General features: G+C 28.6%; 4 protein-coding genes across 5 annotated transcripts in view; all 4 read left to right on the top strand.

Moving 5' to 3' along the window:
- The first annotated feature begins 11,141 nt into the window (after window positions 1–11,141).
- LOC119674942 (ras-interacting protein RIP3-like) lies at window positions 11,142–17,082 on the top strand. Its single transcript, XM_038086099.1, has 3 exons — window positions 11,142–11,256; window positions 15,925–17,021; window positions 17,068–17,082. Exons 1-3 carry the CDS (start codon window positions 11,142–11,144, stop codon window positions 17,080–17,082), a joined length of 1,227 nt encoding a protein of 408 aa, XP_037942027.1.
- On the top strand, window positions 16,719–82,286 carry LOC119683146 (probable nuclear hormone receptor HR3). Of its 2 annotated transcripts, none has more exons than XM_038096759.1 (9): window positions 16,719–17,196; window positions 74,904–75,131; window positions 76,681–76,846; window positions 76,921–77,084; window positions 79,181–79,284; window positions 80,813–80,959; window positions 81,167–81,410; window positions 81,538–81,688; window positions 81,762–81,882. In XM_038096759.1, exons 1-9 carry the CDS (start codon window positions 17,100–17,102, stop codon window positions 81,880–81,882), a joined length of 1,422 nt encoding a protein of 473 aa, XP_037952687.1. In that variant the 5' UTR covers window positions 16,719–17,099. The 2 variants fall into 2 exon arrangements, with proteins under 2 accessions (XP_037952687.1, XP_037952685.1); XM_038096757.1 differs by lacking the exon at window positions 16,719–17,196 and adding an exon at window positions 40,592–40,718 and having other exon boundaries at window positions 81,762–82,286.
- A 33,318-nt stretch (window positions 82,287–115,604) lies between these two features.
- On the top strand, window positions 115,605–116,044 carry LOC119678061. The gene is made up of 2 exons (XM_038089709.1): window positions 115,605–115,672; window positions 115,740–116,044. Exons 1-2 carry the CDS (start codon window positions 115,629–115,631, stop codon window positions 115,936–115,938), a joined length of 243 nt encoding a protein of 80 aa, XP_037945637.1. The 5' UTR covers window positions 115,605–115,628; the 3' UTR covers window positions 115,939–116,044.
- Window positions 116,045–123,146: 7,102 nt separating this feature from the next.
- LOC119678136 (potassium voltage-gated channel subfamily KQT member 1) overlaps window positions 123,147–132,663 on the top strand; it is a 250,014-nt gene continuing 240,497 nt past the window's right edge. The window contains exon 1 of the mRNA XM_038089810.1: window positions 123,147–123,394. The gene's annotated coding sequence lies outside the window, so the exon portion shown is untranslated. The remainder of the gene's footprint in view (window positions 123,395–132,663) is intronic.

The following is a 132,663-nucleotide window of genomic DNA, read 5'->3' as shown; positions in this document are numbered from 1 at the left end:
GTCTAAAAGCAATAAGATTTCCTATCTTCAAACTAACTGGGCTAGTGCAAAACAAATAATCAAGCAGAGGGAGAATCGTTTGCGACTGGTGTACTGGGAAAATTTTTCAGAACTTAGACAAAACGAAACACTGATCAAACAGTATTCCTAGGTTTTAACTATGGGTCATTATGGCTTGAAATTTCACCTACATAAACTTCGATTATCGTCTAATTCAGAATGCAGATTATGACTTGAAGATGAGGAAATGCATACTATGCATATTTTTTGTGGGTGTTCAGCTTTAACAATACATAGAAAAAACTTATTTCATATTGAGTTTCTGTCACCGGAACAGATTAAGAGCTCTTCTGCAGATTTAGTTATGGACTTTGTTCACAAAGCTTTAAAGGGGTTAGTGTAATTAAAAGTGTATTTGGTACAATAGGACTCTTCTGGCCGCATTAGCGGCTATTGGGTGATTTCACAACATTAGTTTTCATAATAATAATAATCCATGATGATCCTTGTCCTCTGTAAATTGTAGATTTTGTAGACTACTTTGGTATTCTATACATGTCTTTCATATATTATACATTATTGTTTAGAATGAATCTTAAAGTAAGGTAGGTGTACGTACGTTCCAGTGGAAACCAAACATTGCGGAGTTGTGATAAAATAATATCTGAAATGAAAACTGTTAAAACAGTTTATATATATATATATATATAAAATAGTGACAAAAAAACCCCAGACAATTAGTAATAATACTAGTTTTAACAATAAAAAAAAATGTTTATTAAATATTTTTAGTGTTAATATTAATAAATGACTAACATATGTGGATTAAAAATTGCTGAAAGGTTAAAGGTTTTCTTTCTTTCTGAATTTTAAAAAGAAACAGAAACAGAAACAGTTTTTCACATTAATTAATTGGTTTTCACCATTTGATAAATTACTTTTTATTAAAATTTAAAGTTTTTTTGACTTTATGCATTTCGTAGTGCGACAAAAAAATTTCGTAAAAAGTGCGCATCTCACATGCAAGATTCATATCGGCCAGTCCGATGAAACAGGAATCTTCACGGTTGTATCTTGTTTTGGTTTTGTTTAAAACTGCTACCAAATACGTACAAGACTCTCTTCTCTCCGGAGAAACTGACTGGTTGCCTGCTTCTTCTTCGGTTATTCCAAAGACGCTGACAGGCTGTAAAGCGTAAGAAGGAGTTTGCGTTAGCACGGCACTTAGCCGTGATGACGACTCTGTGGTTCTGAAGAATGCTGCTTACTTTCAAGCATTTCCTCCGCTTCTTATTATTTTGTGCACAAACGTATTTTCTTTTTTATATAATTTTGCAAAGATTCTATAGCCGCGACAACAAATGAAAGGTAAATTTTAGTGTGTAACTGATTGTCCACTTGGCGAGAGGTCAGATACAATTTCGTTTAAGCCGAAGTGCCGTTCGTTCTACATAATTCCGCTGACAAAACGGAGTTTGTATCGACATATCGGTAAAAATTATAATTATTGTGCCTCGCAAATGATGAATTAATTGCATAAAAAGCACGAAAAGCACAAAAAATTGTAATTTGTTAATAAACAAATTTTGTAAATTGTTTGTGAAGATACCTTGGAGTGAAGTTCAGTCTCGCCCATTGGTACATTGACGTTGTGATCTTTTGTCGAGATCTAGCATTGAAAATGCTGACACACAGTGATCGTTTCCGAAATGTTCTGTGCTTATTAAGTTTATTATTACGTTATGAAGTCTATAAACCGTAACCAAGCCAGCAAATAGCTTTGGCCGAAATTATTTGTTAATTAATGGTAATAGCAAATACGCCAAGAATTTAGTCTCCATGCGAATTTGCTGAAGAATTTTATTGTTGAACTAACTGAAAGATACACTTACCGTTTCTGATCCATACATGCGCCAAATCGAACTCAATATCATGCCCAGCACCATACGAGGTAAGTCGGATTCTTTTACGAAAAGCTATAGCGGATTCAATTATTGATATTAAATGTTAGTGTGATTGGGAGTGTATATATTACTATGTGATAGTAATTTCTTTTAAAAAAAATTTTATTAAAATAATATTTGTAATGAAATGTGAATGATATAGCAAAAATATATAATATATATAAAAATAAAAAATATATATACAAAATATTTATTTAAAAATAATGTAAAAATAAATATTAAAAAAAAAAAATAAAAGTCATATAAAAATTAAAAATAAACAAAAAATTTTAATATTAAAAAAAAATACAAAATATGTGATAGAGAATTACAATAAAATATATTAATTTTTTTCATCAAAATAAGCAAACCATTTCAGTTATAATAATGAAATAAAAACTATCTTCCCCTACAAGTTTACTATTTAAAAATAACATACCTGTTAACTGCTGTACATATCAAGATAGATTTTGGTCTAATTTAATTAACTAATTAGTAATTAAAAAATTTAATGAAATAAATAAATAAATTTAAATTTTTTATATAAACAGTATTTTGTTAATAATGAATTTCTTATAATTTTTGATGAAATATTAGTTATAGCAAAGCTAGTCAATTACAGGCATAGTAGAGTGGATTAATTTGCTCAATGGGCCTTCCCTCCGGTTACACCGATGCCATAATAAGTAGCAATTAATTAGAGTGGTTTCGATAAATTATGTAAATAAAAATGTAAATAATCTAAAACAAATAAAAGATAAATAAAATAAATAAATAAAAATAAATGAGTAAATAAATAATAAAATAAATATATCAATAGGGAGTAATAAAAAACAACAATCTATAATTAATTATATTGAAAATATAAACGAATTCAAATACAAAGTGTAATGAATATTAGAATATTCAAATAAACATTTTCTCTTTTTCATTATCATTATTATTAAAGCGGTTAGAGATCGGAATACATCGTTGGTTGCAGAAGAATTACGTTCTAGACGTTACAGCAGTTTGCGTTACTTCATCTAACTGATTGAAATCCGTAGGATAATGAGGTTGCAAATTTGTTTATTTTATAAATGAGAGAAATGCTATATTACTTAAGTATAGAATCTCCGAAAAATGTAAATGTTTTCACTTTTTGAAATACATGGCGTCCGTCTCTTTTAAGTCATTGCGTAGGGTAATGTTCTGCAATATAAATACAGTCAAACTTCCATAACTCGAAATATCGTTTCCCAAAGAATAGGTTTGACTTCTGGAAGCTTCAAGTTAAAGAATTTTTTTTGTAATTGTATGTCATTTGCTCTCTAAACCTTGTTGCATTCTATTTAGTTCGAGTTATAGAAGTTTGAATTATAGAAGTTTGACTGTATATATAATTCGCTCAATAAAGAAAAAACGTAGCTCAATAACGTTTTTTTTGAGACTCAACACATGAAAACTACGGGGAGGTTTCTTATGATGATAACATTGTCGTTCTTTCTGTAATTAAATGTAATTAAAAAATATAATTTTAATAAATTTTTATACACGTAAAGCATTTAGTAAAAATATCTTGAGTGTTTTCTGTAGTCAAGAACGTTTTGATAAGATTGTTTCCTTAATTTAAAATTATGTTGCGATAATTAATACGAGTTACACAAATCTAAACTAACAATATTGGCAATTCTGAATAATAGATTTCAGTAATATTCTGTTATAAATGAGATAATGTGCTTTTAAGTTTTATGTAAAATACCATAGTCCAACAACAGATGAAGGTGAGCGGATAGTCAATGTTCTATTCTAATAGGTTTCATAAAGTAGATTCAAAATTGATATATGTCAGATCTGTTGATTGACCTGTTCTAAACTGAACAAAAAACGTATCAGTCAGCTACTGCAACTAAGGTGTAATCTGCTCATCACTACGATACCGTTGATAACGGGTCACTTTACAATAGGAGGAAAGGCTTTGAAACTGGGTCTATCCTATAATGACTCTTGTCCTGATTGTAGCTCTGAGGATTAGAAGGAAAGTGTGGTTCACCAGCTTGGAGGAGATTTAAAATCTTTGATTCTTAACCAAGTCCCAAAAACAAAATTATGGACTTAAGCAAGTTTATCAGGTTGGTTCAACTTCAACTATTGGAGGAGTCGTGGTTTTCAGCGTTGCTCGTACGCTAACCTTTGGTCCATATATGAACAAACACAAATTCTGTGACCACAATGAGCGATTATTTAAGTTAAAGTGGGTTTTGGGCACATGCGGCCCAAGGCTCACTCCAACTTACCTAACTAAACGTAAAAGGTTAGCTTCCCACCTAAGTGGGTTAAAGTGGGTTTTGGGCATGTGTGGCCCAAAGCTCACTCCAACTTACCTAACTAAACCTAAAAGGTTAGCCTCCAACTTAACCCAATCTGGTGTTGCTCATACGTAAATTATGAGCGACATATCACAGACTTTGGATACATTAGTTTATAAATTAATTCATTCGCAGATTTTGAATAATTACAAACTTTTGATATATTACTTCAGCTAATATTATGAAGAAAAGATTGTTCATTTTAGACCGACAATTTATTTTCTTCTAGAATTAATAGAATAAAACATAATAGTTGCGTATATACTTGGACTATGTTCATTTCATGGGACCTTCTGATTACCGGTGTTTCGAAGTAATCACAAGCAATTTACTTCTAATTTCAATAAACCCCAATATAGGGCGTGCGCTTTAAGGCAAACTACCGATTAGTATTTCAGTATGCCTATAAATCAAGCATCGGAAATGAAAAATTTTTTTTTTTCGTCATATTTTTTCGAGATTTTTCTTTCATTTTTTCTTTTCTTTCTTCCCTGAAATCAATTATCCTATAAATATTTATTTTATGTTTAAAGTAATAAAAAATTCTATTTAAAGATATAGGAATATCAAAAGTTCACTTCTTTATACACTTCATATCTGTTTCCTTATGAAAATGTGCAAAGATATCAGGATTTCTCTGTATATATAATCTATAGCATAATAGCCAATTTTAGAATTGTCGATTCCGATTTATTTGATTCATGAAAGTACCATATTTTTCTTAAATTAGTGTTTTTTATTTTTTATCAGACTGATCCTGTTTGTGGTTCTATTTATTTGTACGAATCATCAAATTAATGCGAGTGCTACCATATCCATATTAGTGACATACATAAAAGCTAGTACTGTTCTCTTAAAAAGATTTTCCGATTAGGCAATCTCTGTGATAGCTTAGTGCACCTTCAAGTTAAGTGTTGTTGTATTGTTGTGATCGCATTCTCTTGTTAGCTCCAGCCTTTACATAAAAGATTTAGAGACTATCTTTTATATCATATAATGGCTTGATATCATATAATGGCTAGAGACTATCTTTTATATCATATAATGGCTTTTGTTTTGTATACTAGAGAGCTAATATTGATGACTTTTTGGCTGATGTGTAGGTTTATAAATGCAGTTTCTATTTCACTATAGTTGATGTTGTGGATATAATAGAACTGATACTTTTCTGACCACTTTTATATAAAAGCTGATCACTCTTTAGCTGTTGAATAGGTTCATAATTCGGTTATAATGAAAATTATTGCTGTTCTCTTAAATATAGTTTCTGATATTTCAAGGGCTTTTTTAAATTGACAAAGATTATTAGAGTGTCAAGCTCGTGTTTGACACTCAAGCATATATTAAATACTACTATACTCAATATTTTAGATTAAAAGTGGGTTGCCTTTTGAATTGGAGAGAAATTATTCTTAGAATTTATTTTGGTTTGATTGTTGAATGCTCTCCAAAAAGGGTGAGTAATATTTTGTGGTATATACCATATTAAGCAAACTTTTTGGATATATGTATTAAAATTTTTTTTGTCATTTTCTATTAGTTTCCTGACATTTCATATACATATATAATATATTAATACATATAATATTAAATAATATATATAAGTGCCAGGAGTACTTGGCACTTGCAGTCCACGTACTATAAACTACTTAATAATTCTTAAGATCATTGATGATGAGTACTTGGCAATACCCAAAACAGTGTTGTATATGTGGTCACCCAAATTTCAATAAATCAACTAAAATTTTTGTTGTTGTCTTTCCATTTCTAACTTTTAAATAGTTTCTTTTCGTTAACATTAACATTAATATATATTATATATTAATAATAATAAACTTATAAATAATAACTTATAATTCACTGTATAAATATTATGGAATATATATATATATTTTTTTTTTTTGTTATTATAACATAATGATTAAATTTTCCACAATATCAGATAGTAAGATATCAAAATTAAAATCTCAAAATGATTTATTTTCTGTATTATTCATTTTAATAACTATTAGTTATACATATATGTTAGTTAATTACAAATGTTATATATATGAAATATGTTTATTATTTTTTTTTAAGCATACTATACTATACTTTAAGCACTATACTTCAATTGTATTATTATGGCTCATCATGATCTAAAATATTAAGAAAAATATTTTTAAATAATTACGATTAATTTTCATGTAATTGTGTACTGTGTGTTGATATAAGGCCATGCATCTTCTTCATTAAGATGCTACTCTTGTGTTTTTCTTATTCTAACGTTACTTCTCTTTTTCCGCGCGTTACTGGGCAGAGTCTTCTTGCTTCAGGCATGTACCCGTACATTTCAATTCTTCAAGAATGGTAGCTGTAGCGGCTTTGTTGCAATAAACCGGTCGCAACTAATCTTGCAACACAGTTGCGCAACAAAGAATCGAAAAGCAACGGTACTCCGCAGACTACACTTCGGCATAACAGGTTTCAGCCACGAATAACTGGGGCTTTATTACGGGACTTTTACTATGTTTAAACTAACAGGTTTCAGTTCAGAACACAAACAAGCGAACAAGCGAACAAGCAAAGAGACAAACAGACAAACCGACAAACAAAACTTCAGCAAACAAGTACGAAAAAAGAATTTATAATTCTTCTACGCTGGAACACGCCAATTCGACGAAAGAGCCCCAGAACAAGCCTAACTTAGAACCAAAGACGACTTGGAAGCGCAAACGAAGAAGAATTGTGAAAAATACATGATTTATGTTTGTATCGCATGTGTGTTGTTGGGTTTTTATCAGATACGAGACGAGTGTTGTAATCGACGTACTCATAATGTAATTTGAAAATTGATGAGAGTTGCACGCGAATGTTGAGCTGTAGACTGTGAGTTGTGAGCTGGTGCAGTAGCTGCGGCTGTAACTACAACAGCAACAACTGTTGTTGCAAGTTGTTGCAACTGCAGTTCGCGACGAGAAATTAGGACAAGTACACAGAACTTTTCAGTTAGAGCGACTGTTAGTACCCGTACTAAGAATGCTTCTTATTTATGTGCCTATGGGCTGCTGTGAGGGGCAGCAAATCAGTGTTCTAAGTTGGTCATGTCTACAGCATAGAACAGAACGGCCTGTCATGCTGTTCTTGCAGTCAAGAGTTCACTAAATATTTGATAAGGCGTGGTATGTTGTTCAAGTACATGCACGAGTATTTCTTGTTTTGCATTTAGAAAAACTTCATTTGAATATATTATACATATTTTTCTTAATTGCTTGAAAATATTTCGTTATAATAACCAATAATAAAACTTAAGTATGATTTTCAATTTGAAGTTGGTACTAACAAAAATAGAAAAATAAAGCAAACCACAGAATTTTTCAGAAAAAAAAGCTAAAATGAACATATATATATGAAAAAATTATTTACATATGTATGGTATATTTAATTTGTTAGAGTATTGTATTAATACATATATTTTTACTCAGAAGTCCAATATTATTAATTTATTTAAATTTTTTCGCATTGGTTGACTTCTACCATGTCAATATTTAACAAGATCTACTATGCAGTTTGGAACTGATCCAAGAATGTGATCCTTAGGACTTATTTTACAGTCGTAACTTAAGTCGCAATGCTAACTTAAGAATGATAAAAGTTAAAACCTTGGTCCAAAACTTAAAGTCAACAAAATTGATCATTTGGTCATAACCTGGCATCAGTCGTAAGTGTGTTTTTCGATTACCCTGATGCTGTTTGTCTATAATTATTGGGTAAAATACTTTTTGGATATCATCTCATAGTATAAGTATGGGCCATTATGTATAATACCGGATGGAAGGCAGGGAATAGCTGCCTATAGTAATAACTTTAAAGTCTCTAGCATCAGCCGTAAGAGTGTTTTTCGATTACACTAGTGAGCAGCTACTTCCAGCCTAGTAAACTCTTTATAGCTTACGTCAAGGTCAGACAATTACAAAATATGTGTCTAGAGATCTTAATCTCAAAATACTGAACTATTCCCAGCCCAGCCCAATTTCAAATTATATCTAGTAGTTCCCTTAATGACAAAATCACACCTAATCAATTACAAAATGTGTGATGAGAGATCATTTTGCATCTCCATACTCAAGCCTTGGAAAAAGCGCTTTGTAATGATTTAGATGATTATATCGAACTTGCAGATAGGGTTAACAGCTTTACTCATGTAAAAAGTTAGGGAGATTTTATTAAAGGTGTGCATATACGATTATTTATATCTCAGAATGTAGATTATATACAGACGGAGAAAATAAATATTTGAAAATAATAATCATTCAAGTTTCAAGTTTTATTTATATTATTCTGTGTGCTTTTTAAACAAATCCTGGATTGTAACAATACATCATTTAACATTTTGATATATTCCAGTATTGCCAAATGCTTATTATCAGTGGTTTTTGGGAACACTTCTTAAAGTTAAAGCAAAATTTTAAGCGAATTAAACCAATATTTAATAGTATTAACATAGTGTGTAGTTTTCTGCAGGTTCTCCATCTTACAACCTACCATAATTATTTCATAAATGTTGCCGCACTAACAATTTTTTTAAACCAGTCTAATCGGATGTGGTATAAAGTTTTACTTAATCATAAATATGTTAGCTGAGATTAGAAATAAATAATAAGAAAAAAAATATGAATAAATGTTCAAGCTAAACAGAAGAAGAAGTCATGTCCTTCAAATGGGAGATAAAATGTTAGCTAACTTATTGTCAGTGAACTCAGTATTCCCCTCGTATTGTAGATTAAAGCTAAAAAATCACAAAGAATGTGACTATAGATCTCATCCGCATCGAAGTCGAGACAACTTCATATTTTCCAAAATATCCATTCTGTTAGCATGATATTTTACGTCCATAATAATTGAATAAGCTGTTAACAATATTAATTCTGTTCTACTGAGTAGTGATGCTCCATTCTTCTACAACTCTATATCTTCGCGGTTACCTGGAGTGTCTCGCCAATAACTATTCTTTCCAATATATTCTAGACTAAGTGACTATTCTGTACACCAACTCATCCAAAAATAGATTTCAGTTCACAAAATTGAATGGCTAATCTAGTCACTGCTAGATTAAAGCATCCCAATCCCAAAGAATATGAATAAAAGTCTCAACCAATTTGAATATTCTATCTTAAAAGATATTAACCTGTTAGGATGCTAGCTTAGATCTACAATAATTTGAAAGATCAGCTGTGAACAAGATTAACTCTGTTATACTGAGTAATAATGGCCTATCGTAATTGAAGGGGCGAAACAATGGACTTACTTGGAATTTCACCACCTTATTTGATAAATATTTTAAGATTACAGAATCGAATAGCTGATCTAATTGTTATGGGATTGTTCGCCTACTTATTGCAATTATTTACTGTGTGAATAGTAAACAGTAAAGTCATACCACGTATATGTTTGACTTTTGTTGCAAACTTGAAAAGATAAATATAGAAAACGAATAAATATATAAGAACATTTACTAGGTTGTAGTTCTCGATCATAGATATATTTATTTTGTGGTGATCTTGACAATTTTAATAGTAAGTGATAAAGTAAGTCTATGTTGTAAGTGTGATTATTTGCAATAACATATTGTTAATATATATATATATATAATTACACAATTAAAAACTCACGTATTTGTCTTGGAATATAAGACGATCTGACAATAATTAAGATTACTTCATTTAAAATATTCCAACTATTTTTTGTTGTGAATCATTCTTGCTCTCTTTTTTCTTATAGGTTTCAATTTTTGTACTTACAAAGTATATGTTCTATTGATATTGTGGACCGACTTTCTTTCTAATATTCTCTGAAGTTCTTGATTATTTAAAGTGTTGAGCTAAAAGAATTTTCTTTTATATATCAAAGTTATATCAGTTAGGAAATTTTTCACATGTATGCATATATTACTTTTAGTTTCTTTAATGTATCAAAATAATATCAATTTTAGAATATATATATTGTAATATATGCGTTTATATATCCATATTTTCTTTTATATGGAGATATATCTCCGTATCTTTAATCGCTTGATTGCTACCAAACGGGACATCAACTTGTTTGACTGGAAAAGTCACATTTGGCTTTCGTAGCTCTCAGCTTTATAAGCGAAGCTCGTTGTCTTCTATCTTGGTTACTGAAATAAGCGTAATCGTTTGTTCTAATAATTTTATATATATTAGTATATGCCTTTACATATGCATATCTCTTTATATACCGATATCAATTTTGGACTGTATTTACATTAGCATATCTATCTTTACATATATGTGTATATATCTTTATACATCAATAGCAATTTTGGAATATATGTATACTAACATATCTATTTTCATATACTTATGTATATGACTTAGCTTGTCGATATAAATATATCTTAAGGAGCATAAGATTAACTTTTTCAGTTTATAAGATTAATTGCTTAAATTAATAAGATTTACTCATCAAGTTTATTGTGAAGAAAACCTAAGTTATCTGATTTCTGAAATTATATATATTTGTTTTCATTACTCCTAATTTCCGTAACTTATCCAATAATGTCGGTTGTAACATTATATATGTATACACTACTCTTAACTAGTGGAGTAATTAAAGCTTAATTTATTTAGACCTATAAAAAAGAAGTACGTATAGAGCTAATTAAATCTATAAAATTTTAGTTGCCATGAGGCACATAAAATAATAATAGACTAATTGTAGATTACTCAACACCAAAATTTCCTCTATCTGTAACTCTAACAATAATTCGTGCAAAAAGACATTAATTTGATGATCAATTTAATTTGATTTTAACTACGAAGCAATTAAATTCGTAGTTTTAAATTCATAAATGCCTCAACGAATTCCTAAAGTGCCACTACGAATTCCTAAAGTGCCACTACGAATTCCTAAAATACCTCTTAAAATCCGACATAAGTACATAAATTTTGAACACTTTACTGGCGGTAATTATTATCATCATCTATTAAAACGTACATATGGTATATGCCGTTGAATTTTAATTTGTTAAAGATCAATAAACCTGTGGTACGTACAGGTTCGTACTGCATCGATATAATCGCAGTGCAGTTTCATCTACCATTGTTTTCTGTTTTTTTTTTCCTGTTTTGAAACCCAAAGGAAATCCTTTTTATTGCAGAGAAGAATCCCAAAACAACTTTTTTGCTTCCTTTTTTTTATCCCTTTTTAATTGCGCTGCTTATGCGAAGAGTCCTTTAAGTCCTTTGTTAAGTGAAAAATACGTAATCAAAATTGTTAAATGAAAATAGAAGAAGAAGCAAAAAAAATATTCACATATTTTCTTATTGCATTGTGTGAGGATGTGGCACAACACCTGGTATTAAGGGTGGAAAATGTTGCCATTCCGGTTTCCAGTTTTCCCTGACTATGCACTTGGCATTATGCCTACTAACCCTATTTTCCAACGACGAGTCCTATTTTCTGTGTTTTGTAACGTATGCGCTGAAGTGCGATACATTTTCCCATTTCCAGTCACAGATTTTATGTGGAACAGCGCAGCAACACACGAAGGATTCACAACAAAAAAAAAGGAAGAAAAAAAAATAAATAGAATAAAATTAAATAAAACTGCATATGTGAAAGGATTAAGTTGTTAAATTCAAAAAAAATTTATATTCAAATAAATAATTTAAGTTTATTAAGAGAAAAACCAGATATGTGAAGTGTTGGAAAAATATAGAGAAAATATTTTCCGATTGGAAATTCGTTTGTGAAAGGAAATTCGTAGTGAAAAACTTTCACTAGGTTTTGTTGTGTTTGGGCTTTGAAAAGTTTTTTCGTTTTTCATTTTCCGTACATTTCGACGTACACATCCCCCGTTTTGCATTGCCGTCGTCTTATTGGAATGGAATATCCTGGAAGGGTGTCCTTGTTGGATGTGCTGTGTGCGCTGCCAGTGGTTGTAGAGTTTTGTTTATGTTCATTGTGTGCTTAAAGTGTCGACTAAAAACACTGATTTTTTTAAATAAAAATATATTTTATATATTTCGGTATGAATATTATTGATATAAAAATATTATTTGATCTGTTGTGACATTCTGAGATTGTGACGACCAGATGTGATTATAATTTTTAATGGATTTCAGTTCAAAGCAATCACTCGGAAAATGTAAAAATCGATTATTGTGTTTTTGTTGAAATTGTGAATAAGTAAAAGTTATATACTTCAAACAAAAAGCAAAAAAAAAAAATATAATTCAAAATAAAAGAAGTGGTGGAATATAATGCACTAGTGAGATGTTACGGAACATCGGCAACGGCTACGACCACGACCACGACCACGACTACGACAGCGACAACGACAACGGTAAAGGCAAAGACATCGGCTTCGACAGCGAAATCGGCACACTTCCAATTATTTTGACATTTCTACTCGTTCCATAGCCCACTCGCATGGAGCGCTGCGCATTTCATTGCATTTATGTGTACCAACAGATTCTTATGTTGCCAGTGTTAATCCACACAAACATGCAGCAGCAGGATACACAAAAGTAGTACTTGTGCAATACAGAAAACGTGTAGACTGCAATTCTGAACCACGAAAGATAGCACGGATGGAACTGCAACCATATACAGAAGACATTTATGAGAACAAAAAAAATTTTATCTTAAATACAACTCGAATATATACACATATATATATCAAAATACATGTATTGAACTCTATTGAAACGCAACACTAAGCATAAATAAAAAAACACGACTGATTTTTAAAAGTAATGTATTCATTTTCATTTCAAATGTAAAGCGATTAAACGAAAAATTCAATACGATTCGAAACGACTCATGTCCGAAACCGTTTTTCGAACACCCACGCAAGCAGCAATTTCGCCAAAGCAATTCTCGCGTTGAAATCGCTCTTAAGTGCACTTAAAAGGCTGATTTTTATTTTTTTAAATGTTGTGCTTCTACACTTATTAACAAAAAAAAAATTTAAATTGTTTACATAAAAAAAAATTATTGAAAATAAATAATTTGTTTTTAAAATAAAAAATTATACACACAAGTTTATATCCTTGTTTACAATTGGTGCAACTGATTCGACTAATCGGAGATTTAATTCTATAATTTCGTGTACAAATCGTGTTGTATGTTGCATGTTGCAGATTGCAGATTGCATATTGCATATTCGTAATTAATAAAAGTCACAAAAAAAAATCAAAAAAAAAAATATACCTAAAATGCAACTCTGTATTTTGCATTTACGAACACAAACAACATAAACAAAACAAAAAAGGAAAGAAAATAAAGACCCTAAGACATAATAAATACAACAACAAAGCGCAAGTACAAAATCATCTTGAATGAGAAGTTTAATCCAAAGAAAGGATTAACTGCAAGCAGACCCTAATTTTAAACCCTAACTTCAACACTTACAACAACAATAAAATCAGTTATCTTCATTGAATGCTAGTCCAATAGAGTAGACTAGAGTATCCTTCAAAACAATAGTTAATCCCGTAAACATAAATATCAATATTTAGATTTATGATGATGATGCGGAACTGTAAACCGAATCAATAAGATCAATATATAAAAAGAAGAAAAGAAAAGCAATCTATAAATAAGAGTTTAAAAGTCATAAGTATTACTCTAAGACAATGGACTCTACTATATATCTGCTAAAAATATAAAAAACTAAGTAAAAGATTAAAAGAAGACCCAAAGCACTTCAGTGAGGACAATAAATCTTTACCACACTTTAAAGGCAATCACTACTATAAAAAAACAATCAGACCTATCAATTGGAACATATATTGGAACTTAGTTCGCAAAATTAGACTCTATAAAGACATGATTGAAATTGACAAAATCTCATATATCTAACTAAAGAAGTGATGGGAAAGTAATACGGAAATTCAAGAAATTTATTAAAAACTACTGTTTTCGGAAATAAGACATTCAAGAAACTTTTTAAAAACGGCTATTATATCGGAAATATCATTAGTAGCTGAGTGATAAGACTAACTAATGGTGTGATAGAAAAGTAAATCGAAAATAAGACCCATAAGAAACTAGTAGAAGATACTAGCAGTGTAAAAATCGAAGACACTTAAGAAACGTATTGATAATCACTCCCATTTCGGAAACGTTATTGATAGTTGAGTCATAAAACTAATTAAAACGTTAATCAATATTGGTAGCTGATGCATGAAAATAATTAATTGTTGGGATGATGGGAAAGTAATTTGGTACTGAAATACATTGACAATTACTTAAAATATCGAAAAAGAAATTAACACCCGACTGATACTAATCACTAATCGAGTAATCAAAAAGTAATTCAGATATAATACATACAGAAAACCATTGGCAATACAAAATACATTATTGGTAGCTAAATCATAAAATTAATTAATGCTGTGATGGGAAAGTAATTCATAAATAAGACATTCACAGTCGATATTGGCAGATAGTTCATAAAACTATATAAACGATTCACTGATATTGACAGGTGATTGATAAAACTAACTTATGAGATGATGGAAAAATTATTAGAAAATACTATAAAAATAACCTATTAAAAACCACTGGCAATATCGTAATCAAAATTAAGGTTGTCTCATATAATAACCTAATAAGGTGATAGAAAAGTAGCTCCGATATCAAGAAACCTATTTGAAAACTATTGGGTTATATATAACCATATTGGCATTTATCTCATAAAACTCACTGAAAGTGTGATAACATAAGTGAAAAAAATTGTTATGGTCAACTATACATATGTCTCTCATAAGGCACTGAATTTGAAAGATAATATAAGTAGTAGAATGACAACATATGTCGGAGAGATTTCTATGCAAACATATATCTAGGAAAAATCAGCAGTAAATCATCATTTTAAAAAATGATTGTTCAGTAATACATCATATATGCAGTCTTCATAAAACAAGCTTTTAAGAATACAATCGTAAAGAAAGTAAAAAGTGGAAGACGATAATTATCAAAGAAATTTTAAGGATATTTATAATGATCGCCTCCTACTATATATATTAGTAGAATTGTCTTTACGTGAGAAATGAAACGATCATATTACCATCAAAATCGTTTAAGAAGGATTTTTAAAGTTACTTGAAAGGTGTTTAATTAGAACAAAAAAATAAACAATAGTGCTGTGATAGACAGCAAAAGATATTATTCTCTCTAAACAACTTATTCTAATAAATGTGAATACCTATGGGTTAGCTTATGCAGCCTATAAGGCAAAACAATTAATATATAAAATTAAATATAAATTTTATAATATAAAAAACGTTATAAAGAAAAAGAACAATAAAGAATCTCACTCAAACAAGCAATCTACAACACAACAAAGATTAAAATGAACTTAGTGATTTAATATAGAGTTCTTAAGTTATCTCAAGAAAGGTGTCTAATATATTAATATCTCAAACTACGCACAAATATGAAATATAAGACTTAAAGAAATAACAAAAAATCAAAAAAACAAAAATAAATTTTTGAATTTATATAAGTACTTCTGGACTTGAAGAATATAGTTTAATTATATATTATTCAAATATATCACAGTGATAAACAACATTTTTGATACTCTAATATATAGTATCAATTAAATTCTTATATTAAATAAGACAAAAAAAGCGTCACAACGGATAGGTCAAAAAATCAACAGGTGGTGCCACCTCAAGGTGTGGGCACAACCACGCCAACAACACAATCAACACTATCTGCCGCAGTCAGCAACATTATCAATAGCTCACTTGCCAACAGCAACAGTGAAAATTTTCGCAACAAACTACCATCCATATCAATCATACCGTTGCCGACATCAGCGCCAATAACAGCAACAACAACAGCCACAGCAGTATCGAGTGTTGCGACAGTAGCAGCGACAGCAACAACAATTGCCACCACAGCCAACATAGTGCGAACTATAACTACTTCTAACAAGGCTACATCGCCACCGCTGCTCTTTACCACCGCCGCCGCTGCAACAGCAACAACAAAACCATTATCAACCGCATTTCTACGTAACGTACAGAATTACGCACAGTTGCAACAGCGGCCACAATTGCAGCATCAATATCAGCAGACGGATAAGTGCACAATACTAAAGTTCGATGTGATACGTAAGACGGCAACCGGTGAAGAATTGCTGCTGGCAACAACATCGACCAACGCTGCTTCGCCTTCAACAAGCACTGAAGCAATATTAATTCCTGCCGGTGCAGTACAAATCGAACAGCAAATAAATAGCAATCAGGAACAGCTAACAGATATTGATGGCGTTGTACAAGCATTTCATGCAGGTGTACAACAGCAACAGCAGCAACAACAACAACAGCAGCAATCGCAGCAACAAATTATAAGTCATCAACCAATCATTGTGAAGATAGAACCTACACAGGCTTTCCATATTGTTGACGATAAAGACACGCGTGTGCTTAGTTTACCTTTAACCGAAGGTGATAAGATCGGTGCTAGCTGGATTGATATTAAAGATATTGCTGGCCTGCAAACAACACAAGCCACATTGGTCGATGTCTGTTTCGATGCCGTCACAACAGCACTGAGCAACTCAACAGGGACAGCAACAACAACAGCAACAAATACAACTTTAAGTGCAACTGATGTATGCAATACTGAAGACGCACCACCGACTAAGAAACGACTTACATTATCTAAGCAAAATTCATGTGAGACGAGGTCACCACCAGCGACAACAACAGTCACTACAACAGGTTCTTTAACTGCAACAACTCGTTCTTCAACAGCCGAACGTCAGATAACAGCACAAACATCGACAATGCAACAAAAAAACTCTGTTGCAACGATTGCTTCAGAAGCTTCAACCACCAGAGATACACACTTCAGTGGACCCAGCATTAGTGGTGCAATGACGGGTGAGTAGCCCCCCATATTTTATATTAATTATATATATGACATTTATACAAATGTATATAAGTCTTACAGTGGAAAAGTAACGTAGTATCTAAAAAATTTTAGAAGATGAATTCTATTCGTTTTATTAACTCCATTTCTATACTTATAGAAGATCAACATTATATTACATACACTCTTATATAAATGGAAAAATATTATCAATATTATTAATACATGATACATATATCAGAAATGTATACAAATTTTAGAACATGAAGTCCATTCATTTGAATGGAAGTCCATTCTCCATTTTGGTATTCATAATAGACCAATCCAATACAAATTTTAGAACATGAAGTCCATTAAGTGAAAGTGGCGGTAACTTGAAGCAGTTGACTATAATTCTATAATTTTATAAAACTTTTAATATTTATTCCTAACTTTTAATTTTTTATTTACAAAAAGTGATTTAACTTAATTTCAATTCTAACTATTGGTAATTATTATTATTTAACAATTCTAAAATCCTGAATGGATAATTATTACTTTTGATTGTTTTGTTATTATTGTTGTTGTTAGTTATTTTGTGTACATGTTTCTCTGTTTATACAATATCACAAATTATATTATAGATATAATTTCACATTGTGTTTTGAAATCATAATTATTAAATAAAAAATATTTTAGATACCCCTGAAGATGTTGGAAAATAACCAACGAAACGTCGGGTGAAAAATGAAATAAATTGAGTTTTATTTGCATCCTAATAATAAGACCAGAGTAGCCTAAAGAAAAAATTTTAACTAAGTCCATTCATTTGAATGGAAGTCCATTCTCCATTTTGGTATTCATAATAGACCAATCCTATTTTACATACCCGCTTATGTAAATGGAAGAACAATATGAATACTATATTATATATATACCTATATAGTAAAACTATAATTTTTATTTATGTTTTATTTAGATTTATATATCTATATATATATTTATTTCATATTTTCTTAATTACTTTTTTATTATAATCGATATTTATTAATATGGACGGAATACTCAGGCTTTAAATATTTCGTTAGTATTGTACCATGGATTTGGGGATTTGAGGAGGTTGTCTAAGTTAAAAAGCGAAAAATGTATATGAGATATACATTATGTTTCGCGATCAGCCTTTTTTGTAATTGCAGAAGATTTCATAGTCAATTAAAATAATTAATGTTAATCAGAAATTTTGTTATAACCGGTACAAATTTTTAATATGAAAAAGCAATTTTTATGCCGCATTGAAGATACAATATTGAAATATAGAGAACTGTAGCAAAAATTGATTTTAAAAAAATTAGAAGAATCAAACCCAAATTCATCTCATAATCATCAATATCAATTTGTACATCACTAACATTGACATCCACTAGGTACTACAATTTCACAACAAAGAAGATTGTAGCGTTACGCGCCTACAGAACTAACAAACATATGTTTGTCGATATAGCCTAAACACCTTAGCCAATACCTTGAACATTTAACTTCACGTAGTCTCAGATATTGATTTAATATAATTTATATTACCGGCTCTCTCGAGAACTCGACAAAAATACTTGGGGGTTTTCAGTTTTGCAGGACTGGAGTACATACCTGAGGTTTCTGTTGGAATCTTAATAAATTTTGCTAATGAAACGCGCATCCTAAGTGATGCATACAATCGGTAAAATAAGACTCTGATCTGGTATCGCAATTAACCTTAATGGTCTACGCGTGGCTTCTTTGGCCTGCCACCATAATCTAATCTAATCTACCGAATTGTTTAAAAAATTGCTTAGTGTCAATAAGTCAATAAGAAAGACGTAGTGTTTATAGATACATATAGTTAAGTGACTTTCGACTGATACAGTATACATTTGGAAAGTGATTCCGGGATATTGGGTATAAAACAGAACTGTAGCCAAAAAAGATATATAATCAAAGAACCGAAAGTGTCAACCAAATGCCTTAACTCTTCCATACATTTTTTATTTATTTATTAAATAAACATTTAGGATTTTATGTTTAAATATTTATCTAAATATTTATCTATATCTTACCGAAATCAATATTTACAACTACCTTGTAGATATTTTAATATACTTGAAGTAAAACCAAAGGATAAACTTTACTTATGTTATATTAAAAAATCTTATTTTTTGAAGGTGCCTTATGATTTCATTTATAGTAAAATAAAATATTAGTGCTATATTCAAGCATTTTTGTTAGTTTTGTTTTTAAAATATTTTATTATTATTTTCTTTAAAGTTTAATTCAGTTAGTTTATATGAAATGCAAATTTTAATGATCAGAAACTGTATTAGAACAATAAATAATTGAAGTGTATAAATTTTAATAGAAGTAAAAGAGTTATTGAGAATTCTCTAAAATTCACTATATTAAAATTACCGAATCGTTATATTTTTGAACAGTTATTTAACAATGAAGTTAAGTTAAATATTTAAATAAAATCGTCCAAATTTTGGTTATATATTCTAAAAAACTCTATGTGAAAAATCTAATAAGGTTAACACAGAAACTGAAATATATACTTCTGGAAGATAATTTATACAGACAGTTAAGGGGGCAGAGAGAACAATAGAGAGTGATAGAAAGAGCGAGAGAGAGAGAGAAAAAAATATAATCTCAAATCAATTCGGCTTGTTGAGCTCTTAGATGCATTCACTTTATAAGGTCTCGAAAGAATATAATAATTTATATAGTACATATATATTTTTCAAATAATGTGCTTTGGTATATGGGATAAGTAACATGTCACATTTATATATTTATTTTGGTTTTAAAACAAAATTTTTCTAATGATCTTTATCTTTGTTCTACAATCTTGTGTTCACAACATTTAAGAATTACTGAATACTGAATCAAACCATCTTTTTTAAGTGTATTAGATTGCTTTATCTGTTGAGTTTTCTGATGAAGTTTGTTTCAATGTTTTATCAACAAGCATACCTAATGTATGATTCAACTATATTATATATTGATTTTGTCATACCTACTAACAGACCCAACTTGATTTACATTCATTTTGTCATACTTACTATAATACCCAACTATATTATACATTGATTTTTTTCACTTGATTATTATCACCATAAACCGAAGTATTGGGTTTCGAAGAGAAATGTAGCTTAAAAAGACATGCAGTTCAAGAACCGTTAATGTTGTAATGCCGGGTAATTACTCATAAATGAAATGACTTAACTCTTTTATACATTTTTATTCATTACATATCCTTTAACTTTTTGTCTTGAAATAAATGGTTCGGACAGGATATTAAATGAAATGAAAGTGTTGTTCTTAAAAGTACATTTTTTTTCGAAAAATATTCCATAATTTTTAAGTAAAACCTCTTCTTTCAAAATATTTAAAAAACTATAGTCCCCAAATAAAAAGAATTCAATTAAGCACCTTTTTTATAATCGTTCTTTGAACAAATTTTAAATGCAAATTTCTTTATTAATACTGTTAAGCACTTGAAAAGTACTTATCGCGTTAACAGTTGTTTATGGGAACTCTACTCCAAAGAAACAAGCACTTTAAAAACCCGTTTATATCATTCAAATAACTAATAGCTAATATAGCTTGTTTGTATGACTATATCTCTAACTCTGTATATTCAGATCTACATATCTTGTTAATGTGATTAGTAAGTGTAACATATATTTTACGGAATACCTATTATGTCTATCACTACTTTACGAAAATGCTGAGAAATTTTAGATCGGTAGATCCATTTATCTCGTTAATGTGATCAGAAGGTACAACACATATTTTCTGGAAATCCTTGTGTGATACTGAAAATGTTATGTAGCGTTATAAAGCGTTATACGAAATATGCCAAACTTTATATTAATTTTTTATGCTATGTAATTATATGATGTATATTATTATGTGTACCAATTGTCGCCAATGTTTTCCGTGTAAGTCCACAACTGCCTTACGAACATTTCGCCAAACTAAATATACTCATTTTAATAATAGATCCAATGGGGTGACAAACTTCTCATTGATCTTAATATTTTCTTCTTACACTATATATATGAGTAATGTATATATATAATATGTATTATATATATGTAATACATATTATATATAAGTTATATATATAATATATAATATATAATATATATATTATATATGTAATATATATTATATACGCTTTCTATATATAATATATATTACATATATAACATATATTACATATATATTATATATAGAAAGCGTTGGGAACTATGTCACCACGTCACTGCCTCCTTTGAGGATTATTGTGACAAATATATTACACATACATATGTGTGTACTCAAATAAGGAATGTATAAAAAAATGGAGCAAAAATCGGCAATTAGTTCCATTAAAGTTGGTCTTATCAAAATAAATTGTATATTTTGGTGAATCTCTGCATTTAGGTTAAACTACACCTTCAGAGTAACCTTAACCCATTTTTTTTTAAATAGGTCAAGTCATGTAGTTCAAATATGTGTGTATGCTTTCATAAGCAGTATTTTGGGGTCACTAGAGATTTTGTAAATATTGGAGCGATTGTTTTGGTTTTGTAAATCTATTTCTAGTTTAGTATTGAACGAACTTTTCAAACCACCCTCGTAAAAACCGTTCTTATATTCGTACATAGAAAAAAAAAAACAAAATTTAATTACTAAAATTGATTTGTGTAATTAAAAATTTTTGCTTTAATCGACTGAGGTTTCTCAATCGAAACCTGCTTAGAATTATTCAAAACGTTGCTCTGCGCATGCGATGCCGTCAACTTGGATTTCTAATTATTCTAACTAGAATAATTATTCTTACGAAATAATGAAATAATGAAAATACAGTACGAATGTGAAGCGCATGAAGACAGAATACTAAAGATACGTCTTCACAAATTAATAATTCATTTGAAAAACGTTAGATCGGATTTTTGCAATTATTTTTAATTTTTGTTAGCTTCAAGTCTAAAATAATTAATGTTTTTCCAGCCGTACAAGTTGCAAGTACGATGATTTCTCTCCAATAGAATATGAGTACGGTTTAAAGTTGTTGTTGTGCATATTTTTTTTTTACTTTTTTACCAAAATCCCAAAGACTTTTGTGCGCCTATTTACTGGGTATTCACCTTTGCTAACAACGTTTTTAATCGCGTCCTACTTTTCAAGCAAATAAACTAATACAATCGAAACATGTACGAGTACTGACACACAAAATAGCAGTTCTGGTCTCTAGTCTCTGGTCTTGGCTAGTTCTTTCAAGTATCGGTTTGTTGTTGTTATTGTAGCAGTTGTTGTTGTTGTTTTTCGAGTATTGATGGCGTTCTTAGTGTTCTTAGTGTTTTTAGTGTTCTTTATCGTGAGGTTCTGTTATTTTGCAATTCTCACTTTTACACGATATTCGCTTTACTGCTGTTTGACTCACTTATGCTCGTTCATATTTTTTTCTGTTTTTTTTTATTTTTTTTTTGCTAAATGCGGTACTATAACTGCCAAGTCTTAGCCAAGTTAGTCAGTCAGTCAGGCTGGCTTTGGTTGAGTTGTGTATTCTTGTTCTTGTTTTTGTTTTTGTGTGTAGACTTGTTCTCTGGTTGCTTTATTGGCAACGTTAATGTGTTTACCGTATCACGAACCAATAGCGGTAAAAACGTCAACTACAAACTATACAGTTATTTCAACAAAGCTTCGAAAAGAACAGTACGAAACGCAAAAAAAAATTAAAAAAAAAAAAGATATGAAATAAATATAGAAAAATGCTAATAAACATGGCAGCATAATTTCACATACTCGAGCGCGAAGCAGAATTTCTGAGGTAATAAAAATCGTGGAAGACTGATTCTTCGTAACGCATAAATGGTTCCAACGGTTATGGATTGTGTAAATTTAGTACGTCTGTACACTTGAAAACTGTTAGAAACTTTGCAGTTTAGTAGAAGAATTAGTAGTTTTTTTATACTAGAAATTATTGTAAGATTGTTGTAGAAAAAGTTTGTAAGTAAAGTACTAATTGATTTAAGTTACTTTAGAGATACAAATAAATACCTATATTTCCACTACATTAGAATGGTTCTAGTTTTTCAAAAGTGGATCTTAAAATTCTTAAAATTTTTACTTCTAAATGTAAAAAAAACCATATAAATTTTTTATTTCTCATGGGGTCAAAATAAATTTCTCTTAAAGAAATAAGGGTAAGGATTATATACTCTCAAAGAAAACACACCAGAATACCTATTGTGTTTTATAGGTTCAAAAAAAAAAATTATCTTTAAGAAAAAAATAGCTCTGGGTAAGGAGTATATACCCTCGAAGAAAAGACATAAGAACACCTATTGTGTTTTATAGGGACAAAAAAAAAGTTCTCTTTAAGAAGAAAATTGTTCTGTGTAAGAAGCATATACCTACTCTTGAAGAAACGACATCAGAACATCTATTGTGTCTATGTCCAGGTCAGGCCAGAACTATGATTAGGGTAAGGAGTATATACTTTCAAAGCAAAGACACCAGAATAGCTGTTATGTCTATGTCCAGGCCTGGTCAGAAATTGTGCTTAAGTTTTTGGAGTGCCTCTTCTTTAATGCACTCAGCGATAAATAACTCCAGTATTAGGATTGTCCTGCCACTCGTCTTTATAAATGCTTCTGGCTGGTTCTAGTTTGACCTTCTTCTACCCACTATTACGAGGAATTATAAATTCTAAATGGCTTTATTAGTTAATTGAGAAGTATTCGTTCTTTCTGCCACTTAGCTAATTAAGGTGTATATAAAAAAACTTATTTATAGAAAGGTTTTTAAGAAGTAATTTAAAGTTTATATGGAAACTTTGAGTTTAACAAAAACAATCATACCTTAAGTAAAATAATCTTAAACATTTTTATGACCGACTTAACCTCCAAAAACAACCCTTATATAAACAGAGATTTATGGAAAGGTAAAAATTCATTATGTCTGAAGCAAAAGGATCCAAAATATTTTAGGGAGGACTTGAACCACAAAACTGTTCCTTCTTTATAGAGATTTATTTATGGAAAGATTTTTAAAACCTAATTTAAAATTCATACAAACACTTTTAATTGTAAAAAATATGAAAACCAATTGAATGTTTATATAAAACTATTTAAATGACCTAAAACATTTTAGAGAATAATTGAACCCTGAAATCCTCCATTGCATACAGGCACTTAGTTATGGAAGGGAATTATCTATTATAACTGAAGTAAAATGGTCTGAAACCTTTTAGAGAAGAGATCAACCCATAAACTTTTTCTTGTTGGCATATAGTAGACTTATTAATGGAAAGTTTTTTGAAAACTAATATAAATTTCATATGAAACATTTAAATGATCTAAAACATTTTAGGAAATATTTGACCCCTAAAATCCTTTCTTTTATTCAGAATGTTATTAATGGAAAGGTTTTTAAAACTAATATATAACTTTTAATTGAAAAAAGTCTTTAATAACTAGAGTAACCCTAAAGTAGTCATAAATATTTTAGGGAAGACTTTAAACTCAAAATCGTACCTTATATTCGCCACTATTATTGGTCCGAATTGGCATAATTTCTGAAAAGGATTTCGATTAGATATTAGACCTTTAATCAATGCAACAAAACTGATTTTAATATAAAAATGTATTTATACATTTTATAAGGAATGATCTTAAACTTTGATCTTAAATTCTATTTTTTATAAACAATTTGGGTTATGCAAAAAATTGATCCAATTAAAATCAATGCATAATCTCTTAGATATTTGCACAAAAATTACAATATTCCAAATTTCTTCAATTTTCAAATACACATTTCTGATTTCAAATGGGTATACTTCAAGCATATCATATTTTCCATACCTAAAGAATAAACGTGAGGGATGCCATATAAAGAAATCTAACATTAACAAATAAGAAACTCCCCATTTCAAAGATTATACAAACTATCTCTAGTTGCTTATAGGAATAAGTTATAAGTTAGGCCTCTAAGAAGTCATATCATAATAATGGTTAAACTTTATTTGTTATACCTTCGAAAAATATAAAACACGTATGAGTATGTTCCACTGTTCCTTCTCAGTACAACGCAATTGTGGAGTTGGTGGTGATATTAAAACTTATTACCTTAAAAGATGGATCTGTTTGAAGTAACCGAGAGTCATCCATGCTTGAAAGCAGATCTCTAGTCACCTTCATTATGAATAACTAGCTTTGAAGTAGTCCAGGAAATGATTACTAGACATGGAGTTCCTATCCTTGTCTAAAGTTAGGATGTTCTTTACAGCAGTTATTTTGACTTTTATTCAAGGAAGGGTTATCTGCTGTTCAATTATGGTCGGTAAGGAATACAAAAGATTAATTATAGTGACAATATTCTGCGTCTCGAAAGCCAGTACCCGTTGTTCTTCTATTCTCTTCTACTCTATGTTTTATTTTTATTTTCTATTTTCATTTACTTAAATATTTCAGTTTCATTTTTTAAAGTTAATTAAATTAAACTAAACTAGTTAAACTATGTGCTGAATCCAGTAATCCAATCTAAAATCTTCCTGTGACTTATTTGGATAAATGTTCATTCTAAGTATATTGAAAGAAGTTTAAAAAGTAATTAAAGCTGTATAGTATACTTTCAACACTCTTCACTGTATAAACTCTCCCAACAAATGTTTAACTGTACTGAGTATAAGTCAAGCGACGCAGTGTGGACTTATTGAAGTCCATACTGTCATACTAAATAAAAAACGGTTTCCGAACAAAATTGAGGTGGGGTGCCAAATTCTTCTGGTGCCTTTTAAATAAGGCGCACCTGAAGGAATACGTCAGAAATCTATTTATTGCCAACTTCATCAATGCAAAAATTCTTAATTTCCAAATTCACACTTGAAAATTTTATAAATTGGCCGATTGACTAGGAAATCCCTTAGGATTTTACAATTTCAAAATCAGGGTTCCTAACGTATATATATTATAATAGCAACTGGATATTAATAAAATATTATATTAGAAACATTTTAATAACTATATATGCCTTTTTTTATTATTTATCTTTTGCTTTTCTTTCCCATTTGTTATTAACAAAATACTATTTTAATATCTATTTATATGAATGAATTAATCTGTTGAAGTAAGATTGGCCCAAACTGTCGACCAACGGCATAGCCTATTGTCATATAGTAGAAATATATATTATGTTAACTATATCGTAGTTGTTTACAAATATTTAATTAGTTTATAACATATTTTTGTAATGACTTAGTTAAACAATTTAATAAAGAGATTTATGTTTCTTAAAAAAGATAGTGAAGACAATATTTTCATATTAAATTATGGAAAAAACAAAAAGCGCTTCAACACAGCACTAAAGTTCTTTTTCAATAATTTTTTTTCTGTAGGAGTTTTTCGGTATGTAAAAAGAGTTTAAAAACTTTAAAAAATACTTAAAAAGAAAATTTAATATAAAAACGATGAGTTAGTGGATTTGATGCTTTTTTCCATTTTGCAAACGAATATGAAATGGGAAATCGATGAAATTTATTCCAAATTCTTATATATAACATCAATATAATAGATAGGCGCTTAAATAATGATATTACTCTTAAGGAAACTACATTGTTCAATTAAGGCGAGTTTTTTATGGGTATTTGAACGTTTCACAATGCAAAAAGCATTATTTTATTAAAACACAAACCCAATTTAGAGATATAATTAGCAACTTATTCGAGTTTATATCGAACTCTTTACCTTACGAAGTCTTAGGAAATATTTTCTTTATCAACAATTTTTTTTTTTTTGGGTCAAAAGATTAAATATGGAAGTGCATGCTTTTATACATCATACATCATAACCCAACAATCCTAATCTAGTTCTTTTAAATAGTCGTATATCAAATATAGGTACAAGTATTATAGGATATATAAATATTACATAGGTAATATTATAACCAATATAGCTATTATTTAGCACATGTACAAAATTTGGATATAGCAAATATTATGAGAAATATGGCGATTATATGGCTTATATATAGCAGATGTAACAAATACCTTCTGTTCCGGATTTTGTTGTTTGTTAACTACTCCTTAAGTAATAGATCTTATGTGAGACTGCCTCAAGTACATATAGCGATTTTCACTATGGAAAATTCTTGTTGTACGCAAATTTTTGACCAAACACGGCACCATTGTCATCGCTCAGGCACCATATTCGCCAGATCTGGCGCCGTGCGACTTTTTCTTGTTCCCGAAACTCAAATTGCGACTTCGTGGTAAGCGTTTTGAGTCAATTGAATCGGTAAAAGAGAATTCGCTGAAGGAACTAAAGCCATACCTTCACGGGCCTACGAAAAGTGTATGGAAGATTGGGTTAAGCGTTGGCATATGTGTATCACTTCAGAAGGAGCATATTTTGAAGGAGATAAAATAAATTTGGAATAAAATTTAAATGTGTCTTTTATTTGCAAAATCCGAGTACTTTTTGAGCAGAAGGTATAATTTTAATATATCAAATATTATAGCAAATATATCTATATTATTAAATATTTTATTGGAAATATTTTTATTGGAAATAAAATGATTATATGACAAATAAAATTATTTTGTAGCAAATATAGCTATTATAGCAAATATTGTATCAAATTTAGCTACAATATAGCAAATATTATTGCAAATATAGCGATTATTTGAAATTAGCAGATATTGTACCAAATATAGTTTTTATGTGTATCAAATATTATAGCAAATATATCTATTTTATAGCAAATATTATAGCAAATATATATTTTATAGCAAATATTATAGCAAATAAAGATATACATCGAATATATATAGCAAATATTGTAATCACATTCTATTGATTCGTAATCGATAAAGTTTAGTGAGATCACTAAAATGCCATTCTAGAAGTGCTACTTCTACCCGAAACTAAAGGTAAACTACGACACTGACTTGAATAAAATTTAGAAATCGTTCAATGTGTGTATGTATGTGTACGTGTGTGAGCTGCGCTTGCGCAATTTCCTAATAATAATCTATTTGGTAATCTTTATCTCTTGAGAATGTTTATTATGTACCCATAAACAATAGAGTACACTTCACTTCTGCTGGTATACCTGCGAACAAAAATTCAATAGAAAACAATAGAACTCAACTGCATCCACCTTCCTCTCCATTGTTCGTCTACCATAAATGCGTCATTACCAGCGTGCAACTGCAATTTGGGGTAAGAATTCTTTTCAGATTCATTGAATGCAGCAGCAGTGTTGGTAGCTGCAAAAATGAGAAAAAAGAAACTTAGCTGGCAATGCCTCATATGAAAAACATTCGGCAGCTTGTCTTCATTGCCAATAATTAGCTGATTTCAAGATACGTTGATGTAAGCCAACTGTGGAACTAATGTACCAGCTAATCAAGCACAGTCCAAACTCTAATCTGCAGCAATTAATTTTTTTTTGTTTTTTTTTTATTTTTTTTTTGTTTTTTTTTTAATTTTACGATTTTACATATTTTTTGCTTGTGGATTTTTCGTTGTTATTCAAAGTTTTGCAAAATTTCTTTCATTCGTTCAGTGTTTGTTGTTGTTGTTGGTGTTGTTGTTGTTGTTGTGTTTTTTAAACAATTTTTTTTTTTCGTTCGATTTGCTCATATGGATTGGTGGCTTGGTTTGGTGGCTTGGTGTGGTGGCTGGCTTAGTTGGTTAGTTGGTAACTTGGCCCTGAACGTGGTCGTTGGACTTGGTGATTTTACAAAACGTTTCACAATTTTGGTTTGTTACAAAAGTTTCTGCACTATCACTTTTGTTATAAATTGTCTGCTGTGTTTCTTTTTAAATTATGTTTTCATATATTATCCATCGGTTTCCAATGAACTGTAGTAATCTCTTTAGGGTTTCATAATTATTAATCATGCAAAATTTATTCCAACTTTTCACAAAATTTATTCGTTTAAACTTAAAGGTTTTTTTTTGGTTTCCGTGGCACATTTTAACATAATCTATGCATTTCATAAATAACCCATTACATAATATACATACTAATTTTATACTTTTTATACTGACTAAGAAACAAAAAAAACTTATTATTATAAACCTAAATTATATATTTAATATTTTTCGCTTGACTAAGTTATTTTTTTGTATCTGAACTAATCGTAACTCGAATTGATTTCTCAAAATTAATTGTAAAAATGATTTTTTCTTTTATTGGAAATATCATTAAAATGTGTTTGACCCACATTTGTCGCAAGCGATTGATTCTTGAGGCTGGAAGAAGACATGGGGTTTGAAAACAATATCTAATATTAAGTGGAATAATGTATAATTAAGTATAATGAAGTAATTGGAAATTTACAGAAACCACAAAAAATACCAATGTTTTTATTCTTCGCGCCATAATTTGAAGTTTTGGATCGACTAAATTGATTGACTTCGATTAATTTTTAACCTTCAAGCAATCACTTCAAATATGTTTTATATTTCAATTATATATGTACACAAGTTATTAATTTCGGAATACTTAAAAAAAATCTTAAAAAGATTTAAGAGAAGAGAACCAATGTTTTTTTTTATAGTAGGTGATAAGCATCAACAATCACAGTTTGAGACTTTAACCTACTAACATTAACTCTTCAGAATGAATGGAGAAGATTTTCACCGTTACTCTAAAGCGCAATGTGGAAACTTCATTTTAGTGGTTTACAGAAAGAGCTGATATCAAGAGACTTAATAGTTAAAAGTCTAGGTTTATCTAAACCAGAAAGGATTGCTATAGCAAAAGTAGAAAGGGGATAGGTAGAAAGCTAGTAAGTTGTGAATATAATTAGATAAATTCACAGCATATTAGTCATTTGAAAAAAAAGAATTTGCCATCACATCTGAAGCAATTCCAAAATTATTTGGGATCCTGTAAAAACTTGAAACTTGATGTGGAAGATATTTACAATTGCCAATATTAGCAATAAAAGCTATTGACAACTGTAGACCATTTACTTGCTACTAATTCCCTGGATTATTTTTACTCCTATGAGTAGCAGTTTGGTAAATTATCTTCAATTCCTTATTTTCAGGGTTATGTGATGTTATTATGTTACTTATATTCCCTGCACTTATTTCATCGATAAATGGTGATGCCGAGATATAAATTTTTGGAATTACATATGATCAGAATACTCATAAAGGTCGGCAGAGAATACGGTTGACCAAATCTTACAAGGGTTAAGTGATTCTGGTGGTTATATTCCAGGTCCTGCTGTTTTATTTAAGTGTTTCTTCAAGATCAGTATTAAATAAATTATATAGCAACGTAGATGTAAGAAGTGCGGATCGCTGCCACTATTTCAAAGGCTTGTCTTCAAAAAATTGAAAACGGAAAAAGTGTTCGGGTTCGGATACGAATAAAGTTACTTGATTTTATTCAGCACTACTCTGCATTTTTTCCACTTTTAGATTACTTAAATATATATGGTGTTGCAAGATATTAAATTAATTCATTATTAAACTTTAGATGCGAAATAATGCTTCATCTCTCGGCAATCTATATGTATGTATATAAATATATATATGAAAATGTGTTTAAATGTCTTCATTGATAAAATTCTTGCTAGTTTTTCAATTTTATGGGTCTTTAGTCCTATAAACATTATTCAGTCATGTCATGGAGAATATATATGTATATAAATATAGTCCTTCAATGCTTTTTGATGAGACTTTAACCTCTAGAGCTCCTATTTAGATATGTCTTCGATGATTACGATCTTTTACTTTGTTGACTTGGAAGGTGAAGTGAGATGCCATTCAACTTAAACTTACTGCTAAGGGGTGGGTGGATGTTATTTTTCAGACAAAGGGTTGATTGACTATATTATACAATAGTGTCGCGATGAGTATATATATCTGTATATATTGATATTATTTATTTTATTTATTAATAATGATAGTTTATTTTATAAAACTAATACTAATATGTATAGATGTAGCTTTGGCTGCTGAGGCCTTCAGCTATTATATATTGATATATTGTTCTTTGATTCATTTCATCGAGGCTTTAGCCTCTCAAGTTCCTTTTCGGGTATTAATGATCTTCTTCTTTACTGACTTGTACTTACTGACTTAAGATAGCAATAAGACCCATCTTTTTGTATGATGAAATCTCTGAGCTTAGGACATGACTTTATCTCTTCTTTTCTTTTCTGGGTTATTTTTTGTTTTATATTTCTGTTTCTTTGATTTTCAAAAAGGGTTGAAAAGCAGTAATAAAAAGAAGAAGAGGAAAAATAAAAAAATTATTTTTTTAATTTTTTTTCTGGACAAATTAAAAACTATAATTTATTATTTATATTTAAACAAATTATATTTTATTTGAGTACTATTCCAATATTTCGGCTTTTTCCATAGTCAGAGTTCTCTGAAGTTAGTCAGAGTTCCTTGATGATGACTATTAAAGATAGTCAAAATATTGGAATAGTACTTCAATAAAATATATTTTATTTAAATATGATCAATTATCCCGCTTAAAAATTATTATATAGTTAATTTTGTTAATTTAAAGTTATAATTCATTTTATACTTGAAGAAGGTGATCCATCATTATTACGACAAAATAAAGTTATTTAAGACTTCACATACAACATTACCAATAGTACATATCGATATATACTTAATATAAACTTAAACTTAATATATTTAAAACTTAATTTACTAGTTTAATATATAAACTTAATTTATTTTAATTTACTAATAATTTATGAAACCTTTAATGAAAAGTATATAACAAATAATTGTGTTCGCCCAAGCAAAAATGTTAATAGCAGTTTAACAACATAAGTGCTAACAAATTTGAAGACTGTTAGCAACTTTAATTTTTATGTTATTTCAAGAATGACTACAAGTGCAGCCCTCTTATTTACTAATATTTGAAAAACTATTACTTAGAGCAGCGCGCACACATATACTTAACATATATTCAAACAGACATACTTACGTAGGTATCTATAGTGCTAATTGATTACAAATTTTTGGTAGTTAACAACATTTTACCAATTTTATGTTTTAATTTAAAACAAATTGAGCAAAACTTTAAACCAAACGTCAGTAAAAACATTTTTATTCGTGTGAAGAGAGCATTTAAGAGTTTTGTTATGTTAACAAATTTCTCTTCGGCTGCACAGAAATTTTTGATTTATTTTTTTAGTAGCGGCTTTATAATGATAAAAAAGCACTTTTCTACTTGCTCAGCAAACAGCTGTTTTTAGGATTCGTACTCTTTATTCTGAAAATATACATAATTGTGTATGTGTGTATGCTACAATATTATTCATGGTATTTTAATGCATACCTATATATATATATATATATATATTTCAAGCATAAAGAGCACAAAAAGCACAAACGTACACTGTTAAGTGGTTGTTGCCGCCTGCAAATACAAACTAACAAACTATAAACTTACAAACGAACTAACGTACGAACGAGTAACGAAAATGACGACGTCGATGAACAAGTAGAAGAAGAAGCAAAAGAAGAAGTCGGCACAGAGACACACATACCCACTCAGCAGTACACCAAAAAACACAAAAAAATTGAAATAAAAAAAAACAAATTATTGATGTTGTTGCTGCTTGCCACTGCTGATACTAAAGCTCTATGACGACTGACTGAGTGCTACAGCTTTGTGCTTTGCCTGGTCCCACTCTACTAACACTACTTCAGCAAGCTACCATAGCATAGCGCATTACACTCCAATCTGGTGTGCTGCTATATGATGAATAAATTTTTTTTGCTGTTTTTGTTGGTGTTGTTTGTATCCGCAATGTGGAGCGCCGACAACGTTGGATGGAATACAACGAACTCGATAACATTTTGAGGTAAAGACAGTCTTTGACTACACTTCGTATTGAGCGTATCGCGAGTATGTGCGTACCGTTGCGTGATGATTTGTTGAACCGCGATTGAAACTCAATAAATGATGCAACTGAACGTTGCCATACAATAGCGTTACTACTGATTTTATTGGAGGAGTTCGATATTTAGTCAGTCAGTTTGTCAAACGAAAAATACTTATGCAACGGATTTTACGCGCGACGCGGTTTAACATAATTTCTCATTCAAATACATTAATACATTTTTAGTGCTAATAATAATAAAATAAATAAATTTGCAAAAAAAAAGGATACACAAGACAAACAACTGATACTGACAAAAATAATAAATAAAAAATTACTGCAAAACAAAAAATAAAAAAAAATTGAAATAAAAAATAATGCAAAAATATTAATATTACAGAAAAAAAAATGTTGGAAAAGTTTTTTATGTTAAACTTTAATTACATTGCATGCACATTAGGATCACCTACTCACCCACAAAACCTGTCTGGAACAGTTATTTGTGTGTTTTTGTATTTCTGTGTGTGTTTGTGTATGGCATGTGTGTGTGTTTGTGCTGTAAAGTTGCAGGCATTATGCACGCTGCACGTTTCTCTAACTTCTAATATATAGAACGGTCGGTGCATAACGGAAGTGACGTAATTGAAAAAAAAAGAAAAAATTAATAGAACATTAAAATTGTATTTATTTTCTTTACTGCTGCATAGCTGTGTTAATAAAAAAAAACAAAAAAAATAAATAAAAAATATACTTCACTTCACCCAAAAAACGAGACAAATAACGATTGTGTAATAAAAATTGTCGGCAAAATTATAGGCCAGGACAAAAAATCATTTTAATGGATATCAATTACAAAATGGATATATAGATAAATATGAAAAAATATAAACAAAAAAATATGTAGCATAAATTAAATAATTTGAAATGCATTATATGGATACAGTGAAGTTACATTATTGAAATTTTATTTATATACTTCAAGAATAAAATTAAGAAAAAATAAATCAGAAAATAAAAAAATCAGTTACTTTTGTTACAAAAAAAATATTTTTTATATAAAAATTTTGTGAATATATTTTGAGATTTTATTTATACACTTCGACACAAAAACAAAAAGTTAAAAAATAAAAAAAGAAACATTTTTTCATAAAGCTGATATTATATTAAATAATATCCAGAATAACACACTTTTGTTTGAAAAAGAAAAAAAATTTTTTTTGAATAAATTTTTTGTGAAGTTTTTGTATTAATAAATTTAGTTATGCACTTTATTGAAAAATTTAAATAAAATATATTTTATTAAAAATTGATATCACAATAAAATACAATATATAAAAAATTATTTTTAAAAAAAAAAAAACTATTCCTAATAAAGAATAAAATTTTGTGCTGTTAATTGGATACAATATTATTAAAATGCAAAACGTTAAGCATAAACTACTTATGCCTTATTCATTAATACATACATACACACACATATATAGATACGAAAATACCGTTAACTAATTTCGACATACACATACGTGCATTCACAAGAATTATAGTATAGAATTTGTTGAAGTCTTAACCCTAACAAGCACCCAACATTAAACAACAGAACAGTACAGCAACGACAACAACAACAATAACAACAACAAAAACTACAATAACATTAACAACAACAACAATGCAACCAATAACAACAACGTAGCAACATGAATTCAACGAACTCGCACACTATTTTATCACCACCATCATAAGTTTTTCCGGCTTTTTTTTTCTTATAATTTTCTAACAGTGGAAATTTTTCATTAATTCTTAAAAACTACTAAACATTGAGAAAAAAAGCGACTAAAGAGTAGAAGCCGAAGTAAAAGCAAAAACAAAAAAATATATATATTATAATAATAATAATAATAATAAAATAGTCATAGCGTGCACTATATTTTGTCCACAAAACATGCCTAATTGTTGTTACTAGCAATAGTGAAGCTTCCCTACACAACAACAACAACAACCCTACCAACAAACGCACACACACACACTCGCTTGCACACAATAGTCAAGATAGTATTGCTGCCGGTCACCCGCTTCCACCCATTTTCTTTGTTATTACACCATACAAACCATACAAACGGCAAATAACCAACCGGCACTGCTGCGTCTACTGTCTTCACAAAATGTACTTTCCGTTATTAGAACAACGATTTTAACGGCATAGTAGGCAAAGAAGTACCTACCTTTCTACTTACCAACTACCATACCAACCTACCTACCTACCTACATACCTACCTAGCTAGCTGGCTTGCTTGCTTGCCTGATTGCTTGCTGGCTTGCTTGCTAACATACATAGGTCATTCACATTGGGTCGTCTTTTTCGACGTCAACGACACCGAACCACAACAACAACAAACAGCAAGCAGAAGAACAGTACAGCAAAAGCACTAGCAACACCAGTATTGCAAAGAAAATGTAAAGTCAAAATACAAATTCAAATGCAAAGACAAGCGCAAGCAAAGTAAAACAGAACCCAATATAACTTTATGGTGCTGTTATACGCGTCGCTGTTAACGTCGCTGCTTACATTGCTCTGCTTGTTTGCTCTGGTAGCTTTTATACGATTGGAGAAGAAGAGTACTATAAATTTCATATTTACAAGCAAACAAACATACTTACATACTCACTTGCACACTTACTTACAAATGTACAAATATACAAATGTACATACATATTAATGTTTGCATTTTCCGTATTGTTGGTTAGCTTTAGTACTGGATTCACATTTCCAGTTCATGTTAATTTCTCCGACAACTGTTATTGTTGTTAAAATGTTGGTTGGCACAGTTTTTCCATTTTCCTCTTTGCAATCAAAACATACAAAAAGGAATAAAAAATAAACATACATACATATAAAGTATTTATATATTACGAGTACGTATGACGTATACGTATCTTGTATTATGTTAAGCTATGCTATGTTATGTTATGTTTGTTAGGCAGCGACTATGTAAACAAGCTTACATTTTACTATTTATATGTACATGCATGTAAATAGGTACAAGAATAAATATTTTTTTCATATGCAAACGATTTTATCGGTATACAGTTGTTGTTGTTGGTTACCGGTATTCTTGGTGCGGTGGGTATGGTTGGTTTTCCTATATATTTTTTTTCTTCTATTTTATTTTTTCTTTTTTTATATTATGTTGTTGTTTTTTGTGTGTTACTGTCACCAGTGCAAAGCTTTAGGTCATAGAACTTTTTCCGTTAACTGAGGAAAACCTAAAGAAGCAGCAGAGACTTAAAAACAAAAACAAAAGCAAAAACAACAAACATTGAGACAAATGACTTTTATGCGGCACTTTCTATACTATGAGGAATTGCACTTTTTTTGTTTAATATTTCATTTTGCTTGCCTCTTGCCTTTTGCCTATCACAAAAAAGAACAAAAAAGAACTGGTATATATAATACACCTATAAAAAAGTTTTTCCTTATTGATTTATTTATTTATTAAAGTCTTTTTTATTTTTTTTCTTTTATTCATTTTGAAATTTTACACGTGCACATGTGTATGTATTTAGTTGTAATGTAAAATAATTGCTTTCGAAATTTATATTAAATGCAGATACAAAATTAAGGTAATTTAAAATTAAGAATAAACAAAAACAAAAACAGAGAATGAATTAATTGTAGTGCTTTTAAGTGGACAAAAAGTAAGTGACTATTGAAAAGCTTTAATAGCTGTGAAAAGGGCATTAAATTTCAAAAATATAAAAAATAAAAATGTTTATTTATGTAAAAACAGAGTTAAGATTTTTTTATATCTCTCAGTTTATATATATTTTTTTATGCTTTTTATGTAAATGAGATAAATCCTTACACTCTCATGGAGAAGCCTAGCAAAGACAACAGCCTTGAGGTAGGTCAATCAGAAACCTTAATCAAAGCGCATTAGGGAACCATGTTAGAAGATTGAATCTCCCTTTAACTCATTCCTGTCGTAGTTTTGGAGAGGACAATGAAAGTCCCTCCCATCTGCTTTGTTATTACTCAGCGCTAATTACCCATTTAAGGATCTTGCTTCCTTTTTTAAGGATCTTGGCCAACTCCAAGACCACAATCTAAAGAGCATTTAAGGAGTTGGCAAAGGTTAACCTAAACAATATAATAATTTGATTGCATTTAACAGATCCCCACCCTAGACGTAGGCAATATTATTTTCTCTCAACAATTATTTATCAAATAAAATTAAAATCGTCAGTATAACCCAACTTATGCTATGCTACCCAATAATTTAATTTCATACAACAGTTCCCAACCCTATACATAACACATACTACTTCTTCACAATAATCATTTATAAAATAAAACTAGGGTTTCTTGGAAAACTCTGTTTACTATAATGAGTTTTCCATACTGTCCTTTGAGTCAATGGTGAAAATTGTCTTCATTGGTTGTGGTTTTAATGTATTAAAGTCTCACACTGTAGATTAAAGTTCACTTGCTATATATAGAATACGCAATTCGTAAATTATCATCTTCGACTAATCCACATTAAAATTATTTGTATAATTATATCAATCTTAGTATGAGTTTCATCTAAAATAAACTTTTGAAAGATGATAAATTGAAGAATGAAAACGTTACTGCGATCACTTATAAAGTTTTGCCTTCTACTATCTCAACACCTTTCAATAGATACTTCATCTGTTAAATGTATGGTATATGACACCAAAGGTGTTTAAAGAATTAAATGCCTGCATTAAATCTATAAATAAGTGATATATATATTTATATTTTATTTGATCTGGAATTAAATTAACACAGTCTTGTTGCTTTGCCTACTTTCCGATAGAGTGAGCACTAAAATAAGTATAAGGGTAATTAAATTAGACTAGCAAACATTACTTACCAAAACGATTTCGTACTGCAAAGTCCTGTTTATATGCCTTCTTGTAAAGTCATTAGAATTATGCCATATATGTTACTAGCATAGGTATGGAATTAATTAGTCTCAATTAATAACTATTTCTTACGAAATTTTATTGAAGAATGTTTTTATACAGCAAGATAGCACATATTAAAAAAAAACTAAGTGAAATCGATTTTACAATATATTTTATTGCCATGTCACCATCCTTCTTTACATCTTCACTTTAGACTACTGGACGTGTTATAAAGTTTAAACCAGTTGATATGTAATTTCATTAGGTCAATAAAAATGCATTTAAGCAAACTTGACGATACTATAAAGGTTAGTCTATCAATATATCTTTGTTTAAGGTCGATAAAAATTTACATTAGCGTACTTGAAGGTACTATAAATGTTTAACCTGTCGATATGTGTCCGCATAAGCTGAATGGTATTATTTAAAAAGTAATACTTGCAAATAAATCTCTCTAATAACCTGCTTTGTGATAGTAATATAATTTATTTTACTTAAAAGAAACCAATTTACAACCAATTATATACAGATAAAGTACTAACTGAAACTAGCTATTTAATATATTTTGTTCTTTCGTGTGTCACTATCCTTTACTAATATTTTCTAAGTCATATTTTAAGATACTATATAGGTTGCCCTGTCAGCAACCTAATATAACCCATATAAAGACTATGAGAATATTCAAAACAGTTACGCTTGTGAAAATAATGGTCACTTACTTCTTGTCCAACTGTACTTTTTACTTAATCATTCTAAATTCTTACTTAATAGCAATGCTCAATGAACTTTCTAACATCGTGTTATCTGCTAAATGGAAACTAAATTAAAATTGTAAATTAATTCAATTACATAAAAGAATTACAGTAACAACAACAACGCGCAATCAAATAAAAATCGATACGAAGTATTCAAAATTTTGATTTCAATGTATTTCTCCGGCTAAGTTGTACGTACAGCATGTACTGGTATGGGGCTCTAGGCATAAGCTTAAAACTAAACCTACAAAATACTTTATCTTTCTATTGTTTAAAGTGTTTTAATAAATTCTCGTAAAACGAAAAGTGTAGTAAATAAAGAGCAAATATAAAAAAAAATCGAATCTTTCAATGCAACAAAGTATAAGGACAACTGATCGAGCGATCCTGCCAACTACCGCCGCTGCTGCTGCCACTGCCGCTGCCACTGCTGCCGCTGCTGTCAAGATCGGTTTCATTTCAATTTAAAATTCCAAATGTCTTCCGGAATAAATTGTCGTGAAATTTTCGTATTTTTGGAAATCTTAATTTGGAACCAAAAAAATCAGAGAAATCGACAAAACAATGAAACAAACAAAAAAATTCAAACAGTGAAAGTGATAAAACGCAAAAGTAATCATAATAAAAATAATAATAATAAAAATAGCAACAACAATAAGTATATTAAAAAATAAGAGAAGCAAAAAAAGATTGAAAATCTTTTAAATTAAAAATTAAAGTAAACATAAAAAAATTAACAAAAAAAATTATATATATAAATTATATATATGTAATATATATTAAAAAATATAAATTATAATAAATTTATTAATAATAAAATCTATATACATATATGTAAGTCGTTTGTATTTTAATACTGCAAACTGTAATCTTAAGTTTTGTATTAAAGGGTAAAAAAAGGATATTTCTACAAATAAGCTGCAACATTTAATATAGTATATAAAAAAAAATTAAAAAAAAAATATACAAGTTAACTCCAAATTAAATCCTCATCCTCAAATGCTTTAAAACCAAAATCACGTAAGAATTTGCAAATTACTCGATCAAGTGTCTTAAAATCAAAATAATAATAGAAAAATTAAAAAGCATAATTAAAAAATAAATATATATATAAAAAAATTTAAAAAAAATAAAAACAAATTATATACACATACATACATATATAGTACCTATATGCATTGCAAATATTTCATATATTGATATAAAAATAAAATTAATAAGAAAATTCGTTACACATTTTTAAAATGAACTGTGATAATTAAGAATTCACATTAAAGGATATAAAAATTTATGAAGCTAAAAAGGAATCCCCTAAATTGAATTAAAAAGTGCAATGCCAACCTGGCGAAAAAGTTATACATAGTTACGCGTTCATATATATACATACTTACACACATATATATACATACTTATATATATATATATATATAAAATTTATTGATATATATTTACAAACATTGTTAAACAGTTAAAGCAACATTTTTACATTTTTCTAATAACAACAAAAAAAAATTATAAATAAATAATAATATATAAAAACAAAATAAAAAATTAAATTAATTAATTAAAATTAAAATCACTAAATTCAAAACAAAAAAAAAATTGTTATATATCGATTTCATGTAAATAAAATAAAATAAAATAACATAAGAAATACAAATTTTTTAAATTAAATTACAAAACATTTTTTATATATAAAACAAAACATATAAAACATTAATTTAAACAAAAAAAATAAAAAATAAAAACATTACAATTTAAAAAGCTAAAGGAAGAGAAAAAATTAAGGAAAAAAAGAAAAGGATAAAAAAAATCAAAGGATAAAATTTACATAAACGTAAATAAATTATAATGTATACGCAACGTATGTTTGATATGTGGAGCAGTGTAACATCCAAATTGGAAGCACACGCAAACACTTTGGGCCAGAGTAATGTGCAATCACCAGGACAAAATAATTCCAGTGGATCAATAAAAGGTAAAGTGTGTGGTTATGGTTATGGTAGTGTTTGATTATATGGGCGCTGTTAGCAATTATGTCTGCTTATATGCGCCCAGTGGGTGGGGTACGGCTTTGCATGCAGCCGTTTATAGTGGTGGGGTTAGAAGGTGACAAAAGGGTATAATATCTATATGAATAGAATTCATAGAAATTGTGTGGGTTTTCAATTCTTTGTACAAATATTACAACGACTGAGTGGGTGTGCTTAACCCTTTATACTAACAGAGTTTTAAAAATCTTTTTAATAATTTTTTTCTGTTGGTTTTTTTTGTGACAGGCAGATGGTTACATATGTTCTAACAATTTTTTCAATTAGATCTATTTTATAATTCAAATATGTTTGAGATTTTTTTATTTATAAATATTGGATTTTGTTGAAAAGAATTCAAAAATGGAAATGACCCTTCCCACAGGCAGAATTCAAAACCAAAATAAATTTTTCAAAATCAGTTATATCACCGTAATAAAACATATGTTACACTATTATGTTTCAATTTTTATATAACTTTAAATTGTTTATACATATATACTTACTTTCAGTACAGTTTTCAAACCATACGATTAGTTCCTCTTCTTAATTCCTTTATCTCATTGTGAATTATGTTATAGGGACGATTAGTTAATCTCAAGTAAAATGTATATCACTCGATTAACTTATAACAATCTAGATATTTTGTCGGATTTATTAAATTACAGCTGATTTAGCAGCTGATTTAGCAGCTGATTTGTTCTCCATTACCTTAAACATGTTCGATTGAGCCATAAAATTCGAGCAAAAAATGACAGGTCAAGAGCAAATCTAGATTTACCTATCGAAAAGAAATAAGCGATATTTGAACTAAGTTCGGGTGTGTTATATTTTTGCCTACAGTGTGTATTTGCTTTTTTTTCAGAGTATTTTGGAAAGAATAGCTGACGTAGCAATATGCTTAACCATTAGTCTATTTGTGGTTGGTTTTACTGGTATCGCTTAGATTAACTGAGATTTTAAAGAGAAAGTTAGCATAAAATCACTTGGTTTCTGGTAACAAAATATAGACTGTTTTTCAAATCAGTGGAGAGTTTGTCGAGATCAAGTCAAAAGCTTTAATAACCGTCTGACTATTTGACATACCATAAGAATTAGCATTTTTTATCTTAATATGGTAGATAGAGATATATATGTTTATAAAAGAGATCATTAATAGGCAAAAAGTGATACAATTGATTTAGTAACATATACTTCCACATGTATATATTTATATGTTTATACAAATACTACTTATATGCAATATAATTTAAGTTATAGATTCCTTTTTTTAGTTGAATTTATTCCTTAACTTTTTATGAAGCACTTTAAACCTACTATACATATTTCAACCAAATATGTTTCTTGATAATCATTCTCATCTTATTTGATTACGTTCACACCAATTCCTTCAATCCATTTGTTTCTGGAACTCGCTCTTTTGCGATTTTTATATATTTCTTTGGAGTCTATAGTTGATTACTTTTTATTATATTTCATACTGAAATTGGTTCTGAAAGCCCAAAATTTGTATTAATTTTAGCAACTTAATAGCAACAATTTACAACAATGTAGTCAATAAATTAATTATTTTATTCACAACATATTAATATATTATGTTTAGGCTATTTGAGCCAGTGCACTTGAGCACTTTTACTCTTTCTTAATTCGAGGTATTTTTAAAACCCCAATTTGCGCCTTGACTGGATTATTGCTTATTACTTCATCATACTAAGCAATTATTGACCTCAGATCTGCATACCTCTCGAGGAGCCAGTAACCCTTCTGAGATTTGATAATGCGGTGTTGGTAAGTCTGTCAGCTTTCGCAAATAATTTCAGCACTCTATCCTTTATGTATTTTTTGATCGGATCACTCTTGAGGTCCCTAAGGATGTCATTCGTCCTAATGTATTATAGTATTTTGAAAAATCTTCTTAGAGCCTGGCTTTCTGCAATTTCTAGCTACATACTTATATCTAATGCATACATATGTTCAAACAAAGTAATTATCAAAAAATCTTTCACATTTAAGCTTGAGATTTTTAATAAAAAATCCAAATTTAAAGGGGTTAATAAAACCTTATTTCTTTTTAACTACATAATGATTTCCACCAAATTAATTTTTTTAAATAAATTATTTTTTTATAAATGAGACTTGTCAATTCCATTTGTTTTCTCACACACATTCCACCATTGCTTTAGATATGGCTCAGTTGAAAGTTCAAGAAAAAATGTTGCTAACATTTTTACACACATTCGTACGTAAATTGCAGAAATATTACACATACAAATGCGCTAATGGCATTTTGCATGCAAAAACACAGTACTATAATGCGAACGTTTTTTTCGCATAAATATTTCGCAAGCTTTTTGATTTTTATATGGAGTAGGTCTCAAAAAGTTCACATGATTGGAAGATTTTATATAAATAATTTTATTATTAATATTTTAATTTCAATGTGTGATAAATTGTCTAATAGTTTATATATCTATTTTAAGAAATAAAGTTTATATAAAAATAATAATAAATTAAAGTAAATTAAATAATTTTAATTTTTAAAATAATTCAGGAAAAAATCGAAAAATTTAAAAACTAAATTAAAAAAAGAAATAAATAAATAAAATTAATAAATATTATATAAAGTATTTTATTTATTTTTCAAACTATTTAAAATTTATATAAAATAAAAACAAATATATGAAAAAAATTTTCTGTGAATTATTGTAAAGTTCACTGTTTTTAATACTTTTGAAAATAAACAAAATTATGTAAAAAAATAAATAACTGAGTTAATAAATAATCTCCTCTTATGCATATAGTCAAAAATGTATAATATAGAACCCATTATTATTTTATTTATAATTATTCACATATGTCTTAGATGTTGTTAATTAAGCGTTTAAACACTTATATAAAAAATAGTAACATAAAATTAAATAATTAAAAGTATAAAGAAGAAGCAAAATAATACAACATAAAATTAATTTACATTATACAAACTAAACTTTAATATGTAAAAATAAAATAAAACGAAGCTTATTAAAAAATAAATAGAAACGAATTAAATAAAATAAAACTGATTTTAATAAACTAAAATATAGTATAAAAAGTAAAAAAAAAGAGCAAACTTATATAAAACATAATAAATTTAAATAATGCAAACTAAAAATAAATAAAATAGAAAATAAATGAGAAGATGAGCAAATTAAAAACAAATTAAATATATTTAAAGTATTAAAGGTTTATTGTTTTAATGGTCAAATTTTATTTGCATACTTTTGAACGGACTATTTCCTATATATAACTATTTGCAGTTTTATTACTCTTTAAATGTATAATTAATTATTTAGTATATGTTTCGAATCATTGAATGATATATATATTGATATCATGTTAGTATCCTGAAGTTGATTTAAGACTACAGACGAAATATTGGTTATAATAAAATATATATTTTAAAAATAATTTAAGAAATTTTGTGTTACTTAAACAACTTGACCAATTAACTTTCTCAAAACTATATAACTGATTTAAATAAAAAAAAATTAACTATATAAAGCAAAATGATGTAATATAGTATATATAATAAGGGATTAAGTATAATTATAATAGTATATGATTATAATATATTCATATTGTAGTTGTATAAAAAATATAAAATAAAAATAATATTCATAATGAATAATCATAATGAAATTATATAAAAAAGTATATTTAAAATATACTCATTATATAGTAAAACCAATTTTTATTATATACGCACAACAAAAAATGAATTCGTATAGTTTAATTAAGAAAAAAATTCAAATGAAAGGAAAACAAAATAATTTAATAATCAAATAAAATGACAAATATATAAAATGAAATAAATATAAATATATATATAAAATTAATAAGAAACTAAACTTAGACTTACAAGTAATAAAATAAAATTAAAAAAGTATAAAATTAAATTAAATTAAATAAACTGAAAGTCATAAAAATATAATAAAAGAATATATGTATATAAAATAATCATATAAAATAAAAATATAATAATTGAAATGAAATTATATAAGAACTATATATATATGAAATATATATATTATACACTAAAAAATTTTTTATTACATGCAAAAATATTATATATACATTTTATTATTTATAAAATATTATGTATTTTAATTGAAAAAAAAAGCAAATGAAAAAATAATTGAAGTGAAATAAAAATGAATATGTATATAAAATAAAATAAAATAAATTCTTTATAAAAAAATAAAAAAATAAAAAAATAAAGTAAAATAAAAATTAAATTTTGAATAGGTCAAAAAAGATTAATAAAGTAAGATAAAATAAAATAAAATTAAATCATGTACAATAAAAAGCATAAAAGTAAAAAAAAAATATAAAAAAAAATATTGAAATAAAATAAAATAAACTAAAATAAAATAAAATAATATAAAATAAAATACAATAAAATAAAATTATATAAAATAAGATAGAATGAAATAATATAAAATAATATGAAATAAAATAACATAAAATAAAATAAAAGAAAAAAATAATTAAAGTAAAATAAATACACACAATAAGTAAGAAATTGTTTTTAGAATAGATAAAGAATGGTGATAAAGTAAGATAAAAAGAATAAAATTAAATAATGTACAATACAAAGCATGAAAGTAAAAAATAAAAATAAAAATAAAAAAACAATAAAATAAAATAAAATAATATATAATAATACAAAATAAAATAAAGTAAGATAAAATAATATAAAATAAAATAACATAAAATTAAATCAAGTAAAATAAAATAAAATAAAATAAAATAAAATAAAATGCAATAAACATCAGGAATACGAAATAAAATAATATATATAAAATAGTCATATAAAATACATATATTCGAATATGTTAAATTAAAACAAAATGAAGTATTAACACATCATTTGAATATTTTTGAAGAGTAACAAATTTGCGCCAACATTCATTTTAAATTAATAAGACAGATTCATTGTTTAAGTCGAATAATAGAGCTCGATTTAAAAGCAAAACTATTATGCGATTCCGTAAACTGGCTTGGCTTGGCTTAATGCGAGTAACAGATCTGCCTGCCTGCCCGCCCGGGTCCGTTGGGCTGCATGTCTTTCTGTCATTTGTCTGTTTGCACAAATCAAGCATATCGACGAACGCAGCAACCGAACAACCGAACAAGCGAACAAGCAATTTAATTATTACATTGATGTTGCCAAAAAAAGTTATATTATAAAATTAAAATTACAAAAATTAAATATAATAAAAACGAAAATAAAATTAAAAACCAAATTAAAAGCTTAAAACCTTACAGCAGCGACGACAGCACATAATAAGAGTGAAAGTCTTTGTGACTCCGTGGCTCTGTGTCTCTGCTTCTTCGTAGGGAAATCCATGAAATCGTTAAATACTATTACGAAACGATATTATTGCATACTTTGTGTGTAATCTCAGTGTGTGTGTGTGAGTGAGGGTTGTGCTAATGTGTTGGTATAAGTGTGAGGCAACAATTAAACTAATTTACCGAAGAAGGTACAATATGAGAAAAATGGCTAATTGACTGCTTAGTTGCTTTAAGTTTATGTTCAATAACGAAAGTTAATTAAAGCAGCGTTGGGGTTAGCTTTGCTTAGAAAAAAAAACACAAAAAAAATGTATATTTGTATGTAATTCAATTATAAGATTAGAAATTATGAAAGTTCAGAACAATCTAAGTCTAGACTCTGTGCTCTTCAAACTTTTTCATCTGAGAACTTAGTTTATTACAAATTTATTAAGTTATGAACAAACAGTTGGTCTGACATGGCGAATTATTACTCATAATAAATTCTTTTATGATTAATGAAGTTTACAAAGAAAAAGGACTGAGTTTGTTGAAGTTTGTATACCCTACATACAGGGCTTTCGCTATACTTATACGTACATATATACATATTTAATGGTTCATAGCTTTTTAGGTTAGGTTGGGTTAGTTTAGGCTATACGTATCACTTGAAGCATCTTCTGAGGTCTATGGATGCATTGTGTTACCGTATAAGAAACTTAGCGGCTTGAAAACCACATTGAACCATAGGCAAAACGTAAAATACTCTTTAGAGAGATGTTTTTGAATTAGTGTATTGGCTCATTGTATTATCGTAAATTGCTATTCAGAGAAAAGTTCTGGATCAGACCAAGAACCTCAATAAAGAAAGCCCTAAAATAGTCAATTGGCACCGCGCATTTGCTGGAAAACAACAAAGCAGGCATTGTTGTGAGGCACTTTCATCGTTCCCTTCACAATTGCAGCAACAATCTAGTCTTCTAGCATTGTTTCCTAAGCGGGCATACCCCTTCAGTGTACTTAGTACATGAATGTTTTCCGTTAACTACTCATTATTTTAATTTTGTTTTGCACTAAAACCAAATGATCAATTTTTCTGTATGAAACCTAAGATCTTGTAAGTCCAGTATATTCTGAATTCTTTATTGTAGTATAAATTCCCAAGAAAAACGACGTTATAAATTATTTTTGCGAATATATAAATGTGTCCACGGTAATCAAATGATCGACTTTCGATTAGCAGTCAAATATGATAATGGTATTCAATATTAATGACAGTATGTTTCAAATTCTTCATTTGAGCATAGTTTTTCGACAGATACAACGTTTCAAATCTGATTTTAAATTCTTAGGCCTCCTTAGGAACCAAATTATTGACATTTATCAATTATTATCAATTATTATTGACATTTTACAGGCCAAGTATATTCTGAATTCTTTATTGTTAGGAAGTTTCCTAATGGAAATTTTATAGTCATTTTTCGAATACATGTTGGTACCATTTGCAACTAAAAATTAGACTTTTCGGTACAAGGTCAGAAATTTTGCAAGCGAAGAATTATGAGTTCTTCAAGTACACAGTGAATGAATGAAGATTCCACAAGTTCATATAGATGCAGTTTAGCGAATAATTCTTTCGAAGACCATCTCGAAACCCATATTGCGTCAATGGTAGCCATTTCGTCTTATATCGAATATATATTATAGTGAATACATAAAGGATCTGCAGGTTCATATACGTGTAGCTTAGCTTGCAACTTTTTTGTCGATGAACTTAACCGTCAAAAATAGCACTAAAAGCGGTTATAATAAAAATTTTAAAGCATTTAATTATTTTATAATATTTATTCGATATTTAATAAATAAATAGTGAGTTTTAAAAGTTGTATATATTGCGTTAATTCCACAAGAATTATATCTGTTGGTACATAAAAAGAGAAGTAGAGTGAAAGCTCTTTAAACGAACACTTCTGTTGAATAGAAGAATTCATCGCTTTTGTATGAACAATTTTCAAAAATAAAATTGGGTCCTTATAGTATAATCGGTTTGGAATAGCTAAATGCCCTTTGGACGAATATCCTTTTTGAATAAAACAAAGAGATCATGAATGTCCCTGCAGAACAGTTGGTATGACTATCAATTATATATTAATTATATATTGTATATGACTATTAATCGAATTTAAAACTAGTTTCTTTATTATTTTAATATAAAAAAATTAAAAATTAAAAATGAAAAAGTTAAGTTAAAAATTTAGGTTAAAAAAATTATTTAAAAAAAATGAAAATAAAAATAAAAGAAATTAAATTATAATATTTTAAAAATTCTATTAAAAAGGTTTCATATATAATTGCAATAAATGAATTAGTTTAATTATTTTATTTATTTAATTTTATTTATTTTTTTTTCTTTAATTTTAATTTCTATTATAATAGCAAAATTTTATTAAAAGTTATTTATAAACGAGTAACTTTTTTTTGTATAATATTTTGAATTTAAAAACTTAATTTAAAGAAAATGAATTTACTTCAAATTTTCCCATTAAAACCATTGAATTGAATAAAAATTAAACAGCAAAAAAAAAAATAAATAAAAATCTAAGCGCGATAATTACTAATATTTTTTGTAAATATTTTTTTTTTCGAAAAGAAAAACAAGTGAAGAGCACTTCAGTACGCATTTTGACGCTGCGTGTGCATTTCGCTATCATTGAACGTATCATCATAGTATGTGTTTATAAGTGTGTGTGTGTGTGTGTGTGTATGTGGGTAAGCTTAAGTTCAAATAAAATAAATTTAAAAATTTCTCCAAGCAAATGACTTAATTCCGCGCCAACATTAGTAACAAAGTAAAATGCGGGGTGCATAACGCATTACAAGCCCAACGAGGCTCGCTGCTGTTGACTGTAAAATTAAACCCCAAAATTTACCAAAAAAATAAATGTTTTTTTTTTCTTTTTCAATAATAGAAAAAAATTGTATGTACTTAGTTGTATATACATATATAATATATATCAAAAATATCAGCAACAACAACAATTACCCAAAAATAGCAATAACAATAGACAGACTGAAAAGCATACAGTTGCTGATTGTGATTGTGAGTCTAGGCAGGTCCGTCCAACAGCGATCAAAAGCGCTGTGCAATGAAATTTCTGTAGCTGTAAGACTTCCCAAGCGAATATATTGGTTTATATGTGTTCGGTTGTGTGTTGTTATGCGTTTCGCTGTGCTTTCACGCGTATGACTACATGCGTGCGCTACACAACCATATGCCGCACTCTGTTTCTATATAAGTATGTGTGTGTTTATAGTGCTTTCTTTATACACTATAGCGACAACAACAAATCTATAAAAGCAAAAGCAGATACGGAACAAATAAAAATTAAAATAAAAATGCCAAGCCATACATCACACACACACACACCATACACACCATACGAGTATACACCAACAACACAATATACAATACACAATACACAATCAACATGATGAGCGTCAACATAGTAAAAGTCTAAAATCGACAAAAATTAAATTCGGCGGTCATTAACCCGAAGGCATAAACGCAACGCTGCTACGCCAAAGTTTTGTTTGCCTTTCCTTATTATTATTATTATTACTTTTTTTCTGTAGTTCATTTCTTTCCTTTTTAGAAATAGTGAAGTAGAGACGCTAGTGAAGCCAATTTATATAAAGCAAAGAGAAACAAAAAACAAAAAGCAAAAAAAAATCAAAAAATCAAAAAAAGCTGAAAGAAAAAGTTCATATAAGTTTGATTAGAAAAACGCGCTGGAGTCGACTGTGTGAGCTAAGTTGGCATCGACATTCGCATCGGCGTTGGCGTCGTCATCGTAGCAACCGCCAACCAACGTTAACGTCAAAGTTGGCGTTAATGCTAGTCAATGGACAGCGACAAACTTTGGCGTTGCGTTAGTTTTTTTTGTTGCTGTGCTATGCCGCTCGCCGGCCGATATTAAAACAATCAAGAACTATGCTGGTTTGTTGGTGTTTAGGAGTAGGTCTGCAGTGAGGGGGCGTTCGTTCAATGATAGCAAATGAATCCGAGAGTGAATTTGAGTTAAGCAGGGCAACAAATGTGAGAATGTAAATGACTATGCGTTGAGCATTGCGTGAATTTTATCAGCACAAAATATTTTTCTATTAAAAAAACAAAAAAACAAAAACAACAAAAAGAACACAAAGAGATTATTTCTAATAAAGAAGAAGAAAATAAAACAACAACTATTTTCAGATTTATCATACATGAAGAAAAATATTAGCAATTGTTATTGAATTTATTTGTTTTTTTATTAGAATTGTTTTTGTTGTTGTTGTTGTTGTAAGTATTGGCGCTAAAATTGAGAAGAAAATGTTTGTGTTTTTTCAGATGTGCAAAAATTTATTTATAAAACTAATAAAAATAGAACTGCAATATTTGAGAGAATGATAAAAATGAATTAATTAATAATATGTAAATAAATATATATGTAATATATATAAGAAATATATATTATACATATGTATATATAATATATAAATTCAATATTAAATAATAAAAATATATTATTTGATAAAAATAAATCAATTAGTAGTGACATAAAATAAATATCTATAACATATAAATAAATGAAATAAAATTAATTAATAAAAATAAATCAGTTAATAGTAGTATATATTAAATATAATAGATAAATAAAAAAATAAATAAAAATAAATTAAATTAAAAATGAATAGTAATATAAAATAAATATATATTACATATAAATAAATAAATAAAATAAAATTAATTAAGTACGGCTTTGGGTCAGTTGGTTAAGGTGCGCTAATTCTGAGCTTCACATTTGGCAAGACCCGAGTTCGATTCCTGGTACTTGCAGTCTCCAAAATTATTTACGAATAAATAAATACAAAAATTATTCCCAAGATCACTGATGATGGGTATTTGGTAATACTCGAAACAGCTTTATGGTCACCAAAAATTCAATTAATTAAAATAACATAAAAAAGAATTTTTGTTGTTGTAATTCACTACTGTTCGAAAAAACCTCTTTATAAAATTAATTATAAAAATAAATTAGTTGATAATATACATTAAATAAAAATAATAATAAATAAAAATAAATTAAGTTAAAAATCAATGATAACTTTTAAAAATTAATGTACATATATTTAAGTTATGAAAGTTCTGAAAAGTATGGCTGCTGTTGATACCGAGCATAATGATAAAATTTATATAAAGCTAACATCAGTGAGGTGAAATATAAACATGAACTTGCAGCCATCCACACAGATGCAGTATCCTCTTCCCCGCCTAAAATCTTCAGGAAAGAACTATGTTTTTGCCGTGCAACAAAAATTGTCCTATCTTAATGGAGATCAGGATATAGCATTGTCCTAAACAGTTATTTCTCACTGTTTAACTCAACTCATTCTCCTAATATGTCGCGTATCTGTTTTTTTGCCTCAATTTATTCAAAAACTGGAGTCCAATCGATCTTTGAACAGGCCCTATAGAATTGGCTTGGTTTCTTCGCTTTGAATCTGGTTGACTTCAATTTAAATTCCAAACATACACAACTTCATATTCAGTCCAAAATAACCCTCTCTCCTCTTGCACTATAAATACTTATCCACATTTTAACGCATGTATAATTTGTCTTTATAATTTCTCTCACGTTTTAACTGTTATAAGTGTCTAAATGCGATGTGGACGCTGTTTAATAGTTCTCTACTCTGAGTTCCTGGTCATAGGTGTATTTTAGGCAACTGTAATGTAGGCCAATATATCAGTAACTTTTTCACAAAATTCGAATTTATTCACTTAGTCACCTTCATATGTAACACAATGATTTCAGAGCTTCTCTTTTGTCGATTTTGATACCTCTCTTGTAGAATGTTTCATATATACGTTACGTTAGTTTGTTCACCTAAGTCTATACTAATATTTAAGTGTTAAACAGCATGATTATTTTTAATTATTATCAGCCCATTATAGACGTGAGTCGTCCCTGGTTGCGTCCTGTAGCCTCCGTCAGATAAGACGATCAGTGACTTGCTGTCACCAGTAGGTATTACCAAGTACTTTCATATCGTTATTTCGTATATCGTATTTCATATATCGTACTTTCATATTGTTGGTCAATTGTTCTTTCTACCAAAGATGCAAACGCTATCTAGCCGGTGCACCTTCTTTCATAGCTCAACCAAATTAATAATAAGTGTAATGTATTACTCATTCGGTAGTCAGATCGAGAGTAAGTTTATTGATTAATTCATTTATATATATTCTTTTATTCTACAAGATAATGTTAAATAATTCAATACAAGATGTTGCCTGGTTGGTTTATATTAGAATATCTAAGAATAAGTATAAAGCAACCTGTGAGGTTCAAAAATATCTAAAAATGTTCTGTTTAAAATCGGAAACCTTTTTTGGTTTAAAGACGTATTCTTTTTAACTCGTTCCTGAGGAAAAAAAGCTTTTCGATATTAAACAGTATATTTGTGGATTTTTTTAGAGTACTTGTGAACTTCAAAAATAATATTGAAATGCTATATTATACAAATTCTCTTATAATCTTCTGATTCAAATGATATAGATTAATACAAACTAGAACTATCACATTTTGTCATTTAAATGTAATTATTGCTTAATGAATCAATTAAATAAATCACATTGATTTAATTGTTATTGTTTAATTGATTTAATTAATTAATTAATGAAGTCATTTTAAATAAAATTAATTAATTTTTAATAAATACTTGTAAAATTTTTTCTAGTTATGGAGAATGAAACTTTTGTTTGTCTTCACATATGTATGTATCTGCATTTTGTGAAGTTGGCAAAAATATCTTTAACTAAAAGTATCTGTTAGTAGCGGCTACGCTTTGTTAATTCGTTAAAATGACTGGAACTGCATTTTAATTTAAAGAAAAACATTTCGACCTTGTTTTCTGTAAATTTTCGCAAAAACCACTTAAAAAATTGCAATTTTTATGCAATTTATTTGATTTGCTGAGCTGCATTGTGATTCGATGGCTGCATTAGAAGTGCGCGCACAGAATTGAGTGTGTGTGTGTGTGTGTGTGTGTGTCAGAAGTGTCTTTATGTGTGAGCTTGCACACACACATACATATGTATCCATCAATCCGTGCTTGATATGATATGCAGTGCGCAACTTTATTTGGCATAAAATGCACTCGAAACTAAGACCAAATATTTGGTTGCGCACTTAGAAGACATGTTAACCTCGTCATTGACGGCTTCTTATAGGCATTGCGTAAACAACCGAAACGATACTAGCGTTTATATGCATTTGAGTAACTGCGAGAATTGTAAAAAAACAAAAAAAAAAAATTTAACCAGAAACAAAGATAGTGAACAAATTAATGAAAGAGTATGTCAACCTTTGTGCCAATTCTCATTTTGAAAAAAATAAAAAAATTGAAAAAAAATCTAATTTTTTTCTATTAATTTTTCTTTTTTGAAGCAAGCAGGGCAGGCAGGCAGGGAAGCAGTAGGCATAATTTTAATAAAACTACAAGCTGTTAGATGCATTTGAATGCATTTAATTTGTGTTTGTGCTCGTTTGTATAAAACAAATACCGAGAGCTGAAACTGAAAAACTGAAAAACTAAAAAATTAAAACAAAAAACAAAAAACAGAAGACCAACAAAAAAGAACATCATGCATTTATATTAATAATAACACAATGTAGAGAAGAAAAAATTACGTTCTTTGTATAGAATTATATTTTTTCACATATTCTGGCAATCATCCATCCATCTACATAACTTTCAACTGCAACAACAACAGCGCAAACCAGGCTATGCAACCGCATAGAATAACAGTGCATACCATTTTATCGCAAAAAATATGTATAAATATGTATATGAAAAACAAATAATATAAATATAAAAAATTAGACAAAAAAATATATTTTACAAAAAAAAATATATTTACAAAAAAATAGGGAAAAACTGCATCTAAAACACTTTATACTACACAAACAACAACAATACGCACACCTATACTCATATATATTTACATATACGTGTATATATCTTATCTGTGCAACTTGAATAGTTTTGTTAGCAAACGGCGTAGTCGCATTAAACGTTATTGCACATATTGCCCACAATTGCTGCTGCTGCTGTTGCTGCTATTGCTACTGCAGCTGCTGTACATGCATTACTCTTCTTGTTCTTGTTGTTGTTGTTGTTGTTGCTTTTCTATTACTGCTCTCTATACATATAGTATCAAATATAGGCGCATAAAGCTAGGCATCACATGTATATAGTACACACACAAACAAACTCATATACTAAACACAGCAGGCAGACATGCACGCATAGCTGAGTTAGGAGCCAACAAATGAAATAAGTGGGACAAAGTTGAACAGACGAGCCAAGGACGGATATTAGTTAGAAGAAAAACAAAATGAAAAACATTGTTTTCGTACGACGAGTATAAGCTATTTGTGTGTACGCTGTGCTGCTGTGTTTTTGTGTTTTCTTTTTGTTTTGTGCATTGCACTCCACTCTGCTGCATTCTATGTGCTCCACAATCCACAATCGTTTCAATTGTATGTGTTGCACTTTGCAGCAGCACCGAGTTACAATCTAATGCAAGCAAGCAAGCAAGCACAAGTAAGCAAGCAAACACGAAGCACTGCAACGTTGCGCTTAACAAAACGAGACTCTATCGATATACTCGCAATACACCAAATTATTTATGTATGTATATGTGTCTGTTTTTCTATTTGCCCGTCTGCACTTATAAGCTTATGTGCAGTAGGTCGTTTAAAGACAAACAAATCAAAAAACAAAAAAAAACACAAATTGCAAGCAGTAAGAAGTAAGCAAAAAAAAAACCACCAAAAAAGTTGTTGTTTTTTTTGGATATTCATATCAATTAATGTTAGAAAAATAGAAAAATAGAAAAACAACCAAACTGGTTTTTCAGCAAATAAATTTGTAAAAAACAAAAATCGTCAATATGTATTCTGTCGCAATAACAAAGTACAAAGAACAAAGTTTTCCAACACTTTTCATACTTTAATGCAACTTGTCTGCAGTTTGTAATTAATTTTTTGGAAAAAACAGCAACAACAGTCATGCTAAAAGCTAAAAGCAATAACAAATGCATTTTCTTAGCAAAAAAAAAAAATAAAATAAATAAAAATACAACCGAATTGAAAACAAAAATAATTTAAGAAATTTGTTGAAAAATTCTGAAGTACCTTGAAATGTACTAACAAAATAAAAACAAAAATTTAATGCTTTGTAAACATGCAAACAATCTCATATTGAATAATTATTCCTCGCTTGCGAAATATTAAAGATAACGAGTATTAATTATGCTAGCTTTGAATAATACTTCTAACAGGTGAGGTAAGCTACGTCTCAGCTAAGTGGATGTGACAAAAAGCTAGATCTGATGATTCATATGGCAAGTAGATGACACCACAAACTAATCTGTAGTAATAGAAATGTTAGATTGCCGAAATAACTTTAAAGTGTACAGATCCTTTCAATAGACCTATTGAGAATTCCTCTCCAATGCAGTAGGAGCGATAGCAATGTTGTATTCCTGAGAGGCGGTGGGTTTGGGATGGTGTATTATGGTATAGATCGCACTACTTTGACAATAAAATCTACAGATAACATAACGAGACTCGCATCTTTGAGTCTTGACTGTGGGCGGGCACTTCAACCTAACCTAACCATGTGTTGTACTGGTGTTTAATAGTACAGAAATAGTGTAAAATTTACTTGAAATTTTTGTTTTTTGTCATATGTATAAAATTCTAATATCGAAATATGAGGTATATTTGAAGAGTAACATAGCATAATAACATCACATAGAAGTAAAGTATTAAAAGTTTTACCAATCATTTAATTTTCGATATAATGTATTCAGAACTTAAAAAACTTTTCCCAATAATGCCGCAACACCTTTCAGCCCTCTAAATAATGTATAACTTTAGAGTACATGCATATTAATTGCGTTAAGGTATTAAAAATATATACGAACGTTTTTCAACTCGGAAAATAAAAATTAGTAAAACTAGGGGTTATTCTGATGATTAAGAAGGATTTATTATTATTATTGTTAGAACTATTGTCGTGAAATCGCCCAAAAAGTTGACCTTGATTTCAACTTAAAATATTTTTTCAGTGTGTTGATAATGACCATTAACTGCCCAATAAGATAAAAAATATAACTTTTGGAAATATATATAATATCAAAAAGAGAACACTTAAAATTTCAATAGAATGTCTTGATTTACTGTGTGGTTTCTATGGATATGAGATCAAGAACCCCAAAAAAATTGCTAATGAAAATAAAAAAGACAGGGTAGTTAATTTTAACATAGCTTATGTTCGTTCTATGTCATCCCTTAAAAATATTTATTAAAAGTAAATATTTTAATCTAGTATTGAGTTTGCTCAAAGTAAAGACATAAATAATTTCAATGGATTGAAGTTTTCAGAAAATCAGAAAATTTGTCTAATCTAAAGAGTTACATTCTATTGCGTTTAAATTAGTGAATGGAGTGATAGTAAGGAAAAAGTACCTCTCAGGTACAGTAAACAGTACAGTAAACAGCACAGTAAACTTAATAAAAAATGCTAGTACTAAATTTTAAAGCAATAAATAGTGGTTCCATATAGCATTAAAATGCTATAAAATACAACATTCGTAAAGAGTAACAGACTTCCAAACATCAATGCTTGTTATTACTTGAGTACTTAATAATACTCTGGTTTCTAACATTTATTCACTTCCTTATATACAATAATTTTTATAAAGAGTAATGAAGTTCTTGGCAGGGACTCTGATGTCCACTCAATCGCCGGAAAGCGATTGAGCAACATTAGTCCACTCTTTGCTGTTGTGTTAGTAAAGAAGACCAGATATATTACATCGAATGTCAGAAAGCAAATTGCTTAACAATCCTCTATAAAATCTTACTTAATTACATTATTCCAATTGTGTACAAAATTTTAATTAGACAGTTAATATATAAGAAGTGTCAACTAAATCATTTTTTAGATGAGTTAACCTATATATCTGTGTCATGATCAGTAATTGTCATGATAAAAGATAATATCTACTCATTTTGATTCATTTTGATCCCATAGCCGTCTGTAAAATTATTTACATATTTCGATATAGTTGACTATAAATAGTGTATACATATACCCAAACGAAATAAGATTATGCCTTGAATGTTATGCCTGTAGTATCCATAGGATTGTTTCCAAGTGTTCTATAATACTTGTGGTGAAAAATAAATGAAATATGTAAAATAAATCTGTCATATATTGCTCAGTATGATATCTAAGTAGAAAAGTTGTAGCTAAGAAAATTATGCATTGTTTTGCAAAAATAGAGCTTAATTATTATTTAATAGATATAGAATTTGAAATCATGAGATCTTTTTATGGAAATATATGAAATATAAAACATTCAACTTAAATTCACCTCTAGTTTTGTATAGATAAAAAACTATAAACTATCAACAATATTAGATTGATGATATCTAAAAACGATATAACTAATAAACGAACTATTAGCTTCTCCGATACTTATGTATAAACCTTCAAAACAATTAATGTAAGCTAAGTACTTACACTTTGTTGACTCACAAAGACTATCGTCAGTAGAACTCTAATCTGCTTTAGAAATTATTATCTGCAAGATGTTGACAAAGTACTACAAAGCATGGAGACTAAGTCAACTGTGATTATGAAATAGCACAACAAAGAAAATTTCATTGAAATTAAATAATCTATAAATTATTTATTAAAAAACAATTTAACAACAATTATAATTGTAGTTTATAATAAAAGCAATTATATTAATTTAATACAGTTAATTAGACAGTTTAATCATATGTAAAGATATAAGGGCAAAGATTGTCATTGGGAACATATAAAGGAGGCTATCCTTTCCGCTGTGTAGTGTTAAGTGTAACAATAACAATATAATAACTTTATTTATCGCAAAAAACCATCGAATAACAACAATATTTTGATCATTTCTTATAACCGACTATTTAAATCAAAGCTATTATTTAGAAGTATTATACTGAATATATAGAAAATACTTATTCAATGGGTTCTAATATATGAATGTAATTTCTGGAGTTTTAATGCTGTTGACCAAAGACATCTAGCAACTACTTAAGGAAAATTTATATTCCAAATTTTAAAAGAAGACTTATGCAGGAACCGTAGAATTAAGTGCTTCGAAAACTAATTAACCACTTGACAGTTATATGTTTCGTGGGATTCAACTGGCTAAAACTGTTTGGTCACGTTAAGAAACTTAGTTAAACTTAGTTAAATAAATATCTTGTGAACTTATTTAAATGAATAGAAATTTGGACTGCAAAATATAGTAGAGCATAGAGCAGATTTAAGGACTTAATAAATACTTTATAAACTAAAATACAATTCTCCACCGTGTAACGAAACACGGAAAACCTCATCACTATGAGCAGAATAAATTTAAATCGAGATATATTTTCTGTCTCTGGAAAACAACAACAATTTAAAATAAGGTGAACATGACTCTCTGTATAACATGGACCTTAAAAGATTTAACTTTTAAATGTAATGTATCGTATTTGTTATTAAATCTATTGTAATTTTAACATCTCAAATATTTATAAATACTTTTTATTCAAGAACCTACAAGTCTCATAATATTATTATTTAATATTTTTGTTAAACTCTTCTGTTGTAGTCCCTGCACTTATTTACTTATTTACTCCTTTTCATTATGTACTTTATGCATTTAAGTTGTGTTGAGGAGCACACGGAACAAGAATTTGCAATGCAAATGCAAAACACAAACAAATTTACAACAACAATAATGTTAGCTTGTGAGTTTTTTTATACATAGAAGATTCAATTGTGTAGAAAGCGTGATATAATAAATTAATCGTTTCCAGTGATTTTTTGAAAACTAATAAGAAGAAGAAAAAATAAGTTCTTCCAATAATGAAAACACATCTCTAATGTCTATTTTAATTGCTTTAGTAAAATATATATTTTATATATATTTATATATACACATATATTTTTATGAATATATATATTATATATTAATATATATATATATATTATATTATATATATATATTATATATTATATATATATATATTATATATATATATATATTATATTATATATATATATATATATATTATATATTATATATATATATATATTATTAATAAAAAATTTTTTACATTTTCAGAATTTTTTTTTTGAATTCATTATGAGATAATTAAAAAACTTAACATTATTTAAATAATCTAGAAATTTTGATATTCAAACAATAATCTTCTTTTTTATACATTGAAAGCACAACTTCAGCAAAGCTAAATAAAATATATATTTAATAATAAATTTTATTTAAATTTAATAAAAGCAATTTTTAAATAAATTTAATATTTCATCTTCAGGAACCTTGTAATGATTCCAAAATAAAAGAAAAAATAAAATTGACCTAAGAGCTCTTAAAAACAATTTTTTGGTCATCAAAAAATAAAATATATTAATAATAAATAAATATTTATTCCTATTTAAATTATAAATTATAATATATAAATTATAATTTATATTATATCTTATCGATGGATATAAGACTTTGAATTATTTTTAGTAATAGTAATTTTCACACACCAACATAAATTAATTTGATGATTATTATCCTTCAAACATCAAAATTAAAATTTTTCCTATTCCAAAGAAAAACCCGTTTATTGCTTTTTTTAATTAACCAAAAAAAAAAACCAAAAGAAAATTGCCAATTCAATCTTCATGTCCAATGCCAAAAACACAAAAATTAGGCTTTAAGCAACAAATAACAATAAATTTTCAACATGTTAATGTGCTTGATAGGCCTAGCGTAAACGGGTAGACCTGTCTAAGAGAATCGCTCATACGCCACATTAACCGAGTAACTGAATGAATGAAGAGTAACGAACGTTATTTTGCAATTTAGAGAGAAATATTCGCACATTTAAACGCTTTTCTTCATTTGTTTTTCTTTTTTGTGTTTGCTCTTTGTTTTTGTTTTTGTTTTTGTTTTTGTGCTTTAATGAACCGAGGTAATGACAAACCGAAACTTTACCGTGCATATACAAATAGACATGTACGTGTGCCACATTCAATAGGTAACGAAGCCAACTCACAAATACTAACTCACAACGAATAGCCGCTATGAAAATGTATTTACATATACATAAATATATATAATGTGCGATATTCAAAGCACAACGGCAACAAAACATTCAACTATGATGACGACTAAAGCAGCAACTCTGATAATAATTATTGTGTGTTGTTGTTGATGATGTAGTAAGTAAGCTAGCTAGAGAGCTAACTGGTGGAGACAACAACAACAAGAAGACACAACAAAATACAACACAACACAACAAAACAAAATAAAATACAGCATAGCACAGCACAGCACAGCACAACAGTACAGTGTGTATGGCATACAGTATTGGAGCTTATGCGGCACAGAGACGTGCCAACTTTTTATACAAATGTGTGTATATATTTGTATGTGAATTTGCTTGTGTTATTTAAATGATTGTGCTGTATTTTGCTTATATGCGGTGCAATGACCCCACATCGCGTTGACCCACTTACGAAGCTACTATTTGCGAATATTACCGAAGCTGGTGTTGTTGTTGTTGTTTTTGTTGCCGTTGTTGGATATTCATTTGATTCGTGTTGTACTTGTGCAATCGCCGCGTTTAGTGCGGCTATACGTTGTTGTTGTTGTTGCTGCTGATGTTTAATATTATATATATATGTGTATGTATATATTATTTTTTTGTTATTATTTGTTTTACATTTGCTGTTTTATTGTTGTTGCAGTTGTGTTGTTGTCTTTATGCTGTTTTTTTAGTTGATTGCATTCGCAAAAAAATTTTTTGAACTGCAGTGTGTTTGAGTATTTTTTATTTTTTATTATTTTTATTTTTAGTTTATTTTTATTCTTATTTTTGTTTTTTGTGTTTCAATGCATTTTTGGTTGTTTTTGCGTGCTTGGCATATATCAGTAAAAAATATTCATTTCGGAATGCAGTGCAATATGTGCAATAAAGAATTATTCATTCTTTAAAGTGATGATGAACGTAGTTTAAAAATTAATTATTTGTTTTTAGTATGAATTTGAGATTTTAAGAGGTATTAATAATTTTTTTTTATTGCTTTTTTTTTATTTTTTTTTTAAATAAATTGTGCGTTGTTAATTTTTCGCAATAAAAAATGATTTTTATTTTAATTAGAGAAATAATTATATGCATAAATGAATGATATGATGTTTTAATGCAAACATTTTTAAATATTCTAATTATTATATGTAAAGCAAAAAAAACTATTTAAAAAAAATATAAAAAAATAAAAAAATTTAATAAAAATTTTTTGCTTTGATGGTTGTTCAAATAGCACTTGCAGAACATTTTAGGAAAATCAATTTACTTATATTCGAGGCTCTATGCTCCACAAGGAGATAAAGGCATTAAGAAGAAGAATTTACTAAGATTCAGTGGTCTCACTAAAGCGAAGATGGTAGTGAAGGGAATATATTTGGTGATTGAGGTAGGGTAGTTGTGAGAATTACGTGGGTGTCTGTGTAGAATCAAAATCGTCGCTTAGAAATAAATAATAAAGATTCAAATCCTTTAACATGAAGTTCAGACTGCTAAGAATCTAAATCTAGTAATCAAGGATGATAGTAGTTTATAGGATTAATAGAAAACTGACTTTATCAAAACCAAGTAACAGGGACGGTAGTAAAGGGAAAAGGTGCGATAACTGTCGCTACGGTAATTCTGAGAATCCCAGAAGGGTTTATTTGATGTAAACTTCATGAGCATGGTTAAGAAAATATAGGTTCTAGAGAAAGTTAATGAAAGGAACGGACTGCACCTTTTTATAGTAGATAATAATTAAGTAATCAAAAAAAAGTACTGATTTGGCCTATATTGATAAAAATCACTTACTTTATCCACAGTTTATTATCGTATTAAAGTTATAGGTACAAAGTCTATAGTTTCTTAACCTTCTAGATACCTGCTGTGCTAAAGCTTAACACTGCGGTTCTCTTAACATATCTTTGTATAATGTATAATAATAAGATTTCGCCGGTAGCAAATGAACCTATACACTTTGATGTAGTTTCGTATTTTGTGAGAAGTGAGGTCTATCTAACAACTCTGCTGTTCTTTGAACCCCAGCATTCGATTAGAAAATTAAACTCTACAGATAAATATCTGTAAATTAATACAGATATTTTACCCATGTAATTTTGGGTTTTAAACACAGACATTTCTATTAAAGGACCAACTTCTATTGGTCAAGATATACGAAGCTGTGAGTCCTGACACCTGCTAATAGATTTACGTCTGATTAGGTTAGTAAAATTCACTCACTATCAGTGATATTCCAAACAATACAGTATGGTGCTTATTGGATTTTAGTGAGGCATTATAAGCATACCTTTCTTTTGTAATTTCCTAACCCTCTTCCGAAGGGGGAAGTAGAGTAAGAGAGTTTAAACTTAGTTGAGCTTAAATTAGGAATCATTGTGCTAATGGGATGAAAGTCAAAAAGTTTATGTAGACAGATGAGGTGCTGTTGGGATAGTAACAGTAGATACTAGTTAGTGCAAGTAATTTGAACTTTGATGTAAATCAGAAATTTTGCGTTTAACCATTCAATATGGGTACACATGATTAGCAGTTACAATGAATGCGTTGTATGTCGGAAAGGACGTAGAGCAATAACAACTGTTGACCCACTTTAAATTATGCATAGTGTTTTTACGTATGAAATATTGCCAGACTAATCCAAATTATACATTTTTTTTTAAAATTGAATATAAATTTAAATTATATTAAGTATAAATTGTTTTATTATAATTTTATTGTAGAATTTAGATTTCCCAGACACGACAATTTAACAACTTATTTTAGTGCAGTGAGCTGTTTTGGGTAATTTTTTCAAATACGCTGTATGCTATAGCTTACTTCTTGAGATATTGAGATTTAAAGTTGAAAACTTTTTACACACGATGACGCCAAATAATGAACGCCTTTTTTATATTAAATTCGAATGTATCAGTTACCGCCATCTGGCATCAGTTCATCTAATTTTTATTGGTGCTCTTCATCTAAAAATTTTATATTGTTAAGCTTGATATATCGAAAAGTTAACACATTACTTATTGGTATAAGTTATTCAAAATAGCTGTCTTTACTAAAATTTATTACGAAATATATGGATACCATTATTCATATCAAAATATTTATCCTAGTTAAGCCTAATATATTGAAAACTAATCTACATATAATAACATATATCGGTGGTGAAAAAGTGGTGGAAAAAGTTATTCAAAATAGCTGTCCGGAAATCAAACTTCTGCCATTTGGTTCATAAAATTTGTAGTAAAAATAAAATTTATTTCTGTTATTATGAATTTTTTAATGTTACAAAATAAATATTGTTACTGGTTCTTTGCAAATATAAAATTATACAAAAATTATTAATAATAATTTTAATAAAAACAAACCATATTTTAAACTAAAAAGTTGGAATATTAATGAATTGACTTTATAATTCTAATATATATATATATACGTTGGCGTACCTAGTCCAAGCATAGGCCACAAACGAAATATTTATACGTAATACTGGGATTTAATAAAAAAAAAAACTTTGGAAAATATGTATATAGAAAACTAATAATTTTTATTAAATATTTTTAATTTGAATATGTTGATTTGTTCCTGTCAAAATTGAAAATTTTTTTTCAATATGCAAAACGCAAAAATATACGAACGCAAAAACGTATCATTGCAAGAATCCAAAAACATAAGATCGCTGAAACGCATCAATTATAATTCACACATCTTCACAGTAGAAAATTAGAGAGCAAAATTAGAAAGGAACATTTAAGGCATAAGCGCAATTACGCAAAAACGTAAGTTTGCAAGAACACAAAAATGTAAGTTCACAGTTATGTTTTTATTACAATTCACATATTTTCAAGGTACAAATTTAGAGAGTAAAATGAGAAAAAAACATTGAACGCATAAGCGCAATAATGCAAAAACGTAGAGAGCAAAATGAGAAAGGAATATTTAACGCATAAGCGCAATAACGCAAAAACGTAAGATCGCAGGAACGTATTCGTTACAATATTTATATTTTCAAAGTACAAAGTTAGAGAGTATTTACATTTAACGCATAAGCCCAATAACGTAAAATCGTAAGATCGCAAGAACGCATTCGTTATCATATACATATCTTTAATGTATAAGATTAGAGACCAAAATGTGAAAGATACTTTTGACGCATAAACGTAATAATGCAAATATTAAATAGTAATTTTGCGTTAGGAATAATGTATACTTAACGTATAAACGCTTAAACGCATTTATTGTACTTTAACCCTAAGTATTGTAAAGAGTGATTAATCGCTGTTAAAAAAAATTATTTATTGTATTTAAATTTGCGATAATATGCAGAATTGCGCCCACTATTCGACTCTAATGGAAATTCCAAATATCAGGTGTCCTAAAATTGAAAGTTATGTCTTAGTAATTACTATTTACATATTATCTTTATATTACCAAACATTCTGCGAATTTCTGCCCATAAAGTCTTTCTTTTGCTTGTAAAAAATTGCGTATTTAAGGTTTTTAAAAAATACTTTCACAATCTTTGACCCAATTTTAAAAATGTTTTATTTAATGTTTTTCTAAAGCAAATAAAGCCCAGTTTGGAATAGCAAAAGCGTCATATACATATATTTAATTAATTTAAGCAAATAAAATAAATACGATAAGGAAGACAATAATAGACTTCCAAAAAGGCTGTTAATAATCGCACCTGTACTCATAACTGTTTTTTTTTTTATTTTTTTTGTACTTTGAGATTGCTAATTTGTGTTTACACAGAAAACTGGGTTAAGATAAATTCTAGAATATTTAATCTGTTCCATATATATTCCAGTGGTGTTCTAATTATTTTCTCTGCGCGTTTGAAGAAATTGCTGTAAAAAAAAACAACACTTAAGAAAGTGAATAAGTATTTAACTTGAGTAGTTCTAATATTTCGTATATTAAAATCCAGAAATAAAATTCTTCATAGAAAACTTCTAGTTCCTTTCCGAAGAGTGATTATGTGTTTGCGTAAGCATTTTTGATAATTCTGGAAAAAATCTGTATATTTGATATTGTAACTAAATTTTCATTTAAAGCACGTACGAATTGATTAAAAACTATTTTAAATATTGTGTATTTAATATATGGTATATGCGATTATATGAGGCATTATGTATATGCGAAGTGACGTAAGCAAGTGCATTGAACCGAGCGCCATGAAGAGAACTGTACAAGGTATTATAATTATTAGTATAATTAGGTTAGGCAAAAACTATTTTTAATTTTTTTTTTTAATAGATTCTTCCAGAGACAAGTCTATATAAATAATTTAATTGAATGCAACAAAGTTTCCATTAATGAAACAATTGAATAATTTGAACAGTGAGCCCGTATTAAAAATAAATGTAATGAATGAAAAATTTTACCTATTAAAATAATAAATTTTGTTATTAAAAAAAAATTTTAATAATGAATAGAAAATTTTCTCTAAAAATATTTACTAACAGTTAGTTAAATATCTAATTAAGTAGAAAGTTAAAGAAAAATAGAATAGAATGTTAGTACACCATAGAATATTAGCACTATCTATACCGACTTCTTTCTTTCGTTAAAGCAAGTTTAATGTGTTTTAACGAACTGAACTGGTATCATAATGCGTTTCAATATATCATTGCTTACTGTAAATAAAACTTACTCAGAGTGCTAAAATAAACCAAATGCAGAGATACAGACGTAGAAAATGAGAGCGAAATAGAGAAACAAAGAGAGAGAGAAAGAGACAAAGAAAAGGCAAGAGAGATAGAGAGAAAGAGATAGAGAAAAAGAGATGGAGAGAGAGAGAAATGAAGAGAGATAGAGAGATGGAGAGATATGTAGAGAAAAATATAGAAAGTGATAGAGAAAAAGAGAGAGAGAGCGAGAAAAAGTAGGAGAAAATGAGAGAGAAAGAAAGGAAGAGTAAATGAGAGAGAGAAAGAGTGACCGTAAGAGATAGAGAGAGAGAGAGAGAGAAAGAGTGAGAGAGAGAAAGAGTGAGAAAGAGAAAGAGTGTGAGAGAGAGAAAGAATGAGAGAGGGAAAGAAAGAGTGAGAAAGAGAGAGAAAGAGTGAGAGAGAGAGAGAGAAAGAGTGAGAGATAGAGAAAGACAGAGCAAAAGAGAGATGTAGAGATATGATTGACATTTCGTGTACTAGTTCAATTGAATTACTTCAATCATAAGATTCACGATTTATTTCGTTTAAATAATTTATTGAATGAGATACCATTACGATACTTTCTGTAAGTCGAAAATCATTGATCTTATTAAGCAGAGAAGTATTCAATGAACGGCTATCATTTTATTTTTTCGATGAACTAGTTCATTTAAAATGTTCTTTGTTAATTTTGTTCAAATCAATCATAGTTCATATAATATACGATATGCACTATGCAGACGCAACATTACGATGTAAATCTTTATTAAGAAGGAATATATTTGGTAAAAAGCTGTTCTGTTTTTTTAACTGAACTAGTTCAATTTAAGATTCCTTAAATATTATATATAACAAATAAAGTTTAATAAAGGGAATATAAGGAAAAATTAAAAAAAAAATAGTAATGATAGTCATAAAGTTATAGATTTCACTAAGTAGGAAGACATTTTATGAAAGATTAAGTATTGAAATCTATTTTTTTTTCAGTTTTCTTCTCATTGCTTAATGAAGAATAAGTAATGGTACTCCAATTTGTTTCAAAAATAATTTTGGTAAATAAAAAACTTTTAGTTCTATTGAAATTATCTACGGAAAATGTCAAACGCTAATTGATACCTGTAACCACAAAGAGACATTTTTCTTTAATAGAACAGAGCTGAAATTGTTAGCAGATTTCCTGTCGGGTCTATCAATTCTGTGTCATTATCTCTTAGGCGGCAGAATATTAGCTCTGCCTAGTCGTAGATGAAACTTCAATTTATATTCCTTTGAACTAGGTGATTTTATTATGAGTAAGAAAAAAATGTTGGTCTAAAAGTTTCTAATCTCAAGTATTATTAATGAAGCTGTTAAATTTATTGCAAATTATTATTAAAAATCTTCATTAATGTAAAAACTATATAATAATAATAAATCCTTTTAGATATAAATGTTTTTATGTACTTTTAAAATTATTATTCTAGACTCTCACACCTTGTAGAGACCTACAAGCTAATTCAGAACAAATAATCTCGAAAAAAGCATTGAGAATTTCAATAGATTTTTAATAGAACCATGTAGGCTAAAAGATAATTTAAATAAACAGATATTGCTGGGGTCAGTTATAGAGCAGATTTTCTCTAGAACTTATCAACAGAATGCCATGAAATTTTTACATTTATCGCTTTAAAGTTTTTACCATTCTCCACTGACGATAAGGACTTGACATATATGCGAATGATCAAAGACTTATTGAGTAATATAATAACTAAGTATCTGAGTAACAGTAAGTTATATACAAAATAAATAGATGTTCTTCTTATCTGAAGAACAGAAGTAGAGAGCAATTTATTGACTTTTATTGATATCTTAGTGCTAAAATGGATTGATTTTAAAAAGTGCTTAAACTTAAGACCAAATAACTAGAAGTATTCTTTACTGTCATTGCACAATAATAGAATATGAGGATTAATTTTTCCCATTAAACTTTGTATAAATTGCAAAATGCTTGTACGTAGCATTAAAATACTGTTTTTAGGTAACAATTTCTTTTTAATGATTTTATTGAATATAAGTTTCTTTCAGCAGATTCATGAATATGTTGTTGTGGATATTAATATTATATCTGATTATAGTACATCTTCTTTGGTGGCTGCTTCTATGTATTTATATTAAGATTGAAGAAAGCCATTTCTTTTGTTGGGATTAAGTAGTATTTACCAGTATATTTACAATTAATTAATTAAATATATATTAAGCATAATTAATGTTTTTTTTCTCAATGAGCAATGATGAGTCAAAGGTCAATGTCTGACACTCAGTACAAAGAAATTCTAATGACGCTTGCCAATTCAAAAATTTTTTCCGTACCGAAATTGATTAAAAAAGGTACCATATCTGTAAAAAAAGTTCAAATTTTATTCTGTTGTATTTTAATAAGAAAATACTTAAAATGTACAGAAAGAATAGAACAGTACAAGTATTTTTATTCAAAACAATTTTATTATTTCAATAAACGGATTATCTTTTGCTCACTATATATTATATATTTTTTATAACAAATAGTTCTTTATATAAAATAATACTATTTAAGGTCTTAAAATCCATTCCGATTAAAATTTTCTTTTTCCTTTTGCGGACTCAATATTTTTACTAACTCAATATAAAAAATTATAATAGTTTCATAGTGCCCAGTTGCATTTAATTGGATAATATAATAGTATGTACAATAAAGTATGCGTTTCAAAAAAGTACTATTTTCTAAAAATTAGCACGAGAGAACCATACCATACGGAAAAAAAGTAGCAAGTTTGGTACTAAAGTACCACATATGGCAACCGTGAATCTAGTTAACACTCGAGGTACAGTAGGCGCTTTTGCAAATTTGAAATCCCTTGTAATAATTTAATAAAAATAAATAAAGTAATATATTAACAATTTATTGTAAGAAATTTTTTTCTATGAATCAAATTAATTTACATTATTTTCTAATATTCTCAACATTTTTCCATGCTTAGTGTTAATATAAAATACTGGCTTTAAAGCGCGTCTTATATTTCTGGCGTATCTAATTTCTTACGGCTGATATCAGTTAAAATTGCTCATCAATAATCAGAAAGTGTACAAAAAAGAGCGTTCCGTTCATGCACACATTTTTTTAAGTGCATTTATAACGGAATGCTGAAATATTTATGTCAGTGTATGAATATTCTTCCCTCGTACGAAAATTATGTCAACATAAATTAAAGCAACGAAAAAAAAAATATAAAAAGACATCAACCCTCACATTTTACGCGATACGTCATCACGTAAGAGAAAAAGCGCTTTTAAGAGAAATAATATATAAAAAGCGTTTCGCACAATGTGCGAGTATGTGTGTGTGTGTGTGTGTCTTCGCTGAAGAAAACAATTCTAAGAGAGTATAACGTTCTGTTATTTTATGGTCTTGTGGGCCCACAACTCGTATGTTACTCGTTCGTTCATGTGAAATCTTTCACGTACAAATATTTCCACATTGAAAATATGTGATGTTATGATTTCGAAGAAAGTTCATTGACACTTTTTGTACACTCACTCACTCGTCATCTGTCACATTAACACAACGAAACGAATTTTACTAAATTCGGCTGCGAACGTTGGAGATACACCCAACGAAAAAGTCAACAAGAATCGATTAGTGCTTAAAATAAATCATAATTTATTTACGAGCATTTGGCCAAGCCGATAAGATTTTTTTTTGGATATGGATTTTTTATTTTTACATTATTCTACGACTATTAAAATATATTAATATTCAAATATATTAAATATTTTTTTATGTATTAATTTAATCAATTCAAATAATTCGTAAAGTATTATATATATTGACATATGCTAATATTTAAAAAAAGTCTTTTTTGTAATAATGTACTTTTGGGTTTCGTGGTCTAAGACAGTACGTTTAAAAGTCTAAGTAAGACAGAAAATCATAAATTTCTTTATATATATTTTTGTAGAATAGTTAGGAAAAAGTAAGGAAAAGTCTATTGGGATACCAAAATGTAATCAAATTTGAATATTTGAAGAGTACTGTGGATTTCAAAAGCTATTAGCTTTCCAGTCCAATCCAAAAAATTACACATCTAATTTCAAATTCGATTCCTGGTACTTGCAGTCTCAAAAAAAAAAAATAATTATTTACGAATAATTAAATACAAGAATTATTTCCAAGACCACTAATGATGGGTATTTGGTAATACTCGAAACAGCTGTATGGCCAGCCAAAAATTCAATTAATTAAAATAATATAAAATTAATTTTTGTTGTTGTAGTTCACTACTGTTCGAAAAAACCTCTTTATCTAATTTTAAGTAAATTATTAATTTATTTAGTTCAGTTCGTTATTCTTAATTAACTTCAAAATTAATTATAATGTTAACTCAGAAATAAAAAAAAAGTAAAAAATATATAATAGGCATTTTTTATCTATACATTCTATCCAGAAAGTATTGGGAATTTGTAATATAAATGCCACTCCCTTCAAGTATCCAAAAATAGCTTCATATATTTTTTTGCTGTAGGTGGAAAAAATAGACAGACAAAGTGCGAAACTTTAAATCACTGAAACCACCACTTACAAATGAAAGGAGAAGATCTCCACCGCATTAAAATTCCATTCTATTAATCAGAGAAGAGGGATATGAGCAGGAGGCTTGATACCTACCTAGTGGTTTAGGTTTATGTAAGCCAAAAAGCATGGGCGTGGAAAAGGTATATGGGTAATAGGTAAAGGGGAGTAGGTAAAGGCGGCTGAGTTATTCTGTAAGCGCTGGAAGTGGACTAGTAGTAAACTATGTAACCGGGGGCACGAATGTCACGGTAATAGATGGAGATGATTGGAACCAAGTTAAATTTCTATATTTATTCATATCACTATTGAATTATAAGATGGTAGACTATTTAAAAGTGTACTCGAATTGATATATAATATTGAAAAGAGATTACATGTGATAATAAAAACCTTCTTAATACTATAGGACGATGGGGAAAGCATGATCCCGTAAATGCCCGGACGGACATTAGTCTATTTGAAATAAGCGAAATGAAAAGTATGCTGTGAACGCCAGTTTTTAATCCATTATCTACATATTGTAATAATGGAGCCCTATTATGTTATGAATCTTTAATATATAATATACCTAATATCTAAAATACCTAATATTTAAAATATTTTTAGATTTATCAGAGGTCTAAATTAACCCGTGTTAGCTTAAGTGTTTCTCTCCAAGTATAGTACTATAGATCTTATAGATTATTGTATACGATAGTCTCTTCGAATAATAATGAAAACAGGCTCACATAAAGATAGTATATGTTTCGATCATGAGGTCTGGTACTTTTACAATTACTCTATCATTATAGTAATGAACTGCTTTTTATGTACTCGAATGATTGATACATTGAGACCAAACCTCAATAGGTTGTTATTATTATAAATGCATTAAAAGAACACAGTTTACTAAATATATAATTATTGAAGCTATTTCTATTATAGATAGTAATAAAAATATCCTGGCATTATAAAAGCATGTATTTTTGCATTCCATCATGATTTCAATATTAAATTAATTTTGAAGGTCAGTTCTGACATTAACTATTTTGTTCAATATAGAGGGGTTTATCGAACAGTAGTAAATTACAGCAAAAATTTTTTTCTATTTAAGTAATTGAATTTTTGGGCTATTCATACAACTGTTTCGTGTATTGTGCTTATAATTCGTGTATAAATACTTATCATCAGTGTTCTGGTATTTTCACAGAGACGAGCCTATATGCCTCTATGCCTTCTAAAGAAATGTTCTTCGACGTTGAATGATAAAGTGTTATCTATTAGACTTGTGCAGTCAATTTAAACTTCCATTCGACTAATTTTTTTGTTGTTAAAAATATTATTGATGTTACTTCAAATTATTAAATTAAGTTTCTGAAAATTATACATAATATGTGAAATATATTCACTGTATTGTATTATTAAATATATTTATTTATTTGTATACATATATCAAATAAGGTATATAGTCCATATTAGTCATGCAAAACATTACGCCAATAACGAAATGGCGGTCGTTGAACCTTAGCTTTAATTTGTAGTAATTATTTACTGTACATTCACTCATATTCAGATCCTCAAAGGCTGAATTATTAGTGACTCAGTAAATAATTAACATTAGTTTTTTTTTGTCCTTGGCAACCCTACAAGGATTACTGTTATTTCATTACTTACTGATTTGCTTTTATATATAAGAATTTCGTAGGTTATTGCGTACATAAAACGAACAGAAGTTATTGACCGCAAGAATGACCAGAAGTGATTAGATTTATATACTTCTTCCACGCATTATATACCAACACGCAGTGCGGGTATATAAAATAAATTTTTGTTAGATATTTGTTTCTTTTTTTTTATTATTTAGTTTCTTTTTTATTCTGCAAATGGTTTTGTTAGAACACAATAAGAAAAAAAAATAAAATAAAATAAAATAAAATGCCTCTTACATTTATGTAAATACAAGACGCATCGTAGATACTTTTTACAGAGTCGCAAAGACGCAAGGCGCAAAGACGCAAGACGCAAAGACGCAGAGGCATTTCGAATTTATGTGAAACACACAAGTCCATACTGACACGCACTTGTATTTATGCATGTTTCATTTAAGAAATTATGAGTTCTCAATTAGCGTAGTGCTAAATATCACTTGACTTATTCGTTATTAAGATACGAATATTTATTTTTACATATCTAACTCAAACCGAATTGTCTAATTTTATATATTCGAAATGTAAAGTTGGCCATTGACCTCAGCGATAAATGTTCGCACCGAAATGCCAATGTTGATGTGGTACCCAAAAGCTCTGAAATTGATTTGTGGGGTTAAGTGAAGGTGTGAATGAATTATGCTTGTTCTTAATTCATACAGTAGCTCAAATAATTAAATTGTTAAGAATTTATTATGTGAGGACTACAATCTTGGGAATTCCAAAAGATTTTCTTTTTCAAAATAATTTCAAATGTATCCCAAGTTAAGTTAAAAAACACTTATAGGTTGAAGAAATTGGAGATTCATAGCCAACGGAGCAGAAGATTTATTTATCCCTCATAAAACTCATTAATTGATATAACACAAAAGTTGTTGTCAAGTTAGATAGTTAGTTGAAGTGGATGAAGGTATGAATTCTTCTCAATTAGCTAAGAAAGCCATTTTGAATCCAGTATTCCTCATAATAATAGGTAGAAGAAGTTCAAACTAGAGCCAGGCAGAAGCATTTATTAACGCGAGAGTATTGGCCTATGTCAATACTGGAGATATCGCTGAGTGTGGGGCCTTTAGAAAACAAAGCCTATTTTGACCAGGCCTGGACATAGACATGTTCTGGTGTCCTTTCTTCGAGAATCGGCAGGCATGCATTGGATGTGCCACGTAAAGATGGTCCGACCTATGGTTCAGTGCCACGTAAAAATAGATATTATCCTAGATATCTCTGATATGCTTCTGTAGTTGTTGTCAAACTTTGGGTCAAAAATGATGGATCAAAAATTGAATTGAGTACATTGGCAAATGAAACATAGCAGTATGTAAGCTAAAACCTTAATTTGAAAAGTACTTAAAGACTGAAATGTCCGCAATTTAGACAGCCTTCATTTTATGTAGCCTTCATAATAAGCAGATAAGGATTCTAAAAGTATGATTTGGAAATATTAGTCTTCAAATAGTGGTAAATAGTGGAGAGTTTAAAGTTGATTTACGTGGTTTTTGTACCACGAGGACTCAATACCATAGTGTTCTTCAAACAGGTTTTAGATTTATGCGCCGATAAATGACCAATTGGTAACGAATTTCGTCGGCACCAATTGGAGTAATGACTTTAGATATAATTACTTCTTTGTTCAAAATTCAGGCTTATTTATACCTATCTAGAAGAGAGAACATTATGTGGTTGAAGTGGCATAAGTTTTATCTCTTAAATAAAGTACAAATATCTTATAGGTTAGTCGATAATATAAGAAGAATATACAAGAACATATATGCAAGAACATATTGCTCGAGATCAAAAATAATTTCCTAGTCTTCTTTTCGCAATAAAATAAGTGTAATAGTAAGATTCACAATTCAACCATAATTTTTGTAGTATGTCTATTTTAACAATTATTCATGCATTTCATGTTATTATTATTGTAGCTTTGCGTACAACGCCGCAACTCCAACCTTACCTAATCTAGTAAGAAGATACATATAAGAATAGCGATACAATAATTCTTTACTGATGATTTGATAAAATAATACGATCCATGTCTTCACAAAACACAGCGTCCGAACTATATCATAACTTGTATAACATTTTCTCTGCATTTATCTCCAATAGCACAGAGAAGGTAAAATACCTTCTGTGTATTTCACCAAAAATTTGGGTGCTGTGATCTATGCCTTCTCATTCCATAATGCTTCATTAATTGGAACTGAGCCAGAAAATTTAGTTAAGGTTTATATCTTACTCTACATATTACATTTATTGACTTCATAAACTTACCCATTAAAGTTTAAAATGAAACAGATATGTGAAGCGCCGCTATCAGTTTAATTACTCATTAATGTTATAATTACCTCTATTAAAATTTTGCAATCAAAATTGCTTATTAGTACCTCTCATTTATTGTTTATACTAATTGCAATATTAAACATTTCTGTCCATATCTTATAAATCGTTAATAAAAAAAATTATGTTATAACAAATCAATACATAGCTTCATTCTCAAAAATTAAAGGCGGCTTAAGTCGATATTAAAGAACTGTTAATATTTCATGTACGGTTTTTCATATCATTATCATTATTATAAAAAATTTTTTAATTTTGCAGAATTTAATTTACTTAATTAATAATTTTCATATCTTTTTTTATCTGTTTTTAGCTCAAATCGAAATAATTCCATGCAAAGTCTGTGGCGACAAATCGTCTGGTGTACATTATGGCGTCATAACATGTGAAGGATGCAAAGGGTTTTTTCGTCGCTCACAAAGTTCTGTAGTTAATTATCAGTGTCCTCGGAATAAACAATGTGTTGTCGATCGTGTTAATCGAAATCGGTGTCAATACTGTAGACTGCAAAAGTGCCTAAAATTGGGAATGAGCCGTGATGGTAAGTAGTCATTAATTATGAATAAAATTTTATTGTACATAATATGGAGAATATATAAAAACATATTGTATATGATTTGATATATAATAAAACTAAAATTCTAAAGGATAAATAACATTTTTTTAGACTTACCGCACTATATTAGGATGACTTTTTGGAAACCACGGGTTTTTTTAATATTTTGTGTTAATAAGTACAACTCATCCATAGAATGGTGTATGATCACAATATATAGTTATTAAATAGACTTAACTTTAACAATTACTTTATTGTTACATTAATAGTATTCTCTAGTGATTGTATTATAAAAAACCGTTTGACAATATCCAATTCATTGATATACGGTGTGGCTAGCTCATGGCTGTCAAGTCACAAACTGAATTTTTGGCCATTCAGTGGTTACAATATATTTGCTGGAATATGCATAATGTTCTATTCGAAATACACAATAACTGTGTAAGCTATGTGCAGTTAGTATCAGTTTCCAATATAATATATCAAATCCAATCATATCCAGTAAATTTAGTCTCATTTCCAGAGCATTTTTTTCGAGAGCACTTTTCCCTTTCTGCAAAGTCGATAAATATATATTAAGCCGTGACGTGAGCAAGGGTGACTAGGTTATACATGTATAAATCCTCACCTTATCAATATAATCTATGTTGAGATAATCAAAACAACACAATTTCGATATATTTTTATACAATATTATAATACTAATATTAACCACAAAATTTTTATTAATGAAACTTTAGAAACACTAGAAAAATGTATTAACTACACAAAAAGGAATGATAGAAGATTCACTTCTAATTTTTGAGCAAAAAATTTAGTTATATAAGGTTCTTGAAAATATTTTAGAGAGTTTTTCGAATAGCAAAGAAAGAAATGACAAACACAAAAATTTATTTAATTTTATTGAAATTTGGCTGACCATGTAACGCTGTTTCGAGTATTGTCCCTGAAAATAACAATAAAAAGAAACTTCTTTCAATATATCTAAATAGACCTGTATATAAGTTAAACTGTTGCTAAATTTTACTATAAATAATACAGTGAACTGCAAAGAAACTTCAACAAAAAATATTTTGTGGTATGACATCCTTTCTTAGCGAATTCCTCGCTATACAGCTGCAGTCAATATGAAATTTTAAGAATTAGTTGACTTAAGGAATTCTTGTACTTTTTTCAATATTTCCAAACCAAAAAATATTTTTTGGTAACGGGCTCCCTAATATATTCCCGTTCAATAATACTGAACCGAATATCTTTTATCTATCGCGAAGCAAAGTCAGACACTTATGTATGTGACTGGGAGTATCAGGTTCTAAATTTTTTTAATATATGTTTGCATAAACCCTGATACAAAAAATATTAAATAAATCTTGAATAAAATATTGAGAAGCAATAAACAAATATTTATTGTTTATATAAATTTTAATCAAAGCAAATATAGACATTAAAAATAATATCTTAAAATATATATACACATTTCATTATAATTTAATGAATTTTTTATTAATCAAAAAATATTTAATATAATTTTCAGCTGTTAAATTTGGCAGAATGTCGAAAAAACAAAGAGAAAAAGTTGAAGATGAGGTCAGGTTTCACCGAGCACAGATGAGAGCGCAGAGTGACGCAGCTCCAGATAGTTCTGTTTTCGATACACAAACGCCGTCTAGTAGTGATCAATTGCATCACAGTTATAACAGGTATGTTGATAGTGCAATGGATCTCTCAAGCATCCAAACCTATAATTAAAAATAATTCAAATATTATTTTATAGTTATGGTTACTCCAGCAACGAAGTTAGTTATGGAAGCCCATACGGTTATTCAGCATCAGTAACTCCTCAACAAACAATGCCGTACGATATATCAGCCGATTATGTTGATAGTACAACATATGAGCCCCGCAGTACAATGATGGATCCCGAATTTATTAGTCATGGTAAATTTATAATAGATTTTTATTAGCTATATATTTATTGTAGACTATTTAACTGTATTTAAAAAATATTGACTCTTCTTCGATATTTATTAATAAGTTATTTCTATCTTATTTCTAATTTCTTAATTTTTTTAATTTAATATTTTAACAGTTCCGAAACTTCTAACATATGTATTGTATATCTGAGTATATAATTAAAATTATAAAGATATCCATAGTTTAAGTATAAGTCATGAAGTTTTAAAATATTTGGTGCTTACATAATGAATTGTATTATTTGGATGTTTAAATAATAGATTTAAGAAGTAATGCTGGTCTAATCACGTCACGTCCAACAAAAAACCCAAATGGGAAAGCCTCTGTTTGATCCAGTTTTTACATACGGATGTGAAATGTGAACTAAAATATTATATTAAATAAATCAAATTTTTCAAAGATACATTATAATATACTAGCCAACTAATGATTGAAATAGGGAGAGAATGAAATGTATTTATTACTTGATCATGTATATATAATCCAAACAAATAGAAAAATCTACACCTAAAAAGGTTAAGTGCGTCGATTCGTGGATTAAGTGCATCGAGAGTAAATAGATGCATAATGTAGGAAGCAACCTCTATTACCATAAATGAATGCTCTGGTTCATTGAATTTCAATGAAAAGATATCTAATGGCATATCTATAATTAACATTGTCATAGTGTGATTTTTAATATATATAGTAAGATAAAATCGGTTATTGTTTATACTTTCAACTTATGATTAGAAAAGAAATGGTATTAATATATTCTCGTAAACTCTTCATGGGATCATAAAACTAGATAAAAACTAGATTTAAGTTAGCCACGATAATAAAATTAAATACACTGTTATATGGTGATGTCTTTATTTGCTTTGGAAATTAAACTACACCAATTACTCATAATTATGAAGATAAACTCTAAAGGAATATCGTTTTAACTGTCGTCTATCAATTTAATAAATAAAGCAAACAACTTTCACCAGGTTGGTGCTCTAGGTAAAGCATTTCTAATCAGAAATTATGGATTTGATGAACTGCCCAGATATGGTAGTACTCCAACGTGAAACATAATACATATATTTTTGTTTCCGTTTTTGAATGTATCATTAGACATAATAAAAACAATTTTTAAGGCAGGGAATAACTGGCAGGCGAGACAAATCTACCGAAAATAGATCATATTAAACCTGAATTTAACAAATAAAAGTGTCATTCTGGTTACGATTAGCATAGTAGGTTATTGTTAAATGGAGAATAGAAAGAAAATATTGAATATCCACACTAAAGATTTCTGTAAAAGCTTTCTATGTAAGGTTATAAAAAAGCGACCGAAAACATGTAATCATCTCCATATCGAGCAGTTCTTAGTAATAATTCCTTAGAAGATTTCAACTTTATAAAACAACTTTATAAAACTTATAAGAGTTCCCATTTAAACCTAATGATTTGCTAAAATAGGCTTAGTATAGTCCTAAATGGAACCATAACAGATCGCAGGCCTATGTGTGTCGCAATATTTTTAATATAATAATAATAGCAATGAAAAATTCTTAAGACATTCCATTTTAATTATAATCTTTAAGAAATAATGGATCCCATAAAAAAATACATAAAGGATGGAGCCCTGAAATTATTTGCGAAATCTGACAGACTTACCAATACTGCGTTATCAAATCTCAGAATGGTTACAGGCTCCTCGGGGAGATAAACAGATCTCAGGTCAATTATTGCTTAGTCTGATGAAGTGATAAACAATAATCTAGTCAAGGCGCAAAGAGGGGTTTTGAAGAAACCTCGCTGTTAATAGAGAGTAAAAGTACTCAGATCCACTGAATCAACTATCCTCAACATAATAATAAAGTTAAACTAGCACAATATTCAAAAAGTAGAAGTATTCGATTTGATTTCGAAAAAGCTTATTTTTTTTTGACTTGACCTCTTCTTCCATTACAGCATAGGGCCTCCGATAAATATTTTTTTACTTCTATATACATATCTTCAGTTAGTTTGATATGCAACCTATATAATTTAAAAATTAATTATCAATCATTTTGAATATCTAATATTTTTAGCTGACGGTGACATTAACGATGTACTCATAAAAACACTGGCGGAAGCACATGCAAATACGAATACGAAACTTGAAGTCGTGCATGATATGTTTCGAAAGCCTCAGGTAAGTGTTCTAAAGTTTTCCTTATCCATTATCTTTAATAGTAAATAAACTAATTAAGAAATGTTCCTAATTTTTTATCATTTAAGCATAATATTTTCAATTTAATTTATGTAAAAACATATTCTGACATCCAGAACCCGCAACAAACCTATATAAGAATAAACTGTTGAAAAGAAACCGCTTTACACTAAGTCGTATAAGCAAAAATCTAATTATGTCCAAAGAGGCATTCCACTATAATATACCACAAAATTAATGACTGCTATTATGATTCATTCATATATCATGTACTACAGTGTAATTAGCTAAAATTCCAAGCTAGAACTGTCAGTACAGTACATAAATTACATATATTAATACTATGGATTCCAATTGGTAGTCTATTAATACCTGACATATTAAATGCAAACAATTTTACAATATAATTAACCCATATTTAAATTTCCACATAACTAGTTTTTACTACATAACTTCAGTTATGCCGCATCGCATATGTTTAAGATGTTTCCAAAGTTATATAGAGTATATTCATATTTTACGAATATATATGTTATGAAATAAATCTATATTTAATTATATATGGTAATATTTATTCAAAAATTGTGGGTCAGAAAAGAATAAGATAGAGCTACTCTATATATGTACAGTTCTCATCAGATGATGTATATATTTACAAAATAACAAAATATATCTTTTAAAATTTTAAATTTATTTTGTTTTCCTGAAAGTAATTAATTTTTTGTGAAGTGCCGATGTACAAAGAGACTGATATGATTAGTTTGGCTAGCTAAATTGACAAAGATTATAATCTATGGCCTTCCATACCATGCGTTATATTATTTAGTTTTCTATCTCTTATGTGTGCAATAAAAACATTGTTCTTTTAACAAAACCATAGAGTGTTTTCTTAATTCATATTTATCAGTGATATTGCAGCAGGCAGTTTTATTAGAGTGTAAGTGAGTTTGTTTTCTATAGACAAACTGCCATTGGCATCTATTAATTTATTAATCTATGCACTTTATCAGCATATCACGACTTCATTTACATGATGACGCCTTTTTGACAATATATTTGAGTAAAGTCATCTATAAGTACATATTAGATCAAGCTGGTCGTAGTGCAAAAAGGCTAATAAACTATGATTAGGCCTAACCCATAAGCTATTACCATTAGAATTGAAATAAACAGGGTACCAGATCACAATGGAGCGGAGTATCGCGACCTTATTTGATCTTTTGTGCCATATCATTACTATTACCAAAGTCATCTATTCTAAATAACTTCTTTTAATATGTTATATATCAATACGCTAATACGCTACTTTTATATAGAAACCACCAACAGTTTATTATTACCGCACAGACTAATTGGCGTAAGATGGCGTGAGTGGGATTCTAATTAGTGTAATCAATGTAAAAAGTTTATGACTTAAAAATTCGATTGCTCGAGAAATACGCTATATAGATATATATATATATTTACACCATTCAAATTTATTAACAACTGTTTATTATTTATTTTTTAGGATATTTCAAGAATACTTTTTTATAAGAATCTTAATCAAGAGGAGCTTTGGCTAGACTGCGCAGAAAAATTAACCCAAATGATACAAAATATAATCGAATTTGCAAAGCTGATACCTGGTTTCATGCGTCTAAGTCAGGATGATCAGGTAAAATATTATATATTTATAATTTTTTATTATTGTTTTATTATTGATTTATAAAATTATCATATACAGTCAAATTTCCATAGTCCTCGAAATTCTCATAAGTCGAACCTTTTCTTTGCAAAATGGTACTTCGAGTTATGGAAGTCTGACTCCATTACATACCTATAATAAATATATAAACAAATAATAATTATTTATTTTGTTTAGATTTTACTTTTAAAAACTGGCTCATTTGAGTTGGCAATCGTAAGAATGTCTAGATTGCTCGATCTCTCACAGAATGCTGTGCTCTATGGCGATGTGATGTTGCCACAGGAGGCATTTTACACATCAGACTCGGAAGAAATGCGTCTTGTGTCGCGTATATTTCAAACGGCTAAGTCTATAGCTGAACTTAAATTGACTGAAACAGAGCTGGCACTATATCAAAGCTTAGTACTGCTCTGGCCAGGTACTCTCACTTATAATATATATTATATTGTAATAACAATTAAGTTATCATTTGTTGTTATTATTAATAATTTATGTATTATTTAATTTTAAATTTAGTGTATATTAATGATTTAAATTTACTATAGAACGAAATGGAGTGCGTGGAAATACAGAAATCCAGAGGCTTTTTAATTTGAGCATGAATGCCATACGGCAAGAGCTTGAAGCTAATCATGCGCCCTTAAAGGGAGACGTTACAGTTTTGGATACGTTGTTAAATAATATACCCAATTTCCGGTATTTGATTAATATAGAATTTCTTTTAAAATTAATTATATATAATAATATATTATTTTTATTTTTAATTTAGCGATATTTCAATAATGCACATGGAAGCACTGAGTAAATTTAAGCAGCAACATCCTGAAGTCGTGTTCCCGGCATTATATAAAGAACTCTTCTCAATAGATTCACCGCAGGATCTGACATAACACCAAGAGAACTTTGTTGAGACCACAGCCGCAATTGATGTGCCGCATGCGTCTGAGACCACAACAACAAACAACATTACAACAACAAAGGACCATCAATAGTTGTTGACGGAATGTACGAAACAATTTGGGAAATTATGTGAAAGCAGCATGGAAAAAGGGACGTAGTAAAAATTCAGAAATAATAAAAATTATTAATAAACATTTATTATTATAAACAAAAAACAAGAAACAAAAAACAAACAACAAAAAACAAGAAAATTATTCTCAGTTATTTCTTTGATTGTTAAAATTTGCATATAAAAAAACACAAAAACAACAAACATTAAATAAAAAATAAATATTATAAAATAAAAAATAATTACAGACGAAATTCAAAAGTCGTTAAGTGGTGGACAGGATGAACAAAGTTTAAAAAAAATTCATTTTAGCAGAAAAGTATAAAATTTTAATTTTAAGATATATTTATACAAAATTTAATAAAAATATAATTAAGTAAAATTAACAACAAAAACAACAGCAATAAGTTATTATATAACAACAATAACCGAAATAGAAATGATTAACGAATAAATACACACTTATATAAAAATCAAAACAGACACGCCCATGCACTACACACACACACATGCATACACACATATACACACAGACATCCCAAGAAAACAAATCCATATAGACATATGATTTCAGATATATAAGAATTAATTAATATAAATTTAATTAATGCATTTCATCATTATTTCATTTCAAAAACCAAAAAGGAAATAACTGAAAAAATTTCAATAAGAAAATAGCATTAATATCATTTTTTTTACGATGGAAAAGAAATTTCAAATTATATATATATATATATATATACATACATAAATAATGAAAAAAAAATAAAAGAATTTTTAAATTTAAAATTATTAGCAAAATTACCCACAGTTGCTCAGAAACACACACACACACCGAAACACACACACACAGAATTCTTAACACACCTTTGCTGCTAATGTTAATTATATAAGCGAAAATATGGATTATAAGGATATAGGATTTTTTTTTAAAAATTTTTTTCGACAATATATATAATATTGGTAAAAATATTTTTTGTGATAATTTTTTTTTTTGGATTAAAAATTTCATACTAATATTATCTTTGGCAAAAAATTTTATTATCTTAATTATTAAAAATATTATCTTTTTGTTAATAAGTTTTTTTGCAATAATTTAATTTTTTTTCTGCAATTATTTTTTTTTTGTATTATTATTTTGTTGGCAATAAATTTTTCAGGTAACAATTTTTTTTTAAATAATTTATTTTTGGTAATAATTCTTTTTGCAATAATTTTTTTTTACAATAAAATTTTCACGTTTCGCAATAATTGTTCTTTTACAATCTATATTAACTTTTTTTAATATTTTTTTTTGGAATAATTACTTTTTTTTGGCAATATATATATCTTGTGACAGTAGCTTTTTTTTTATTAATACATTTTGCAATAAATATTTTGTCGAGTAATTAATATAATTACAAAATTTTTAAAAACGTTACAAAAATATTTTTATATACTTTTTACACATTATTATTTATTTATTTTTTGGTTATAATGGCTTTAAATAAATTTTAAAATTTTAATTAATGTGCAATATTAATTTATATTTATTATTCAAATTTATTGAATATATATTATTCAAAAAAAAGTTTTTTTAATTATAAATGGTGTTACTGCGGCCATTTTTAATTTTGAATGATTTTTTAAAAATACTCTACAAAATTAAGTGAAATCAGTAATTTCATTTAAATAAAAAGCTAAAATAATTGGTCAAAAATTTGAAAAAAATTTTTTTTTTGTATTTTTAAAATATTCAACAGTTTTATAATTGTGATTTTGAAATGCCTACATAAATTTTTCACACAAAGTCTTATACAGTAATTCCCAGAGGTTACTGTATAATATAATGCATAGGTATATAACAAAAAAAAGTAATACATAATAAAACCAATAATAAATTCACAATAAATTTGTTTTCTATTTTATATTCAAAAAATTTATTGCACATTTTTGTATTCCAATTTCAATATTTTTTAATTAGATTAATTTTTTCAATTAATTAAAAACACATGCCTAATTTGTATTTAATGATATACAATTATTGACATTTATTTATCTTTAAACTATAAAGTGGTTTAATTGATATTTTTAAAAATTAATAAAAAGCTTTTGAGGACTAATTCATGTATTCAGGGAACCTTTCTAATGGTTTTTAAAGTTTTCAAAATTAATTTTAATCAAAAACTTAATTTTTGTTTTTTAATAATTCAAATCAAATGAAATAATAAGACATAATAATATCTTTTCACTATGTATACCTTTTCCAATCAAATTTGACTTTAATAATTTTAATAGCATTTTTTTAAACCTTTTGTGAATTTTTAAAAATAAGAATGTTTTTCAAAAATATTTTAAATAATTTAATAATGAGGTTTTTTCGAACAGTAGTGAAATACAACAACAAAAATTTTATTTTTTATATTATTTTAATTAATTGAATTTTTGGCTGACCATTCACCTATTTCGAGTATTACCAAATACCCATCATCAGTGGTTTTAGAAATAATTCTTGTATTTAATTATTCGTAAATAATTATTTTTTTTTTTGAGACTGCAAGTACCAGGAATAATTTAATAATTAAATAATTTTAAAATAAAAACTAACACATTTCTAATATATTTGAATTACTTTTAACATATTTTCAATTTACAAAAAATTAAAGTTATTTTTAATTTATAAATGGGTATTGTTTTAAATAATTTCATTATCTTTATTCCTACAGAGATTATAAAAATTTTTAAATAAAAAAATTTAATTTATAAATTGCAATAGTTGAGAGTAACATTTTAAGAGCGTGAAAATTTAACTTACAAAATAAATCACAATATTTTAATGTATAATATTTTATATTTAAATTGTTAAAAATAGTGACAATGATTATAATAAGTAATATTAAAAGTAATTAATTAATTAATCACATTCATATATTAATACAAAATTAAAATTAAATTTTATATATTTAAAATTGTTCGAAATTTTCTATGCATAATAACTTTAAGATAATTAATTACACTATAATGATTTTATACATACTATATGTAAAATAATATTAATAACAAGATAACAGACACATATAAACATAAGCTCTAACATTTTCAAACGACGCGTACATTAAAACTGTCACGAAAGTTCCATAGGTCCCAACACCATAATATATGGTACTTAAAAGTAATACAGTGATAGGTCTGTTACATGGACACTCTCAGATATAAAAATTTGTTTTCCCAAGCTAGTCCACTGTTTTAATTTAACATTCAAATCTGTTAATTAAACATTCAAATTTATGTATACAGTTCTCTAAACCGGAAGATAGTATTGTTAAATGTCTTCAACTAAAGACATCGATGTCAACTAAAGAGAACCTTAATTGTATTCAAATATTATATTCTGAATACACTATATTATTGGCTGTGACTTCAAAGTCACATAAATGTGAATCAAGTAGAGCTACTCTTTACTTACCAATAATATTAATAATATTATTAAATATTAATATTAACAAAAGTAATACTTTACTTACTAATAATAGTAAAAGTAATAATGTCATTTTTCTTACTCCTAAAGTGATTATCTAGAAAAATTAATAATTTTTTATAAGCTTGTAAAGGAATTAATAATGAGAGAAGCTCTCAGAAGTAGTAATGAAAATTCGCTTACTCCGAAAGTCACTATAAAGAAAAACTTATGAAAGAATAGAAAAATTGGAGCTACTGCCAGAAGTAACAATATAATTTTTTCATAATAACTTCTGAACTCAGTATAAAACAGAACCTATTATTCTGATATTAAATTTTTATATGATACTTTTTACTATAAAAATAAATTTTTCACTCTAAAAAGTACAAAGAGTAATGACTATAGTCATGAATATCAAACCAAGGGCTTAGAAAATTTATTTGTTTTATATAGAGCGGTATTATTATATGCATATATATATGTTATATTAAAACTTTTGACTTAGAAGAATATGAAGATTTGGTTCAAGAAGATTCTCAAAAAATGTGTTCAGTATAAAAAATTCTTGAACCGGATGATGTTCTGATTTTTATTAAATCGAAGGAACTTTCGAAGCAGAGGATATTGGAAGATTTATCAATAAATTTAATAGGAATTTTATTTAAGTCAATATATAAAAATTTCTCTATGCATAGTTTAGTAGATTTCGTTGATTAAAGTGTTAATACAAAATAATTTAAAGACTAAGCATACGGATCTTTTCTATATTGCCAATAACCATAAACAGTGGTGTTTGGAAATATACTTGAAAATCAAATTTATATTCTGTCATGAAATATGCTGGAGTTTAATATAGACATTTAGAAATTCATTTAAATAATGGAATAGAACATCATTTAAATAATGGATCAGTTAAGTGATCACAGACATTATTGAGCAAAAGAGCTTGAGATACTAACTTACGTTTTATCGGACATCACTAGACATGACAATGTAATCTATTATAATATATAGTAATGAATTATTTTATTAATTAACTGTATTAACATGCTTTTGCAAAAATTTAATGAAAGGCGTAGTAGTTGGCACCTAATAGTGGGTCTGTACGTGGGTTTAAATTAGTTATGTGAGATGATGAGAGTTATGGGATGGGAGTTGATGAAAGTTATTATATTAATTTTTAGTTAAGCCATTACTTAACTCTAAGTAATAAAGCCAAACATTTAAATTATTTCTAAGGGTGTACCATTATATTCTTATGTGTGTGTCTATGTTTCTCTCCATTAATAAAGAGAATAATTACTTGTAAAAATTAAATTCTAATGAAAATAATGTTGGTTTGATAATTCGGTATAACTTAATTATATTTTTACATTATAATTAATTAATTCATTTAATATTTTACATATAAAAAAAATTGATCACGTCAAGTCAAACACAACACAAAACAATTTTTTAATTATAAAATATTTTTCAATTATCCGCCAAAATTATTTAAATGGTTTTAATTTGCACATATTTAAAAAACAATTTTAGTTAAAAAAAAAAATAAAACAGTCAACAAAAAAACAATTTTTTAAATATAAAATCTTTTCAAAGCTAACATTAAAATATATTCAAACAAGTTAAATTTTCACATATTCAAAAAAAAATTTGAAAAAATCACATAAAGCCAAGAATAACTCAAAACAATTTAAATATAATATCTTTTACTATTTAACATCAGAATATATTTAAATTAATTTAATTTTTTAAATTTATTTTTAATAATAATTTATTTTAAATAATAAAAAAAAATCATATTAAAAAACAATCACACAAAGTCATAAAATCACATATAAAACAATTATTAAAATATGAAGTCTTTAATAAAATATTTTTTATTTATTTAATTAAAATTTTTTTAACAAGTTTTTAAAAGTTTTATAATAAAAATTTTTTTAAATTTAATATTTAATTTAACATAATTTTCAAACCTTAGTAAATAATCCTATATGTCCATATTTTCGTTGAATAAGAAACAAAAGCGGCGCCTTGTACATTTGCTTTAAATACATAATAAAAATAAAAATTAAATCAAAACAAGCTTAAACACATATATAAATTGACAAACTATATATAATTAATGTAAAAAATATTTTAAATAAATTTTTTTTTAATGGCAACAAGTAGCAGATTTTAAGTTAGGTAAACGGATTTGGTGAGGTGAACATATATTTAAAAAACAAAATTTATATATATATATTTATATATTATTTTTGTTGTATATTTACCAAATATGTTTTATTTTTACATTATTTCTATGGAATTTTATAAATAGTTTCTTATTTTTAAATTTTTAATTTTTTGTAAATTTTTTTTTTTATGATTTTTATTTTACTTTAATATTTTTTAATAAAGAAACAATAAAATTGAGAGACTTAAAATAAATTTATGTAGATACATATAATATATGTGAGTGGTTTTGTACTGAATATGCATTTTTTAATTCGAATTATGTACGATTTTATATTAAAAAAAAACAAAGAAAAAAACAAATCAATTAATAAGTAAAAAAAAATTTTAAGATATGATACTTTTTGTATAGTTTTGTTGTTGTAATATTAAATATATAAATGGAAGAAAAAAATAAAATTCAATTGCTACATATACAATATACAATATTTTATTGAGTTTTATACATTTTTATATTTTACAAAAAATTTATTATTATTATATGTATATATGTATGGATTATTGACACTTACAAATTGCGTTAATAAGAAGTCAAATTGTTTTTGCAGTTCATATAAATGATATATATAAAAAATACACTTATTATTACAAAACAAATTTTTTTTACTTTTTTTTTAATTTTAATTTTAATTTTTTTACAATACACAATTATTTACTATACGACTTTTTTGGTCTACACTAGAAGTACACATATTTTAATGTTTAAAATGCGCCGATGAATAGAAAATGTAATTTTGTTATAATACAAAAAGAAAAAGCATTTTTTTTTAAATTACAGGAAGAAATAAAAACGTATATAAAAATATCAAATTTTGAAAAATTATTTTAATTCATTTTTTTTCTACTATTTTTTTTAATTTTAAACATTACTCCTTGTACACTGTTAAAAAAAATGTGTAATAATAAATATGCAACCACTCCTCGAATGCTGGTCACACAATTTTAATATACGATTTTATTTTCATTTTGTGTTTTTTTTTTTTTAAATATATTCCAAATAAAATTGTTTCGTAACAGTAAAAATACTGAAATAAATATAATAAAAAAAATATTTAAAAATTATTTGAAAGTCTTTAAAAAGTCTTTAAAAAACTTCATAAGTCTTAAAACACTTAAAAACAAAAAACAAAATTAAATTTTCGTTTTAGATTTTTGGCCTTAAAATTAGTTTAAAGTTTAAAACAACAGAAACAAAAATAAAATTAAATAATATATTAAAAAATATATATATTTAAATACTTACATGTAAATGTAAAGCCCATTAATGTTAACATTTAATTATAAAAAAAAATAGAATTAATGAAAATTTAATATATAATAAAATACATTAAATATATATGTATATATATATCTTTATATATATATATGTATTATATATATATACAAACATATATTAAATTGTTAAATTTATATATATAAGTTCTTAGAAAATTAAAAAGGAAAACGTTTCAAAATGTTTTTATTTTGATTTTTTTATTTTAAATAGCATTATTATTCTTATATTATTAAATATTATTATATAATATTATTATAATTATATTATTAAAATTATTATTACGTTGTTTAAGTAGTAGAAATGTAGTTCTGAGGTTTGCACGCGCTAAAAAGTATATTAAATACATTTATAGACTATATATAAAAATAATTTTGAATTTTTATTGTGTACAACAACAGCAACAAACAGAAAACAACTCAATTGTAAGAAATTTTTTAAAATGAAAAATATTTTTTAATTTATAAAATAATTCATATATAAAAAAAATATCAACACTAAATTGAGAAAATAAAAAAATTTATTAAGAAAATCGGCAAACTTTTTTATTTAGTTTAATATGTATTACAAGAAGATAAAGTTATATTTATTAAATAATTATAAGCATTTTGTTGATTAATTATTATCATAATATTAATATAATTTTCATATAAAAACTAAAAATTAAATTTATATCTAACAGTTTTTATCGAAACCCACAAACAAAATTACTTAGCAATATATGAAAACCGATATAAAAAAAAAACGATATATACATATAGCAGAAAGGTGAAAGCATATAACACTCAAACACAAAAAAATAAAAATAAAAAAAGAAAATTATAGAAAAAAGTAAAAATTTTTTACACCTTTTCATACGTTTAAATTAAAATAATTTATATTTAGTTTTACTAGATGAATTCATTTATATTTGTAAATTGTTTTTAGATAAATTTAATTATATTTAAAACCCTTTAAATAATTACAAGAAAACAGCAACAAATGCAAAACAAAACACATAATTAACATAAAAATAATTCAATTCATTCTGAACAATAAAGTATATCTGAATTATATATAAATTTTGTAATTTATTTATCATATAATCTCTATTCAAACAGATCGGTTAAATTTTTGTAGTGGCGTAAATATGTAATAAATGAAAATAAAACCTCCTTGACAAAATACAATCTACATTGTGACCGAAAAGTTTCCGGTCATAAATAAATAAAACGCAAAATTCTTAATCTTCATCAATATTTATTTTATCTCCTTTCAAATATGCTCCATTAGAAGCGATACACAAATGCAACGTTTCTTCCAATCAATCAAAACATTTTATTATAGGCGCTTTCCGGTATGGCTTTGAGTTCCCTCTGCGAATTCTGTTTTACGTCTTCTATGGATTCAAAACGCGTTCCTCTGAGTGGTAATTTGAGGTTGGGAAACAGGAAAAAGTCACACGGTGCAAGATCAGGTGAATACGGTGGCTGTTCGATGGTATTTATTGAATGTTTGGCCTTAAAATCGTTGATAATGTTGAACAAATTGAGGTGAATCGGAACAAGCCGGGCGTTGACACGTCGCATACACAAATTGTCCACCAAAATCAAACGAGCCATCTCACGACCGATGCCTAGCTCTCGTGCTATCTCTCTAACACTCACATGAGGATTTTTGAACACGATTTCCTTTGCCTTTTCAATGTTTTCGTCGGTGGTAGAGGTCGAAGGTCGTCCAGAACGCGGCATGTCTTCGACGGTCGTACGACAGTCCTGAAAGGCTTTGTACCACTCATAAACTTGAGTTTTCGATAAAACTGATTCCCCATAAGCCTTTTGTAGCATTCGCAACGATTCTGCACACGAAATTTCGTTCGAAAAACAAAATTTGATGCAAACTCTTTGTTCAATATTTTTTTCCATTGTTTTTTTCGCAACGCACTACTGAGGTGAACTGGTTTCAACAGCTGCGCTAACGACTGGTCTGACAGATCTGCGCATTCATTTTGGCCATAGGTAATTAGGACGTTGCTGCCCAAACTACATAAACTTAAAATATCGAAAAATATACAGCGCGCGAATTTTAAATGAGAACCTCCGAAAACCTTTCGGTCACAATGTATAGATAATACTTTGCAAAAACACTGACAGTTCACTGACTTTCCACTATATCTCTCTGTTAGCAGCGACCTCACTATGACACTATGAACAATGAGTTAAAGAATATACTGCTAAAAAGTGCTTCAAGGTCTGTTGTTATATGATACAATAGGTGAAAAGAAAGGGTAAAAGAAACAAGTAAAGCTATGTATTTGGTATTTTTGACTTTACTGAAGCTTATATACCGTTCACACTAATTTCAAAACCACTTAGAGGTAATATATATTAACATACATATAATATAATTATCGGTAGCATATATATAATATAATATATATAATACTAAACAGATCTATAAGTTTTTTGTTCACATCTATAAGTTTTTTGTTCACATTTCTGTTTTGTAAAATAAAAAAGATCTGAAATATCAGTTTGCAAGACAACTATATCAACATCTAAACTAATCAATATTATATTCAGTACACTTCCTTTCTTCCATATCAGATATGGAAATTCCAAATTCCAGATACCAAAATTCTAATTAAAACAAATATATTTAAAAATAAAATGGTTTTTCTTAGAAAAATATGTTTATATACGAATCATATCCAAGTCTGATTCGAACAGATTGCATTCTATCAAAAAAGTAGTTAATATGGCTGCTATATCTAAATCTATGAACCGATATGAATAAAATATTTTTTTTATATAGATATAAGTATAAACCAAATTTTACCAAATTTTATTTAAAATTTTTTATTAAAAACGGAGATTTCTCATATCCGACTATACAAGGATCTCCAGGGTTTCGAGCTGAGAATGTAGGATTTTTTGTTCGCAGTCATGTTTGACTAAATGAGTTGTTTCGGCCAATTTACAAAATTATAAAGAAAATTTCATTCCAATAGCTTCAAAATGAGGGGTTAGATGAGAGAGTTACATGAATTCAACCCGTCAGACTGATCAGGAGTGTGTATACTTTCTGAGGTCTGCGTTTTTTACAATTCGTTATTAAAATCTTGACAAAAATCCTTTTTTTTTACCCTTTTAATAGTAGATTTATTGATATCAATATAATGTGATATCGTATACCGATAACACATTATCTGATGCTATACTGTATAATACGATATAGGTATACTAACATATAATATGATAAAATGCAATTAATGAAATGTGATATATGAGGCAAGTACCATTATTTTCAGACTTAGTTTAGAATCTGGGGCTATGCATATAAGCACATTGGACCAGACGTTAGTCGCTAGTTCATTATGATACGTTAGTTTATTATGATAGCGCTAATTGTGAAAATATTTTTAGTATTAAGCTGCATGGGCATCTAAAGAGCTCCTGAAGTGGCAACACATGCAGTCTTCTGTATTTTGCTGAGTTTCTGAATGTTATAGTTTTTGTCCATAGCAAAATTTCTTACATCATTTCATATATATCGGGTGGCAATAGGATCAGCGTTGGTTGTACTTTAAGGCGAATGCTTTAAGTAGTGATTTATCTGCCACTGCAACGCTTTTATTGTTAAAAACAAACAAAATTTATGTACTTATGCAGGTGCATCATGAGACATTCCTGCGCTAATAACAAGTCTTTTAAGGTAACATTAAATAGGTGCATTCTATAATATAATCTGTTGCTGGAAATTCTAACGAGACCAGAAAACCATAGATACATGTCCGATTTGTTTAAGCACGCATCGCATTTTCATATAAAGTCTTGGTAAAATAATATAAGATAAGTGATTAACGCTCGTGTTTGTCGTCTCCATCCGATGTTTAAAATAAATACTATATTTATATCAATGATTCTTATCGTAATACTCCGCTGTCGAATTTGTTTTATAGTCTACTATTAAACACAATTATTATCAAATTGCATTTTTGTGCTTTATTTAATCACATTTTATTTGTCATAATATGTGATTACTAATTATTGGCGAGGATACTTTTAAACCCGTCAGAGATTTCCTCTATATTCTGATCGCCATAACTAACAACAACGATGTCAGCCTGTAAGTTAGACGGAGAACTACTACGGTAAATAGTTGCTACAATAGACTCAAAAGCCAATTGGAATGTAAAATTCTACCTCGTTAAGGCTCATTCTGCCTGTACTTCTGTATGGACGTTATCATAGAATAATAAAGCAATATTAAGAGGATTCGATAGTAAAGTTCTTCGTAAGATTTTTGGTCCTCTTCAAGTTAGCGATGATTACCGTATCGGAATGCGCTACGTGCTCACAAAATTAATATATTATTAATTAGAGGTGAAAAAACTAAAATATATTAATTTATTTTTAATTTTTTGATTTCTTTATTATGTATTGAATTAAAGATTATTTAAATGCGTAATTAAATCCATTAGTTTTGCAATATGTGTTGATGTTTTCTCAAGTTTCATTGACTGATAAATAAAATTGCATTAGTTATTATTAAAAATTATGACAAATAGATAATGAAATCGCCAATATATTAAGATGTTAAAAACACTTTAATATATGAGTCTATCATTTTTTATTAGAAAATTAATGCGTTAATCTCAAATCACTGAACTAATAATTATTCAATTAATTCCTTTTGATAGAGTTTTCGGCTTTCAAGAGAAAAAGCCAGGAGACGACAAGGCCGATTAACGATTTTGCACCACGCAATATTCAAATATAAAATTTGGACTGGTTTGGCATGAAGCCAATGCAGATGTAGTAGATCACCTCAAGCATCGTTTGAAAAACGTGTAAGATACAAATGCACATTAAGTGGAAATTTCAATTTTACACGGCCATTAACAGTAAATTAATCATGTCTTTCATGTATAATGATTAAAAGTGATATAAATCTAATATTATATGTCATATGTACAAGTATACGGTGTAGATGCGTTCTTGATCTAAAGGAGTTTTCTTAACAAAAACTAGTCCGCTACTAATTCAATAGAGTCATTGCCATAATCTTAAAGCATGTCGAATGAATGTGAAAGAATATCGACCAGAATATCGGTCTTTTAAAATATGCGTACAAATCTCTTGGATGAGTTCTATGTCATTAGACACTTTCCTTTCATTGAAAAATCCATTTCTCTGCACATAACTTGTATTAAAAGAAGTGTGTAGAGGAGTTGTCGAAATTGTCAATGTATGTGATCGCTAGTAGTTGGCCTTAGTAGAAATACTAATTTTTAAAATGGCCTATTTACATCAGAATGCTTCTTGTATATTTACCATAAGAGTGTAATATTTCAAAATGTTTTATCATATTTTAGAGAAGTTTAATTCCAATTTCATGAAATTTAGTAAAATTCTTGAATAATCTGAATAAATAATTCACTTGAATAATAAATTCACTTACAATTTTGTGGAAATTTGCGGTGAACACAGACCTCATTAAGCCATAACAGTCATCATTTTATATGTCATTCCGATAGTTTCTAAACATTACTGTGTTCGTTCAATGGTAAAAAAATACCCGAGTACATGAGTGATACGCATGGATTACAATCGATCATAACATATTTTCCAAATGAAATTCGGTTTAATTCGTTTCTGAACTAAACACAAGGTAGATTCTGTGCAGGTTGTACCATGGTACTACAAAAATGGAAAAAATCAAAGTATCACCGATTTTTACAGAGCGAGCCATAATTAATAACATTTCCAAAACAGAAGTTATGATAGAATGTAAGGACGATTGCAGGCTTAGATAAATTTAACTACTTGGAATCTCTTATAATTAACACCGGCGGCAGTTCTGAAAAAAATAAACATCGTATAACAATGGCAAGATCTGCAACAACAAAACTTGTAAATATATAGAAAGATATAATTACAATCAAATCTACAAAGCTTCGTGTTGTAAAAGCCTTGGTGTTTCCTATAGCTACTTATACAGTCGAAAGATGGAGCATAAATAAATTGGACAGACAGAAGAGTAAGCCTTTTGAAATGTGGGTCTATAGAAGAGTTTCAGAAATTCCATGGACTGCTCCCCGAATCAACGTATCTGTACTCGAAGTATTACATGTAAATACCAGGCTTATGAAAATCAATCATTTAACCCACTTTGGTCACGTAGCGAGGCGATCAGTAACTCTGGAGCAAATGGTTGCTAAAGGAAAAGTAAGCGGAAACAGGCGACAAGGACGGTCATCTTCACATTGGGTAGATCAAATCCTCTTCTTGGTAAAACAATGAGTGGAGCGATGAGTGATACATGCAAGAACAAAATGGCACACCGAAACAAAAAATGTGCGTTTATAATACCACCACGTACTGTCAAGTGCAAAGGATGGAGAAGGAAGATCCAGTAAAACATTATCTGACGACTATGATTACAACACACGTATAATTTTGACATTGTTTGGTTATTTTCTGTAAGAGTTTTGAAGGCTGCTGATTTATGTACGCTAAAATATTTCCCAGGCAACTCGGCAATTGGAACTCCATGCACTCCAGTGGTTCTAAATTCTTTAAATGGTTTTATAATATATGTTATTATAACAGTTTTTACAGTTTTTTCTGTTCTTATACGACAGCAAATTTAGTTTTGAAATTTCTGAAATAGGAACTTAAAATTTGTTGCAAATTAATGATGAAATATATCGTTTATTTGATTTCTCGATGTCTTAATATTTCGCAAGTTGATAATGTCATTACAATTAAAGTATGGCTACTTTTTATTAGATCAAAACAATCTTCAATTATTTTTTATATATTTATATCTATTCATACTCATTTTTTAGACAGGAAACTATTTAAATAATTTTTCCTGACTATTATTACTTTTTCTGCATTTTTTCTTGAAGAAAAAAATATCTGCTTTTCGTGCAGAGTCTACCTGGTTACCCATATTTCGGTCATTATCTGGATTGAATGTGGTCTTACCCACTAACTTCGATGATTGACTAATCCGAATTTTATTACTTAGCGGATTTTTTGAATAAATTTAACACATTTCACCATTTATAAAAGTGTTTCGTAAAAAATTTATTGGCAGTTGTTACCTAATTTAATGGAAACTACTTTTAATTGTTAAGAGTTTTTTCGTGTGATAAATTATTCGATCCGGTGTTCGAAGTTACATTTCGCACTCATTCGGTTAACTGATTTCGCACAGTTGAATGGTAACAAGTCTAATTACGGTGAAATAAAAACTTTTCCAAGTTCATTAAACTTAAAAAAAAAATTAAAAATCATTTATTTATGTCAAACGCATATCAGTAAACGACTTTGTAATACCCTACACAATCTGATAGAAGAAACCGTAGAGAAATATATAATCCATGACTTTTGGAATTCAGGGAGAAATACATGCTTCTATCAATTCTCTACTAAGAACTATTTTTTTGTGAATATATAAATTATTGAATTATATGATAATTAAATGCAGAGTTTATATGAAATCAATATCCATAAAAATAAAATTATTACTCTATAAGGAACTGAAAACAGGTTTAACTGGCAAGAAAATTGTTAATAAAAATCTCGGTGTAGGTTATACAAATATCGATCTCAGAGGACTAGTATACGTATCATCTAAAATATAGAAAACATGGTATTACTAAATATATAGTAAAAAATTATTATATAGTTACTTATATCAATCTGTTATACAATTACATAAAACTATTGAAATTAACCGTTAATTTTCTAGAATGACAATTAATCCAAAATTTCTTTATCAGGAATATATTCTAAAAACGAAAAAAAAAAAAATGATGTTGAAAACTTAATTTGACTTTGGATAAACAATCGTCGTTTTAAATACAAATAAATTGTTGATATAAAATTTGTTGAACTAATTGTACTATTACAAAAAACCAGTGGATAAATGGACAAAAACTTGGAGAATCAAACCAATCATCATATCAATCTATTTCACATAGATCCCTTAACCATAAAGCAAGTTATCACCCCATAATACTCCCAGGTGCTCTAGACCTCAATATTTGCTAAGGATCATTCTTAGCTCTGTAAGTGTTTTAGAAGCTTCCAGGCTAAGAGGGACTCCGTTACCATTTCACATATAGTTACCACAACATTATTTTCATTTTGTATTTAACAAATTATCTAACTTAATAGTTGCGATATCAGGTTTTCTTGATTTTTCCTTGACATTAGGTTTCAGAAAGTGATTCTTGATCAATAATAAAATTTTCTGCCTCATAAATACAGCTAATACATAATAATGATATTTTTATGATTACGAGTCCACAAATTAAAATGATTTACTATATCTGTAATCCTGGTATATCATCTAAACTTATTAATATCCTCAGCAGTCAGTACTCAGAGAATAAGACAGCCATATGGAAAGAAGAAGAATTATTGTCGTAGTTTCCTTCTGATTTCAATTTCAAACAAGGGTACGTTCTGGATTCACTTTTATTCGCCCTCTATATTGATAATTTGGTTGTAAATTTATCTGGAGGTATATTAATTAATGATAATGATAAATGTTTATAATTTTTTAATTTAATTTAGTTTAATAAAATGTTCTTTTAAATGTAGATGATAGGGACGAGTTTTAAGCCTGGCACTTGCAGTCCAACAAATTATATAGTCCGTATAAAGTAATGTAATAAAGTAATTAAATAAGAATTCGAATATTTAATAAGATCACTGATGATGAGTACTTGATAATACACGAATCAGCGTTATATGGTCAGTCAAATTTTAATAAATTAAACAAATTTTTATTGTTGGTACTTCATTACTATTCGAACACTTCATATTTTATTTCCTTTATTTCTTTCCTTACGTCTTTAATGATATAATTTTTTGGGATACTATGTTATTGGTACCGGTAAAGTGCTGTACAATATTTTCTTTTCAGTATTTTCATTATATTTTATTATAATTTTATTTCTATTTTTTTATTATATTTTTTTATTTTTTTTTTTATTATTATTACCGCATTTTTTTCAGTTCGAAATACATTTTAGATTAAGAAACACTAGTGTACAATACTTTCGTATATTGTAGCAGATGGATTGGTGTTGAAATATTAGATTGTCTGATATCTATATTACACTTTTAAGATATATCATTATATAATCTAAAGAGTAAATGCTTCATAACACGGATATCATTTATTATTGTGCCTTATATACTCCAGATAATTCGAGAAGATCTTTGTAAAGTACTTCAGAAAGGTTAGTCACCTCATGTTATTCCCGTAATAAATAAAATTCAGGTAATATCCTATAGAGATGGCATAAATTATTTGGATAATATATGTTGCGATGAGTATAACGGTTGGTCCAAAATTAAAGCATTTCAATACATCAATCCGATTTCAATACATCAATCCGATTTCAATACATCAATCCGATTTCAATACAGTTTTTTATTTGTAACTTCTTCAGATCTACGATATGTAATCTTTGAATTGACTTTTTCACAGTTTTAGTAAATCGTCAATTTATATTTAAGAAATGCCCTATTATATCAATTTTCGTTTCTTGTTAAATGAGTATTTTTAATTGCCGACAATGTACATGTGTTTGTTAATATATATAGGCATTGAATATATGTAATATATATATATTTACCTTTTACGCAGTGTGATGAGTACTGGAGTTTTAAAACAGTTATATATATAATTCTATTCGATTAGGTGTGGCGTGGAGCCACTGTCATTAATTTAAATAGAGTTCTGTTAGGGAAATACGCGACGATGTTGTTTCAAAAAATTTTCATCATTTAATTTGCGCTCCACTGTTTTTATTCCAGTCACGGCCGGCGTTTTGGAATATCCTGAACGTTAAGGATGCTCCATCTCAGTGCTTATCGATAGATGTTGCTTCTAATTTTAGTTAATATATACTAACTAGAAATTTAGTTTCGAATTAAAAATTTAAAAAAAAAGTTTAACATAATTAAATTTTGTTAGAAGAAAGTTAGTTTTAAAATCGTTGAGAAATTGTGCCTAGAGTATTACCACACCTTGACAGATTCAGGCCATAAATTTAGGTATTTTTTCGTAAGTTTTATTAATAAAATAAAAATTTCTCAAAGGAAGGAATTCCATATTTTATACTTTTTATTCCATTAAATTTTATTTTTTTCCACACTTAAAATCAAAATCAAAGTCAAAACTTCACTTTACTTCCTGGAGGTTAACAAAGCTGTTACAACTCCACCCCAGCATAACATAACATGTCAAGAGCAGTAATAGAGCTACAAGTTTTCCCATTTAATATTTGGGAAGTCACGAGCTCTCAACAAATACTCGTAATTCACTGGAAAACTTTATTTACCACAATTCGATAAATACAAAATTGCAGAAGTTGCTGAAGTAGCTGAAGTAGCCGAAGTATCTGAAGTAGTTGCAGTGGCTAAGAGTGCCACAACTGAGGTAAGCAAACTGGTTGTGCGGCTAGTAGCAATCTTATCTAGACTCTAATGATTTCATTTTATTGTTTTCTATTATTGCTGTCATTACATAATGTTAAACATTAGTATGAGTTAAGCATTAACGAAAAAAGTAGCAACTTTACCACAACTAACAACAAATAAATAATTGCAGGCAACTTGTTGCATTCGAATTGGCGTTCCAAAAAGTATGACTAAAACTTCCGGATTGTCTAGTGCAACGTTGACAAAGCAGTCTTTTGACTCTCTTGACATATGCAGACAATTGCATATGCCATCGAGGTGGCCGCTTATATCTTCCACTCGAGCGATAATGCAACCACGGAACTATCAGGTAATTAGATGAAGCAGATACGACGCAACAATAATCCAACCGCAAAAAAATGTACCACTTTTCATTATTATAACGTATCTATACATTGTTTAGTGAGTTGGGTATGTGGCTTGAGATGCGAAAAATCTATTCCTGAATGTCAGTCAATTTGTCATTTTTAACATTTCTCAGTGAATGCAATTCTCACTGCGCTTTTTTGGATTCGTAGTGGCAAATTGCTTTAAAATATTTCAATTAGCGATACAAGACTGGATTAGATAATTGGTGTTGATGTTTTCAATTTAAGTTCAACTTGATGGATGGTGATGAATGGTGGACTTGTATATGTCTTTTTCAATTAGTTATTGTTTTTTATTATCACAAACCTAAGAAGCGTAACTTATTTAATATATTCAATTAAATGCTTACATAAAGTTTTTGACGTCCTACTTGTGTCAAGCTTTTTCAGGTAACTAGACATGGACAATATTTTTGCCACTACTTGTTCCTCTTAATTCCTTATATAAAGTAATTTATTAAATTTAATTAATCGATTTTTAATTGTTTCTAGTTTATTTGCTTTGATTCAATAAATGCACCAGGAAAGGAAGTGGTATTTCTCTATCATAAATATAACTAAATTTTATTGACTTGTTTTGGACATTTCATGGACACTTTTTGGACACTTTTTGCACTATCTTATCCTATTCAGTATAATTTAAATTCATAAAAAATGATTGTTTTGCTTAAAATTAAATTAAAATTAAATGTTTTCTTAAATGGACAACCGTTTAACATAAGTTTGAATTTTTTTTATATACACATTGTATATATGCAATAGAGGATGAAGTTTTATTTTTTAATTATAAATAGAATTAAAATTAGCCTGTTTTGAATGATTTTTTGACTATTATTTCCATATTATTTAATATAATTTTGAAGGTTACTAAAAAATTTTTAATCCTTTATTAGTGTATAAAAACTAAATATTTATTTATTTTTTCCAATATTATTAATTTGAAATGATAAATTCAACAGATCGTAGTGAAATAATATAATTGGATCATTTAGATATTCTGATTAAGGAGGAAATTGTTTGTGCAAAATGTTTATTTAATATTAATGAATTTATTTATTTATGATATTGGGTTTATAGGAATGTAAAAGTCAAACAGCTTTCTGTCATTTTAAATTAAAACATTACTGAAACATATATTATTTATTATTGTTACTTGCATATTATGTCTCACAGTGATCCCCTCTTTCTAAACACGCTCTTAAACGACTCTGTGCTATGTTTAGTAACTTCTGCCTTCTCATTTGTGTTTCCACACTGCCTATCTGATCTACAACCACATAATCAACTCTAATATCCAGAAGCTGCAAATTGCTCAAAGTCAGGCTTTCCGAAGACTTTTCAAAGTGCCTTGATACATCCGCACAAATGACATACCTACTAAAAGACCTTAAAATAGACCCGGTCAAAAATACATAAGGGTCAGAACCCTGAAGCTATTCGCGAAAACTGACAGGTTGACTCAGCACTAACTAATTTCAGAATAATCTCTTGCCGCACGGGCGGAATGCAGATCTTAGATCAGTCATCGAATAATCACGAAGCTTTTAGGGAATTCATAAATTAGTCAGTGAGAAGGATGGGACTTTGCAGAAATCCCACAACTATCAAAAGTGCCCAGATGCCCAGTTATTATAAAATATTTTCGTGCCAATTAGAATAAACTTAAGAGTTATTTCTTTATTTTAGAGTATTTTAGAGACAAATGTGTGAGAAAAGGGCTTCAATTTACAGTATAAAATTATCAATCCTTTAACCAAAAAAAAAATCAAACATAAGAAGTGAAAACGGATCTATCGTATATGCTATCTATAGCTTATGCTATATATTAGTCTTCAGTTCATAAAATATATGTACATTATTCAATGTTTAAAAGTTTTTTTCTACATTTAAGAGTTTAATTAAATTTTTAAAAATATATTCGCAATTTGGCAAAAAAAAATATTCTTTTTCTCAAAACTTTTGTAAATATTTTGTATTATTTTTTGCACAGTTCCATCTTATTATTTTAGGATGAAGTTTCTTACCAAGAAGTTTTGTAACTATCTGTAAAGGTAAACTATCTCTGAAGTTATTTTACTGTTGGCAAGAAAAAGTTTATGATATTTTAACATAAATCATGGAAATTTAAATTAATTGTGTTTTACATTTTTATATACAAACCAGGTTTCTATTCCAGACTTGTAGGCACAGGATATAAGCACAAATGTTCCTGGTAAAAACGAACTTCCAGTAGACTTAGTAAAGGTTATCATTTATTAATTTTGAGCTCACCAATACCAATGGGCTTATAGTATCTTGAGGTGTCTAAATAATTTACTAAAATTGTTATAGCCACATAGCTAGTTAGTTAAAGTGGACAGAGGAACGAATTCTCCTCAATTACCTATGAAAGCCGTTTTGAATTCAGAATTCCTCGTAATAGTGGATAGAAAAAGGTTGAACTAGAGCTAACTAGAAGCATTTATAAAGCCGAAAATATGGCCAATGCCCAAACTGTAAATATCGCTGAGAGTATTAAAGAAGCATAGTTCTTGACAGGCTTTCTTCGAGAGTTGGTAGACCCGCGTTGCAAGAGATACCACAGGGTAGATCATATTTACCCTGGCTCCATGCCATTCTATGGTCCAGAGCTCTGTAAAAACAGATATTAACTTAAATACCTCCGTTTTGATAATGTGTATTAAGTTAGAAGTTTTGCAGTTTTGCAGTTGGAATAGATTAGCCATGTAGCCACATACTTAATTATACCCTTTAAATTGAGAGGAATATCTATAGCAATATTTAGTTTATCTTGCATCTGATTTTTACTATTTAAGAGTAAATATACACTTTTCTGAGCTAATGTGGAACCAAACATTAAATTTGTGCAACGAAAGAAGTGCCACGTTCTAATCGAATTCATATGCTTACAATATCTGGATGCTAAGTGCTTGTGATTATTGATAAATATTTATAATTCAATGCTTAGATTCAATTACATTTCAAACCAATGGAAATATGTAGGCCTAATATCGATGACATAACCCAAACCAAACCGGAAAACAGGTTCTAATAATGTCACTTAGTTACTCTAACATTCTCAAAGGTGTTTGAAAAAATACCCTTAAAACCTTTTCTCTGGATGAACTTTCACCCATTACCAACCAACAGTTTGGATATACAAAAGAGTAGACAAAAGATCATCTGGACAACTAAGAAAAATTAACATTGTAGTTGCAATGTAACTGACATTCAACTGGTTTTTAAAAGAATCTAATCTTATAAGAATCTTAAAAGAATCGCTATTATTTATAAAAATTAAGAATTACTGGTCGCACCATATATCTTGATCTTAAAATCATAATTTAGTCATTAATACTTTTAAAGCGGATGTTCAAATCTTTATCCCAACAATTTTGAAATTACTAAAGCATGTATCTTGGGTTGTAAGTTATGGTTCCGCATAAACTTTAATAAAAGTATGTTTGTTCTTTACTTAAAATATGTATATATGAAAAGATTCCATATTTTTCAAACGCAATGATGTTTAATTTTAATACTATGAGAAAGAGAACGGTACACCGTGTGACATTTATTTTGCTAGACCTAGATAAAGTCTGCTAAGCTCCTAGACATACTCAAGCTATTAATAAACCCAACAGTATCTCTTATGTCAACACTCAAATCATATTTCATTCAATATTTGCTACAATGAAGACCCGGCAATGGATCCATTTCATGTCAATCGCAAGACAGAGCAGAACATTTTTATTCCAAAAAATGCTTTATACAGAAAGGAGTTCATTTAAATATATATGTCACTTTGCATTTCCAAGACTTTCTATGCATCAGTATTTTTTAATCACATTTTTAAAATATGGTAATTAACAAAATTGTGTACAAAAAGAAACCAGTAATTAGAATAAATTCAGTTCTGTTTGGACTATAACTTATAGGCATTTTTGTTGCCTCAAATATCTTACCGTACAGCTTTCGGTAAGATATTGTCCATACAAGTATGTTTAAAAACTATGTATATTAAGAACTAGCCAGGGTTACACGCTCCCATATAATGTAGTACTGCAGCTATTAGTGATGTGTCCGGTAAAATGTTTGTGAGGTGGGATGTCAGAAGTTTTTTGCAGTTTACTAAATTCATTTTTATAATAATTAGTTGTATTAATGAAACATGCATATGTATATAAACATGCAGTCTTATTAGTGTTCCATTCAAAACATATTAATTTATATGTTACATTAATATAAAATAGCTCCACTATAAATATCATATTTAATTATATAAAATCAGCGTAATGGGAAAAACTGCTTCCATTTTTCAAGTAGAGGTCCATGCCTTAGAGCTATGTACAAGAGAATGTATACGAAGGGGCACCCGAGGTACCAAAATATGCATCCTATCAGACAGCCAATCAGCTCTAAAATCTTTACCAAAATCCTTATCATCCTAGCATCGAGGAACTATGTTACTCTTATATGGATACCGGGATACGAAGGGCATGAGAGCAATGAAATAGCAGACTCCCTAGCAAAGAAGGGTGCATGTACTCCTGTCATTGAGTACATTCATTACCCCGCAGATCCCTTCTGCGGGGTAACAAATAGGTTCACAAATAGCTTATTATGTGAACGAGAGAAACAACATCTACTTCAACACTGGAGAGCTCAAACAGGCATGCGACAGTCAAAAAGATTCATTGATCCTGATCACATCAAAGTTGATGCTATCCTTGGCCTTAGTAGAAACGATATTAAAATCTACATTGAACTTCTTACAGGACACTGTAGACTTAATTACCACATGAAGATTATAGGTGTAGTAGAAAGTGACTCTTGTCGACTCTGTCATGAGGAGAAGGAAACATCAGAACATGTTCTATGCAACTTCCCAGTGGTGGCAAGACGTACACTCGATTACCTTGGAAGTGGGATATTAGTCCCAAGTCAAATAGGTAAAATTAAACCCACAGCAATTACAAGATTTATAAATAGTCTAAAATTGTCCTAGTTGGGCCTTTAGGCGCACAATAGATCTTTTAGGTCGGGGTGCTTTAATAGCCTATTACTTAAATAAAATAAAATATAAAATTAGAAAAATTAATATTGCAGAGGTTGCTGAAAAACAAGATATTTATAAAACAAGGTATTTAGTTTTGTCTTCGAATTAATACAAGTTATAACAACATTTGTTCCGGAAACTTTTTGCTTATTCAATTCTGCATAGTAATCATATCAAAACATTATTATAATCTAGGAACGTTCTTATTCTCTCAATTTTCTCTATTTATTAAAATCAATACAAGCCGTCATTGGAGAACCCCTACGTCTACTTGATCGCTTACCGAAAAGGGCTTTAAGGAAGGAGCAGCGTTTTTGAAACTGGGACCTATGTTTGTATATGTGCATAATATTAAAATGAAACTATATTTATACGGATTAAATAAACAGCGAAATGTATTTTAATAAAAGTACGACTCCTCGTTACTTTTGGATTACAGCAAATATAAGTTGGTATCCCATTATATAGTTAAAAACTTGAAATAATTTTTTGCCTAATTTACATATTATATGTAATCACTACAAAAAAGTAATTTAACTTGATTATCTTCACTGAACACAACACAACTAAATTGTTGTAAATTTTATTGTTAAGTATTTTATCTCAACGAGCTAATAATAGACAAAGGCTGTCCAAGTCAAATAATGCCTGACAGCATTGCTTTAATTTTAAATTTATCAACTCCACCACTTATGGTTAAATCTAATTACTGCTGGAGAGCATATATTAACATTTATTGGATCAGCCATAAATTACACATCCAAAATCCTGTTAAGACCACCTTCACTTTTCCCGTATTATTTTTTTAACCACTTCCACATCTGCCTCGTGTGGTACCGCCAAAGGAATCGTAATTAACCTGTTTACCACAATTGGAAGGCCAATAAAAATGTCAAAAAAAATTAGTTTATTCGTCAAATACAAAAAATCCAGAGTTTTTCCACGAACCAAATGTAGGTAAGAAAAACATTACTTTTTTCCATAACTTTTTTTTTCAATTTTTCCGTTTTCCATAAGTTATGAAGACACGAAATCATTTTTCAAGTTAAAAAGCAATATTTTCCAGTAACGAGTAACGAGTTTCTGAAAACGTTTTTTGCGAAGAATCCTTAATGAATTCACCTGACGTTGCTTGCCATATATCTCTTCTGCCAAAATTATTTTAATTCAGAGAAAAACATACTCCAATTAGCGATTAGTGCCAGTTAGTTTTTCCATTTGACTGTCTTGTGTCAGAGAAAAATACACGTGTGTGCAGCTCGTTGAACCTGAAAAACTGCAAGTACAGCTGCAGTGCAACTGCAGCGAATAAGCCGTGAAGCGCTTAGTATGCGCTACTAGTTGCATTCAAATTGCACGAAACAGAGACAAGCGCACATTACACTGAGAAAAATTCAATGAAATGAATGATTTAGTTAAACTACCATATATACAGAATTGATAACTCAAATATATATTTAACTTATTTATATATTAAGTATAAATTATTTGAATTAGGATGGACTCAAACTACTTATTATTAGACAATATGACTTAATATAAATTTATTCATATATTAAACTTCACATGAATAAACCATTTATTATTTTCAAATAATAATAGTGTCTCCATAAGACTGTTTCTTGAACCACAATAGTGTAATTTCATAAGAGTTAGGTTAGGTCCAAAGGATCAATTGGCTGATTGCTTAAAAATCATCATAAACCTAGAAATTGGTCAGGATACTCAAAGAATAAGGCCTCGAGAATATTAAAATGACGCCGTATCTGCGCAGAGTAAAAACGAAGCAAAAGGCACCTTAATACTGCTCTCCACAACTGCGACAGTAATGAATAAATCGGCTGTGAATCGTAAACAAACCACCAAAAGACTATTGTCTCTATGGGAGATCTCAATGAGAGTTTTAGATTTATTAACAGAACGTTTACAACTTACATACAGATGCCTACATATTGTTGAGTCTTCCCACCTTTATTAAAAAGCTCAACACAGCAAAAATTAAACGAGTGATTACCTGAAGTTCGTATAGTCATAGTGTTACCGAAGTCGTCATTCAAAATCATGATTAGCCCTTATTTAAATGTATTTTAATCTTATTATTCCTTATTCTTATTTCTACATTATACTAGAAATATTCTTAACAATATAAATTCCCACTACACGATTAACTCAAGCAATTATTATAATGTAAACAAACTATAGAGCTCTAGAATTCAGCTAAAACTTTTTAAACTTTAAATGGGAAGAAGAATTGAAGATGGCTGGAGTGCTCATCATTTTTATTACAAACAACTGATAATGCTTGGAATGAATGCATATAATATGCAGATGGTTTAACTTACGGAACTGAGATATTTGTTGATTAGGAAATAAATATCACAGTTAGCCTAAAATAGATAGATAGATAGATTAAGATAGCTATGTAATATATTAATTTAACTAATAACAAGTTTATGACTTTTTATTTGTCGTATAACTATCTACATACGTATTTAAATATTTGGGATACATATTACAACCAATCATATTCTTCTTTTAACTGCCGCATCCACTTCAAATATTGGCTAATATGATTAATACTTTAGTTTTGTCGACAGATTCGCAAAACATCGACTTTGTATATTTATTAAACCATAGATTTTTAAACCATTATATCTTTCGCCCACAGCAGGACTAAATAAATACTCGCCAGGTTATAACAAAATCCTCGCCAAAAATAATTAAAAATATACTATTCGTAGGAATAATTAATGTTACTGGTCGTAAAAGATAATATCTTTCAACTTAAATTTATTATTAAAGGCTAAAAAAATTATTGATCATAATGATGTACAAACTAGGTAAAAAATCTACATCAACTTCATCATATAGGTTTATCTGTCTACTCTGCCTTTTCCAGTTTTTTTGAGAGATTACACTTCTATTAAAAGGAAATTTTTTTTATGACCAAAATCTGATTTCATCTAACCAATTCGAGTTTCAGGAACCAGGTTTTCCCTAAGAAGTTTTTAGGTTTATCTCAGCACTGTCACAAAACAACAATAGTTATGTCAATCTAGAGAACAGGCGTACAGTTACCTTCACTAGTAGATTTTACTAAGGGCTGAGTACATAATTTGGATTGAGAAAAAGTTTATTGCTCTCGATAAAACTTACACTTTACAAATTCATCATCCCACCTCTGCTTCTATATCAAGCAAAAATATAAACGCTATTACCAAATAATGAAGGAGTAATGGGAGCACTCATTAGAATCATCAAATTTTTGAAAAATAAAATGATGACGGTCAGGGCACTTTTTTAACTAAATGGGTTTGGGAACAAGCAAAACTGCAGATATTGTGATGTTCACAACTATGAATAAAAGCTGAGGAATACTTTTTTAAGTGATACAAAATACCCTGCATAATCCTCTACGTAAATAAATTTCAGCCGTCCTGCCTGGTATCATTTACATAACACCAACTTAAATTTACTTACCTACTCTGAAAAAAAGAAAAAAATGGTTGTATGACAGCACGGATATTGGCAATTCTCATTTTCGCTGTTTGAGTTCTTCTCAAGGAAGTTTAGGAATTGATAAAATGACTTTCTAGAAATTAAGTGCAACTTCTTTTTAACCCACTTACACCACTCTGATGTTTAAAAGTTCATTAGTTTCACCAAATTTATAGCCCGTCTAGCGCACGTAGGTCAGATATCTGTTTTTATTGTCATTTAGTGTATTTACTACATATTGTCACCTACATATCTGCTTTAGTCCACGTTGGTCCTGCGTTACTGCTACTGCTGTTATTCTGATAATTGTAATTACTACTCAGAGTATTTTCCGGTACTCTGATTGTGGAAGGAGTATGTGCACTTTTTCCCAACATTAAAAGTGACACATGATTTATATAAAGAACGTTCTTACCACATTTCATTTGAGACAACTTAAGCTCATTTTATGAATGCTGCTACTAGGAGATGGTGGATCTGACAAGACCTACTCCAATAATTCTTATTCTTCCTTGAAGTGGAAGTGTTCATAACGAAAGAACATATATTCTGCACTTTCCCCAAATATTGTGATAGTTCAGGCTATATGGACTATATGAAGGCTGAAAACGATGAAGAAATTCTTGAAAGCTATTATTGAATATTTAAGTCTGTTTTAGTAATCCAAAACACCATGTTTTTTTATCATCTATTAGGCAACAGTTGCAACCTTTGCTGCCAATATCTAAGTAAACACTAGTGTTCAATTGATTTTTATTCTATCATCGGTCTCATACTTTGTCTGTTATAAAGATAGCTTAACTGTTTTCATTCTATGTTCACTGGAAGCTTTGCAGCTATAGTACAAATAACTGTATCTGATGTGATATAACTACTGACAGTTATTTTTAGTAGTTTTTTGATTTGCTACCATCCATATAGATGCTACATACTTTATGCTGAAATTCACAACCATCGACAGAATACCATCCGTTTTAGGGAGAATTCTTTAACTCCCCAAGAAGTGAATGATTAATAAATATATATTTCTCATTCTTTGATATTATCTACATTTATTACGCGTTTACACTTATTACAACAATACAAACAGACAACAATTTGCTAATGATAATAAAAAATTGGGGATATGCTTGAGATATAATATGTATTATGATATTCGTTTCATAGTTGATAAGAGAATGAAATTGAATTCAGGAAGATTCAGGAAGCGAAAGTTAAGAGCTAGGTATCGTGGGTATTAAGCCATGAGTTTTCTAGGTGCAAGTCGGAAATTTCGTTTAGATTCTCAAAATATTATTTTGAACTATTTAATGATTAAAGATTTACAGTTCTTCTAAACTTTTATAACTCGAAGTACCATTTTGCAAAAATAAGATTCGACTTATTATTTAATAAGAAGTATTATTTCGTAATTGAATGAACTCTCTAATGAATGAGCTCTATTTAGTTCGAGTTAAAGAAAATTTAAGTTATAGAAGTTGGAGTTATGGATGTTAGACTGTATATAAAAATATTTTATTCTATCATAACTCACATACTGCACTATTAATTGTTATAATAACATATTATTTTAAAGTTAATGGTAAAATAAAAATGATGGCAATAGCTGAGTCAGCTGATGGTTAAGTACTCATAGGGGTAATGTTTCTAATGTTGTTTCCTATTCTATTGTACCTTAAGTAAGTAACCGCATTAAGAAGAAGAATTAAATATATGAAAAATAAAGTAATCAGATTCCGCGGTTAATAACTAAGAAAACACTTTCATTATTAAAAACTGTGAATATTTTTATAAGAGCACAATTCTTTGGTTAAAAAAAAATATTTTATTTAATTTCTTAAAACCACTCCGTTTGCTTTCTTCATATTTTATTCAATTTCCTTCAATTTTTTTCTGTGTGCATTCAATTGTAATTTTACTCTCTCCGGCACAAACGTAATTTCGTTATTTATTTAAAAATTTGAAAAATAAAAACAACAACAAGTTTCACTGAGGCATTATCTTCTTTTATATTTAAATGAATGTCCCGCGTCGAGTTTGCTTATTTAGGTTTTTGCCACTGCAACCGAAAGTCGAAACTGAAAATTGGGGATCTCCAAACTCGGAAAGTATCTTGCGAAGTACGTCAGTCTCATTTGAAATCGCCATGTTTCCGCGCGTACCCAAAGGAGTAAGTTTCAGGCAAAGTAATTAAATTTTCTAAGATAATAAAAGAAAAACATAAACTTTTTGGTTTCAACAAAATAATATGTGACTTATGTGATGTACTCGAATAAAAAAAAATGTAATATAAAATTGAAAAAAAATATGTGAGATATTCAACAACTGCGATAATGACTTCATGACTCGAATTTAATGTGTGAAAAAGACTTAAAGAGTAAATAAATTCATAATAAAAATAAAATATTACAAGTGTTAATGTAATTTAAATATGGAAGTTAATAATAAAAAATATTTAATAGTAATATGTGATATTGAAGTAAATTAAGGGTTACCCATTTTGTAGTCCTGATATGACAAAAAAGTGTTAGTCATATGTATTAGATAGAACTGCCATCCAAAACTTGATTTGCTCAATAAGAAGTTTGCCATTTTATAATGTGAATCGCTTAACAACCACTGAATGTCGTTTATTTTTAAAACTTACTATACAAATTGTGATTGTGTAGTAGGAACGATCCGTGCATTATAAAAAGACCATATTCAAAAAAATCATCCATTTTACCGCATTATAAGTAAAACTCTGCTGAAATTTGAAGACACTGGATCTTTAATGAATGCGCTATGGTCCAGACCAAAGTAAAATGTACACTCAGCTGAAAATATTTCTATCGTTAGTGAAAGTATTCAAGACCATTTGCTTACATAGTATTTGATCCCATCCCATGAAATATTTGACCATATTTTAAGTATAGATTTGTGTCTCATTCTTATGAAACTCAGTTAATACTCGAACTGAATTTGGCTATATTACGTTGAACATACGCTGAATGGTCCACAAATTATTTTGTGGAAGCAAAATTTTTATGGCATTTGATCTACAGATATGATAGGCCCATATTTTTTAAACGTGACGAATATGCGACACAAACTATAGAGTTTTACCCAATCTTTTCGCAATAAATTGAAAATATGGAAGGGCATGAAATTTCACTTTTTTGGTAATATGAATTGACAATCTAGACTCTGCAGTTTGTAACCACTATATAGTTTTTATGGGGTTAGGCGTGTGATCGTGTTTATACAGACAATTTTTAAACTCTTTACGCTTTTGGAAAAAACATTTGCTAAGTTATGGGAAAGCTATTGTCACCTATGTGCCGAGAAGTCTTAAAAATAACCACAATAGAGGTTTAATTATGTGAACTAAACTATAAATCCTGTTGACACATCTATTATATTCAAAACTATGTCGTTAGGTTGATTTCTAAAATATAGTTCTATAGGTTACTTTCTTCAATCTGCAAATTTTTAATTTCATTCTAGCCGTACATATTGTTTTTTCTTTTTTTGTACGGAGAGGAGATTTAGAAATGCCTTACCCTCATCACTACTTCGCCGCGATAGTGGTATGTTATACTCAATTTGCACGGACTAAAAACGATCATCCAGGTATGCCAGACCGTTTCTACCCTAGAACTTTATCATGAATACTTCAAACATATTACTAACATGGTGAACCATGTTGGTTATCCATTAATAATTTTTTTCGTTAGCCTATGTCAAAACCTCACTTATGTTTATTTGTTTACCTGTTCCAGATCATATTTTTCCATTTAAGCATGATCGTGATGATTCAGTCTATGGCTTTCTAGTTTTCTTTAGATAGCATCATCCTCGTTGTGATATTTTAACGTTTAATTCAGAAACTATTATTTCAATTGAAATGGATGCGGTGTTTTATCTGTTGCATCTAAAGATAGTATGTTTAGCGTTGTATTAGTTTGCATCTGGATCATTTGCTCTACCAATTAGAAAATTTTGTATTTTTTTCTATTTGTATTTATTGCTATTTTTGAAAATATCTATGACCAGAAAAGAACCAGATTAGATAATAATTTACTTCAGTATATCTCTCTGATTCGCCACGTCTAGAATCAATCTTGCTGTCCATTTTTCTCTTATTTTTGCGCTCCATCTTTGTTGTTGGATCTATCATTTTACCTTTAGATCATTGAACTTAGTGATTAAGAGTTGCTGCTTCATTTGCTTTATATCATTTTTCTTTCTTAGGTTGCTAAATCTATAGTTGAGGTGCTCTTGATGATCAACATCGCGACCTCAGATACCAGAGGATATGCTAAGGCAACTTTTAGAGTTCAGAACTCTTAGAGTTGAGCTCATCTAGTTTTTTATGTAGTTTTTTATGTAGTTTTTTTATATACAATAGTACATAGCATAGTACCCTAACTAATTGTTATATGTCAGCAAATCCCATACAACTGATATTATTTTAAGACATTTTAATAAAATGAGATACGCTAGGGTTATGCAAACATTAGCACTTTTATTCGGGGACAGCTAATTCCCATTGTTTTGCCATTAAAGTTGCTAAAGTGATGTTAACTACACTAACCATTGTTTCCAATATAAGTCCTTGTGAAGTCATTTGGCTTATCAAGGTTAAAGAGATTTGATAAGTCTACTTGCGTTATCTGTGCTAGATTAGTAAAGCAATGGTATCCTAAGCATTATCGCCGTTTCGTCTGTAGTACCGTGCAAATATGTAGAATCTGTTTCATAAAAGGAAAGTAAGAGACTTCATGACGTAGTTGATTTACATTTGTATTTAAAATTATTTTGTATAATAATTTTATTATGTTCAAATGAACGCAAGACTAGAGTAAACATTACAATTGTTTATATCTTCCACAATACAAAACTTGAATATTAAGTAAATTTTGCATTCAATGCAATTTATTTAAATAAATGCAACGAATGGTTAAGGAAAATCCAGTCTTGATTCAAAATTCCTACAAATTTTAAGACGTTCATTGAACATTAGTTCAACATCCGAAGATGGTTCAACTAAACCACTCTTACCTTCGTATTCAGAAGATGAGTCAAAACCACAATAATAAGTGCAATTATAAAATAATTAAATTTAATTATTGTTTTGTTTAATTGCTAAAAAAGTTTAAATGTAGGCACTTCCCTATTATTACTGGTGCATTTGCATAATTACAATGTACGTCTTCAAAAGGTTTTCTTTTTTTTTTAAATCCTACATGCATTAACACTTTTCCCCGCAAATTGATATATTTTAACATACATATGTCCACTTTTTAGTAATTAAGATAAATATTTTTGTAAAGAAATTAAATTTTAGCACTAATTAATTTTTATCAAATTATCTTATTAAGTAAAATATTGAATTTGAAGATCTTTTAAAAAGGAAAGTTAAAAAAAATAGTGTTTAAATAGGATGAAAAAAAAGTATTAATTAAAAAATTGAAAAATTTCCAAAATTAGATCTCAATTTCACTCTCAAATCTCAAAAGAATATGTGTTTTATTTCATACTTCAATAAACTGCAAATATTCTAAATGAGGTCCTGAGTCAAATCACTCCTATTCCGAAATATCTAAACATAATGTGTTTTAAATGCTACTCGAAAAAAATTATGAATGTTCAAAATAGGCGTATAGTCTTCTCATTTTAATTAGAAACTTTAAAACCATGTACCTACGTTTCAAATTCTTACAGAATAAATACCCCTAGTTTTTAAATATTCATCATCAAATTTCAGTTTTTCAATTCATTCTAGGTATGGACTCAATAATTTTTAGCAAATTTTATCTTCAGAAAGAATTTTCATCAAACATCAACAATTCCGCATATCCCAACAAAGAAATTACTTTCAAGTTTATCAGCAAACACATCTGATCCAACATAAGCAGACATCAGTGAAATACATGCAAAGCTTAAATCTCATTCATCGATTCACTAGATGGTCTAAATGGTCTATCTAATAAAGAAATCTGTGCTAATATTTTCAATAAGTCCTTTATCAGCTGATGGATTTTATACTTAATTGCCCCGAAATAAGTAACTACTGATTATGAGAGATCTTTTACAAGAATCTCACAAAGTCGTTAGGGGATGAGAATTCAGCGAGTGGTTTTAAGGAAACTTTGAAGACAAACCTATCAAAAACGATCCATGGTTTATACCATGGATCGTTTATTTGTGGAAACCTATTATTCCACAAATAAAGCGTGATTTCTTCATATATAATGATAGACTAAATTTTTGCTCTATTTGTTAAAAAGTTACTAGATAAGAATATAAACAATAAAACCGTTCTATTACTCATATTCGGTGATATCTATCAATCTAAAAATCTAACACTGGACCGATTTTAGATTCTGAACTTATTAAACAGTTATAAGATTAGAATTTTGTTTGTGATTTTCAAGAAATATGAAAAAGATCTATCAAAAATAATTAGTGGCATAATGTTACAAATACATTGACATTATGGCTTCTTTGAATTTAGCAATGAACTAATACCATATTTACCTTTAAATTTATTTAACAGTTATTAGTTCAGAGTTCAGCAAGTGTGCCTATACCAGGCCTATATCTTGTAATAAAACCCGAAATTCTGTAATTTGATTTACTCAGTTCCATTCTGCTTCCAAATTTTTTGGATTTCGCCTCACTATAAGGTTTTAAATACAGTTCTGCAAATTAGTGTTTGACAAATAATTACCGATAATTTACGGATATATACGTACATTTAATTCTGTGGGCATTCTGTGGGAATATTGACTTAAAATGTGCTGTACAATAATGAAGCCCACTAGCACATTTAGATTATTTAATGAGCTTATAATGAAAATTATATTATAATTGAATAGTCTGCAAACTCTAACAGGATTTAATATATTTTGTTTTTCGAATGGTTCAAGCATATCTTTATATTAACTGATTTCTTATACGATAAATAAAATCATTAAACTTTTGATGTCAACATACTAAACCAATTAACAATTCAATTTTATTAATTTACTTAATGATTTCGAAATATCTTTTTTTATTATTTAATTACTTTTAACAATTAAATAAAAATTAAAATAATACAAATACAACTAATTTAAATAATTTGCTTAATAGACTTTAAATTAATTAATCAATTAATTAATGATTGATTAAAAATTAATCAATCATTAAATAAAAATAAATGAGACATGTAACATTTCAATTAAGATAATTGTATATAAATCATTTTTCAGGTGTTTACACTACTCTTTCTGGTAATAATTATGGTGACTTTAACTGTTGGTTATCCATCCAAAGAAAAATATAAGTAAGTGTATTGAAAATTGGTATAAATAAATATATTTTTGTGTTCTGCTATAATAAATATCTCATAGAATTCGAATACATGTACCGATTAAACATCACACACACGTCCATACAAAAACTGTCATTAAAAAGGTTCCGCTACCGATACCAATTCCCGTGAAGGAACATCATGAACCAAAGAAACATCACTATGTAGAAGTAGACGATGAGTTCGAAGGCTATGAGTACCCGAAGAAGAAACATCGTAATAGACATCCTTTCATTTAGAAACGTAGAGTGTTTACTGTCTATCTCAGACCCAAGTTTCAGTACAAAATCAGTGCAATAAACCACAAGTTTCCAAATTGGGAGCTCATATGAAGACCAAATAAAACTAAAGAGGATTTTATTTGTAATTTATTTAAAAAAAATTAAATGAAACTTATATTATATTTTGATTGTATTTTATAATAAAAATATATATAAATAATAAATTTGTTATAGTAGCAACATGGCATGTCTTGATGCAATATATGTAGAAGAGTAATATTATAAATTATGCTATAAACTCACACGTGCAGTAAATAAATTGGAACATCATATAAACATTCATTAAATATTTTCTTTAACTCAGAAGACTGAACATAAACAGAAAACTTTTTTTTAAGATATATCTGTCAGATTTTCTTGTCTGTTTATATGTCTCTCAACCACTTGGAAAAATAATTTATTGAATCTGTTCTGGAGTAAATAGAAAGATTTAATATATGGGCTTTATAATCTACATATACATTCTATAGATAATTCCTACATTCTATTCACAAATAGATAAACTCTGACCAATTACAGTTAATGTTTCACTTATTAGATAAAAAATTATAATGGAAAGAAGCCTACATGTAGTATAATTTGGACCTCTATTTGTATTTATTCACATATCATTCGTAATTTAATACAAATATATGACAAAGTCTTAATATTTATTCATAAATAGCAAAGCCAACATAGACAAATTAAACTGGTTCTTTAACTTAACGGTCCGTTACACAAATCAAGAAGTGTATTATTATGCAGGTCTTTGAAAATGGACTTAATGGTGAATGAGTGCGAAGGACTTTTAGAGGTAGAAATGTGCATCGTTTGGAGGCCGAGCTGGTAGCTGACGACCATAGTTTTTGAGAAAAAAGTTCTTTTTAAGATTTTTGTTCTGTTGCAGGTAAGCGAAGACTATCGCATCCAAATAAATCATGAACTGTAGGAGCTTTACCACGACATTAATATAATTCAGCGATTAATAGTCAATGGATTAATAGTCCATGATGCTCCAGTGAAAAAGGTATTTAAAATGGTAATTAAAGAACAAACACAAAGAGATAGATTCGTTGATTTCGTTATTTTTATCAGCATTTCTCTGATAGTGATTTAGTTTAATTATTAGACATTTTCACTGATGTGAGTTCAGTTAATCTTGTTTTTATATGCTAGTTCTCATATGTTAGTACCCAATCATTCAGCGTCTTTGCATAGTCTGCTCTTTTTGAATGTTTATGACCTGTGGGTTTTGATTAGGAACTCCGTTATCTCCTGAACTCACCTGTTGCAGAATTTCACAAACTTTTGACAAGTGACAAATGCCAGATAATCTTCCGGCATTTTAGGAATATAAACTTTCTAATATTTTAGAATCAAGTGTCTTATATTAAGAATGTTTCGATCTAGAAATGTTATGAATGGGAATGATTGCTACAAACCAAGCGGCCTGAGTTATTAATCTAAGTGTTCTGAACTTAAATTGTCAAGGTATTTGGAGTTATTACATGTGTCCCAAAACTGTATTCCGGATGACCAAATCTTATAGCTTTATAGCTTTATTGAAAATAACTGTACTACGAAGGCCTTAATCGACTTGAATGTAAAAAATACTTTATTTTCATAACAAAATAAAATAAAGGTACTTGCAGTCTCAAAAAATTATTCAGGATTAATTAAATACAAGAAATATGTTAATTTAAATAGCACTGATGATAGGTATTCTAAAATAGCTGTATGGTCAGCCAAAAATTCCATTAATTAAAATATTAAAAAAAGAATTTTTGTTGTTGTAATTCACTACAACTTCACTAAAAAATTTTAAAATATAATTTATAAGCATAAAATAAATATTAATTAATTAAGAGGTTTTTTCGAACAGTAGTGAACTACAACAACAAAAATTTTATTTTTTATATTATATTAATTAATTGAATTTTTGGCTGACAGCTGTTTCGAGTATTGCCAAATACCCATCATCAGTGGTCTTGGAAATAATTATTGTATTTAATTATTCGTAAATAATTAATTAAGAAATTAATAATAATAATTTACAGCACTATATCTAAGTAATTTAAATTTTATTCAATGGCAATTAATAGATTTTTTTAAAGAAAATGTTTAGATTTTATCATTTTTTTTTCAAATTTATTTTACAAAAATCTTCAAATTTATTTAAAATAAAAATAAAAAATATTACGCTGAAATAAATTTCCTTAACTTTAACTTTAAAAGTTCAAACCCCAAATGTTAACTTACAACTGCTCTGCTTTCAACATTTGCAACCACAAAAAAAAAAAACAAAACATAAAGCAAAAATGTTATCTGCGTTAACAGAAAGCTTTTGATACCTTAACAGAAGCACTGAACATAATACATGACGTATGATTTACATTTCGAATATTAATGCACATCAAAGGAAAAACCAAAAAATCAAAAGCAAAAAGCAATAAAATAACCACATTTTAAAATGCCAAAAGGCAAAATGTACGGGCGGCTACACAGCTATCGCTCGTAAGCACGTGCTGATTTCTGCATGTAAACAATCTTCAAATGTAAACAATATACACGACGAGTACGAATATATCAAGCGCACAAACACAAACACTCTCACACACTCTGACACCCGCCGCACATTTTGTTTTTGCTTTCCACAAATGCGCGCTCAATGCTTTTCAAAGGCTTTCTTTGGTATATCTATTTTTGTTTTTCTTTTTCTTTTTCTATTTTATGCTTACCTTTCTGTTTGTTGCTCGTAGGAGGGGGGGTAGGTGAGGCGGGTGCTGGTATATTAGCCGAATTGATTACAGTAAATCAACAAAAAGATAAAAATATTTTATTGGGTGTATTAATTTTGTTGTTTTGCATAATTGGATCATAAATGTGGTGTGAAATCGAGAACAAGCCGATATTTGTTGTTGATTGTTGATTTTCAACAGCAAGCACACAAAAAAAAAACAAAAAAACCGTGCACGCTATGAACATTATTTAAACATTGGAATTTTTTCACAAAATATAATGTCAGTTTGTTTGTTTTAGTGGTACATATTCTTATATGAGAGTATATCTATGTGAATTCTTAGTTCAGTCTAGAAATTCGTCACATCTACGTTTTCTTACTCCAACTGTCGCTTTAAATGCCTTTATCACTGGAGCATCCACATCCATTCTGAAGACATGATCAATTCAGCGGAAAAGTTAGATGTTAATTTGCTGAGTTATATCAATCGGATGCGATGATCCTCGGCAACATGTACGGAACCAAAGATCTTCCGAAGAACTTTTCTCTCGAAATTCATCATTCTATAATATAATAGTTACTACGAACTACTGAGCCTATTTCTTCTCTTCTACTTCTTCTGGCTGACATAGTTCTTGTTTGTTACTGCAACACCATCCCACTCATCTCACAATCCATTCTCACTTCTGAATAATCGCTTCCCCACTTACAATACCAATAAATATCTACATGCTGGCTCATATATTCGTCTTATAACACAGGTATGTTAGCATAGATAGGTTGAGCGAATTATAGTTACTAAGAACTAATAATCCACATCCATTCTGAAGACATGATCAATTCAGCGGAAAAGTTAGATCTTAATATGCTGAGTTATATCAATCGGATACGATGATCCTCGGCAACATGTACGGTACCAAAGATCTTCTGAAGAACTTTTCTCTCGAAATTCATCATTCTATAATATAATAGTTACTACGAACTACTGAGCCTACTTTTTCTACTTCTGCTTCTTCTTTCTATCATCCCACTCATCTCATAATCCATTCTCACTCCTCATTCCTAAATATAATCCCTAAATATCCACATGCTGGTTCATATATTCGTCTTAAAATTCCATGTTCCAAGTCATGTTATCTGTTTTATAAATCCTTACGGGTTACAACAACAACAACAGCAATTGTAGTGACAAAGTCCACAAAATCATTAACGGCTTCGAAAATATATTCTCCTTCTACTAGCTCAACGTCCTAGCGACGCACATTGCTACAGAATTAAAAAATATTGTACCATTACGATGAACATCTACTCTGCGCATGATCATTCGTGTGACAAAATTGAATCGATCACATGCCTGTAGTATACATATACATATGCCTGTAGTCTTATTTTAGGAAACCCCAAACTGAAATTGTTTCTGATCCAAAACCTATACTTTTATAACCTAATACTTAAGAACCTATGCTTAACCTAATATTTTAAAGTGGTTGCTCTCTACTAAAAGTAAAGTATAATATGTTAGTAGTAATATTTTAAAGTAACACTTATTCGATACATAAAGTCCCCAATGAGTAAGGACCTAAGAGGTTTATGTGATGATATTTTGATGTATTGCCACGAAGGGTAAGCAATAACAGGTACTATTGGAATCATTCGGCAGCACAATGATCTTCATTAATCTAAATGTAATGAATTTTCTACTGTTAATGTTTAACAGTAGTGATAAATACATCTGGACTAACTATAATATTCCATTAAATCGAAATTGTAGTTAACGCCAATTACTTTTGTCGACAAATTGGTTGGTTAGTAGGTACACTTTAATAAATATGCTTCAAACGCTCATGGTTCGATATATAAATTCCAGCATTTAAAATTGATAGGATACACAAAATCGTAAGAAAATACTTTTTAGCCGAAAAATAACTTCCATCGCTATACTTCAGCTGTGTCAAAATCTCACTAGATGCATTAATCCATCAAAGCACAATTTTTATTAGTTGATATTTACAGCAAAAATAATTTTTTGCTGTAATTTCATTTCATTGTATTTCTGTCTAATCAGAAAATAGATTTAATTTGACGAGGTTTGACATCACTCTAGTACCTGTTAATGCTATATGCAGACATATCGCTTTAATTGGTACTGTTAACATTTTTACCTATGGTGTTGTCATGTAATTATATTAATATATAAGTTGAGGACACGGTTGGTTTTAAGCCCTCAGAACCTATTAACTATTCAAAGCACCTTCGGATTGCAAGAAGTCTATCTCAAATAAATCACGAATATTATACATGATATCTAAATGGCCTAATTCCCAAAAAATAAAATAAAATAATAAGAAATCCAAAGAATTAATCAGCTCTTTTAGTTCGTGCATGTCGGTGCATCGGATTGTGGTCAGTGCTTAGGCACTCCTATCTTTCCCATAGTCCACACCAAAAAAAAAAAAGATTTATGGGCCCATTTGTTTAATACATATATATGTATGTATATATATCAATATTTACCTTTATTGTATACCTATTATTATCTTTATTTTTTGGAAATTTACATCGCTACTTAGAGATCTATTGTAACCCTCTATTATATACACTCGAATATAAGAATGTAATGTAATTCTCTTATAATTTCCTAATATTAAAGATATGGAAAATATTTGAAAAAGTGTATTAATTTTTTCATCTATGTAATGTGCCATTGCCCTATCGTGTGCCCATTATTTTTGAATTAATAAAGATTTCTCATTGATTATTCTCGAGTGCCCGGAGTCTTTACTCCTTTGGCAACCCAACGGTGTTCGCAATTACAAATTCCCCTTCAGTCGCGCTTCAGTCAGTCACTCATTTAATTACTGAACAACTGCCGCGCCGCTATTGCTCGCAATTGATTCCGTTTTAATTTGTTTATATTTGATAAACAAAAACAAAATCAAAAACAAATTTGACTTTTCTGTTTTTTTTTTTTTGCTTTTTTGCCAGTTTTGGTTCATACCATTTGCACTTTGGTGCTAATTACGTCACACCAGTTCAATTACTGTTTTACGTTAAAATTCACAGCAAATCAGTGTACGCAAATCGTGAGGTGTGCTGGTATGCGGGGCAATTGTTATTAGGATTTAGGCAGTTTTCCCAGTCATTTTGTATGGGGATGTATGTGTGTGTGTGTGTTTGTATTGAGGGGTTGTTATGCTTTGCTTTGCCTGTAAACTTATTGTTTTACAATATTACCTGTAACTTTTTGCGCTCTCTTTTTATAGAAATTTTTTGTTTTATTTTTTTTTTGTTTTTGTTTTGTGTATTTCCCAATATAGTCGATTGCTTTCGTTGAAATGTCAATGGTGCTCCTAATAATTCCGCCCTTATATCAATAAGTGTGTATGCGTACTCAACTGTTTTTGCGTTTGAAAACTGTTGCAATTTTCCTTTTATAATTTGTCTCGATATGTGCTCTTACGTTATCGTTACGTTTGAGTGCTTTTCATCAAGAGACTTGTTGTGTGTTGTGTGTATGTGGAGCAGTATTCTCCAATTATTATACTACTGTATGCTATGCGAGACGTGTTGGCGCAACCACCAACAACACCAAATAATTACAACGTCATAAGAATGCGAACATGTTGGCACACTTGTGCGCGCAGAAACCAACAATGTTGTTTTGAACGTACACATAAGCTAGAGGTCCAGTCGGCAACTTTTACTAAAAACGAATGCTAACGAAAATTTGTATTTGTTGTTGTTCTTGTTGTATTGTTGTTGTGTATAGTTGGCATGCTTGGGTGCAAGCGTGTGTACTGTTACTGCTGCTGCTTGTGCTGAGTATGAGCAAAATCTTGGCGCTCACAGACTGTTGCTATTTTCGTTGTTGTTGTTGTTGCTGTTGTTGCTTTTGTTTGTACATTTTTTGTGGGGTTCTGGTTGTATGGTTCGATTGTTTTGCGCTTCGTTGTGAATTGTGAATTGTGAATTTTCAAGCAGTCGAGCAGTTCAGTAGTGAAATAACCGGTGTCTGTCGATGATCTAAAAAATGGCTTAATTTTAATGTGCGGCATATTTATTTAGTAAAACGAAAATCTATCTATCTATGTCCACAGGCATACATATTTATACAGAAAATAATAGAGATAGAAGTAATTAATATAAAAAAAAATAACAAAAAAAAAATATTTTTGAAGAAAATATAAGAAAACCGAAAGTTAAGAGCGTCATCAAATAAAAGTGAAACTGTTTTTATTTCTATTCTTATTAATAAATTTGTATAACGGTTGTGTAAAAGAAATTCCTAAAAAAGTGTTTAGTACATATATATAAAAAAATAAATATACTTAAATGCATTTGTTTAGCTTAAAATAATTTTGTTACAATTTATTGCTTAAGTCAATCATTTAAATGCTATAAAATATTTGAGAAAAAAAAAACAGAAAAACAATGTGCATTTTATTAATAAATTTCTATAATTATTTTTTTAACGCCATGAAAAAATTTCGTGTCGCGAAATAATTTTCATTTTTGACAATAGCAAAATTTTTGCTAACAAATATTTATTTGAAGGCAGAAGAATGTCATCATTTAGAAAATTTAATGATATTCCTACGATATTTATAACGTCAGACAAGCAATACGGCGGCGGCTCGAACTGTGACAGCATTTCCCACAGTTCGACAGCGTATTCCATACCCAACAATTTAAGGTGTAAGTATAACAACAACACATTAGTACAGCGTAGTTATAAAGCAAAAAAAAAAAAATTGCAAAAAAAAAATCACAAAGAAAATGGGAATATCAGAAATATTATTATGTGAAGAAATATTCTTATAAGAAAAATATATTAATTTCAACAAAACACAAAAAAAAAATAATACAAAAAAAATCAGAAAAAGTAAAAAGAGCGCACCGCATGCTCTTTACTTCATACACGATAATAGCACATATAACACATATCAACAGTGTGAAGAACAGCACAATTTGATTGCCATTTGCAATACTGCTGAGTGGGGCTCGATGGCTATGGCGATGGCAAGCGATGCCTTCGCCTTCGCCTTCGCCTTTGCCATTGCCGTTACTGTTGCCGCCGTCGCTGTTGGTGCTGTTGCCATTGCTGCTGCTGCTGCCATCATTTGCCATTTGTTATTCGACAAGTACCAAGTGCCAAGTGCTGTTATATTTACTCGTGTATCAGTGTGGTTGACTGAACCTGCACACACATGTATGCAAACACATAAAATATTATGTGTATCACCTTGCTTCTTGCCTTTTTCTCTAGCATAACCTATATAAAGTACCCCATTATTGCTACCATTGTGGTAGTTGTTGTTGTTGCGTTGTTGTTGTTCTGTTTGCTGTAAACTAATTTCAACCTTCTTATGAAAATATCATACAAAAAGTAAGCATAATATGTACTTAAAGCAACAAAACAAACAAAACAAACAAGCGCTGGCATATAAATATATAAAAAGTAAATTGCAGGAATATTGAAATAATTTTCAATTTACCACAAAAAGCAGCGCAACGCAGCGCAGCCCAGCGTAGCGCAGCACACAACTCAACAACAAAGTACACAAAGAGAAGTGCTACCAGGCATGATGGATTTCATTATTTAAATAAAGAAAACAATAAAAATGATCAACAACAACAACAACAACAATAATAATAACAACAGCAAGAACAGCGTAGGGAACAACAGCGGAGGGAATGGCAATGGCAACGGCAACGGCAACGGCAACAGCAGTATGGGAGGCACATTGAAGACATCGGCAAAAAAACAGCAATTATAATAATAAAATAAGGTATTTTATATATTTATATTTTCATCTAATTTTTCGCCTAATGAAATCAACTTGGGAAAATTTGTTTACAATTTCGCTCTGTGTTGTATGTTAATGTTAATGTTAATGTTTACGTTGACATCGGCTTCGTCAGCTTCGTCAGCTTCGTTGCGAACGCCGCTGACGTCGCAATATGTAACGTAAAATATGATTTAAATGTTTTTGGGACAACTGCTGAGTACGTATTGCATGACATCAGACCATTTGAGAAACGCTGAAGGTCCTTTAATTCCCTCGAGCCATTACAAAAGTTAAATTTGCGTGAACAAAGCGGCACGCCCGAACTTTATGGTACCTGTTTCACATTTTCATATTTCATATTTTATGCCTGCCTGCCTGCCTGCTTACCGAGGCGGACGTGTCTTTTGCGAACTGCGAGATGTGCTCGCAGTCGACATTCTGTTTCTGTTTCTGTTTATTTTTTCAAAAATATCTGAAAATTAAAAACGAAATAACAACAGCAACAACAACAAATTAATAACTCCAAATTAATATTCCTGTTGTATTCGCAGTTAACAGAGTTGTAAGTGCTTAAATAATTTCACTCTGTCAAATTAGTAAATTTAAATTTCTTAACTAATGTCTTTATAATTGCTTTTGATAATCTCTATCCATTTGTCAACATGTCAACCACTTATTAGAATCACGATTAGAGAGAAATCAAAAATGCAATATAATTTCAAGATAAATCGGACTTGAAAACTTAAAATGATAATACAAGACGGAAATGTATTGTTAGAATGAAATTTTTTTTATAGATAATTTTATAACATTTATTTTTTGTATATGATTTCTGGGTCACGTCTATCGCGGGTACGAGTTACATGGTCCATTCGATTAGATCAAGTTTTGACAATTTTGATAATGATGACATAAACATTAGTTTCCAATGCTTTAAGAGTTGCTGGTTTGTCAGCATTAATCAATGACTTAACATAGTCCCATAAAAAGTAATCGAGAGGGGTTAAATCTGAGGAACTAGTGTGAGTGGGCCAATTAACAGAACTAACATATTTCTAGAAATAAAATTGTTGCCAAATTGATTTCGTAATAAATCGCATGTTAAGTGTGCTGTATGGCAAGTTGCACTGTATCGTTGGAATCAAAAGTCGTCGATATTTTACTGATTAATTTTTAGAAATTGATGAGAAAAATTCAGTCAGTATGGCTCGATAGTGCTCACCACTTCACCGTAACGGCAGCTCATATCTCATTTCAAAAGAAACCTATCTCTCATTACCTATCTATCTATATATAACCAATATCTATGACCTTTTATACCGTCATAGATCAATCAAATAAGCTATTCACACTCATTATCTACCGATCTGAATTAAATTGTTAGGTTAGGATAGGTTATACTGGCGATCTAAAGGTTTTTCTTGGGCCTATTGGATCATTATGTCATTATGTAGCATTATGTAAAAATCAAAATGTTAAAGATCACATTAAATCTTTGATATTTTTTTGAAAAATATCCTAAAGTTGGTCAAGATCTCCTGCATAGTCAAACGACATCTGTCGGCCGGACAATCCGACTGATGCATGCACTAGACAGTAAGAAATCAAATGTGAGACAAATCACTTTAATCGTCCTCTTCACAACTACAGCTAAAATGATTAAATGGGACATTCAATTTTTTTTTATTAAGTGTATCATGATCGACGACAATAAAGCATAGGTAGCCTAGATAGTCGAAATTTTTTTCTTTCCCTCATTCTCAACTGCGTATTTCTTTAAATACTCATTATAAAAGTAGTGGAAACTCGATCAATTAAGGGTTTTGTGACAAATCAGTTTAGGCTTTCAAAAAAGCAGGTTTTTAGGGAAATTCATTTTTATAAGTTTGTCAGATTGTTCTATCTGTTAAAAAACTGAATTCAGTTTGATGAATTTAATTTTTATTTTTCTCTCTTTTAGTTTCTTAAAAGGAATGTAGTAATAAACAGTCGAATAATCGCTAATTATGCGAACTGAATGAATATCTGCTGACCTAATACTGCAACTAACCACACATACTTAATATGTGAATTCCCACGATTCCAATTTCCCGGATGAATCAAATGATGATTGAGTTCGAACGTTCAGTTAGGAAAAAAACTGTTATTAATTATTTCAAATTTCATATAAAATTTTTATAGTATTTGTATTTAGAAAATTCTGAGAGAAGGTTAAGGGTCTAGGTAGCTATAATATAACAACGTTACACAGAGTCTGGACTCAAATTGAACTGTCTGGTTTATAAAAACATTCTTTAAAATATATTTAAAAAAAAAATTGCTGATAGCACTACCCCAGTAATAAAGCTTTAAGTACTCCTAATATTTGCAAAAATATCTTGGCAAAATCTGCATAGAGATTTAATTCCATCTGGTACCATTAATAAATAGGTTTTTACGTGAGCTATATTAGCCGAGTTCATATCTAAATTTAAAAAGTAAACCTATTTCTGTTCAATATTAATGATTTATTATTCGTTATTATTTTAAATTTAATTCGTTTCCCTATATAGGAACGTTTTGTAGCAACATTTTTCTAACTAAAGTTAATTAGTAGATAATTTAGTTATTTTGATTTAATTATATCGTTTATATTTATATGACATATACTATATCTACTTAAACACAATTAGTGAATTAATTGCAAATATGCGTTAATTGGAATAGTGTTTACACTATTAGTAAACAATAGCAAATATTGATTGATGCGAGTAATAAGTTTCCATTACAAACGGCATGCAGTAATTATTTCCTTTTTAATATATCTGTAAACTACAAATCCGACAAAACTGGTACTGATTTAGCACAATTCTGTTACTAATACTATTTTGAGAGTAATAAACATGCTGTGAAATAAAAATATTTATCAACAAATTCTTGTTCTATTTGTCACATATAAACATTTCATTCTGTCTATGCAATCGTAATCTCGTGTCTAATTAGTACTATATGGTATGATGAAGGAAGTTAGCTCGTGATGTGTGAATCAAGCTTTGAAATAAAATAATAAAATACAGAATAAGATAATTTCCCATGTATTAGAATTTTTAATACACTGCGATGATGAAATTTCATAGTAAATATTTAATGTAAGAATGCTCACATAAAAGTATATTTATTGTCAAATACTTTATAAAGACATTTCAAACTATAAGTTAATTATAAATAAGAAATTATCAAAGTTTTATTATAAAACAGATCTGAATAAAATTTTTTTTTAAAAAGTCTATTCAAATTCATTTAATTTGTATATAATTACATATTTTTTCAAATTTTCTTGAATAATCGTTATCACTATATATAAACGAATCAGTAATTTGTTCCAATTTTTTTCCTTTGTGCTCTTCTTCAAAGAGATAGCGGCGAATTATACTTTTGGACCAAAAGGAAATACCAAAATGTATTTATTTGTGAATATAATTTTTTTTCAGATAATTTTCAAGTCAAATTACGCCATAATAGATCATATTGGTTATATATCAAACCTTTTATATTAAATTGATGATGTGAAAGGAAAGTAAAAGATTTGATTTTGAAAACCTTCAATTTTGACCTTCGTAAAGTTAAAATTATTGCTTTGAAAAAGGCGCGGTGATTTCTATCGATTTCTGTCATAAAAGAAACCTTGCTGAAATAGTTGCAGACATACCTTAATCAGTCTATGAAAAATATGTAGAGGATTGGGACAAACTGAGATCTACTTTACAATTATACTTTCGAATGTTCTGCAGGGACAAAAAGTCAAATCGGTGTCCAAGTCTTTCAACCCAACTGTATTCACCTAAACTCTACTTTTCAATTATTCTTTCGAGTGTTTTGTGATGGTTCAAAATCATAGGCGTCCCACAGTTGTTAAAGTCTTGAGCACGAACATGATCTGTATATCTGTCGATCAAGTACTATAGTCTACTGACATAGCTTTGTTCGACTTTTTTGTTCGCAGTGTTAAAATTATTATTTTGAGGCAGACGCTTTGAGTTGTTTTCTGTCATAAAAGAAACTTTGTTAATGGAGTTGCAGGCCATTAGCGTTTGGCCCAATTCTCTATACAATTCTCTATTTTTTATTGACTAATTAAGGTATGGTAATAAACACAGTTATATTACACTCGCTTAGATCTGCTTAACAATTATACTTTTGAGTGTACTTGAGTAACAAAAAGTCAAAGCGGTGCCCAAGTATTTTTGAAAAACTCTGAACCCAACTGCCTACCAAATATTGTATTTACCTAAAATCTACTTTTCAATTATACTTTCGAGTGTTTTGTGATAGCACTAATTTGTCGATGTCCAATAGTATTAAGCAAAACTTTTAACGTATCTCTCGATCAAATGCCGTATTCAACTGATATGGACCTATATAATTTTTTCTATTCCTTAAAAGTATCTACTAAAATTATTAATTTAAGAAATACACTTTAAATCGATTGTTGTCATAAAAAAAACTTTGTTGATAAAGTTACAGGTCATTCCTTAATCAGCCCACGAAAAATGTATGGGTTATGGAGTCAAGTATTGACGTAGTAGTATTGCACTAGATAAAGTCGACAAAGGATGACAAAATTTTGATTGATTGAAGACTTACTTTTTATGTTTTATTTAATAATTCTGTATACTTTTTTTCAGTTTTATATAAATTTTAAATATTTATTGTATAGTATTAATCTACAAGCGAATACAAATACTTTTAATAGGTTGCACAAGTTGTGAAAGTTTTGTTTCTCAAAAAAGATTTCTTCTACTCTCATTAAATTTTCTTTAAATAAAATTTATAAATTAATTAAGACTCAATTTTATATTAAAACTAGATAACCCGACAAACGTTGTTTTGCCTTATAAATTATTTCTAGTTTCTAGATAAATTCTAGTGTAGATAAAAAGTAACTTACTTATTATAAGTGTGTAAGTATGTGGTATATGCATGAAATAGGCATGGAGCGCTATGAACGAAAAGGAAAATAAAAATAACAAACGCCAAAGTTATTATAGTTTATTTATTAAATTATTAATTTAAAATCAGTAGATTTGTATGATACCAAGTTCCCTGGCAACAACTGTTGTATCTTCAAATTTAAATTGTCTTGGATTGACTCTAAATAATAATAATGATAATGGGCCAGTAACATTAACCAACAACAGTTGAAGATAAAAGCACTCAGTGTGTCTTGGATTAACTGTAAATAAGCGTTCGATTTAAATGAATTGAGACATGGATCAACTGGTGAAACTTGCTTGCGGGGCATCCATTTTTTTGTTTGAGCCCATGTGAAATAGCGTGGTACTTGTGAATAGAGTAATGTTCTTGCAAAGGCACCAAAATCATCCGTACTATTACACAATTCAAAAAATGCAGTGAGTGTAGTTTTAGGTGGATTTGTACCACGATCAATCACTGTCTCGTTCGTGAAAAATACACGCTGACCGTTTTCAAGATGGACGGCTAACTGAACAGCTGCTGGATCCCGTTCATGAATTAGAAAACCGAAGATACGCCAAGCAGCTTTATTGGAGCTGATGTACCGACCAATTTGGTAGAACGTAATTTCACCGTTTTTGTTCATTGGAGGAGCATTTACATTAGTATTTTCTACTCTAAACACAGCCATATCACTGCCTTTATGGACATACTTATATATTTGATGCTCTTCACAGAACTGCAAAACTCAACATTTATATGAGCATTGTATGTCTTGCTTAGCAGAGGCGAATATGGCACCACCCGCCATTGTCCCCCATTATCGGGATTTCTTCGACGATATATTGGATATTCGTCGGTATTTGTTATAGTATCATTAGTGAAATCTTTAGAAAAATTTTTAGTACATTTTCCATCTGCCATGCAAGGCGAAGACGAAGAAACGAAGTGAATGTAAATGCTCGATGTACTTGTTGGCGTAGTTACATAAAATATTAAGAAAAAAATTTTTCTTTTTCAAAAATATAAAAAAATTTATGTCCAAAAAATAAAAAAGTTTTTGTTAAAGCAATAAGGATATTTTTGTTGGGTAGGGACTCCCTAATCACTTTAGCGGTATGAAAAATAGATAGTAGCCGATTCTCAGACCTACTGAATACGCATATAAAATTTGGACATCGTTTGGCCTTATGACTTATTGATGGTCTTTGCAAATGCCAATCTAATAGAAAATTTAACGCGTTTGAATTAAATTGGCTTGTCTGTGAGAATCATTGGAATTCGTGGCAATAAAACTTATTCGTTTCGGAACTTGCCATTCAAAATGGTGGCTTCAATTTTTTAATTACCAATCGCGTACTATTGCATAGCCGTGGTGGGTTCAAATTCCGAAGTAAAATAATCGGTGATCCAACTTTCAGTCGTAAAATGTGTGGTGGCATGCCTGGCAAATCCAGTGAGTTTAAAAACTCTGCTGGATAGTTTACAACTTCGTTGGTATCACAAACTGTATCGATCGATTTGTTTGATATTAAGTCGCCTGGCAATATCTGTTTTATCTTGAAGTTTAATTCATCAACGTCCACATTTTTTTGCTGCTAATGGCTCTTTCTGCCAGCCACCATGATTTATGTATAGTATGTGTACATCTGGAAATACGCGGTCAATGAGAGCATTAATGCATTATTAACGATAATGCAGATTTTAGGGGGCAGTTTTATGAATTCAGTATTTTCATAGACAACAACTTTTCATATCATAGCAAGTTTTCTTTTTCAAAAATATAAAAAAATTTATGTCAAAAATATAAAAAAATTTTTGTTAAAGCAATAAAGATATTTTTGCTGGATAGAGACACCCTAATCACTTTAGCGGTATGAAAAATAGATAGTAGCCGATTCCCAGACCTACTGAATACGCATATAAAATTGGTAAAAATCGGTAAAGCCGTTTCGGAGGAGTACGGTAACTAACATTTTGACAATGTTAATTTTATATATAAGATTTGGTATAATTTATTATCGTTATAAAATTTTTGTTGGTTTTGCATAAATGTTACAAGTAAAAAAAATTATATTTGAAGTAAAGTTTTAGTGGATCTACAAATAGATTTGGCAAACTTTCAAATTGGACCAATTAAAAAAATTATTACAAAAATATTGCTTAATATAGCATAATAATAAAAAATTTGATAATTTCTTTTTAAATTAATTAAACAAAAACGCTTAATTGAATATCTAATTAAGCTATGATATTTTTTTCATTCTTCTGTTCTCAATAAACTACTGTCGTTATTGCATAAAAATGTTTATATATGTAATACACACTTTACAGTAGTACTTAAATGGTGTGACTTTTATTTCCTAATTTATTAAAAACAGTATACTTTACCAGTAATAATAGAAGTTAATATTCTTCAAAAGATATGAAACAGAAGCTTCTAAACTTTAAAAGTTAAAATGTCGCGACAACTTGCACCAGCTGTGGATGATTTCGTTAAACTCGCAGACTAACATCTGATACTCTTTTCAACTTTTAAAATGAATAATTGATGGTCTCATCAATACATTTAAGGACAAACTTTTTTAATCCAATGCGACACCAGCAGGAACAATCTTTGAAGCAGAACTCGTAATTTAATAAAAATTACCAATTGAAAAAGAGCGATTCTACGAGTATTGCTGTTCAATGATTAGTTTAAGGTTAGGAAAGGATACATTGCGAATCCAATTATTTATAGAAATGATTAAAAATTTAATTTTTCTTTTTATTTTTCTTGATTAGTTTTGAACTATTTTCTCAATTTCTTTCTTTAATCGCATTCAACGGCGTAGCCAAGATTGTGTCATGAGGGAAGGAATATACTATAAAAAAATTTTTAAGGCATTATTTTTGCTAGATACTATCTGTAGAGTATTATATGTCAACACAAATTTAAATTAATCATTTCGATATCATCTCTAATGCATTAAGCACTTCCTTTATTTCAATGCAATCTATTTTATTTAATTGACAAGTAGTTATTTCAGTAAAGCTATTTAAGACCCATACAAAGATGCACATGGTTTAGGACCCATAAGATATCCATACATTTTTTTGGATGGTATATTGGCTCAAACGTAACATTTATTTTAAATATTTATTTTCTAAGACTTTTTTCTAAGCGAATATTCGAATATGACATCAGACCCATTTCAAATGGCTTTGGATTATTATATATAA

The sequence above is a fragment of the Teleopsis dalmanni genome, chromosome 2 (genome assembly GCF_002237135.1).
Source record: "Teleopsis dalmanni isolate 2A chromosome 2, ASM223713v2, whole genome shotgun sequence".
Lineage (NCBI taxonomy): Eukaryota > Metazoa > Arthropoda > Insecta > Diptera > Diopsidae > Teleopsis > Teleopsis dalmanni.
The sequence above is the reverse complement of the archived record's forward strand: the minus strand, read 5'-3'. Positions and strand labels throughout refer to the sequence as shown.

Excerpts from the sequence above, each read along its gene's own strand:
- LOC119674942 (XM_038086099.1), top strand. The coding sequence starts at position 11,142 with ATGCCTCAACGAATTCCTAAAGTGCCACTACGAATTCCTAAAGTGCCA. Across the intron at positions 11,257-15,924 it reads TTTTGAACACTTTACTGGCG|ACAAAAAAAGCGTCACAACG; the intron begins GTAATTATTATC and ends ATATTAAATAAG.
- LOC119683146 (XM_038096757.1), top strand. The coding sequence starts at position 40,592 with ATGTATACGCAACGTATGTTTGATATGTGGAGCAGTGTAACATCCAAA. Across the intron at positions 76,847-76,920 it reads TTGCATCACAGTTATAACAG|TTATGGTTACTCCAGCAACG; the intron begins GTATGTTGATAG and ends ATTATTTTATAG. Across the intron at positions 79,285-80,812 it reads ATATGTTTCGAAAGCCTCAG|GATATTTCAAGAATACTTTT; the intron begins GTAAGTGTTCTA and ends TTTATTTTTTAG.
- LOC119678061 (XM_038089709.1), top strand. The coding sequence starts at position 115,629 with ATGGTGACTTTAACTGTTGGTTATCCATCCAAAGAAAAATATAA. Across the intron at positions 115,673-115,739 it reads CCATCCAAAGAAAAATATAA|AATTCGAATACATGTACCGA; the intron begins GTAAGTGTATTG and ends AATATCTCATAG.